The following is a 144,179-nucleotide window of genomic DNA, read 5'->3' on the forward strand; positions in this document are numbered from 1 at the left end:
GAATCACATGGAGATGTGAACCCACGGCTAGTTGTATCAATGAACCATTGAGGGTCACACAAGTACTAGATTTCTAGATCCCGTTGAGATGTAAAATAGTTCAATGTGTTGAACGGCTTATAAATGAGTTTTTAAGCGTAAGGAAAAAATTAGAAGTATGACTTCTATGAGAGAAATATAACTTTTAATTTGTGGAAGTGTTCCTAGATTAAAAGTAGGCCAAATGAATATTGTATTTGGAAATTGTGATTTTCATAAACATTATTATGGACTAAATTAAATTAATTCAAGTGTTGAATTAATTAAACACTAGTGGGCTTAGTAGAGTCCAAATAATTAAATTAGTTCAAGTGTTGAATTAACTAAATAACATTGGGCCTTGTAGAACCCAATTGGAAATAATTATTTAACTAGTGGACTTGAGTAAAATCAAGTAAAGTTTAATTGGGCTCAAATATGTTTGAGACAATTAAATTAAAGTCCATGGGCCTTATAATTGTTACAAGCCCACTCAAATTGCATGCTTGGGAGGTGAAGAGTTTGGGATTACTTTTGATTAAAAAATTGGCATGGCATGCACATGCTAGCTTTAGCTTTTCCCACAACCAAGAAAAGTCTTCCCCCTTGTCTCCCACAATAGAGTTGGCCAAAAAAAGGAAGGGGATTTCTCCTAAAAATTTTCTCTCTTTTGTTCTTCAATTGTTGGAGAAACAATTCACTTCTCAAATAAAAATCTTCTTATTTTTCTAGTGCAAAGTAAGAAGGGATCTAGCTAGCGAGTGGTGGGCTTGATTTTGAAGGAAGGACATGGAGAGCTTGTAGATTTGTCTTGCCTTTGAAGAGCTTAGTTGTTTGACAACTAAGTTGGAGCCATAATCAATCTTTCAAGATTGATAGGTATATTTTTTTAAAACACCCTATGTATGACATTTTGTGTTTTTGTATTTGCTACACCCTAGTACAAGGTGGCCGAAATTTTTCCTCTTGAAAATCAATATTTTGAACTTCCATTGCGCTTTCGGTCACCTAAAATCGATCCCTTTCAAATGGTTCAGGGATACAGCTAGCCCTGGGTTCACAACTCTTTGTGATTCAGGACATAATCCTTTATTTGGGCTTACCCTAGTTAGCCCCCCATTCTTTTCATCAACACCTTGATCAAGAATGTCAAAACTCATTTCTGATTGCACCCATCGGATCATGGTAAGAGCTTCTAGTAGCATCGCCCTATGATCCCCTAAGTATCAGTGATAGTGTCTGCAAGAACAAGTTGATTATGATTAACGTACAGTACGGTCCCTTCATCTCATATATCCCGATCGAATCTGCAACCATTAGTTCATCGAAGGTTGCATATTAATTCGATCATAATGTAATAACTATAATAATGGCATCGCGTGTACTATTGGAGAACTCCTTCTCCAACGTACATCTCGTACTCTGGCCAGAGATTTCATGCACTATTATTTCATCAGATCACATAAGATATCCATACCCGCAGGTGAGCGGTGAATCCCCGACTACAATGCAGTGGCTCCTATATGTGTCGCAACTGTACCCAACCTCGCCACCTGATGACTCTCCTGGAGCCGGTAAACGAGTCAAAGCACAGCCCTAACATATAGAGCCTCAGTGTTGTCCTGGGTTGTAAGGACTAATAGTGTACAATCATAACCACGGACTTATCCTCTCGATGAATGATAACCACTTGGAAAGTCCGAGAGAGGGTTGTTCGGTATAATCATCATATGACTACCCATCTGCATGTTTAGACATCTCTATGCCCTTACCAAGAAACGCAGTACACAACATCACAGATGCTAGTCTCGAGCTCAAGCGACCTTTATCCATGTTTTAGGCGGCTGAATCGACTAGGAATGAATTTAGATCATACAGTATTTACAAACGAGTTTCAACATCGAATTACGATTCATTTGTATTAAAGTATAATCAGGGTCTTTATCTATGTTGTTCACATGGATATACAGATAAAGAAATAACAAACCATGAAATAATGAATTATATTAAAATAAAGATTGTTAATTACAATTGAGTCAATAAAATCCCTAGCCAACAGTTGGCTTACAAGGCATCTACTCTAACAGAATGAACATCGAAACCGCGCCCGTTTTGGAGCGCACCCATGCTATTCAGAGAAAAATTCAGGTTCCAGGACCATGAATACAGCGTACCCTCGCATGCTTTGGAGCACCCCCACTCTGTGTCGTAGAAAACATGGAAAGTTCAGACTCGAGGGTTTAAAAGTCGAATCCTGTCATATTTTTTGTAGCATATTCCGAGGGAGATTAAAAAAAAAGGCAGCCATGAGAGAACATTGGGAGCGAGGAGATCCTTTGTACAAAGATGAAGGAGAAATCCGGGGACGGAGCAACATCTTCTAACTTTGTTCTTATTCTTCCTTTCTCCTAGATTCTTAGTTAATTGTTTAGATTGAAAAATATGCTTTGTTTTCATTTAATATTTGTCAATAACTATATTTTTTTCTAGATGAGCCGACGTAGTTTGATTGAAATTATGTTTTGACTTTTTTATTAATATATTTCAAATCTTCTTCGTTTATTTATATTTTCCTCGTTTTAATATTTTTCAATTTAAGTGTCATATATTGATTTATATAATAATCGTAATCTATCACTTGGAAAAGAGAATCTAAATTAAGATCATAAGAAAACATGTTGTGGGTATTTATATAGTTCGGAAGACATATAATCCGAACTGAAGATAGTGAAAAAACAATTATATTCGTCTATCGTTTGATGTTAAGTTTTTGACAGAAATATCGAAATCAATATTAAATGATAAATTCTATTTATTATTTGAAAAAAATAAAATTATCAAGTGTTCTTGACTAATAAGCGAGATAAAATTATGAATATAAACTTCAATAGGAATTTAACATAGTTGATAACAAAATGAATTCGAACATGTAGATTCTTTCTCTTATGGGATTCTCAATTTAATATTTGCATAATTTTAATTTGATTTTTTCATTAATTGATCCAAATCCATATTCGAATTTCTAGATGCTATAAATGTTATTTTAATTATAGTATTTGATATATTCTAAATAATTCATTTATTGTGAGAATAATACTTCACTCATCATATATTAAAATCTGATATTGTGTACTTGCGAGCTAAAATCACCCAATAATCCTAAAACAAAAATATTGTCGATTCAACAATGTCAAATTTTTTTGTCATTTACTATTCTGTTTTTGGTTTGGTTTTCGGATTAAATGGTTGGTTTTTTCTATTTATTTGTTTTAAAAAAAATTCTGTTTTTGGTTTGGTTTTCCAAAGAATCGAACTGACCGAAATTATTAAATTAAATACTAAAAACTAGATTTTTATGAAATATGGGCCATATATTTGGCCTTTAATAATTTATTCATATTTTATGAATTATGACTATACATTTGAGCCTTAATTTTTTTTAATATATTTAGTAATAACAAGTTAACTTATTCAATTCTCGAAATGACTTTTTTGATATTTGAACAATTGATTTTTTTTATATTTTTTTCATTTTAGATGTAAAATCATAAATATTTTAATCTAGAATTATTTCTTGTCTCTAAAAATAATATCCGCACTTGAAGAGAATCAGTTCAATTGAATCACCTTTAACCAATTTGATTCTATTGAAAGATAAACCTAATAAAATCGTATGTAACCGACAAAAAAGATCGGACTGTATTATAAAAATATCGAAACAATACGGTTCGATTTCGGACAAAATATTTTCAAAATCGAAAATCTAAAAACAGAACCGTATTAGAGCAACACTGGACCGAACCGATGCCACGTCTAGTAGTGACCATTTGCATGCATATATAATTGGAATATTTATCTAAACATGATAATTTTTGTTATTTTTAAATAAATGTTATTTTAATATTTTTTATTCAGTTTTATTCGATAACGACTATGCCTCAAGATCTACTCTTAGTTTTTTAAGCGTGAGTACATAAATTAATATCAGAAGAAATTTTTAAAAAATAAATTAGCAGAAGAAAATGTAATATTATATGAAAATATATATTTTTACTTTGTTTACATTTTGGGGGCGCAATTCTTACTTCCGATTCGTATACACCACGCGATTAGGGTTTTGTTTATGAGGTTTTCATAAATTCGTAAAGTTGCTGACCCAATTTCACATGGTCGATTTCCTTCTCCTCTAATCGTCGGCTGACCAAAATCGAAGCCCTCAATCAACTAAACTGGAAGAGACAATTGCATTCCGATCGAAAACTCGTTGCTAAGCCAACCTCTCCGATTCTCTCTGTGTGACGAAGATTTTCTCCACCGGAAGGTTTTTTCTTTTTCGAAAAATATTTGGATATGATCGATGTTAAGTAGTCATACAGGGGGAAAAGTTTACGATTTTGTTAAAAGCCGGTTGTGGTTTTGATTACAGATTAGTAAATGTAGCCTAGTTGTGGTTTTGATTACATATTCTGATATATATTATATCTCAGTTATCATCTTGTTAAATTCTTTCGACTTGGTTTATGGTATCTTGCCTGAACTTCCTTTTCGTCTTCAATTGTGTGCAGAAATGGCCAAAAAAAGCCCGACGTTCCAATTGTACAATACAATGTCAAAACAGAAGGAGGTTTTCAAGCCTAGAATTGAGGGAAAAGTTGGGATGTACGTCTGTGGTGTCACCTCTTACGATCTCAGCCATATTGGTCATGCGCGTGCTTATGTTGCGTTCGATGTACTCTACAGGTTAATTACAACTTTTTTTTATATTGTTTTTAGGCGTAAATTTAAATTTATGGGAATGTGATGTTTTTTTTTTTGTGGTGTGATGAGAGATTTCATCTATGTATTTATGCAGTTGTCCGATTTCTTGTATGACTAGATTGTTGGTGAGAATTGTAAAAATTTTTTGGATTGCTTTAACTTTACATTGGTACTTTTATACGGGTGATTGTTTTGGTTTTTGTGTTGAAGATTATAGTGGTAATTTGTTTCTGATTAACAAAAGGAAGCTTCTGAGGCAGAATGTGGTGCTACTTAATGAAAAAGATCAGTTTATCCATAACATGTAGAGTGTGAATGGTTAGATGACCAAATTGGCTTAAGATGGATATGGATTTTGGTTTCCTAAGATATACTTTCCAATAAATGCATGCGGGTCATGGTTAAAGGTGCGTTATACACTTAGAATCATGATTATTTGTTCTAATACTCCAAAATGCTACATTTGTCGTTGTTTGATATGGAAAATAGGGCTAAATGATACTTGGGAAGACAGTCCCCTGCATTGTATGGATCCATTCTTGCCTCGTATTATGTGATTTTTCTGAAAAGGATATGGGTTTTGGGAGGAGAATTTTCCACGAATGATATATTGTGTGTGAAATCTGTGTGCTAATATCATCTTGTGCCTGTTATTCCATCCTGGTAATGATTCTCGAGTGTATTCATTGAATTTTAATGCTGTAGGTATCTGAAATATTTGGGCTATGAAGTTACATATGTACGCAATTTCACCGATGTTGATGACAAGGTATGCAATTTCTCTCACTAGACATGTACATCTGTGTTGGATTCATTCATGTAACTGTTCACGTGGTAAATATTTTGCAGATTATACGTAGAGCAAATGAGGTTGGGGAGGATCCAAAGGCGTTGAGCGGTCGTTTTTGCGATGAGTTTCTTAATGACATGGCGGATCTTCATTGCCTTGTTCCCACCAATCAACCACGGGTTACTGAACATATGCAGCAAATCAAGGACATGATTGCTCAGGTTCATTGCTTACCCTTTTGTTTGTATTTAATTTTTCACAGAAGATTCAATAGCTATCATGGCCATTTTCAAATCTCAGTGTAAATATCGAGCTTTCAGCATTTCTTGAACATTCAGGCACAAGTTGGTACAAAACTGTAGTTTACTTGTATTTTTGCTTTGGTTTTACACACTCCTGTCAGTTCCCTCATTGGAATAAAAAAATTTGTTTTTCCCTCAACTTTCCCATGTCAAGAATTGTCCTCAAATTTGTTTTTTCTTTTTTTAATGTGATTCTATCATTCTATGACACATTTGTGAGAATTTTATGGTTGCCCACTTTTGTTTAATCATGGTAACGAGTACAATTGTTTTTGTGACCCTCTTGCTGTGTATAGAGATTTTTTTTTTTAATGATATCACATGCATTCCTTTACACGTGTAAATTCTGGTCTCAATTTTGCAGATTATCAGCAATGATTGTGCATATGCTGTTGATGGTGATGTTTACTTCTCTGTCGATAATTTCCCAAATTATGGTCTTCTATCCGGGCGAAAGCTAGAAGATAACAGGGCCGGGGAGCGAGTTGCTGTTGATGAGAGAAAGCGGAATCCTGCTGATTTTGCTTTATGGAAGGTGAAAACTTCTTCAGCCATTGGACTGACATAATTATCTGCCCCTTGTACTCTTGAATGAAGAAGTCCAACCTTTTTTTGGTCAGGCTGCAAAACCTGGTGAGCCATTTTGGGATAGCCCCTGGGGTCCTGGGAGACCTGGATGGCACATTGAATGCAGTGCCATGAGTGCTCAATACTTGACACACACATTTGACATTCATGGTGGTGGGATGGATTTGATCTTCCCTCATCATGAAAATGAGATTGCTCAAAGTTGTGCTGCTTCCTCAGAGAGCAAAGTCAATTATTGGGTACATAATGGTTTTGTGACAGCTAATGATGAGAAAATGTCTAAATCACTTGGAAACTTCTTCACCATTCGTGAGGTAAAAGATACTAGGAGTTTTATCTTCCATTCAATACCTTTGGATATGGACATAAGCTCACGGCTATTTTTAATTAATATATTCTTTTGTAGGTTACCAATCTATACCATCCTCTTGCACTGCGATATTTCTTGTTGGGAACTCATTATCGTTCCCCTGTTAATTATTCAATTTTTCAGATAGAAATTGCATCCGAAGCTATTTTCTATTTGTATCAGGTGAACAATTCTCTCTTCCATAGAATGTTCATTAAATTATATTTGCTCTTTGGGCAATTGAGTATTAAATGGGTGCCACAGGGCTCGCATCTGTCTTTGTGTTAGTTTTTTGTTATGGTCCATATCGCTAGATCTACGCAGCTGAAGAGCTGGTGTTATTTGGTTACTTCAGTTCTTTGAATTGTTATTTATTTGTCCTTTTGGATTTGCAGAACCAATAATTGTTTTTTAGATGATTTCTGCTCCATATTAATTCTCCGTCTGCTCGCGATGTTGTCCAACCTTCCCATGTTCTTAGTTAATGCATTTTTCTGTATGCACACCAAGTTTTATGGTTGATCTTCCCATGATTGTAAATTGATGCCGTAGCATGCAGATATCCATTGCATGCAAGATTATGTTATTGTTTCTGTTAAGTAATGGGTTTTTTTTTATCTCAACAGACTTTGCTAGACTGCGAAAATGCTTTACTATCTATGAGTGATGATACCCAAGCAGATGTTAAAACATCCCGTATTAGTGCTGCTGCCCTAGAAGGCATTAATAAGCTGCATACGGAGTTTGAGACCAAAATGTCAGATGATCTGCATACACCGACCATATTAAATTCCTCTCTTCAAGAAGCTTTGAGATACATGAATAGCTCAGTAAACATGCTCAAGGCAGGGATTTGTAATCGATAATGCACTGTATTTTGTTCATGAGTATGCCTCTATCTATATGCTTGATGTAAAAGTTCTCTTTGTTCCTTTAATATATTCCAGAAGAAGCAGTCAAAGAAACAACAATTATCAACAATGAAGTCCTTGGTCGATTTAGAGGAAAAGGTTAAAATAGTCTTGGATGTTCTTGGATTACTCTCCAATTCGAGTTACACCGAGGTGCTAACGAAATCTACTCCCCCTTACATTTTTTATATCATGACTTGCACACTCGATCACTCTTACCTTTTCATCTCACATATTGTGCACCATATATAGGTTCTGCAGCAACTCAAAGATAAAGCTTTGAAAAGGGCCTTGCTGACTGAAGAAGACGTCATGCATTCAATTGAAGAAAGGATGGTAGCCCGGGAAAACAAAGAGTTCTCGAAAAGCGATCAGATTAGACACGACTTAGCTGCCAAGGGAATTGCACTGATGGATGTAGGGAAGGAAACAGTTTGGAGGCCATGTGTTCCCATGCAACAAGATCAGTCAGATGTGTCTGCTCAATCGGAAGAGCCCATCCTCCCTGTTCGACCAACGAACCCTCATCCTGCAGAAAATGCTCATTCAGTTTCACCAGCTGAGAAGTAGCAGGAGGCGGCGTGTATTCCAACCCATTAACGATGTAAGTTACAGATCAAATCATTTATTTATAGTACCTGCAACTTTTGATTTTTTTTAAGTTCTCGAGCTGTTGCATGACCCCTTTGTGTCGGGTTTTACGCACCAATATTTTCTTGTCGAGAAGTGGTTAAAACTGCCTCTAATTTAGATGAATTTTGTGGTCAGTAGAGTGCCCAAAGCTTGTACAAGGATGCTGTTGGGAACAAATTAGTTTTATTACTACGATGATGTTATTACAAAAGTTATAATTGCCAAAAACAATTAATTTGTACTTCTACGGAGACAAATTATATATCATATTTGTATTCTTAATTAATACCAGTTACCGCAAAAAGCTCGTGGGGTGCATAAACTTTTAAATGGAAAACTTTTATTTTTATATATTTTGTCAATATTTACAATTGTAAATTTATTTAAAATTAGTACAGCTCATAAATTTTCATACTCTTAAAATCTTTTCCCATCGAATTGTAACAATTTATTCTCTTAGATAATTCCACCAACACTTGAAAATTTAATTGAAAGCTGAAGTGCTCAAGAGACGAGTCATGCATATCACGATTTTTTTTTGTTTCTCAAACTGGTGTTAGGATCGGTTGATTGGTTGAGATGTGTTTAGAAGGGGGTTGAATAAACACTCACGATTTTTTAATCTTTTCGAATAAAGTAATCATGAGTTTTAAAGCATGAAAATCCTTGTTTTAAATTGTATAAGTCATAAAAACCGAAAATAAAAGGAGGGTTTCATATTATTCATGCAAACATGATTAAACACACATAATATGGTTTGAATGTTGCAAAAAAAAAGTTCAGTAACGTGCTTTTGTGTTTAAAACGCTCGAAGTACGAATACCGAAGCGGTGGAAGTTGGTGACCAACGGAGAACGATTTCTATTTTTTTATACCCTTTTTTCTAGTCAAAACCCCTCCAAAAACCCACCTTGGATGCAAAGGAGTCGAGTGATCGTTGTTGCAAGGAAGAACGAGGAAGAAAGTCGAGACTTAGTGTGTGTTTTGGGGTGTGTGTAGTTGTTTAGGTGTGTGTGGGTTTAGGTTTAAATATATAAAAAAACAAAAAGGCTTCTTAACTTTTTAATTAATGGGCTTAATCAATAAAAGTTTTTTAATTAATAAATTTGGCCTATTAAAATTAATAAAATCATTAGGCTTAAATTAAAAAGGTTTAAAAATACATATTTCCAAAAATCCACTTATAAAATATATAAAATTCCTTGCTCCATCTAATTAATTTAAATTTGACCTTAAAAAAACAATAGTTCTTAATTAAAAAACTAGTGTTGATTAAGCCCATTAATTAAAAAGTTAAGAAGCTTTTTTGTTTTTTTATTTATTCAAACCTAAACCCACGAACACACACCCCTAAACACCTACACACAACCACCGATATTTGTCTGAAAATATTTAAATTATAAAACCAAGCTAAATTACACAATTAATCATTTTGTCACTCAAAATTTATAATTCATTCATCTGAAATCATTTAATTAAAATATTTTAGCAATTTAATAATTTTCATGCATGCGGTTTACGTGAACTTATTTTTCGACGTTACAGTTAGACAAGTCATCTGTTGCAATTTGAATCTTATTAGACAAACTAACACTCATTGCCAACGTAGCACAGACGAAGCGTAATAGTCTGATACATCATACTCTATGTGAGAAAAATGATGTTTACATGGACTAAAAGACGACTCAATGGATATCATTAATTAATGTATACAATGTGACCGTTGGAATCGAAATACTATAAATAGCTGAGAAGTTCGACTGTGAAGAAGAGAGTGAAAATCAACAGTTAGTAACGAACAACAAGGAAAATCATTATTTCTGTCATGTTGCGATTTATTTTCAAGTTCATATTCAGTTTGCAAATCGCAGTCTCAAGCTCACAACTCATTGATGTATTTGTAGCATTCAGGCTACACATTTGAGCTATTCATTTATCAAGTGATAAGTATAGAAAAACTAAGAGTCGACATTGTTTAAATCCAAAACTTAAGTGAGTTATTACATTCATTGTAATGAATCAAATTATTTTAGTGAATACCTATCCTTTGAGATATAAGGGGTGACGTAGAAGTATTTGAAGTCTCTGAACATTCAAAAAAATCCTCGTGTGTATTATTCTTGCTCATTCAGTTTTACAAGTACCTCTGTCTAAATATTCAATTCTATCCTTCAGTTTAATTCAATATATTTTAATTAATTGATCGATATAGACATACCAGATTTCAGGATCAGTTCCTCAAAGAACTGATTTATATTCGTAAAATATTTCTGAAAGATCGTTTGCTGAGCATCTTTGGGATGCTTCAAACAAAATATTCTCCAATGAGCTGCAATAGCTCGTGTTCTAAGAATATTAACACCGATTAATTAAATCGAGCTTGATTAAAAATCAAGCGGAAGAAACTCGAAGTAATCCTTCGTGAAGAAGACTGTTATATTAGAAAGCATTTTATCTTATGTAAACTGAATAACCGAAAAGGGACATATTAGTTTTTGCATTCATCAGTTCAGTTATGGTGACAACTGAACTGACGGATACTCTAACTGATCCAAACAGTATGAAAACAATAGTTAAACAGTTAAATACACAAGATATGTTTATGGATGTTCAGAGACTTCAACTGTTCCTACGTCACCCCTTCTACCGTCTCGGGTAGGATCCACTCGAAGACTTTGATTTATACAACTCTTTGTACAAACCCACTCAGCTAGGACTTACCCACTGCCTAAACTGAACTCCTAGACTAGACTGAAGGCAGCACCATCCAGTCAACACTTCTTTAATGTCTATGTTAGAAAGACTACATACAGAAGTTTAACGTCTATGTGCAAGACTGTATTTGAGTGACTGAGAGTGTTTGTGTGTGAGAACTGAACAAAGAAGTTCTCACAAACTGAGGAAAATAAGCTTCTAATCTAAGCTGATATAATTGTGAAGAGTTCTCTCTGGGCTGATTGCTCCTGAAAGCTGATGTGCAATAAGCGTGCCCTTTCTTTTTCTCTCGTATATGCTTAAAAGCTTCTTTTCGTTCACTCTTCTTCTTGTTGTTCATATTGAGTCTTCACTGTTCTTCTCTTTATATAGGCGAGAAAACTGATCGTACAGTGAGACTCATTTGTTGTATCCGTTGCATCTTGAATTCGTTTATTGGACTTTGTGTCTCGACTTTTCGACTGCCCTTCTGAAACGTTTTGTCTTTAATGCTCTGATGCAACGTCCATTATTGTCCTTTGACTAGACAATGGCTTTGTACTTTCACGTATAGCTGGATTCCACTTGAAAGAGTTTGTCTTCATCCATAACTGAAAGATTCTGACTGATGCTTCAAACTGGTCAGTTGAACTGAACTTTCAGTTGGGCTGGTAAAATCAGTTGACTCGTCAGTTGAACTGATTTCACACTTATTCAGTTGGACTGATCAGCTGAGTTTCTTCATCAGTTGAACACTCCTTCGGCTGGCCAGGCTTCTGAGGTTCTCCTGCTGAATCACCTATCAACTAGACAATCAGATGAACTGCTCAATTGACGTAATCAGTTAGACTGATTCATTTTGTGCGATCATTTGGGTCTTCAGTTTTGCGATGTAAACATCCCGTGAGTGATCCTAGATGTTGCACACTAAGATAGATTATTAGTAACAAAATTAACAAGTTTTGTTATCATCAAAATCAAGCTTGCGAACTTGAAAAGTTTCAACAATTTCTAAAAGCCAAAGTGTTTATTCAGTTATCCCCCTTCTAAACACTTTACTCATATTAATCGATCCTGACATAAGAGATTATAGATATATGTTTCTGAATCACCTATATTTTGTAACAACACAAGTTCAATTGCAATAATGTACAATCCAGTATTGCACAAAAGAACCATGCTTATTGATATAAGCAAGAAGCATCACTTCATCAGATATCATGCTATGAAGAAACATATCAAAATGAATTTTATGTCTACTGAACAACATGATGCTCACCAAATCACTACTTAAGCTTATGTTTTCATATTTTTGAAATATTTTAGGACTCACTGATTTGTCTTAATTATTTCCTAATTCATGCATAATTTTAGGGGAATTTTTTTATGTTTGCTATTTTTTTATTAAACATTGGTTGGTTGCCGCACTGATAAAACAGAAGGCCCCAATGAGATAGCTGTAAAATTCAAGGAGTTGAATTTGATGACTAAGTTCGATGGATATCAAAAAAATTTCTTATAAATGAATTTATAATATATTTCATAATTAGAAGTTGTGGAATTTAGTATGACTACTAATTTTCTGAGGAGAGTGTAACTGCCTAATTTGGTGAAGAAGTTCCAAAATAGGTAAATGCAAAATTTTGAAGTGGAAAATTGTGATAACAAGTTTTGTAATCTCGTCACATCGGCTTTGTCTGATCGTCGATTGAAAATATAATGAATACATAATTCTAAAATGTTTACTTAGTGAATATGAAAATCTACTCAAATGTTGATTAATAGATTTTATCAAGTCAAATTGCTCAAGAAATATTATATAAGATTCTATAATCAATTAATTAAATAATGATTATTTAATTATATCATGTGTTGTCAAAAGTTGAAAATACAACATAGAAGTTTTGACAATGGGAAATCACCTAGTCCTAGTTGAAGGAGGATTCTAGAATAGTTGTGAGATTACTTATATACATATGTTTCAATAGTTGATATAACTTATTAATTAAGGATGTTAATTCGGGTGAGTTGGGTGTGTTCCAGTCAGGTTGAAGCAAGGATACTACAAAAAAAATTTCAAACCGTACACGACCAGAACCTGAATCAACTCGACCAAGCCGCCAACCTGATTTGATTTTTTAACATTATTATTATTTTATTTAACAAAATAATTAAATAAATATAAAAAATCAAAACATATAAATGTATAATCATGATAAAAAAATATTTTAATTTAAACACGATAATAAATTTTATATAAATATTATATATATGTTTCATGTGTTTAAATATTTAAATTTAGTACTCCAATTTTCTAAATGATTAATCAATCCAAAATTAATAATTGTTTATAAGATTCAAATATTGCACAAATAAATATTACACCTCTAAAATTTATGACATTAATATACAATAAAAAATCTTCCAACTTAATTATTTCAAGCTCCACATTTCAATCTTTTTATATTTTTTTGCACTGGGCAAACCTCGAAACAATATATGAAATAAAAATTAAATAAAATTGGCAGCTTTTTATAAACATTGCTTTACAAATTTCAACTTACTTTTGAACATATGTATCAATAACAATATTATAATTATTAATAATCTATGAAAATATTATTTGATCTAGCATCATAATTTATGGGAAAAATTATTTTTTTGGGTCAAATTTCTGATCAATTGGGTCGATCGAAACCCAATCCGATCCGACATGTTTTTTCTGTTCAGATTTCAAGTCCAACCCGATCAGACTTGAACTCAAAAACCCCCAACCCTAACCTAAAATTTTTCGTGTTGACTCAAGTCGGGTGGACGGGTCGGGTTCGTTTTCGATACCTCTAAAATAAATCAAAACAATATAGTCTTGATTCTCGCTCTCTTCTCCCTCTTTTCATAAACCAAACATGACCAGCTCTTGCTCTTGGAGAACAACACAGGGCCAAGCTCTTCCACAAGTACCGTTGTACTTTCGTGGTTCCGCCAAATTTTGACGACCAATTTTCAACGTAAATTTTTTTTTTATAGTTTTCTAAAGCGAGTTAGAAGAGAAATCCAGTGTCTTTGATCGTGAATCTAATTCGGATAATCGAAGGAAGACGTTTGATCAAATAGATCGTTCGCAAGGATTTCCAAGAAGAAGTATATCCAATTAAAATCCGTAATAATTGTTGTCAAGCATTTCGAACACAAAGGTAAATCATCTAAACATCCTATTGTTGAGATATGAATCATACGACACCTATTAACAATTTTGATGGTTAAAACTAAAATTTTAAAACTTCTGTTGTGTCTTGGATAAATGAAACGGTACTCCAAAATGTTTTCCAAAAAAACTAAAGCTATTCTTTTACTTTATTTTGGAAAAACTGAAGCATGTTAAACCAAGTAAAATTCATAATTCAAAGTGTGAGTAAAATTTTTCGACCACTAGAGGATTGTGGTTGAGCCATTTCAAGTAAAGTGAACATGTAAAACATAGGTACAGCCACTAAAGCTAGCTTGTGCAACTTTTCATCTTGCACTAACAATTATCAAAAGAAATATGTGTATCACGCTGGATTGGTATGATTAAAGAAAAAGAAAATCTACAAAATTTATTCAATCTTTAAAATAAAGTGTGGCATTATTGACGTAAAGTAAACCTCAACAAAACGAAATGAAAATCAACTTCTTCAAGGTCCCAACGCGGAAATTTTTCCCATGAGCCATTATATAATTCACACCCCGCCATTAGAATCTATCACGTATATAATAATCCGGCTGAAAAATGAACTTATCCGGAATAAAATTACTCTTTACTTGTTTGCACGTGCTACTTCTTCTGCTTCTACTCGCCTTTCCTGTGATTGTAACCATTCCAGTGCGATGCTTGGAGAAGGAGAGATTTGCGCTACTCAAGATCAAAGAGGACCTGAAAGATAATGGCGGATCGACCTTCGAATGGGGAATCATGGAAAATAAAAAGGATTGCTGCAGATGGGATGGTGTCCAATGTGATAATAAGACTAATCATGTCGTAAGTTTGGACATATCTACCAGTTTCGTAAGTTCTAAGCTCAGCCCTTTTTTGCTGGATTTAGTAGACCTCAATTATCTTACCCTCGATGGGATTGATTTTAATGGCAGCCAAATTCTTGAATTCATGGGTTCTCTTGGTAAACTACAATATCTTAGTATACACGATTCTAATATCGGTGGTGTAATCCCGCATCATCTGGGGAATCTATCCATGTTGCGGTATCTTGATCTTAGTGGCAATTCGTTGTTAAATATTACAGACCTTGATTGGCTTTCTAGTCTGCAGTCGTTGGAATATCTTGACCTTAGCTATATCGATCTCAGTAGGGTTGCAATATGGCTCCAGGTAATTGGCAATCTTCCCAGCCTAAATCATTTAAACTTGAAGTCATGTAGCCTGTCATCCACTCATCCTGCCTCAGTTAATTTGATCAATACTTCTACTTCTCTTTCTTCCATAGATCTTTCTTCGAATTCTCTAACCACCACTTCAATATTAACCCAGTTTCTTAAAGTCAGCCGAAGCTTTACTTACATTGATTTCTCAGGTAATTATATCAAGGGAAAGATCCCGGATGCTCTAGGTAATATGACGTTGTTATCACATGTCGATCTCTCAGGTAACAGCCTTGAAGGTGGTGTTCCTACTGCTTTGTGGAATTCCACCATGGTAGAATATCTTAATCTGGGTGAAAATCTATTTTACGGCTCATTACCTAATGTGGTAAAACTTCATAATCTTGAGGTTCTACGTCTCCATAAAAATGGATTTGTTGGCAGCGTGCCTGATCTGACATGGTGTACATCTTTACAAATTGTGGATTTTCATGACAACATGTTCAATGGAACTTTGACTAAAAGCATCGGATCTCTTTCCAAGCTTGAGATTTTGGATCTTAGTTCAAACCACTTAGAAGGGATGATCAATGAAGTTCATTTTTTTAATCTTTCTCTATTGCGAAACTTAGACTTTTCTTTCAACTCAAAGTTAAGGGTAAAGATCAACTCTCACTGGAATCCTCCATTTAAACTTGAAATGATAGGTCTGGCCTATTGCAACTTGGGGCCAAAATTCCCAAGGTGGCTTCAAAAGGCTTACTCGGGGTTTGTAAGTGTTGACATTTCCAATGCCCAAATTTCTGACACCGCAACGAATATTGAATGGAATAGTTCCATTTGTTTTCAGGACTTGAACATGTCATACAACAAGATTTCTGGAATTCTTCCTAATTTTTCGTGTCCTAGTTTATCAAGCTTAGACTTGAGTTATAACGAGTTTAGTGGTTCGCTACCTCTTTTAAGTCAAGACTTGGAATTTCTGAATTTAGGAAGGAATAAATTTTCTGGGACATTGATCAATACTTGTGCTTCAAGTGGGCTGCTAATGCTTGACCTTGCGGACAACCAACTATCAGGAAACCTCCCAAATTGTTTGATGAACTGCACAAACATTGAGTTTATTAATTTGGCAAACAACTTGTTATTTGGGGAAATTCCGAAATCGCTTGGCTACTTATATCATCTTTCTTCTTTGTATCTAAGGAACAATAATGTCACGGGAAAGATTCCGACAACATTGAGAAACTGTAGTTGGCTATTTGTGTTGGATCTTGGGGAAAACAATTTCTCAGTAGTATACCACCATGGATGGGAACAAGTTTCCTATATTTGACTGTTATGAGCCTAACATCCAATGAGTTTTATGGTCGCTTGGCTACAACCTTGTGTCATTTACAAAGTCTTCAACTCTTGGACCTTTCTGTAAATAAGATCTCCGGAACAATATCAAAATACATAGGCAATTTCAGTTCCATGACTTCAAAGCCTGTACCCGACCTATCTCCCGACAATATTTCAAATAGTTTTCCCATTTTAGAGTACAAACCAGGCTTCGATGATAAATAGAAATATATGGAAAGACAAGAAGGTTGAGTATGATAAGAATCTTGGATTTCTGAAAGCCATTGATCTTTCGAGCAACAAGTTCATTGGACAAATACCTCTTGAAATTACAAGTCTTGACGGTCTTTTTGCCTTGAATATTTCAAGAAACAACCTGGTTGGATCAATTCCAGAAAACATTTTCCGATTAGAATTGCTTAACTCTCTTGATTTGTCAGAAAACAACCTTTCAGGTCACATTCCCGACAGCCTTTCGCAACTGAGTCACCTCGGAGTCCTGAACCTGTCATTCAACAACTTGTCCGGTAGAATTCCCTGGAACACTCACATGCAAACTTTCAACTCCTTTTCATACGTAGGAAATCCAGAATTGTGTGGTCCTCCCCTTTCAAAGTCTTGTTCAGAAGATCGTGAAACACGTAAGAGGTCGAACTCTACTGACGATGTCGACGCAGCGGACAATAGCGAGCTCGTAACCTCAGGGTTTTACATCAGTATGGCACTCGGGTTCATTTTTGGCTTTTGGGGAGTGCTTGGAACTTTAGTTTTGAATAAATCTTGTAGGCATATATGGTTTAAGAAGCTGATAGATGTGAATGATTGGTTTTCTATAAAGATAGCGGTGAATTGGAACCGTGCCCGAAGATGTTTTGAAACACGTATAGCTACATAAGAGTTGTATGTATTATGTCGTGTAATTTCGTTGCCACTGATAAATAATAAACATGCTTGTGATCAAAGTTTCGGTAATCGGGGGAAAATATCAGACCGGTAGAATGAGCCATGAGTTGCAAAAAAATGTAAATAATATTTTCCAGTAGATAAAATAAAATATAGTATGTTTTTCAAATTTTTTAATTATTTGTAAGATCATAGAATTTTTTAAAAAAATTCTTACGTATTATATAAAAACTTCAAGTTTAGTAGGAAAAATATAATATTTTTATATTCGTTTGTAGTTTTTTGTTTAATTTTTAAAAATCTGATTACCAACCAATTCCTAATTTTTTTTTTTAAAAAAGCATTTTACATGTTGATCGAACATCTTATAACCTGCCACATGCAAGCAGAAAAAAAAAAGGGTGAAGAGTTCATGCAATAAAGAGTTAAATTTCATATTAATTTAATTAGATTATATTGGAGGTAAAAATATAATTGCTTTAATGATTGATGTTAAGCGTTAATTACGTTTCTTCATTTTCATGATACGTAGTATTAAAATTTAATTAATCAATGATTTTAAATTTCAAGGTTGAATTAATATCATTAAGACTTATACTAATTAAAAGAGAAAATTTCATTAGTCGTGTGACTGCTTAAAGTTTTGCTTACATTCAATAACTTAAATTTTTATTTTAGTTTTTCCTTAGCTCAAAGCTGTCATGCTCCGAGCCCGGAGTAAGTCATCACTGACATTGTTTAATAATCACACAATTAAAAAAAACAAACATTCTATATAAAAATTGTAGTCGATCGGTTTATAAATCATAATCAATATGTTGTAACAACATAAAAATTTTCAGAACATAAACAAATTTGCGGAAGCGTCTTAAAACTCGAATTAAATAAAACTTGAAAAGAAATATAATTAAAATGGACTTCTTGATTTCTTTATATTACCAGCTCCAAAACTGTCTTGTTCATCTTTTTCAATTTGTTCTTCAGACTTATCTGGAGAATTAGAGTAAGAGTGAGTGATATGGTCGTCACTCAACAAGTGAGAGTCATTCGATTACATACATAACAAATACACATGATCTTCGAAAGCAACATATTTTGCATAACATAATTCATATAACACTACAACAAAAATGGCTTTTCGCAGCGCGCAAATTCTCTTTCCGCGGCGCACATTGCACGCTGCGAAGTTGAAAGTTGTTGAAAGTTCAAGATTATCCGCAGCTTACATGTGCACGCTGTTAATAATATTATCAACGGCGTGCATATGTACGCAGTTAATACAACTATCCGCAGCGTGCAATGTACGCCGTTAATATTCGAAAAAATCTAAATATTAGCGACGATTTTTGACAAAACCGTCGCTAATTGGCAATGTTTTAAAACCAAAAACATTGTCTCAAAAGTAGTGACGGTTTGCTATCTGTCGCTATATTAACGACGGTATTTAAAATTAGCGATGTAAAATTAGCGACGGTAACCCAACACCGTCGCTAAATTTCGCGACTGTATAATAACCGTCGCTAAAGTTTGCTTAAAAATAAAAAATAAAATTACTTTTATAATTTAATAAATTTTTAAAAAAAACTACAATACAAATATGATATGTTGACTGATAATCTAAACTAACACTTAAAAAATTAGCCAAAAATTGAAAAACAAATGTACCTAAATCGAAATTAAAATCGTATAAAAGAGAAAAAAATTTAAGTGTTTTGAAGTGGTGTGGAGGAAAGTGGAATGGAAAATCGGATATTTATAGATAATTTGCGACTATTAGCGACGGATTTCCATCAAACAGTTGCTAAAAACTGCGATGGTTTCAAAAACCGTCACTAACCTTAGAGACGGTATACGATAAACCGTCGTCGATTTAAACTCGAATAAGGTTTAATAAAACACCGTCGCTTTTGGCGAAGGTTTTTATTAAACCGTCGCTAATAGCCGTAAATCAGCGACGATTATATATAAACTGTCGACGGTTTAATAAAAACCTTCGCCAAAAGCGACGGTGTTTTATTAAACCTTCTTCGAGTTTAAATCGACGACGGTTTATCGTATACCGTCTCTAAGGTTAGTGACGGTTTTTGAAACCATCGCAGTTTTTAAATTAGCGACGGTTTAACCAAAATCGTCGCTAATTTAAAAATTCGCATCCATTTTCAGCTGTGTGCTTTTTATGCACACCGTGAATGTGTAGAGTATTAACAGCACACATTATTGCTCGCTGCGGATAGTATATAATATTATTTTCCGCAGCGTGCTTTTCATGCACGCCGTTAATGTATATATTTTTAACGGCGCGCATAAAAAGCACGATGCGGAAAGTATATAATATTTACAGCACACATAAATGCACGATGCGGATATTACTTTCCGCAGCGTGCTTTTAATGCACGCCGTTATTTCTGTCAAATGCAACAATATTAACAGCGCACATATTGATGCACGCCGTCAAAAGTAATATTCGCAGCGTGCTTTAATGCACGCTAGTTGATGATGTGCTGCGGAAAATCATTTTTCTTGTAGTGTAACATACATCATGAGCATATAAAAATAATCTATCGAGCAGCTAAAGCATGAGTATCAATTTACTTTCAAAAGCTTCTAAACATGCAACTTAAGCATATGAACCATGTAAACGTACAGGTGCTAAAATCATTTAAAACATTTGAACTTAGAGACTTGAGTTTTGACGATTAAGCTTTCCGGTACTGGCGGTGGTACAACTCTTTGCAGGAACATCGCTCTGATACCAATTAACACGTCCACTACTCGTATTTTTTAAATATACTAAATTTTTTTTCTAAACCATTCGGCCGAACCACATACATATATATAAAAATATTTTGCACCATTTAAAAATTAACTCATCAACTAATTATTTGAAAATTGCAAAAATACATATCAAAACATGAAAATGTAATTCGTCAACCAAACCTAAATTTAGATTTTTCAAAATAAAGCATAAACATCTTAATATCTCAAAAACTACTAAAAATCATCATAAGTCATAAAATTCTAAAGTAAACGTAAATCATAAACATAATTGCGGAAAACGAGCGACGATCCTCGGGTTGTGTGCATCTTCAGTCCAGATAGTTTAACCATCAATTCCTCCATCAAAATCATGTTCGCCTGCACCGATCACACCTAGTGAGTCTAATGACTCAGCAAACTTTAACCATAATAACAACTAGTAATATACATTCATAGGCAACTAGTGAAAATACTTTTAATAAAATAGCTTTCAGGAACATGCATAAACTTTAAACATTTATCCTTTCATAATAAACATTTCCATTCATCATATACGTATATATTTGTTGGGGATCGATATAGAGTTTAGAGGGGGGTGAATAAAGTCGTTCCTTTGACGGTCGTTTTTGCAAAGGGTGCTAGAATCCTGTTAGAGATTATAGCTAATCTTGTTCAAGTATATAACCAGCAGACCACAATGTAGTGCAGAAACGATCTGATGGTTTAAGGGTAAAAATGATAAAACAGTAGGCAGTAGACAAGGGTTGTTTATGAAAGTTCGAAGGTGAAATCTTCTACGTCTCTCCTTCTTCTGTTTCCAGAAGGTATCTGTAACGTACCGTACTTTTACTACTTCAAAATTTGCGGAAAAATTAAAAATTTTCTTAAACATAAAATTTCATACGGTTGTCACTTGTCATTTAACTTAATAATATTAAAATCAACATTCCCAACTAATATTTTCCAACAAAGTACTTATTTCAAATCATCTCACATCCAACATAAAAACATAATATTTTAAAGTTTTCATAAAACATAAACATAGTGGTCCTCGGGTTTAGCCTTCCGCTCAGTCCAAGCCTGCCCCTTGGTCGCCACCTCCTGTCTCCTCCTCAACGTACTCACCTGCATCGTTCAAGTCTAGTGAGTCTAAAGATTCAACACGTATAAACTGGGAATAACGAGTATTACATAATAAAACCACATACAACTTCAAAATATAACATATATACTTGAAACTTAAACTTTCATAATAACTTTGAACTCTCATAAACTTCTTTGAACTTGAACATACATACTTTGAAACTTGAACTTGCATAATAACTTGAACTTTCATAAACTTGAGCTTTGCATAAACTTTGAATATACATGCATACATAATATGACGTGCCATCACATAAACTTTTCTTTAAACATGCTTTCATACTTCAACATACTTAACTTCATCATTTTGCGTAGAGGATGTTTCAAAGCAAGTGACCCATAACATAATAAATGCCTGATCAGACAAACCACAGTACTGGGCTGACAGGGACATATCCACTGCCACATACATGAGATCCATGTTCATAATTTAACAGGCCAGTTGATCCACGTTCATAATTTAACGCTTCACAACCACGATCTAACCCGTTCATAATTTAACGGGCGGATTGGTCCCCATTCATAATTTAACGCTTTCCAATCTTAACTTCAAACCCGTTCATAATTTAACGGGGTGGAGAGGTCCTCGGCCACGTTCACCGACTTCCAAACCCATTCACTTTTGGTCACAAGACATTTAGCATACCTCAAAAACTTCAAATATTTTCTTTGCACGTCATACATACTTACTTTGCATTGAGGGATTCGTTGGATGTCAATCGGGTCGTTGCTGCAACATACTAATATGAATACATAAACTTAACTTGTACAACTTAAATGTAAATGTCATGCTTAATCCCAAGCTAAATAAATTGTTAGAACATTCTATAATTTCCCATGACATAACCCTGTAAAACATCATATTAAACCATGGTATAAAACCTCAAATCAAACCTTAAATAATAAAAGAATATACCTAAATTCTGAAGGTACACGGACCCCGTCCCTAGGTCCGTATCATGGTCCGTGTCCGTGCGCTTAAAAATTGTTGTGATGAAATAAGAAGGCACGGACACCGTGCCTACCTCCGTGTCCGGGTCCGTGTCCGCTCTGTTCGACGAATTATTTTATGAAAATTTTGCGACATGTCTATTCTCCCAATTAACACATAAGGCATCAAGATTCATCACTATGAGACCATTCTAGGACACCATAACAATGAACTAAACTTTTATAATCACCCTACAATTCATACGACCCAAAATATTGTCATTTATATTAAAGTTTATTTCTTACGACATCTTAATAATTCAAGCTCTTAAAGACATGAATCAAAACCTCAAAAATACTCTAAACATCATTACTAACTTTCTTATATGCAGCAACGATCACCCGTCGATCTCCAACAAAGCCTGCAACATAAAAACTTCAAGAACATATTAAAATTCATAACTTTCTTGAAACACGATTTGAGCAGTCATACTAAAAACTCCATAACTCATTCGTTTTTAATCCAAATAACTTGAATTTTATATCAAATCGAACGTATCGAAAAGATCTACGTTTTTGTAATTAAAAGTTTTCTCAAAATATGTACCGAAAAATCGCAGTTTTCGAAAGAACAGCGAAACATGAGTTTTCGGATCTAAAAATAGCAGTCATACTAAAAACACCATAACTCACTCGTTTTTAATCCAAATAACTCAAATTTTATATCAAATCGAAGGCATCAAAAAGTTCTACGATTTTCACGTTGAAAGTTTTCTCAAAATCAATACCGAAAAATCGCAGTATTTTACAGAACAGCAAAAACGTGAATTTGGTGATCCAAAATTGTTTCAAACTTGATCTAGACGTGATTGCTCAAACTTCTACGCATCACACATATAATTTTTGCATAAATAACAACACAACGCATAATATGACAAGATCGATGCATCAAGAACAGAATATACGTGCCTTTTGATATTTAAAAATACCGAAACAACGATACCGAAGCGGAGATGATACGGGAGACGATCCGGGACGAACTTAGCTCAATTTCTTCAAAGAAAACTTACTAAATATATGCTGGAAATTTTTAGAGGAGATGTGCTCGTTGAATGAAAAAAAGAAGGAAGAAAATGAAATAAATAAATTGAGAGATGACTGTTTTAAAAACACAACCTTCTCTTTAGTCAAAAAGTTTAATAGCATGTTTTGTTTTGTGTTTTGTGTTGTGTGTGTGTACGTGTATGTGTGTGTGTAAATGTGTGAGTGTGTGTGTGAGTCAAAGTGTGTGTGCTTGTGTGTTGATATATATATGTGTGTATATATATATACCTACATATATATTAACAATTGTAACATATGTATTTAATATACTAAAAACTCTATTTAAAAACATTTAACATACTAATTTAAAATAAATCTCATATTAACCCCATTATAAATTTTAAATTTAAATAAGATGCACAAATACAATCAATTAATCATTTAAATAACTAAGCTCTTAAATTACTAAAATTAATTAAATTATTTAAAATACTCCATCCTTATCTTAAATAAAATACTGCATTAAAATTTACTAAAAAAAAATCGTCCCTATCTCCTTTCCTCGATCTCGCCTCGAATAATCGCCTGAAACATAAAACTCTAGAAAATATTTTAACATACATTAAATAAACATAAATAATTAAAATAATAAATTTCATAAATTAAATATATACATGGATTTTACGTATACTATTTTGGGCTTTACAGTATCATTAAAAGACTTTGGTTTTTACAATACAACACTTGTACACACCCACTTCAGCAGGACTTATCATTTGCCTACTGAAACTCTTAGTTTCTCAACACCATAAAACAAATACAACAAAGTTCTGAAAAAGAATCTTTTCTAGTTTACAAACTTTTCTCAAATATATAGTAACGTGATTTTGATTGTAGAGAGAGTAAGAAACAGTCAGCACAATATGATCTCAAAAGATCAGATGACTTTTATGAAGCATGTGCTTCTTTTCTGTATATTGAGCTTGAAGATGATAAGTAATTCTGAGTGCTCAAAACGACGTTCGTATAATATAGAATGTGATTGTTGTTCGGTAACCTATAAACGTCGTTGATCTTGTGTATTTATAGAAGTCTTGATTCCAACGTCTATAAATAAAACGGCTTCTTTGACTTCTGATAGAATCAGCTTTATTGCCTAAAAAGGTTCCTGCAAAAAGCTTCACAACAATCAGTCTTGTTTCATACCAAAATTTGTAAAACGTATTAAATGACTTTGTTCAGCATTGATGATGCATTTAATACTCGTACTTGGTAAAGTAATGGTAACATTTAATGTATGATCGGTAGGTTCTGATTTAGTAAAAGTCAAGTTCTGCTTCTGTTCTTCTAAGCTGATAAGTACTCGAAGAGTATTGCTTTGTTAAGGCGATACAAGAACTTTTGTTTTTATACTATCTTCTCGTTTTACTAACGTGATTTACTGGTTTTGACTAACATCACCATAATTAAATTAAGTCTATCAATTTCTCCCTTTGCGGTGATGCCAAAACCTAGAAGTTAGTATGAAGAAAAACAATTATATCACAAAAAAAAAATAGCAATAATATCCAAATAATTGATAAGTAAATAATCAGTAAAGCAGAGTTCAAGAATATTAATCATAAAGATTAATCATCAGTCCCAATATCGTTGAACAGTGCATCATCATACTGAGGATCTTGACTTCTGAAAGATGATTCTGCTTGATGATGATGTCCCTCAGATCTACCTTCCTCTGTCCTTTCTTCTGTCCTACGTTCTACTGCTTCCCCCTTTTTGGCATCAATGCGAGTAAGCAATTCATCCATTCGTCCAGTAAGACGAATAATACGATCATTCATCATCTCCAAAAATGGGACTTGATTCGAAACGAGATCATTAAGGGCCTGAAGAGATTGAGATTGAGACTCAATCTTGGCATCGATGGATTCAAGTTTCAAATCAGTAGCCTCCACTTTAGTTGAAATTGAGAGAAGAGACGACTCATGAGCAGGCAAAGTTTGAATGACATCAGATTGACCAAGAACGATGTTGGCGTGACTAGACAAAACATTCTTCCTGAAAAAGGTCGGATTAAACTTCAAGCTTAGCCAACGATTCTGCCGTTTTAACGATATATTTCGTTACGCGTTCTCGGAAGAATTTGGTGGCGTCAACTTCACCAGCATGTTCAAAGAATATCTGTTTGATGATCTCTGAAAGTCTGTCAATATTTCGTTTCAGTATGTCAATCTCGAATTCAAGATTAAAGCGTTCTTCGTCTGGGGATGGACTTCTTGCGAGCATACGTTCTGAGATTTCAGCAAGATACGCAATATGAGCAATGCGAGATGGTGAATCAGTAGGAAGGACAACTAAGGCAGTAGAAGAAACAAGATCTGTTGGAGCAGTAGTAACAACAGTAGACTGTTCAGCAGAAGATCCTTCAGCAGCAGCAGAGGGTTCAGGAAGTTCTCTTGCTTCTAGTTGCTCGGCTTCCATGGCCTGCAGTTTCTCAGCGGCTGGAATTTGATTATTCAAGATAGCTACCATTTCTGCTTGATGTTCAGCAAAGAAAATCTCGAAATTTGGCAGTGATTGAGATGGTGCAGCATCTGATTCTGCTAAGTGTTGGTCTGCTGGTTGAGTTTCCAGTTGGACCATGTCATCAGCCTGAGCTGCTTCCGTTGCAGCAGAGACATTAAGAACAATAGATTGAATGACTTCATCCACTGAAGCCAATTCACGAACAGATAGAAGAGATGAAGACTGAGTAAGCTGCTTTGGAAATGCAAGAGTACTGGAAACCCTAGCTTCTTGAGGAGCTATAGTTCTTTCCTCAACTGGCTTAATCTGATAAAAATCAGGAACGAAGCCTTCATGATATTGAACAGGTTCTCCAAACGCTTGTTCGTGAGCAAGAAGATGCTCATTCATTGATCTCAGTCTCTCGATCAAAAAATGGATTACATCCTGATCCTGAGCAGCAGTGGGAATAATGGCATCAAAATTGGACTGAAGATACTTCAACACTGATTCCAGCTTCTGTCGTTTCAGCTGCTCAAGAATGAAACTTCGGCGTCTCATAGCTTCAATCATATTTTCAGTCTTGGCAAGTTCAAACACCTTCTCTTCATTCTTTACCATTTTACGAAATGCACCTGGTGTTCTGAAGAATGTGAGTGGATGGAATACTCGAACCTTATGCCAATCATCAAAGAAAGTCATTCCTTCATTGGCAGATTTCTCAATCTCCTCCAAGTGAAGATCAATACCAGTTAAAACAGATGATTTGGCACCCTGAAATTGTGATTCTTCAACGAGTTTCCCTTTGCCTTTATCTGAAGATGAGATAGGCATCACGGGTCTTAAAGCAGAATACCCTACAGTAGATTCACGAATAACAACTCCAGACGAGGGTCTGAAGGTCGGAGCAGTAGAGGTTGTGGTTGCAGAAGTGGTTGCTGGCTTAGTGACAGGGATAGATACTTGCAAAGAAGACGTGGCTTCTGGAAACAATTGTCTCAACGGGACAGTGTCTAAATCAGCAATGGTTGCTATTTTATTGATGCGAAGCACCGTGTGAGCCTTCTTCTTGCTAGGGGTGGCAGGGATATATGCTTGGGTAGGAGCAGCAGATTCCTCAAATACTGTTTTATCAGAATCGGTGGAGATAACCACTCTTTTTCTCTTGATCTTCTTCTGAGGTCCTTGAACCTCAGTCTGAGCATCTCCAATTTCCCTTTTTAGAGCAATAAATTCCGCCACAGTTGGCTTTGGCCTCAAGGCGAGCACATTATCAGCATCTTCCATTGTCACAAAAGAAGCGTCTTGTTCCGAAGTTAAAGGAAAACCAGCATCCTTAAGCATTGTGCTGATCTGCACAGCAAATCCAGAACTCTTCCTAACAACCATAACCTTCATGATTTTGAAAAGGAAACGGCTCCAGTCCACTTTGAAATTTGAAGTGATGGCTATCATTACTTGAACATTTTCCTTGGTCAATTTATCAAATGTTCCAGCTTTAACCAGAAGTGCCTTTGCGACAATATCAGGAAGCACTTGATATTCCATTTCAGAAACTTTTTGAAACAGGAGGGAGAGAGATCCTCTCCAGAAGCTGAGAAGGTGAGAAGGGCAGTAGACATCTCCTCCTAATTGATGTCAGAAAATTCAGAGATACCTGAAAACGGGAGAAAAAACGTCGATCCCAGTAGGGCAGCATCAATTGAAATAGATACATCTCCCTGGGAATAGATGATTTTCCCTTCAACAACTTTAGCTTTGGCATAAAATTCCAAGAGATCAGTCTTGTAGATAATAGCTGGTGCTCCCAGAAACCTTCTGAGACCAGATTTCTCGATGGCTTGAAACATCTTAACAAGATTATCGTCCTTGATTGTCAGGATTGATGCAAAGTTAACTTGATAGACATTGAGTGTGTAAGCTCCAGCCATTTTCTGCAAATAGAAATGAGTTCAAAGTAGATTCGATGAGAAAGATGAGTGCAAGAGAAATCAGTATTTGATAGGAAAAAGTCTTGAAACGAAAAAGTGAAATGAGATGGAAGAGGCGGTTTTAATATTCAAAATGTACAACCGTCAGTGAAACATAAGGACATGTGTCAATATGTTTACGGTTGAATTTGAAAAGATTAGCAGAGAGTGTCAGATACGCCAAAATTTAAAAAATACTAAAAATAAGCGGGTTGTCCAAGTGGTTACTAAAAATATCGGAAGAGAGTTTGTCATCTTATGATAATATCTACTGGAAGTTATGAAGTACTGAAATATTTTCAGCATCTTGATAGAAAACCAGTAGACACATTGTTTTATCGAAAAGACAAACCTTCTTCTGCTTCTGATAAAGCACGGAAAAAGAAAAGACAGAATAAAATAATATTCCCCCTCAATTAATTCAACTAATAAATGCAATTGATACGAGATCTGAGGAAAAGATAGATGACTCTTGAAATTCGTGCATGATGTGACTGGATGAATGTCTCTTTAGCTTCCCAATACTCTATATAAGTACCTGCAAACCCACAAACTATGTTATGTACACAAATAACAAAACACAAATGGATGATGCAAAAATTCTCTCGGAGTCTTCTCCAGAGTCTGATTCACCAGAGGAGTTGCAAGGACAATTTCCAGCTTCTCGTAAGATGATGTCTGAAGACATCCTTTTTCAAGATATGAACACTTGGAAGAAATTCCTTGACCTGTAATATGAACAATCAGTTAGATTGTTCCTTTTTAGAAGGACTAAACTGCGGAATCATCCCTTTTACCAACCATGACCATGCAAAGCGAGGGGATTCCAGCAGAGCTTAGTTAGGTTCCTGCTGAAGTACTCAGTACTTCTGAAGTACTTCAAACTGTTGATATCAACAAAATGTAATAGATAGGACAATGTAATGCATCTGATTTTATGAATGAAATATTCCATTTTGTCATAACTCTGTTTATCTACTGCTTTATACTTAATACAAATAAATAAAAATAAACAAAAAAAGGATGAGAAAAACTTAGTCTGAATAATTTAATGCCATCTGACTCTTTGTATTCCTCCTTCAAGTCTTGTCTATAAGTAAAGATCACTTCTGCTCGTAATGACATTTGTATTCCAATAGATTGTGAAAGTAGCACACATGTTCCTCATCCTTCATGGACGACACCTCAACGTTTGCAAGAATTAAAACGAGGTGCAGAAGACTTCATCTTTGCGGAGGTTATGTCCATTTGGACTACTGCTCATGACCTCCAATTAATCAATACCGGAGAATTTCCTGCTTCTGCAAGACAGAGGTCACTTGCAAGATGGTTCAAGAGGCTTGCTCGAGTTGATCACATATCCGAGCTGGTCAAGGATGATGTGTTGAACCACATGCTGCTGTTAAGGGTGTGGGAGTTGCTTGATCTAGTCGCCAATTCCGAAAACTTTCAGAATATTAAGAGTTATGATTTGAACAACTGGTTTATGTTGTGGCAAGATGCTGTAGAAAGTAATTTGAATCAAGTTGTAAGGCGTCGATTTTATTTTCAATAAAATATCAGTAGTTGCTCAAAATTGTCTCTTTTTCTTATAAACAAACTGATATTAGATGAATAAAAGGTAACTGATAATAATTAACAAACTGATAACAACAATCTACTCAAGTTAAATCAATTAAACCAAGAACATTTGTGAGAGCCCAGCCCAAGTGAACCCCGAAGCCCGGCCTAGTTTGATTAAGTAAATATATATTATAGTACACTCTCTCACACACACTACACCATAAACACACGTGGATCCTCATCTCTTTCCCGTAGCTTATGTTCAAATTTTCACAATTTTTGTTAGCTTTGATCAACCGCATCTCCGTCACCGGTCGCCGAAAAATTAAAGTAAATATATGGTTGGAAAGCTCTCGACTAGAGCTACATTTTGGTACCCATATTGAAGTGTTTCTCGACATTTTTTGAAAACCCGTCGCCCCTTTCTCCGCTGAATCGTCGCCGTACGTCGTCGGAGTTCGGAAATTGATTGAGGGCTTTTGTTCTTTGGGTCATAGGCTTCATTTTGATATATATATTGAGGTATATATTATGATTCCAGAAATTGTTTAAGGGTTGCTCCATTTTTGGTTAAATTTGATATCAATATTGATATTGATTATATTTTTGGATGTAGGTACAAACTTTGAGTTGATTCGAGGTATTGAACAAATTTCAGAATATTTAATAAGGAATTTTTGAATTAATGAGATGAATAAATCGAGTATCAACTAGTTTGATGCTTTGCGACGATAAAATAGAAATGATTGATTTTAGGCATTTTAGTCGAATATAGAGATTTTAGAAATTTAAAATGCCTAAATTGTTGAAATTGGATTTTTTAGTGAATTTAAATGGTTCTGGAATTTTTATATGATAATAAGACCATTTAAATTAATATTCAGGTGATTTGTCTGAGTTGGCATTTCCAGGACTTTCTTGAGGATTTAAGATATTTTGTGGTAAATTAAGTCAGTTGAGGTACGTACGAACTGTTTTCATTACGACGTGTATTATGACGTGAGATGACGTTAAGTATTTTGTAATGAGTTGTGGCGTGCCTTATGTGCTTCTGTGAATACGTGATTGCATTCATGCATTTATTTGAGTTGATACTATTAGTGCATAGCATTTCGAGCCTTGACTCCTTTGATTGCTATTGATATTGATCTATCGAGTTGTTGCGTCATCGATGGAGCGGGTGGGTAGGATTAGCACTCCTGATGACTTGCATGAGGGCTGAGCGGGTAGCTCCCGTACTCTCGATGCTACGTGCATGGATGAGTGGCGACTTGATGTTGCGTTGCTTCGTTCCTGGCACGTTTGGCCACTGTTACTGTTGTTGATGCGATTCATTTGGACTCTGTTTGGTATCCGTTATCGGTTGTTACCTTTCACGCATTGCATTACATTGCATTGCATCGCATTTTACTTGATGTTATTTCATGTCAGTTATATTTGTCGTAATATTACTGGTTCGTCGTACTGGGGCCCGACCCCTCGTTTCTTTTTATGCTGTAGTTGTTTTTGATGCCATAGCAGGTTATCAAGGAGGATTTGACGTGTCTGGTGGAGCATCAGGTAGTGGTGCCCAGTCGTCGAGTCATGGTTGAGAGTTCCCAGATATATATATAATATATTATGGAGTTATACATTTACCGGGGAGATGCCCCGTGTAGCTGTACTATTATTTTTACGATGTTTTGAATTGATAGTTGTGTGATCGAGCCTTGCGGCTCTATATGTGTTTAGTCCTGGCCAGTGCGGCTATAGGGTTGTGAATTGATGTTATGACTTTATTTCGAGTATATAAATATTGTTTGTGTTGTTTGGAAATTTTTGGGATGTCCTACTTACGGGGAGGTCATGCCGAAATTTCTATTGGCCCAAAAGGAAAATTTTTAATCGCTTTCGCTGATTACATTAATAAATCCTGGTTGTTTGATCATTAAATTTTAATCAGGAGCACGGGTCCCCACAGTTGGTATCAGAGCGTAACTGGGATATGCTCGAGTTAGAGTTTAGAGCACTTGAGTCTAGACACAAATAACATGATTGTGCATATGTTTGACTATTTTCTCTTATTTGAATTATTTGGTGTGATTTGCTTGAATTTACCTGCGTTAGAACGACTAGCTGATTAGGCATGGTATGTAGTTTAGAAATTGCCTATAACTTTCTTTTACCTGTTATCTGCCTGTGGTTGGAAGCCACGGAGGAAGCAATGAAGGACTCTGGTGAAATTATTACTTAGGATGCTTTTCGTGCTCACTTTACCCAAGAATATGCACCACCATCATATTATGCTGCTAAAGAAGAAGAGTTCAATCAGTTGGTGCAGGGAAATAAATCAGTGGTGGAATATGCTTCACAGTTTTCTGCTCTTTTGCCCTATGTTCCACATGTTGCTAGGAATGATCAGGCTAAACTATCACGTTTTCTGCACAGGTTGCAGCGGACTGTTCATACTTTGGTAATGACTGGATTGCCTAATACGTATATTCAAGCAGTGGAAAAGGCGAAGAAAATTGAAGCAAGTTTGCTCAGAGGAGACCCACAGCCAGGTCCATCATCTGTTTCTCAGGGATCTGGGAGTAGTATGTCGATGCCAGTGGATTTACCTCCATATCAGCCTGTACAGTCATACCAACAACCCAAACAGCAGAGGTACAAAGTAAAAGGAAAACAATTCAAGAAGAAGTCTCAATCCAGCTCTTCTAGTTCAGGCAGTGCACGAGGGGGAGGTTCTGTTGGGTCGTCTAGCACTGTGCATTGTGACCGATGTGGTGGTCGACATTTTAGTTCACAATGTGTAGGAGTTCATGGGACTTGTCATAATTGTGGTCAGGTTGGACATTACGCTAGGGTGTGTCCTAATGCAGGGAGACAGCAGTTCCAGCCACAGCAGTTTGGTCAAGTTCCCTGTGGACCAGTCTTTAGACCATATGCTCCTACCCAATCATTTCAGCAGTCTAGTTATCCACCTCCCACAGGTCCTATTCAGCAGCTATTTACAGGGCCACAGCAAGCCCAAGTCCATGTTTTGACTCAAGATCAGGCTCAGGATGCACCAGGAGGAGTGATTGCAGGTATTTGTTATGTTTTTGACTATCTTGCAAGCATATTGATAGACACAGGAGCATCTCATTCATTTTTATCTGCTGCATTTGTTGATGAGCATGAGATTGCTACTATTCCTTTGTTGGATACTGTGTCAGTTGCAACTTCTTCCGGTGTATATTTGATGTCCCGTGAGATAGTTTTGAACTGTGTGATTAGATTTGAGGGTAATATTATGATAACAAATCTAATCAAATTAGCCATGACTGATTTTGACTGTATTCTGGGTATGGATGTGTTGACGAATTATCGAGCCACTGTGGATTGTTTCCATGTAGTTGTCAGATTTAGACCGTATTATGGAAGCAAATGGAATTTTTATGGTTATGATTCACAGTCTCGAATTCCATTAGTATCTGCAATGGAAATGTTCAGGTTGTTGTCAATCGGCAATGAAGGATTTTTGATCTAGGCTATTGATGAAACACGGGAAGAACGACTAAAAGTTTGAGACATTCCCGTTGTCAAGGATTTTCCAGATGTATTTCCTGATGAGATTCCAGGCTTTCCGCCTCAAAGGGAAATAGATCTTAGCATTGAATTGATGTCAGGGACAAATCCTATTTCTAGAGCACCATATCGTTTAGCCCCGACAGAGTTAAAAGAACTCAAAGAACAGCTTCAGGATTTACTGGAAAAAGGCTATATCAGACCCAGTATGTCGCCTTGGGGAGCTCCAGTATTTTTTGTAAAGAAGAAAGACGGAACGATGAGAATGTGTGTCAATTATCGGCAGTTAAACCTGGCTACTGTAAAGAATAAGTATCCTCTGCCGCGTATTGACGACTTGTTTGATCAGTTGCAGGGTACTTCTGTGTATTCCAAGATTGATCTTCATTTCGGATACCATCAGCTTAGAGTCCGAGAGGAAGATGTTCCTAAGACAGCATTTCGGACACGTTATGGACACTATGAATTCCTAGTTGTGCCATTTGGTTTGACTAATGCTCCAGCGGTTTTTATGATCTAATGAATCGTGTATTCCGGGAATTCATAGATAAATTTGTTATCGTTTTCATTGATGACATCTTGATTTATTCCAAGTCAAAGAAAGAGCACAAGGAACATTTGAAATTAGTTCTCCAAACACTCAGAGAAGCGCAATTGTATGCCAAATTTTCTAAGTGTGAGTTCTGGTTGGACAGAGTTTTATTTTTAGGCCATGTTATATTTGCACAAGGAGTATCTGTTGATCCTAGTAAAGTTGAAGATGTTATTAATTGGCCTAAACCAATCAATGTGTCTGAGATTCGAAGCTTTTTGGGATTAGCTGGGTACTATAGGTGTTTCATTGAAGGATTTTCTAGAATAGCTAGGCCTATGACCCAGTTGACACAGAAAGATCGACGTTTTGTATGGACTACAGAATGTGAGTCTAGTTTTCGGACTTTGAAAGAAAAGTTGACCACATCTCCAGTGCTAGCTTTGCCTTCAGGCTCAGGTGGATTTGTTGTCTGTACAGATGCTTCTCTAAATGGACTGGGTTGTGTTTTGATGCAATATGGGCGAGTGATTGCGTATGCATCTCGTCAGTTGAAGCCACATGAGGCTCGATATCCAGTTCATGAATTGGAGTTAGCTACCATTGTATTTGCATTAAAGATATGGCGTCATTATCTCTACGGAGAACAGTTTGTGATTTATTCTGATCACAAGAGTATGAAGTATCTTTTCACACATTCGGACTTGAATATGAGACAGCGTCGATGGTTGGAATTGCTTAAGGACTTGATTGTGAGATTCAGTACCAACTAGGGCGAATGAATCAAGTTGCAGATGCTTTAAGCAGAAAGGTTCAGCCTAAAATGTTGGCATCTTTAACTATTTCAAAAGTTCATGAGCATTAGGGAACTTCAGGATGGACTTACCAATCTAGGAGCGACTACTTTATAGTTTCAGCTATCCAGGTTAAACCACATATTGTTTCTAAAATCAAAGCAGCACAGAGAACTGATCCGCATGTTCATAAATTGAAAGAATTGACTCAGACAGGTAGCACTCCTGATGACTTGCATGAGGGCTGAGCGGGTAGCTCCCGTACTCTCGATGCTACGTGCATCGATGAGTGGTGACTTGATGTTGCGTTGCTACGTTCCTGGCACGGGTGGCCAATGTTACTGTTGTTGATGCGATTCATTTGGACTCCGTTATCGGTTGTTACCTTTCACGCATTGCATTACGTTGCATTGCATCGCATTTTACTTGATGTTATTTCATGTCAGTTATATTTGTCGTAATATTACTGGTTCGTCGTACTGGGGCCCGACCCCTCGTTTCTTTTTATGCTGTGGTTGTTTTTGATGCCATAGCAGGTTATCCAGGAGGATTTGACGCGTCTGGTGGAGCATCAGGTAGTGGTGCCCAGTTGTTGAGTCATGGTTGAGAGTTCCCAGATATATATATACTATATTATGGAGTTATACATTTACCGAGAAGATGCCCCGTGTAGCTGTACTGTTATTTTTACGATGTTTTGAATTGATAGTTGTGTGATCGAGCCTTGGCGGCTCTATATGTGTTTAGTCCTGGCCAGTGCGGCTATAGGGTTGTGAATTGATGTTATGACTTTATTTCGAGTATATAAATATTGTTTGTGTTGTTTGGAAATTTTTGGGATGTCCTACTTACCGGGGAGGTCATGCCGAAATTTCTATTGGCCCAAAAGGAAAATTTTTAATCGCTTTCGCTAGTTTACATTAATAAATCCTGGTTGTTTGATCATTAAATATTAATCAGGAGCACAGGCCCCCACAACATTGCGAAAATAAGAAAACTTATTCTCAGGCAGAGGCTTTATAAAGATATCTGCTGCTTGTTGATCAGTAGAAACATATTCCAGACGAATGTCCTTCTTCTTCACATGATCTCTAATGAAATGATGTCTGATATCTATGTGCTTTGTTCTTGAATGAAGTACTGGATTTTGCGTGATTGCTATAGCACTTGTATTGTCACAGAAGATGGGTGATTCAGAAGCTTGAACTCCATAGTCTTTAAGTTGTTGTATCCACAGTATTTTAGAGCAGCAGCTTCCAGCAGCAAGGTATTCTGCTTCTGCAGTAGATGTAGCTATGGAAGTCTGCTTTTTACTAAATCAGGAGATTAGCCTATCATCAAGAAATTGACAAAAACCACTTGAGCTTTTTCTGTCTAATTTGCAACCTGCATAATCAGCATCTGAATATCCAATAATATTGAAGGATGAATCATTATGATACCATAAGCCGAATTTTGAGTGCCCTTCAAGTATTTCAGTATGCGTTTAGCAGCAATGTAATGTGATTACTTAGGGTTAGATTGAAATATTGCACAAATACAGACAGCAAACATAATATCAGGTCTACGGCAGTAAGATATAACAGTGAACCAATAAGACCACGATACTGAGTTAACTTTACTGAAATTCCATTTTCATCATTGTCAAGTTTAGTAGATGAGCTCATAGAAGTAGAAGCAGCCGAGCATGTTTCCATGCCAAACTTCTTCAGTAGTTCATTAGTATACTTAGCCTGATTTAAGAAGATTCCAGTATCAAGTTGCTTGATCTGCAGTCCTAGGAAGAATGTTAATTCTCTTATCATGCTCATTTCAAATTGTTCCTGCATTAATTTGGAGAACTTTGCACACAATTTAGGGGTTAGTTGACCCGAAGATAATGTCATCAACATAAATCTGTACAAACAGAATGTGCGTATTCTTAACTAAAGTGAACAAAGTTTTGTCTAGTGTGCCTATAGTAAAATCATGATTAACTAGAAATTGTGAGAGCGTGTCATACCAAACTCGAGGTGCCTGTTTTAAACCATATAGGGCTTTGTGTAATTTAAATACATGATTTGATAAGAAATGATCGATAAAACCTGGAAGTTGTTTAACGTAGACCACTTCTTGCAGTAGACCATTTAGGAAGGCGCTTTTCACGTCCATCTGATAAAATTATATATTTTTTAAAGCAGCAAAGGCTAAAAATATTCTGATCACTTCAAGACTTGCTACTAGTGCATAGGTTTCATCATAGTCTATTCATTTTTCTTGTCTGAAACCTTGAGCTACCAGTCTTGCTTTATTTCTGACCACAGAGCCATTCTTCATTTAGTTTGTTTCTAAATACCCACCGTGTTCCAATAACAACTTGATGAGATGGTCTAGGTACAAGAAACCAAACTTCATTTCTTTTAAATTGATTCAGCTCTTCTTGCATAGCTTCGATCCAACTGGGATCCAGAAGAGCTTCTTCAATTTTCTTTGGTTCATCTTGAGAGATAAAAGCAGCATGCATATATTCATTAATCATTTGCCTTCTGGTTCTTAATGAATCTGCTGGATTACCAATAACCAACGATGGAGGATGGAATTTTCTCCAGACAAAAGTGTTTAAACAGATTTTTTCCTGATTTGATGGATTTAAATCAGGCTCAGCTAAAGCAGCAGCAGGTTCTGGAATGTTCACTTCTGTTTCTGGTAAATCCTGTGTCTGAACAATTAGTTCTACCAGAGAATGTCTGGTTTTGGATTTTGAGCATCTTTAACACTAGGTTCTGCATCATCTTCACTTTCCAGTTCCAGATGAATCTTGTCTAACATGTTACTTAGATTTGACACGTTAGAAATTCCAGGAGCACTGCTATCTTCATCAAAGACAACATGAATAGATTCTTCAACATTAAGAGTTCTATTATTGAAAATTCTGAAAGCTTTGCTAACTGCTGAATAACCAAGGAAAAGTCCAGCATCTGATTTTGAATCAAATGCAGACAAATAATTTTTACCGTTATTGTGAACAAAACATATGCAACCAAATACATGAAAATAAGATACATTAGGCTTACTCCCTTTCCATATCTCATACGAAGTCTGATTGTGCCTTTTATTGATCATTGTTATGTTCTGTGTGTAGCATGCTGTGTTGATTGCTTCTGCCCAGAAGCGCTGAGTGATGTCTGCATCTGCTAGCATTGTTCTAGCAGCTTCTTTAAGAGTTCTGTTTCTCCTCTTAGCTACTCCATTCTGTTGAGGCGTTCTGACAGCTGAATATTCATGATGAATACCCTGTTCATCCAAGTATAACTCAAGAATCTTGTTCGTAATCTCAGTTCCCCGATCACTTCTGATTTTAATGACAGAAATAGATTTTTCATTTTGAATCCTTTTCAGAAGCTTGATCAGTAGACTACTGGTTTGATATTTTCCAGCAAGAAATATTACCCAAGTAAATCTGGAAAATTCATCAACAACAACAAGTGTATACTTCATTCTCCCTAAGCTCATGATATAGATTGGACCAAACAAGTCCATATGCAATAATTCCAAACACCTTGAAGTTGATTTACTACCTTTATTCTTCAAGCTAGATCTGACTTGCTTACAAAGTTGACATGCAGAGGAACATACATGATTCTTAACAAAATTTATATCAGGCAAACCATCAACTATGTTCTGCTTCTTGAGATTATTGATTGTCGTGAAATTCAGATGATTCAATCTCTTATGTCATAGCCAATGTTTATCACTAAGAGAGGCAACTAGACACGTAGGAACATTAATATTATCTTTATTCCATGAAATGTTGTATGTGTTGCCTTTCTCTTTTTCCAGTTAATACAGTAGACTCTTCAGCATTTTTAACTGTGCATGTGTGCTTCTGAAAAGCCACAGAATAACCATTATCACACAGTTGACTAATGCTAATCAAGTTGTAACAAAGATTTTCAACTAATAGTACATCATTGATAGTAATGTTACCATGAATAATCTTATTATTACCCACAGTTTTACCTTTTGAGTTATCCCCAAATGTTATCTTTGGTCCAGTACAACTCATTACTTCTGATAGTAGATTTTTATGTCTAGTCATGTGTCTGGAACATCCATTGTCCAGATACCATGTGGAGCTGCTGATTTTGGTTTTTCTCTCTTGTTCGTGCAAACACAAATGTTAGTATCTGGCATCCAATCTATTTGGGTCCAATCCTTATCAGTCCTTTAGGAACCCACATTTGTACAATTTTAGGTGACATTCTACTTCGGGTGTCCAAAGATGTGTGTGCAACAGAAGGTCTGCTATTTCTAACAGAATGCATCTTAGAATGTTGTTCTTCCCTTCTATTTTTGTTGTCTGGTCTGTATCTCTTCTGAACAGGTCTAGAATTATAGTACTGGTTATTTTTAACCTTCATAGAGGGTTGTCCTCCTGAGTTCAATCCTCTGCTGGATCCAGAACTCTGGTGAACTCTTCCCTTAGGTTTAACATAACTCAGACCATAATGCTTCCTTCTGTTCGTCTGATCTACAGTCATTTCAACTCAAACAGTTGGTACTTCAGGTTCATATACCACACTGAATTTGACAAACTGGATGAATTTCCCTTTGCCTTTATCCAGTTCTGGCTTAGTACTTGTTTCAGAAGTGCTTTCATTATTGCTGAATCCGAGACCACTCTTGTCATCGGATTGCTTCTGCAACTCTTGCATCTTCTCTAAAGAAACAGAAGACTTGTTCCATGCATTTACCAAAATAGATAGCTTCTGGTTTTCAGACCTCATTGTTTGGTAATCTGCATTCACTCTTTTATTCTCAGTTCTTAACTTACTCATCTCAACTTTTAAATCATTGCAGCTATTCTCTTGCAAGCAAGTGAACTTACTGACTTGATCCTTTAAGTCTTGATTTTCAATCTTAACTTCCTCGAATGATTGATAAAGTCTCGAGTACTCTTCCAGCATATCATGCAGTGCTTTAATCAAATCAGTTCAGTGTAAATTCGTCAGAGTCAAAGTCAAGTACCTCTCCAGATGTCGAGGTTGGTTCATTATCTGCCATGAGACATTTGATCTCTTCTGCATCACTTTCGCTAGAATGACTTTTTGAGTCAGAAGACTAAGAACTAGAATCCGCCCATTTAGATTTGCTTTTCTCAGCAATCATCGCTTTGCTGTCTCTTCTGAATTTCTTGTCATTCCTCTTGTATTCCTTTTTCTTCTGGTCATCCTTCTTGGGCTTTGGACAATCAGCAATAAAGTGACCGATCTTTCCACAGTTAAAACACGCCATGTCACCGGGTGGTGAATCCTTCTTGAAGTTCCAGTTAGGGCTTTGGTAAGCTCGGTGATTCTTCTTCATGAATCTTGAGAATTTCTTCACAAAAAGAGACATAGCATCATTGCTGATCTTTTCAGCAGTCTTTTCAGAAGTGCTCTCAATGATGGTAGTAGGTAATGCTTGTGTAACAAGTGCAGCAGCAGCAGCAGCAGCAGTAGTAGCAGCAAGAGCCTTGGTGGGTAGATTTGACGAGGGCTCTTCTCCGCTTCTCACTTCCAGTTCGAACTCACATGCTTTTAAGTCAGCAAACAAGTCATGTAGCTCCAACTTATTTAGATCTTTAGAGACTCTCATAGCCATTGTTTTAACAGTCTCATTCCCTGGGTAAAGCTCTCATCACTTTGAGTGATATTTCTCTGTTGTCATATTCTTTCCCAAGAGCTGCTAGTTCATTAACTAGGCTACTGAAACGTTCATCAAACCCATTCAGAGTTTCTCCAGCTTTCATTTTGAGATTCTGAAATTTCTGCATTGCTACAGACAATTTATTCTCATTCGTCTGTTCATTTCCTTCACAGATTTGGATGAGTTTTTCCCAAATATTTTTAGCAGTAAAACACATCTTGATCTTGCTGAAGGTATTTTTGTTGAGGGTTTTGTAAAGAATGTCCTTCTCATTATTATCAAGATTGGCTTTCTTTTTATCTTCGCCAGTCCATTCACTTCTGTGCTTCTCAACCATCTGGGGTGCTCCCTCAGTAACAGCAACAGCAGTGTTAGATTTTAAGATTTTCAAAGGACCATCTGTGATGACAAACCACATGTCATCGTCTTGAGCTGCAAGATGAGCTTGCATCCGGATCTTTCAGTCATCAAAGTCTTCTTTTGAGAACATTGAAATCTTGCTGAAGTGTGCCATAACTGTTGTAAATATAGAAAAAGAAAAATCTACTCTGATACCACTTGTTTGGGATCGATATAGAGCTTAGAGGGAGGGTGAATAAACTCGTTCCTTTGACCGTCGTTTTTGCAAAGGGTGCTAGAATCCTGTTAGAGATTATAGCTAATCTTGTTCAAGTATATAACCAGCAGACCACAATGTAGTGGGGAAACGATCTGATGGTTTAAGGGTAAAAATGATAAAACAGTAGGCAGTAGACAAAGGTTTTTTATGGAAGTTCGAAGATGAAATCTTCTACGTCTCTCTTTCTTCTGTTTCTAGAAGGTATCACTAAAAGACTTTGGTTTTACAGTACAACACTTGTACACACCCACTTCAGCAGGACTTATCCTTTGCCTACTGAAACTCTTAGTTTCTCAACACAATAAAACAAATACAAAAAAGTTCTGGAAAAGACTCTTTTCCAGTTTGCAAACTCTTCTTAAATATATAGTAACGTGATTATGATTGTAGAGAAAGTAAGAAACAGTCAGCACAATATGATCTCAAAAGATCAGATAACTTTTATGAAGGGTGTGTTGCTTTTTCTGTTTATTGAGCTTGAAGATGATAAGTAGTTCTGAGTGCTGAAAACGCCGTTCGTATAATATAGAATGTGATTGTTGTTCGGTAACTTATAAACGTCGTTGATCTTGTGTATTTATAGAAGTCGTGATTCCAACGTCTATAAATAAAACGGCTTCATTGACTTCTAATAGAATCAGCTTTATGGCCTAAAAAGGTTCCTGAGAAAAGCTTCACAACAATCAGTCTTGTTTCATACCAAAATTTGTAAAACGTATTAAATGACTTTGTTCAGCATTGATGATACATTTAATACTCGTACTTGATAAAGTAACGGTAACATTTAATGTGTGATCGATAGGTTCTGATTTAGTAAAATTCAAGTTCTGCTTCTGTTTTTCTAAGCTGATAAGTACTCGAAGTGTATTGCTTTGTTAAGGCGATACGAGAACTTCTTCTTTTATACTATCTTCTAGTTTTACTAACGTGATCTACTGGTTTTGACTAACATCACCACAATTAAATTAAGCCTATCAATGTTTCCCTTTTTATTGAATTCAAATCCTTAATTGTGACTTTCGTATCAAATGTAGGACGATGGATCCATGTACGTATAATCATGGTGCTGGCGGCGGGGAACATCAGCGACACTATAACCCATCAACTGAGCATTGACCTTATATATCATCATATCATCGTATTAATCACAATCAATTTACCTCCTTCAACCTTTCATTATTTTCATTACTGATAAAAATTCATGCATATATAAATCATTAATCTTTTAAACAAAGCATGCAACACGTCTTTTAGCATTAATTTTTCATCATAAAATTCTATAAACATTTAAAATAAACATTTTAATATTCATTACAGTATTCAGGGCACTGCTAGGACGTTTAATATTTTATGTGTAAAATGACCGTTTTGCCCCTGAAACCCTAACTTTCTCAATTTATCCTTGGACCTTAAAACGGCGATCCAAATCCATCCAAACTTAACATAGCACATTAAAATATGCCCATAAATATTTCTTAGACGTAATCTTAAGCTACTCGACTAATATCTCGATTCGTATTTAAAACTTAGACGTACATCCCGGTTTTAACCCGAATCAACTCAAAACCTAACAAAACTTTACCAAACTTGAACCATATATTATTAACACCTAACCACACAATATATAACCCAAATCAAGCCTACTAAACTGTTGGAACATTTCATGTTCGCAATCTTGATTTTGATGTTAACAAAACTTGTTATTGTGCTTCTAACATATTTACTCAAAAGTGAAGTTGCAAACACAAGAAGCAAGCTGAAACTGAATTCTGCACAAATTGAATTTCTGACGAGCTTCGGTGTTTTGATGATATCTCCCAGCTGGATGATTCAAATGACATTTAGCCAATTGGACTGATCAGAAAACTCAATTTGAACAAGTCGTATTTCACGTCAGTTGGGCAAAATCGGATGTTATCATGGTCTAACAGATCGCTCAATTATCGAATTGATCACACAAAAACAGAAATCAGTTGGGTTTGAGCAGCTGCGGCATTTTGGTCATATCTCTTAGCTCAGTTTTCGAAATGAAGCGATTCAGTATGCGTTGGAAAGATAAGACGATGATCTACAAATAATCTTTAGAAGTCAAAGTCTGAATCGAAGCTTAAGATGCTGATAAATGATGATGAAAATACTGGTTCTGCACAAACTGAAATCAGCTAGGCTGATTTCAGCACACCAGCTAAAACTGAACCAATTGAACCTGCTGCTGACCAACCAACTGAACTGAACCAGCTGCTGACCAGCTGAACTGAACTCAACTGAACTGAACCAGACCAGCTAAAACTGAACCGAACCAGTTGAACTGAACCAGCTAAACTGAACCGAACCAGCAGTTGACCAACTGAACTGAACTGAACTAGCTGCTGACCAGTTGAACTGAATGACCAGTTGAGTTGACCAGAGTTGACCAGTCGGGAAAATGTTCAGCAAGACGAATTTGACCGTTGCAATTCCAGAAACAGTACAGAAACTTTCCAAACGGCCATATTCTTGTGTCTAACGTATATATCATTGTTGGGGCTTATAAATACAACATCTTGAAGATCAAACAAGAGATTTTGAAGATGATTCAAAGCTTGGGCAGTTAGCATGAAAAAATCAGCTAGTTGATAGCACAAGCCCTTGTGTGAGGATCGGTTGAGATATACACTGTAAATGATAAATTACTCACACACAATCACTCACACATATACAGAGAGTTTGAGCTGAAAAGAATAGTTGAGTGAGTCTTGCACAAAGACAATAAACTTGTGTATGTAGTCTTTGCATATGATACATTAAACAATATGCTGATTGTGAGGTGCTGCCTACAATCTTGAGTGCTAGGAGTTCAGTTTAGGCAGTGGGTAAGTCCTAGCTGAATGGGTTTGTACAAAGTGTTGTATAAATCAAAGTCTTCTAGTGAATCATTCCCAAGGGGAAGAAGGGGTGACATAGGAGTGTTTAAATCTCTGAACATCCATAAACAAATTCGTGTCTATTTGTTTATTGCATTTACTTATCATTTCCATAGTTTTATAGATGCATTATTGAAGCATTTTATGTGTTCATCAAATTCAAAAATATTGTATACCAAGTGTTTGATAAAATGCTTCAACTATAATATTTTTACTCATTCAACTTGCATATATTTTAAATGCTTTACAAAATATTCAATCGGTTTCTACGAAGGATTATTTCGAGTATTTTCCGCTTGGTTTGAACACCAAACTCGATTTAATTCATCAGTGTTCAATATTTCAAGAACCGAGCTATTGTAGCTCAACGATTACCCCCCAATCGATCCCAACATAAACCACCGAACATTCCTAGAACAACTACTGAAGTTTTTTCCTATTTTTTCGAAACCTTAGCCTAACTTGCCATGCATCCCCTTCGGCACTAGCCCTCAACCAACATGACCAGCCCCTATGAGCCCTTATTAGGACCATATCGGAACCCTAGTGAACCTTCTGGACAGAGCTTAACATGCCTAGAAGCTGCAGCCCTCAAAGCCGATGGCCCCTAGCCATGCGCTTCCAAGCCTTACGTCCCAACCCCTTGCCTTCTCTCTCGTGCATCCACCCTAGGACCATCATACAGCCCCCTTATGTCTCATGTACACGCCCTAACAGCATCTAAGTGACGTGCCCTGCTAAGGAACCCTAGTCAAAACCCTAACTCCCATACAATAAATTTTTCGTTCTGCTTTTTTACCCTCTATTTCCAACCGTTATGCAGCCTTTTCTAGGCCCTTAAACCTCTGGAATTCATCAATTCTAAGAGCCCTACCATTGCAGCCCCCTTTATGCAACATAACCATAAGTTTCAATGCATAAAAATCAAAGATTTGGTATGCACAAGCCATAAAACTAAATACATGGAGGGATTCATATTTTTCATGCACACATGATTAAAAATACATAATATGATGTCAAAGATGAGTGAAGGGAAGATTAAGGCGTGCATTTTGCGTTTATTACGCACGAAAAACAACTTGTGATGCGAAGAACGTTAGCGGAGAGACGCGGGGTGAAGCCTTGCTGAATTTTCCTTCAAAAATCACGTGAGAAGCCTTGGTCCTGTGGTGTGTGATCGTGTAAGCTGATGTAGAAAGAGTTCTTGTGTTTTCTTTGGTGTGTGTGTTTGGAGTGTTTTGGGTTAGGGTTTTAGGGCTTGTTGATATATAAAATACATGATATAAGCTTAGATCCATTAATCATAATATATTAAGCCCATTAGATAATAATTAAAATATTTTATTAAGGAAAGTTTGTGAAAATATTAGCCGAGTTCTCAAAAAGTCTCTATTTTCGTCAAAATTTGATTGTCGGTTTAAAATACAACTCGGCACATCAAGACACTTCAAAATCCTCATTTTGAAATTAATGCATAAAATATACCATATATTAAATAATTAAAAATAATTATTTAATAAAAAATTTTCTTTTATGGTCACCAGCCTCCATTCCTCGATCTCGAATAATCTTTAAAAACACTGTTTTATATGTTCTAGTAGAAACTACCTTTTAAACATATAAACATGCACACCATATTTAATTCAGGCAATTAAAATCATTTAATTAGTCATTTTCTATTTTACTTAGATTTGCATGCAGTTGGATTATGTTATCGGATTTTGGACCGTACAATAAATGTAAACTAAAATTGGCATAGATTCTGGATTCATCTACTTTATATGGTTTACTGATATCGGTCCCGTAATTTTTACTCCTCTAAGGAGGCGATGCCATATAACGGCTACAATATCATAGTGTAAGGGTCATAAACTTATCATATATTGGGATTCTCACCCATATATAGTTAAATCACCGCAGTGCCAAAACATATGGTATTGCATTACAAGAAGAGGAAGAATAAATTATTGCTCGACCGAAACTTTCAAAAACGAACTCAACCAAAAACAAAATTTATAGTTTTAAAACAAGTCCACTTACCATTAGTATTGCAAGAATAAATCGAAATCACATAAGAGTCATGCAAATGGAAATTTGAAAACGAATCCACACTTTGTCTGGAACATCATGCATCTTGCAGAATCCTTTTCGACTTATTGAACCGTCGGATCGAGCTTAAACTTGCACAATACATCCAAAAGTAATCAAAAAATTTGTGAACGATGGATATCGGGTTTGGAATTCGCTTTGACTTTGTGTGTGCAGGAAAATCAAAATTCTTTTTGAGAATGGAAAGTGTTGCATGGAGAAGTTGCCAACATCAGTGAAAACAACACATTTGTGTACACATCACATTCACCTTATCATGTTTCTATTATGTTTCATTCAGTTTTTAGGCATAATTAGTTCATGCATATACATAGGATTTTAATATTTTTCCGAGAAATTATAAGTTATTTAAATAGAGTTTAGAGGGTGAAAAACATTATTTCTTAGAATCAAATATTTATTATTTCTAATAGTTAAGTGTTGTTGAGTAGGCGAGGAGTTTAAATCTGGATATTTTTTTTGGAAATAAATTTTGTTCAATTATTTCCTTAAGTGTGGAAATATTTTCCTACCCATTAGCCTTTTCACCATTGGAAACTACTGTTCAATCTGTTAGGATTTGAAGGGCTGTTTTTGATTTTGTTAACGTGGAGCAGATTGTGACTATTTCATTGTCTATTAATTCTCATTAATCCATATTTCACTCACAGAATTCTTGGAATTTTTCTCTTGAACTACATTATTTTTTGTCCGGATACTCTCTGCTAAAATTTCTTGCAAGTTGCATAAACCGTTTCTAAATTCACTAATGGCAAGACATGGTTTTTATCCTCTTGATATCCGAAGCGAGATGGTTCACAAAGAGGATGTTGCCCTTGTTGAGACAACACCAACAAAAAAGACTCCAGCTCTAGAACTAGAGATTGTTCATGTTGATGAAATCCTCGGAAAAGCAAAAGACACTCCAGACAACACGGACTATGATTTGGACAAGGAATTTAGTACAAAGTTCTATACCGAAAAGGCTCTTGCCCAATGGTCAGTATAAGCAAATCGTGAGTTTATTGAGGAGAAGAATGTGGACATTGATGCCTTTCGAAGGCACAATCTAGTGAATTTTCTCAAACTTCGAGGGGTATTTTCTACTGTGTCTACAGTGCTACCATACTGTCGAAAGCCGGTTCTTAAGTTTTATACCAATCTCTCATCTGGAGTAGGTGATGAGAGGTTCGGCAAATTTGGGAGGGTGTTTTTAAGCAACAAGTTGTACGACTTTAATCATGTAGTCATAAACTCCTACTACAGTACTCCTGGTGATGTAGATGATGGACCTCATGCAGATATTCACGAGGTCACTTCAGTGTTAACAGGAGGTTTGAACAGACAGTTTCTAAGACTCCCGGGTCTCTTTTTGAAAGCAAATCTAACATCTTTCTATTTTGTGCTTCACAAGGTTGCTATACGCAATTGAACTCCTACATCCAATTCCACTGTGGTGACAAAACCACAGACCCTTACTTTATTTTCCATTGGGACTCATACTCTCAATTTTGGCAAACTGGTTTTTAAGACCATGCCCCAATTTGCTGAAGGAGAATTCCAAGCTTCAAAACTCCCTTCCCTTCATTGATTTATGGAATTCTTGAATCTCAAGGATTTGTCAAAAACATTGATGAGCAGTCCTCAGATGTCAAAAAGCTAATAAGAATTGTCCCTGCTCTACTAATGGAAACTGGAAGATAGACCTACCTTGGTCTGCCTCCGGTGTGGTAGCTGATGTTTCCAACACGAAACAAGCTTCTCACAACACTGCATCCTCCATTGATTATGTCATGATCTCTGCAACCGCCATCCAAGCTCGGCTTGATCATGTTGTGGCCAAAATCATTCAAACTAAGATTGATCTGGTTTATTGTGAATATATTGTTGTTGATTATGGACTGATGCTGGTATTGGCTGTCCATTCTGGAAAAAAAAGGGAGAAGATCAAATTGTTAGTGCACAAACTGATGAAGCTAGACCATCAAAAATAAAATATGATAGTGCTGAAGAAGAAGAAGCTGCAGAAGCTATGGACACTGAATGTGTTTGGGCGGAGGACCACCTTGTCCAGAGATAAGTGCATTTTGGGTTTCCAGGAACAAAATGGTCATTTTGCACTCGGGGTGATTTTTTAGTCCTGGCAGTGCCCCGATCACAAATTTAACATGTTTTTAAATGTTTATGCATCATGATTATGATTTTTATGAAATTATGAAAACACGTTGCATGCTTGATTTTGAAGAAAATTTACGTATATGCATGATCTTGATAAGTGATGAAAATGATGATGTTTTTGAAAGATGGGAGTTGGTTGTGACTGACGATATATGTATATGATGATATGATTGGAGATATCGTGAGGGAAAAGGCCCCAGATGGAGCCCGTTTACCGGGAGAAGGCCCTAGAGGGAGCCCGATGATCGTATTTTCATTGACATGATATGATAGGCCAAGGCTCAGTTAATGGGTGTGAGTGTCACTGATGTCCCCGCCGCCCGATACCGTGGTTTACGTAGATGGATCCATCGAATAGAGCTGATATGATAGAGCTGATACGAAAGTCACAACCAATTAACTGAATTCAATTAAAGTAAATGTATAAGTATATGATGATACGATGAGCTGTTTTGACATGCATGCTTTTACGGTATGGTTACATTTACGCTTTTAAGTTCATGAAACATATTTTATTACAACACCTTTCAGTGTTGCCTGTTATGTATATGTATTTGCTATTAACGTTACAGGTGTGTTGAGTCTTTAGATTTACTAGGTGTAAATGATGCAGGTGAGCATTTTGATCAGGAAACTGGAGGTGATGATAACTGAACGGGCGGAGCTGGTGGCGCACGCTAACCCGAGGACCTTGTATTCTTCCAAAAGAATATGATTTTATTGGAACACGTTTAACAGTTTTTTTAAATGGTGGATGATTTTATTTTGTTGAGGGTTGATATAGGTGGATTTTACGTGTTTTTTTCATATTATGTGATAGCTCATTGTGTTACACGTATCGTTTAGATTGCATGCATTTTTGTGATATTTTGGCATATATTATGTTTTCTTGTTGCTCATGAGTCTCGTGGTGAAAATACAGGAAATTCGTGAATAAACCGAAGAAAATGGATCAATTTGCGAGAGAACTCCGCCCAGGCCAACACTTTGGTCCGCCCGGGCGCCTGCAAGGTGAAGAAATTAGAAGATTTGTGAAATTCATCCGCCCGGGCGGAAACTTATGTCCGCCCGGGCGCGCGATGGAAAAAATAATACAGGATTTGCCCAAGCCATCCACCCGGGCGGAAACTTATAACCGTCCGAGCGCAGTTGAATTTTTGGAAAAATTCTTGACCGATTTCTTTCCTTATTTCTGGATATAGAAGATATGGAAGGGGATATTGGACGATTTTGAAGGGTATTCAGACACTATTGAGCAGGCTGAAAAGGAGAAGAAGAGAGAAAAGTTTGGAGCAATTTCTTGGAGTTGAAGATTCGAAGATTTCCGGGCACCGTTCTTCGCCGATCTCGTCTCGTCTAGTATTTCTTATCCATAATTTATCGTTTAAACATTGTGTTGTTTATTTTTTACTATGAATTCGAGTAACTAATTCACAATATTTATTGAGATTTAAGGGGATCCTACCCCGAACTTTGATTTGATTAATTCAGATGTTGATATTGATTTATTCTTGATTATACTACTGTCTTTCATGACATTTATTAAAGTGTAGCTAACTTTAATAATAATCTTATATTGCGAGTGAGTTCGAGAGAATAGCTTGTGATAGGAACGAGTAGCATAGTCCGTGGATCTACAATTTACATAGACATATGAAATTGGATACGCGCCGATAGTCATAGTCCGGTAGGGCGAAATTTAGGTGATTTCATAGATCGATATGCGATTCACTCTTGATGATTCACTCTTGATAAATAATTAAGACATTTAATTACTTCACTGAGTAGAATTAGTTTTGTATAGCTCGAGAGGACGTGTTCAATTGAATAGGAAATCCTGTCGGAAGCATAGATCACTATCGCATGAATTAAGTAAATAACGAGGGGTAGGTGAACTGAGATTCCCAACAAGTTCATTTCTCATTGAAATTTAATTAATTGATTTAGATTCTATATCTCATTATTTAATTTTTGAATTTGATCTTTAAGTTTTTATTTAATTTTAGTAGTCATAAACAACCATTCAAATTTCGTTGCTAAAGATTTGATAACTGGAAATAATAATTGTAAAACACAGTCTCCAGTGGAACGATACTCGTACTCTCGTACATCATACTATTACTTGACATCGTGCAGTTGCGATTAATTTTCGAGCATACAAAACCATATTTTTAATTGAGGATTCCACGGTGCAAGTTTAGCTCGATCAAGTTTTTGACGCCGTTGCCGGGTACTGTTAATTCACAATTTTATTTTTAGTTATTTTCTTTAGCATAGTTTTATTTTTCTTGAGCTAACACTCCGTATTCTATTCCAGATATCTTTTCCAGTGCATGCCAAAGTCACTCGACGTGGAGCTTGAGCAGTTTGACCCTGAAATTGAAAGAACTTTCCGCATAAGAAGACATCAGCAGAGACTGAAGGAACTGATGGAGAGGCACGAGCACGAGCATGAGGAGAAACACCATGAAGATAGACATGTTGACATACCACGCCGCATTCCGATGCTAGAGTATGCCCAGCCTTCTTTGGATGGTGCACGCCCCAGCATTGTGAGGCCTATTGTGTGGGCAAACCCCTTCGAAATCAAGCCAGGTATAATTCAGATGATTCAAAATACAGTCCAGTTTAGAGGATCTGCAGTAGATGACCCAAAAACGCACATCGCGAATTTTCTTGAAATTTGCGTTACGTTCAAATTTAATGGAGTTTCTGATGATGCTGTTAGGTTGCGTGTATTTCCTTTCTCCTTACGTGACAAAGCTAAAGCATGATTATATTGTTTGCCTGTAGGTTCGATCACCACATGGGAGGACATGGCGAAGGCATTCTCATTAAATACTTTCATCCATCTATGACCATGAAGTTGCAGGCAGATATCACCACATTTTCTCAATTCGATCAAGAGTCTTTATATGAGGCATGGGAGCGTTTCAAAGATCTATTATGAAGATGTCCTCATCACGAACTGCCACTTGGGTTAGTCGTTTAAACCTTTTACTATGTCTTGATTACTCCTAATCGTACTATGATAGATACTGCTGCTTGTGGAAACCTCTTGAGAAAAACTGCTGAGGAAGGGTATGAGTTATTGGAGGAGATGGCTGCTACCAGCTATCATCCTCAATCTAAAAGGAACAACAAGCGGAGAAGTGCAGGAGTTCACCAGGTAACTGACCTTTCTTCTATTACTGCACAACTTGATGTCTTGAACATGAAATTAGATGGTTTGAATATGGGTGGCACGGCTATGCATCTTCAAGAGATATTCTGTGATAAGTTTGGAGGTGAACACTTTGTGAAGGACTGTCAAAATGGCAATCCCTTCTATGTGCAAGAAGAGGCACCAGTGAATAAAGTGGGAGTCCAAAATCGTCCAAGGAATGATCCGTATTCAAACACATATAATCCTGGATGGAGGCAACATCCCAACTTCTCATGAGATGGTCAAAACAGTCAGAATCGACCACAGGGAGGACAACCATATGAGAAACAACCGATGTACAGATCTGACCATCCTAGAGAAGAAAAGTCTAATTTGGAGCAGATGATGTATAAGTTCATCTCAGCCACCGAGACTAGACTCCAAAACCAAGATGCGTCGATAAAGGGACTAGAGAGTAAAATTGGACAGTTAGCTAAGATGATAGAAAGTAGAGAGCCGGGCACCTTGCCAAGTAACACAGAGACCAATCCAAAATATCAAGTGAAGGCCATCGAGTTGAAGAATGGAAAAATTTTAGAGTCTAGAGGGAAGGAAAAATGTCAAATACTGGATGAACAGACTGAAATATCCAAAGGTAAGTTTTTAACTCTACACCAGCACCCACTGCACAATCAAAGATTGTTGTACCTCCTCCTTTCCCTACAGCATTGAAAAAAGCAAAACTTGATGCGCAATTCGGTAAGTTTCTTGAGATATTTAAAAAATTGCATATCAATAATCTTTTTGCCGATGCTTTGATGCAAATGCCTAGTTATGCTAAATTTTTGAAGGAAATCTTAGCAAACAAGAGAAAATTGGAAGATCACATGACGGTAAATATAACTGAAAATTGCTCTGCCTTGGTGCAAAACAAATTTCCACCGAAACTAAAAGACCCTGGGAGTTTTTCTATTCCTTGCATGATTGGTGATGTTGTTTTTCATAAAGCTTATTATGATCTGGGTGCGAGCATTTATCTTATGCCTTTATCTTTATTCAGGAAACTCGGATTAGGAGAGCCTAAGCCAACCAGGATGTCCTTGCAACTGGCAGACAGATCTGTCAAATACCCGCGATGAGTCATAATGGATGTCCTGGTAAAGGTGGACAAGTTTAAATTTCTTGCAGACTTTTTAGTACTTGACATGGAGGAAGACATGGAGATGCCCTTGATTTTGGGGAGACCATTCCTTGCTACTGGCAAGGCCCTGATTGATGTTCAAGAAGGGAAGTTGAGATTGAGAGTGGGCGAGGAAGATATTACTTTTGACATCTTTAATGCTCTTAAGCACAAATTGCACATTGATAATTGTTTTAGAATTGATGTTGTGGATTCACTTGTGTGTAATTTTATGCAGGATGCCATGAAAGACCCATTGGAAGCCACCCCTCACAACTGAATTGAAGGAGGAGGACTTGGACGAAGAAAAGGCTGAAATAGTGGCATATTTTAATGCCCACTATCCATGGAGAAAGCCAATGAGGATGAGACTAGAACATTTAGGAGAGCGAGGAGATTTGACCCCCCCAAAGTCAAGCATCGAAGAACCACCGACACTTGAGCTCAAATCATTGCCTATGCACCTAAATTACGTATACCTAGGTGAGAATAACACTTTTCCTGTCATTATTTCTGCTACTTTGCCAGATGCTATGGAGAAAAAATTGTTGCAAGTTCTCAAAGAGCACAGAATGGCATTTGCCTGAAAGGTGGCAAACATCAAGGGAATAAGTTCATCAATCTGCATGCACAAAATCTTGATGGAAGAAAAGTATTCACCCCTCGTGCAACCTCAAAGACGACTCAATCTAAAAATGCAAGAGGTAGTGAAAGCGGAGACTATCAAGCTTTTTGATGCAGGTATTATCTATCCCATTTCAGATAGTGCATGGGTAAGTCCTGTTCAGTGTGTGCCTAAGAAATGTGGGATTACTGTGATCACTAATGAATAGAATGAACTTATTCCCACGAGGACTATTACGGGGTGGAGAGTGTGTATGGACTATAGGAAGTTGAATGATGCCACCCGTAAGGACCACTTTCCCCTTCCTTTTATTGATAAGATGTTGGAGAGACTAGCGGGGCATGAGTTTTACTGGTTTTTAGATGGGTATTTGGGGTTTAATCAAATCACTATTGCACCTGAGGACCAAGAGAAAACCACTTTCACTTGCCCTTATGGAACTTTTGCTTTCCGCCGTATGCCTTTTGGTCTTTGTAATGCCCCTGCTACATTTCAGCGCTGCATCACTGATATATTCCTCGATATGATTGAAAACTTCCTTGAAATATTTATGGATGACTTTTCTCTTTGGTGCAACGTTTGATGAGTGTTTACAGAATTGAGGTCCATGTTGATGAGATGTGAGGAGACAAATTTGGTGCTGAATTGGGAAAAGTGCCATTTTATGGTACAAGAAGGCATAGTATTGGGGCACAAGATATCATAGCATGGAATAGAGGTGGATAAGGCAAAAGTACAAGTTATCAAGAACTTACCACCTCTGACATTCATAAAGGGAGTTAGAAGTTTTCTAGGCCACAACGTTTTTTATTGGCGTTTTATTAAGGATTTTTCAAAAATTGTCAAACCTCTATCTTCTTTACTTATGAAAGATATGCCTTTTGATTTTGATTCTGACTGTCTGCAGGCATAAGAGGATTTAAAGGAGGTGACGGCTCCTGTTTTTGTGGCACCGGATTGGGACCTACCCTTCGAGGTCATGTGCGATGCCAGTGATACTGCGGTGGGGGTGTGCTTGGCCAGTGGCAAAACAAGGTATTTCATACAATTTACTACGCAAGTAAGACCCTAGATGAGGCCCAATTGAATTATGCAACAATTGTAAAGGAATTACTTGCAGTAGTATTTGCGCTTAACAAATTTCATTCATATCTTGTTTTGACCAAAGTCATTGTTTACACAGACCACTCTGCACTTAAATATTTACTTGCTAAGAGAGATGAAAAGCCACGCCTACTTCGGTGGATTTTATTGTTACAAGAATTTGATTTAGAAATAAAAGATAAGAAGGGTGTTGAGAATGTGGTAGCAGATCACTTGTCTAGATTAGAATGTATTAGTAATGACTGTGTCAATCATGCCATTAATGATTGGTTTCCTGATGAGCTGCTATTTGAGGTGAAACATTGTCCTTGGTATGCAAATTTTGCTAACTTTCTTGTCACAGGCACACCACCACCAAATACATCGTTTCACCAGCGAAAGAAATTATTCTCTGACGTCAAACATTATTTTTGGGAGGAACCATTTTTGTTTAAGATTTGTTCAAATTCCATGATAAGAAGGTGTGTTGCAGAGGAAGAGTTTGGTCAAATTCTCAACCATTGCCATGACCTTGAGGTAGATGGTCATTTTGGACCAACAAGGACGGCATCTAAGGTACTTGAATGTGGCTTTTATTGCCCAACCTTCTTTAAAGATGCTCGTTCTTATTTGCTAGCCTGTGATAAATGCCAGCGGACAGGTAACATCTCTAACCGTCATGAAATGCCATTAAATAATATCATTGATTGTGAGGTTTTTGATGTGTGTGGGATAGACTTCATTGGACCATTTCCCGGTTCGTTCACGAAAAAATATATTTTGGTTGCGATTGATTATGTGTCTAAGTGGGTAGAGGAAGAAGCATATGCCATTAATGATGCTCAAGTGGTCCTGAAATTTTTAAAGAAAAATTTTTTAACAGTTTTGGAACCCCACGTGCAATCATTAGTGATGGTGGCACCCATTTTTGCAACAAACTATTTGAAAAACTTTTGAGCAAATAAGCGGTCACACATAAGATCTCTACCCCCTATCACCCCCAGACGAGTGGTCAAGTGGAAGTGTCTAACCGAGAGATCAAGCGGATTTTGGAAAAAGTGGTAGGTTTCAGTCGAAAAGATCGGTCTGTGAGATTAGATGATGCTCTTTGGGCATATAGGACTGATTTTAAAACACCTATAGGCACTACACCATATAGGTTACTGTTTGGTAAAGCATGTCATTTACCTGTAAAGTTAGAGCATCGGGCATACTCGGCAACAAAAGCACTAACTTTACTGATGCAGGCGAACGACGTCTACTTCAATTGGATCAGTTGAAAGAATTCCGAAATCTGGCATATGATCTCGCATTATCATACAAAGAGAAGACATAGAGAGCTCATGACAGGCGAATCATCGAAAGAGAATTTAAGGAGGGCGAAAATGTCCTACTCTACAACTCCCAGTTGTGACTTGTTTCCCGGAAAATTGAAGTCACGATGGTCTGGTCAATTCGTGATTTCTAAAGTATACCCATCGGGAGCCGTAGAACTGCAAGATGGAAAGGATGGGACATTTACGGTCAATGCCCAACGACTGAAGAGCTACAAGGGTGGCTTAATTGAGCCACAACTTGGGATCACCCGGTTCCAAGACAATCCGAACTGAAACTGATCGACAGTCCAGCTCTCGACTATAAATTGAGAACTACCTCTTTTCCCTACTTCATTCGATTTTACTATTTTCTTTATTATTTATTCTACTTATTTGAAAAAAAAATTTGGGGACAGCGCACGAGGTCCGCCTGGGCGGAAACTTATGTTCGCCCGGGCGCGGCCCTTTTACAAAAAACTTAATAAAAAGCCATGAAGCATCCGCCCAGGCGCGCCCTTTTTACAAAAAAAAAAAATTAATTCAAAGCCGCAAGCCATCCGCCCGGGCGGATGCTTATATCCGCTCGGGCGGGTCGCAAATTTTTTTAAAAACTGCATACTCTTTTTCTCTTCCCCCATTCAAAACCTAGCCTCTTCCCTTCGATTTTCGTCTCTTCCTCTCTCAATTTCACCCAAGTAACTTGTTTTGTGCCGATTTCAGGTTAAATCTTGTGTCACCACCTTCACCAAGCACCAAGGCCGTAAATTTTCTGGCCACCACTACAATTTCCGGCCACCACTTTGTTTGTCTAACCACCACTGCAACTTTCCGTCCGCCACTGTGATTCTCCGACGCTTCCTCTCTCGGATTCTGGTGAGTCATTCTTCCGGCAACACACCTCCTACTCTAGGCTTCTTGTTCTTCACAAATCATCAACGATGCCGCCTAAAAAAGCTCGGATAAATCATGATGCTTCTTCGTCATCATCTCGTTATACCCAGTTGTTTGTGAATAATGCTGCTAAGGAACACTATGAACATGGAAAAATACATCGAGCTCCGATTCGAGAGCATGGTTTCCAGCTTGTGCAACACATTTTTATTATAAATCAAATTTCAATAGAGGATGGGGAAAATTTTGTACCCAACCGCTAGCCGCGGTGGCACCAGTAGTGCGAGAATTTTACGCCAATGCGGCTGAACTGGAGCGATAATAAAGCATTTGTAAGAGGGAAGCTGGTGGATTTTCGTTCGATAGAGATTAATAGGATGCTTGAGACACCAATTGTGGATGATTCGTTGTATATGGCATGGGCTGCAGACCCAGACTTAGACTTGATGATGCGCAGAATCTGCTATCCGGGGTCTCCGTAGAAGACACCTGGATCGTACACTTGTTTCGTCAAGAAATATTTGTTAGTCCCGGATACGATGTGGTATGCATTTTTGGCCACACGATTGATGCCAGTCGGGCACACTAGCGACTTACAGAGGGAGAGGGGAGTGTTGGTTTATGCACCGATAACCCATATGCCAATCAATGTGGGGAAAATTATTTATTCACATATCCAGCTGAGCATTCACAATCCGAATGTGGCATTATTCTTTCCCTATGTTATCACCGAGTTGTGTGCGGGCGCAGGGGTCGTTTCCTAGGATGATGATGAATGGTTGCCACCGACCAAGGCCCTTGATGGCGCCAGCTGGCTATAGAAGACCGCAGTCCGGCTGAAGGCTTTCCCTCAGTTTGGCCCTATTTGGGACAGCTTGACATTCGATCCACTGCCACAGCAGCCCCCACCACCGGCCCCACAACCTCGACGTCGCCTTCTTCAGGACTGGATTGACGAATTTGCGCATTTGCTGACCATCATTCACAGTGGCAGGCTGTGAGTCAGACATATCAGACCGCTATTGATGCCATGTTGCGTCTGTCCCTGAGCCACAGTGGTATTGACCCGGTCATTATGCCACAACATATGCCAGCTTTCCCACCGCTGTTTCAGTTTCACTACGCCAATGCACCAGAGGCGGAAGCTGGCGTCATTCCCCCGGAGGAGCACGAGGAGGATGATCATTGAGAGGAGAGTCACTTCTATCCCTTCTTTTATTTCTTGCATTTCGTTTCGATCATTTTATTTATTTTTGTTGCATGATTAGGTTCTATTGCATCCATTGTGTTATGCACTATTTGTCTCTTTTACTATCGTCTGTTGAATTGGGGACACTGCTCGACTTTAGTATTGGGGGGTGGATGGGTGTTGTTTTGTGTGTTTATTTTTTTTTTTTGTGCTTTGTTTGTTTTATTCGTTGGCATTTAGTTTTAGTCGTTTTGCATTGGTGTGTATGTCAACCGACAGTGTTTGAAGTAGTACTTGTTAGCCAAGGATGATTAAGAGGTGATGAGACATGCCCTGTCTGTCGTGTACTCGCATTTCTTTAGCACATACTGTGGTAAAGACATGAAGTTATATTTAAAACGTTGAATTCTCTTTGCACGAATGTTAGAACTAGAAGCATGCATAATAAGATGGTGAAAATTTAAAACTAAAGTGGGGAACAGAGAGGTTTGAAGGTGTGAATTGAGCTTGACTATATTCTCTTGAATCGAGGTATCTATCAGCAGAGTAAAGAAAAGAAGAAAAAAAAAAGAGAAAGATGGAGATGTAAGGTGTGGGGAAGCCGAATAAAGGAATGAAATCATATTCCTGACTAAAGTTGGAGATGTAAGGTGTTGGGGAGCCGAATAAAGGAATGAAATCATATTCCTGGCTAAAAATGTAAAACACATGGATTTGAATCTGAAATGAAAGTTTCTAATATAATCTTTTTATTACTGTATTCCAATTCAGTAAAAAAAAGGGTTGCAGGTGGTTACTGAGTGTAGAGGAATAGAGGAGAGTAAGATTTACACTAACAGGCTGATTTACATCTCTGACAATGGTTGAGAATGGATCTCTCTATCATATATGATGCTAGGACTAACGACACACATATACACGTTCTGGTTTTATTTGAAACAATGTCTAGACCAAGAAAAGTGCGAAGAGTTGTGCTTTTACATTGCTCAACAAGGGAATATGTTGAGGTTCGCTGAGGCTAATTGATGACTCTGAATTTTTTCGAGCTACTTTGTGTCATGTTCTGTTTTGTGATGTCACCTGTTTTGCTCGATGGCGAGCAAAAGGTTAGTATTGAAGGGTTGATATAGGTGGATTTTACGTGTTTTTTTCATATTATGTGATAGCTCATTGTGTTACATATATCGTTTAGATTGCACGCATTTTTGTGATATTTTGGCATATATTATGTTTTCTTGTTGCTCATGTGTCTCGTGGTGAAAATGTAGGAAATTCGTGAATAAATCAAAGAAAATGGATCAATTCGCAAAAGACCTCTGCCCGGTCCAACACTTTGGTCCGCCCAAGCGCCTTCAAGGTTAATAAATTAGAAGATTTGCGAAAGTCATCCGCCCGGGAAGAAACTTATGTCAGCCCGGGCGCGCCGATTGAAAAAATAATACAGGATTTGCGCAAGCAATCCGCCCGGGCGGAAACTTATATCCGCCCGGGCGTAGTTGAATTTTTGGAAAAATTCTTACCCGATTTTTTTTCTTATTTCTGGATATGGAAGGTATGGAAGGGGATATTGGACGATTTTGAAGGGTATTCAAACACTATTGAGCAGGCTAAAAAGGGGAAGAAGAGAGAAAAGCTTGGAGCAATTGCTTGGAGTTGAAGATTCGTAGATTTTCGGGCAACGTTCTTCGCAGATCTCGTCTTGTCTAGTATTTCTTATCTAGAATTTATCGTTTAAACATTGTGTTGTTTGTTTTCTACTATGAATTCGAGTAGCTAATACACAATATTTGTTGGGATTTAAGGGGATCCTACCCCGAACTTTGATTTGATTAATTCAGATGTTGATGTTGATTTATTCTTCAGTATACTACTGTCTTTCATGACAATTATTAAAGTGTAGCTAACTTTAATAATAATCTTATATTGCGAATGAGTTCGAGAGAATAACTTGTGATACGAACGAGTAGCATAGTTCGTGGATCTACAATTTACATAGACATATGAAATTGGATACGCGCCGATAGTCATAGTCCGGTAGGGCGAAAAATAGGTGATTTCATAGATCGATATGCGATTCACTCTTGATAAATAATTAAAGACATTTAATTAATTCACTGAGTAGAATTAGTTTGTCATAGCTCGAGAGGGCGTGTTCAATTGAATAGGAAATCCTGTCGAAAGCATATATCACTATCGAATGAATTAAGTAAATAATGAAGGGTAGGTGAACTGAGATTCCCAACAAATTCATTTCTCATTGAAATTTAATTAATTGATTTAGATTCTATATCTCATTATTTAATTCTTGAATTTGATCTTTGAGTTTTTATTTAATTTAGTAGTCATAAACAGCCATTCAAATTTCGTTGCTAAAGATTTGATAACTGGAAATAATAATTTTAAAATACAGTCTCCAGTGGAACGATACTCGTACTCTCGTACATCATACTATTACTTGACATCGTGCAGTTGCGATTAATTTTCGAGCATACAAAACCATATTTTTAATTGATGATTCCACAGTGCAAGTTTAGCTCGATCAAAGGTTTTACAGGTTTTTCACATGCTGGACATTTTATATTTTTAAAACAGTAATGGTTTAGGTTGGTTGCTCTTTTCATAATTTTAATTGTAGTTATTGTATTCAGCAGTGAGGATTTTACAAATGCATGTTTCGAATTTTATGGATTTATGTAGGCATGGTTTCAGCCATTGCAAAAATAATGTTCAATATAATTTTAAAACGAGTAGACGTTTTAGTTGGTATCAGAGCAAGGGTCCTTTATAGGGTTGTGCCAACGCCAGCTTCTGCAACTCAGTCTTCAAGCCTCAAGTCTGTAAGTTTAAAGGTTTTAAATGTTTTGAAAGTTTTATTATATCTCCTGCATGTTTACATGATATACATTTTATAGTGATTTACAGTACATGTTTATCTATCGTTTTGTTTTGAGATTAAATGATTTAAAAAAAATTTTATGCATGTTACGACATGAAATGAGAAATTACTTGATTTTCATGCATGCTGGCTTTGTGGTGGAGTTGAACTTAACAAGAATTCTGCTTGTGGGCATTAGGAAAGGTTGAAAATGAATTGTCCAGATTAACTTATGACCCATAAGTAGAACATCAGTACTACTAACCAAAAATGCTGGCTTTGTGGTGGAGTTGGACTTAACAAGAATTCTGCTTTTGGGCATTAGGAAATGTTGGAAATGAATTGTCTATATTATTTTTGGTCAGTAGTACTGATGTTCTACTTATGGGTCATAAGTTAATCTGGGCGATTATGAATGCTTTTGGAGCATGTAGGTTTTCTAAGAAAATGTTGATGGTTCATAGTTACTAGTTGAGTTAATTTTGAGAATTTCATGTAAGGATTAATGATTCAAAAATTACGAGGAACTTTGGAAGTATTAAAAACGTAGAATTTATTTAGAATGCATGGTCTACCTAGTTCGATTTAAGGATTGAATTGCATGAATTGAGAATTTTAAAGACCTAATTGTGATAACCAATAATTTGGGGATCCAATTGCAAAAATAAAATTCTAAGGGTCTATTTCCTAATTTGCCTAATTTTTGAGATTAAATTCTGAGTTTCAAGAAATTTAAGGTTAATGAGGCTAAGTCGAAAATTTTATTGGGAAAAAAGGCAAAATTCGAGGAGTTGTAGGGCCAAAATTGTAATCTTCGAGAACTTTAATGACCAAATTGAAAATTCATGAAATTTTTGAGGATTAAAATCGAACTTTTAAGGAACACTTGGGTAAAATCAGTAATTTTTCGAGGTTATGGGAATTGGTTTTTGGTTTAAAAAGCTTAAAATTATTGAACTTTATGTTACGAGAAACCTATAAAATGAAATTAGGAACGCCTAGAACTTATGAGTAATTGTGAAATTTTCGAAATTAAGGACAAATTGGATAATTTTTGAGGAAATTAAGAATTAATGTGCAATTTTAAGAAATTTGGGGACTAGTTTAACAATAAGAGATAATTGAATGGTTTAAATGATAGGAATTCTCGGTGATTTAGGCTTGAAGGATATTCAAAACCTTTAGACATCTGGGTTATAATGTTATAAGGAATGGTAATCAATAACATTGTAGGATGAAACAATCTTGGGCTTGAAAATTTAAGCGTTAGTGAAATATTGTTGTGGCAAATTAAGAATTTAAAGTGATGACAATTTAAGGTAAAGTGGATCGGTTAGCTAAGTTATAAGAGTAGACACTGAGTTAGCAAATTTTTGGGAACTTAAGTTTGATATGTCATAAGTTTTAGTCATGATCTTAACAGTCAGGACTATACCTTTATGGGGATTTAATTTTTCTAGAAAGCTGGATATGATCGAAGGTTAGGTTACTTGATAGACGCATGTAAGAAGTGAGTTAGATACCACATTTTGAGGAATTTTTGGAAGTCACTAAGAAACTTGTGATTTAGCTGAGATGTGTGTTGGAATTATGTTATCTAAAACTATTTGGGTTGGATAATTTTGAATTTTAAGTTTATGAGATAGGTGTTCATACTGAAATTTTGGGTTAAATAAAAACAAAAGGAAATTAGTTGTGTTCAACACAGGTTACCAATGGACGAATATTAAGATTTTTATCGAGTAAGAAATCTAAAATATTGATATGGGGATTCTAGAACCGTATGTGTTATAAGTGAAGTCGATTTATTAGAGATAGTCCATCATTAATAGGGAAGAACTTATTAAGTTTTTACGCTAGGATTAATTAAGCATCGAGGATACGTAAGAATGCGACATTTGTTTCAAGGAGGAAAGTCAAAAGGTCTTAGGCCTCAACTTTATTGTATTTGTGAAGATAATAGTTTAAGCATGTAATCGTTGCTAGAAGGGTTTTATTATTTAGGTAGAAGATCACTATAGTATATTTTGGGTTCGAAATTTAAGATTTGCAACAAGTTGATACTTGGGATGTACTTTTAAATAGTTAAGTTACGTTAGTTTGGTGCCATAAGATAAAGATTCGATTCAAGGTTCTTAGGCTAATATTATTATGGGGTTGAGATAAGGTTTTACTTTTAAGTGTATTACCGAGGACAAAAGTCGATCAGTAAATTTTGGTGCTAAGGTTTCTTAAGTTGAACTGTATAAATGCTAATGTAATAGGTCGGTGAACATTATGGGTATTGTATAAGAAAAGTAAAGTGAGATGAGTTTGAAAATCCATCTCTAGTACGAGGAATTGCGAGGAAGTCAGAAATTCGAGGACATAGGAAAAATAGAACTAAGTAACCATAAGTTGTTTTAAGTTGCGATTCGCAAACGAGGATTTCAGTAGGCAAAATAATGAGGATTGAGCAAACATAAGGACAGTTTAACACTTATTTTATCAGAGTAGCGCAGTGGAAGCGTGGATTATTGAGATACTAGAATTAAGAGTCCAAACTTTTTGTTTATCGAGGATAAGCGAATTTCGGAGACGAAATTTAATTTAAGGGGGGTAGATTGTAACGTCCCAAAAAGCTGAAGGTCCAAGTGAACCACATGCATGCAAGTTATTAAATTTCTTTGCTATTTTATTAAATTCCTTTAAAGCAATAAATGCATGGTTATTTCATTAATTTGTGTTTTAATTCATGGTCTATTTAAAGTTGCATGTATTAAGATTTTAAATTGCTTTTCGCGCTCGAACGAGGAACGAAGACCATAGATATTCAAGAAAAATAATTTTATTGAATGATTAATTTTAATTAATTAATATCACTATCCCTTCATAACACCTACGTGCGACTTTCTGGTCCCCGCACAAGACTCTGACCCCATTACCGACAGGAAACTTCAGCTTCTGATGATATGTGGAAGCTACAGCTCTAAAATCCTTTAGGGCAGGCCGTCCCAGAATTCCATTGTAAGCGGATGGGGTGTCTACCACGGAAAATGTTGTCATATTTGTTACCCGCCGAGGCTCATGTCCCAAAGATAGAGGAAGGACAATCTGACTCAAGCGGCGGGATGGCATGTCCTGCAAACCCATATAGAGGAGTAGAGATCGGCTAGAACTCAAATCCCTCCACCTTCATCTGATCCAGAGCGCTCTTGAACAAGATATTAACAGAGCTTCCATTGTCAATAAAGATTCGTGCCACATCGTAATTGGCAACGGTGGCTGTCACCACCAAGGCATCGTTATGGGGAGCCACAATGCCTCGGAGGTCTTCTGGCCCAAAACTGATGACAGGATCTTGGGTTAGGTCCGCACCCCTAGATATTTCAAAGTTTTCCAACCTGCTCCCATGTGCTTTCCGAGCTCGCCCGGAATCTCCATCAGTAGCACCCCCCGAGATCATATGAATAATTCCTCTCGTAGGGTGGTTACCCTTATCGTTTCCCTCTTCGGTTCAACGGGCACCCGAGGGACATCCTGACCTCGACCTTCCCTCCTCGGCTCTCCAACCCTCTGATTTATCCATGGAGGGCCTCGACCCCGCCTAGGAGATGGGCGAGATCTCGGCTCATTCCCGGATGATGATCCTTCTTGCCTGCCCCGCGTTGGAAACCTATCATTGCTCTCCATCCTCTGCGACTTCTCCCCCCTCTCCCCTGATTCCCTCACCTCCATCACTTTATCCCGATTCCTATTCAGAAGAACATACGATGAGAATTTCCTCTAACTCTAGTCTTGTCCTCCTCCTTTTCACCCGCACCCCTCTTCCTTCCTCCTCTCTCTGCTCCCTCAACTCCCCCCCCAGGACGATGCTCCAACCTCTTGTGCCTCTGGGTGTCCTCTAGATTCACATATTTTTCCGCCCGAGCTAACAGATCATCATAGCTCGACGGTGGTTTCTTGACCAGCGACTTGTAAAACTCTCTTCCCCTCAATCCTTGTGTGAAGTCACTTATCATGATGTCAGGGGTGGCCGCTGGGATTTTCAGCGCTGCACTGTTGAAATGCTGGACAAATTCTCGCAAAGTTTCAGCCTCTTGTTGTTTCATCACAAACAGGCTCAAATAATTTTTATGATTCCTTTTGCTGATAGCAAATCGGTGCAAGAAAGCCGTAGAAAAATCCTCGAAAGACTGTATGGAGTTGGGCTGCAGGGTATTAAACCATTGCTGGGCTGACCTCACCAACGTGCCCAGAAACACCCTGCACCTAACTCCATCCGAATACTGATGCAACAGAGCCGCATTCTCAAATTTGCCCAAATGTTCTTCGGGGTCAGTATGCCCGTCATATTCTCCCACATTTGACTGTCCAAAATTTGGAGGAAGTCCTTCTTCCAAAATGACCAGTGAAAAAGGACTTCCTCTCTTGGAGGTCGGCGCTCTGCTTCCCACCTGATGCCTCAACATCCGTATTTTCATCCACATCTCTCCCATCTCCGCATTTCCTTCGCTTGGGAGGGGCTGTGTCTCTTCAATACTGCTCTGCTGGCCCTCAACATTTTCCTTTCGCTCCTGGCGAGTGGCTTGCTCTTCAACAAACATAGATTCTTGGTTCCTCTTCATAGCCTCATCCACTGTCCGAGTGATAAATTGGCCCAACTGCTCCAGGGTCAAGTTCCCCAAATTCTCATTGGGACGGGGTTGCTCGGCCCTGGTCTCTTGACGAGGTTGCGCGGTTCTTGTCTTCTGACGGGATTGTTCCTGCCTCGCCTCAGCATGAGACTGTTCGGGTCCCATTTGAGGACGCGATGATGCTGAGTTAACTCTTTTGCTCCCTCTCCTCCCTATCATCTCTACGTCTCAACTCAATTTTCCCACAGACGGCGCCAAGTGATACTCACATGAAATTTAGTGTCAGATTCCAGCAAGTGTCACTAATCCAGACGCAGGTTTCGAAGCTATCCCGAGCCTGAAATCACGAATAAGACCGTTAGAAGGGTGCCAGGAAGGTGTCCTGGCATAGCCCCTCCGACGCTCAATTCAGAAACTGAGGATATAAGTGGAAAGCAACTGAGGGTGCTGCTGAAAATAATATAGTGAATGAATTAACTGAACACTCAAACCTGGTATTTATAGGAGAATACATGGGTCCTTGATGGGTTTGTCCTCCATTTGGGTTTGGGATGGGCTATCTATGGTGTATCACATTATATTTTCATGAGTTATAATATAAAATCGACATAATATTAGAAAAATTATTGGCATTATTTCATTATCGGTGGAATCCGATAATTTTTTTTAAAAATATGAAAATAACATAAATTCCCGTACATGGGATGGTTTTTTTGTAATTTTACAAAAATTACAGTTGCAATGAATCATCTTTGAATCCAACCATGGTATAGTCACCACAAGAAGCAATTGGTAAACATTGTGTAAAATTCAAATCTTTAGCACCCTCCCATAAGTCCACCAGCCGTGTCACCTTTAGCTTAATCGATACAATTTCTTCCTGTTAGATCTCGGTTTTTTCGTGCCCCAAACGCAGCGGAAGTTTTAAAATTTTTAGATCTTAACATTCAAGATGTTTTGGACACTCGTATGGTTTTCAAAATAAACATTCATAGGGAGTTAAACTTTTATACCTTTGGTGAAAGATTCACATGACTCCAACTATTCCAGGGTTACCAGAAATAGTTCTTGATGAATTCCCTACGAACTTTCTTCAAATCTCTTTTCTTTAATCCTCCTATCAAGTCCACGACTTGATCGTTTGTTCCTCTTCCAAATTGCACTGGAATATTTGAAAGAAGTTTTGCGTAGAGATTAATTAAAACGAGAGGCGGCTCAAAAATCCTTGAATTTAATCAAGGTTATGGCTGAAATTTTGGAGAAGGGAAGGGGAGGAATTTTCGAAAAACAAGTTCTCTTGGAGGCTAGGGTTTTTCAAAAATTGTGAATGAATTCTATTTAACCCTAAGCCTAATACACATATATATAAGCTTAGGGCTCATTAATTAAATTAAATACTTAATGGGCTTAATCAATTAATTATCCTAGTCCAACTAGTTTAATTAATTAATTAATCTTTTAAAGTCCAATTAAGAACCTTAATAATATGTATGTTGGTCTTGTACTCCTACAAGCTCATTATACATATACCCATTACATTTAATTTAAATCTCTTATAAATTTCACATTTGAATTTAATATTTAACTTATAAATTCAACTACTTGAATTTATCACCTCAAAAATTTAATATTTAATAAACTCAACTTTTGAATTTAATAAATTATTTACTCAAATTTTATAAATTCAACTCCTTGAATTCATTCTCTCCAAATTTCATAAACTCAACTTCTTGAATTTACTATCTCATAAATTCAACTTCTTGAATTTATTTTCTCAAAATTTAATTATCATAAATTCAACCCCTTGAATTTGCTATATCATAATATAAATTCAACTACTTAAATTTATTCTCTCAACGGGAACAAATGATCCAGTGATTGTATGACCATCAATGGTTCAGGGATGCAGCTAGTCGTGGGTTCACAACTCCTTGTGATTCAGGACATAATCCTTTATTCGGACTTACCCTAATTTGCCTCATTCTATGTATCAACAATTGATTATGAGAATGTCAGAAATCATATTTCTGATTAGACCCATCGAATCATGGTAAGAGCGTCTAGTAGCATCGCCCCATTATTCCCTAGGTATCACTGATAGTGCCTACAAGAAGCATTCAATTATGATTAACGTACAGTACGGTCCCTTCATCTCATATATCCCGATCGAATCTGCAATCATTGGTTCATCGAGGGTTGCATAATAATTCGATAACTATGTGACACATATAAATAGTGGCATCGCATGTGCTATTGAAGAACTCATTCTCCAACGTACGTCTCATACTCTGGCCAGAGATTCCATACATTATTATTTAATCAGATCACATAGGATATCCACACCCGTAGGTGAGCAGTGAATTCTCGACTACAATGCACTTGCTCCTATATGTGTCGCAACTGTACCCAATCTCGCCACCTGATGACTCTCCTGGAGTCGGTAAATGAGTCAAAGCACAGCTCTAGCATATAGAGCCTCAGTGTTGTCCCGGGTCGTAAGGACTAATGGTGTACAATCATAACCACGGACTTATCCTCTCGATGAATGATAACCACTTGGAAAGTCCGAGGGAGGGTTGTTGGGTATAATCATCATATGAATACCCATCTGCATGTTTGGACATCTCTATGCTCTTACCAAGAAATGTGGTACACGACATCACAGATGCTAGTCTCGAGCTCAAACGACCTTTATCCATGTTTTAGGCAGCTGAATCGACTAGGAACGAATTTAGATTATACAGTGTTTACAGATGAGTTTCAAAATCGAATTACGATTCATTTGTATTAAAGTATAATCAAGTACTTTATCTATGCTGATTGCATGGGTATACAGATAAAGTAAAACAAGACCATAAAAAGTCAAATTATATTAAAATAAATATTGTTTTATTACACTTGAGTCAATAAATTCCCTAGCCAATCATTGACTTGCAGGGCATCTACTCTAACACTTCCACCACAATCTTCAAGTGTTGGATAATGATTTTGCTCCTCTTACGTTTTTCTCCACTACTTTCCACAAAAAAATGCTTTGACATGTAGGATTCAATAACATCTTCTGCTTTGTACGCCGCATCTCTGATTTTTCTTTCCAAACACCACGCAACACGGCTTCTTTTCCTCCAAGAACGGGCAAGAAAATCGTGGAAGCAAGCCATGCTTTCAAGGAGAGATTCAATCTGCTAGTTTATCTGTCTCCCACATGAATTTATAGCACACAAGTAAATTATTAACTAATAATTAGGATTCCTTGAAAATATCGGACGTTTTGGTTGGATAGTCATGTGTTTCTTTGTACGGATTGTCAAGTCTCGAGCCGGGGCCAATGGGTCATATAGCAACTAATTCGTATTCGTCGATCGCTTTATGAAAATGATTAACTCAAGTTATTATAGAAGTCCACGTTAGTTCATTATAAACTCATTTTAAATTTTTAATTTTTATCATCTGGGACAAAAGGTGTCATACGGATATACTAAATTTGGGAACTCAAACTCCTGTTACTTCGAAGCATGCAAACAGAGATATGGTATTATCTTTGTGCATTGTTAAGCTTGAATCTTTTGGGTCTAAATCATTTATATATCATCCTTGTGTACACCCAAATATTGGAACATTGGTTGGTTTTTTGCAAATAGAATCTTGTCAAAGAAAACGGTTTTCTTGCAACTAAATTATTTGATTGTTATAATTCATTTGCAACTCCGTGTTGCTAATTCCAAAAACCCTGTGGATCTGAGCGTGATCACGTTCGCTCCGTCGAATAATACTGTTCGTCGGGTGGCTTTCGGAGAGACTAGCAGTGCTGAAGAACATGAAGATTTCGATGAAAGGAGTGGCAAATATCAGCATGTGTTTCATGATACGCGGCAGTTGGCTGCTGAGTTCAACGTGGCTGATTATTTTCCATGGTTTGCTTGGCTAAACAAGTTCAATGGAGTAGACAGGAGATTGAAAAAAATATGGAGGAAGTTGACATCTTTTTGAGCAAAAAAATGGAAGAACATAGAGACCCGAAGAGGGCTAAACAAAATCACGAAGACATCGCTTCGAGTTCAAGAGGAAATGGAGAAAGAATTTACTCTAACATATGTAAATTTGAAGGGTCTTCTCTTGGTATGTGTACTATATATATGACACCCAATCGACCCAATATTTGCTTTATTTTCCCTGTTTACATTCATAATCGGATCTCAACTTTTATCTGTCATGCTGTGTCTAACAATGGATTTTTATCGGTGCAATCACTTTTATAGAAGATTATATTCTATATCACAATTTAATTAAAAATATATATAAAAATATAATATTTAGCTCACGTCAAGGATTCCTCATGATAACAATCAACTTACATGTTTTTTTTAAACCAACTTACGTGTTTTTTGAAATGCATTAAGGTCATAAATTCGTATTATATAATTTATTAATTTTAAATAGTAAAAATTATGCTATTAATTATAGGTTACTTACAGGGAAGATGAAATTTCAAAATATAAACAGTAGTTATTATAAAAGGATAAAAAAGAATAAATATTATATAAATATATATATTTTTAAAAAAATCTAACTACTAGATACTTATAAAATCTTGAAATCTCATTCTTTAAATAACCTTTTTAGATAAAATATTAAAGTATATATTAACTTTTTATTACCCAGAGTTCAACAAGCACCAGTGGTCTAGTGGTAGAATAGTACCCTGCCACGGTACAGACCCGGGTTCGATTCCCGGCTGGTGCAAAACTAGCTTGCGATGATGATAGCGCTGCGCCAATTGCTGATGGATGGGTCCGTCGCAACGTCTGATCACAGATGAAATCTGGCGCTGCTGAGCACCCTTTTTTTTTCTTTTTCTGTGTTATTTATAATTACAATTAGGGTGATTTTGCTTTAAATCTCCAAAAACAAACTTAATTTTGCATTTAATTTTTGTCAGAAAAAATATGTGTTTGCACTGTCTTTATCTACAAAAAAATGTTTTTGCACTCCTTATATCCAATATTTTAGTAGCAAATATTTTAGATCTAATACAAAAGATAAAGTTTTCAGTATAAAATTAGAACAACTTTATTAATATCAATATTTGTTACATATGTTTGAGTACTCAAAGTCATATATTGGTATCAAATCTATAACAGATGATACTCAAATATCATATATACGACCACATTTTCAATATTTTATACGAAATTTCATCCGAAAATAAAAATATGCCATTAATATTAATACTTGTTATATATATTCGGGTAATTGAAAATCATATATTAATATCATATCTAAAACATCTGGTACTCAAATATCATATATTAGTATCATATTTTTAATGTTTTGTATTAATTTAATCCAAGAAAAAACACGTTAGTCCGGGGAGTGTATAAATATATTTTTGTAGATCAGGGAGTGCAATAACATGATTTTTCTCACATAGCCTGACTTAAAATTGGATGTGAGATTTAAAATAAATTTACTCTATAAAGAATTTGGTATTTATGGGTTTTAAAATATTTTAAATGTTATTTTGGTACTTTGGATGGGGTGAGAGAACTAAAACTGAAAAACATGACGATAGGGAGCTAAAACAACATTTTTCTACCAAGGGACTGCTTTTTAATTGAAAAATGAGTATTGGTAAATTCTTTGGAAATTGTCGTTAATTAATTAAGAGTCATAACCAAGGTGTTGGATGTGTGTTATGATATTTTAATGTGTTGGTTGTAATTTGTTGATATCATTTTAAGTGGGCCTAATTTATGATATGTTCCGATCACATGAGACGTATCCATATGTGCCACGAAAATTAAAATATAATATTATAATTTGTGGGAGCTTATGTAATTTAGTTGCATTTGTCTCTTTATATTTACCGAGGATTGGAGTTAGATCTGTGTTTGGAACACATGGATTAAGTAACTTTCGATAATCGGTTATTTTTTTAAGTATTATTTATGATAAATGCGATATATAATAAATAAGAATTATGGGTGTTACTATAAAGATATCGGAGCTCAATACACCAGCTCATTCAAGATACCATATTAGGGAAAAGATCAGTGTCTCAAAGTAAAATAATCGGATTCTAATATTATGAATTTTGAAGTAAAATGAAAGGTTGAGAATTTTTGACTAATTTTAGATAATTATTTGTTTAGAATTATCATTTGCGATGTTTAAAACTAAAAATATTGATTTTGGGGATTTTAGTTTGAAAGCCGCAACTTTGAAATATTTAAAAGCCTATTTTGCAAATTTTGGAATTTATGGATTAATAGTTGATTTATCGAAAAATAAAATTATTCAAATTATAAAGTTGAATAAATTTAGGAAATAAATAATAATTTGAAGAAAATAAATTATTTGCCATAGGTTTGGAGAACCAGAAAGCATCTAGAGTTTAATATATTTGAAACGTCTCTCGCTCTTACTTTAATTATATATATATATATATATATATATATATATATATATTTCAAATAACATTTAGCAACATGTGTTATAATTACTTGGGACATTTCCATGACTTCCGAACTTCCTTGGACGTAAAATGACCATTTTTTACTGAAACTCTAACATCCTTTATAACTTTTTCCTACATTATCTGCCCGAGCCTATCTCGAATCATCATGAGACCATGCACTCTCAGATTTAACTCGGTTTTCACCATCAGCATCAACAATTCTAGGTGGTGACCAACCATATAGAACTCGTTGCCAAGCTCTTTCCTCGATGGATTTTATGTACATCCTCATTTTGACTTTCCAAAATGCATAATTCGATCCATCCAAGGTTGGTGGTCTAAAGACAGCACTTGAGTCCAATACGTCCATTGAGCTATTGTTATATTTCCTGTAAAAACAACAAAAACCAGAATCAATCACTTAGTATATCAAGTGTCGGCTCTGATACCAATTGAAAGGCCGTTGTTGATCATAGACGGAAAAAAATAAATTATGATGTGTGTATCAGAAGTTGGTGTTGTTCTCGGATGTTGTCAACATCAGCACACAACATGCAGCGGAAATTAATTATTAACACACAAGTATAACTTTAATAAATATATACCTGATTTAAATTATGCACAAGTACGAATACTTGTGCAATGGCTAATGGCAAAAATTCACTAGTAAAATATCTAAATTATTTCCACAAAAACAATACTAGTGATATTAACAAAAGTAAATTCCTTGACACTCCAAAAAATTAAAATACATCAAAAACTCCAACCAAATACTAGATGCATAAAACAAAAATGTATTGCTTAAAAACTAAACGAAACTACTCTTCAACCATCACTTCACGCAATGTTGTTCTTCGAGTATCGTCAACAACAATCAGCAACATGGTAAGTATGTGAATCAATCACACAAACTCTTCACACGAAAATTTTCAACTCTGAACTCTAAGTATGTTTAAAAAAACTTCAGTAGCTGCGCAAAGTGATCAACTGATCATGCGAAAAACTTCAGAGCAAATATATGTTGAACGGATCAGCAACGCAACAAAGTGATCACCCGATCACACAAAAGCTTCTCATCAAAATAGGTTCGGCTCTCGTATTTTTTTTCTATGCAAGAACTCCTCTGCCGACCATGCAAAAAAGAGCCACACGCGGCTGTAAGGCTCTACATATTTATATTCATTGCTTGACCTAAAGATAATTTCATAATGAGTCCTAGAACATATTGGAACAAGTTTTAAACAAGGATAAAATATCTTAAAAATAAAAAACATATTAAAAACAAATTATCTAATATCTAGATATAAATCAAGCAAGATCTTAAAATCTAGAAATAAATCAAGTAAGATCTTATAATCTACAAAGACAAAATCTTAAATTGATATTATCAATTTAGCAAAAAATAATAGAGGAATAAAATATTTCTTTCAGTCTCCTCATTTTTGTCTTTCTGGACAAAACATCCAAAAATGATAATCTTGGTCATTTCGACATTCTGTTAAGCTCTCCCTGCATTAGAGTGTATCTCCCACTGAGTTAAATTTCATCTCTCCCTGAATTAAATATATTAGAGCATTGGTGTTGTTGACAGTTGTCAACACCATCATTAGAACACTTGAAAACATAAGAAGACATACGAAGGAAAACATACTAATAGAAGTATTTACGACTATTAATAAATAAAAACGATTAAAAAGAAAAATAATATCTTACTCTAGTTTTAATTTTTAAATGATTGTTTCTACGTTCATTTCATATTTTTTGTATCAATTTAAATTTTTGGTTCAAGCGTACGTACTAGTAATCTATAATTTATTCTTCTCGGTGGTCCTTATTTCTTCATTAAAAAACAACCCAACCCATAAACCACGGATATACTTTTACATAAAAATTATGTATTATAAATATATTTAAAATCAAATAGTTCAATCCGGTTTGAATATTTTCGTGAAAAACAACTCAAATTACACCATGATCACTCTTAATCAGACATATACGAGTAAGTCTTATAGGACCCGACCTATTATCGTACACTACCAGTTAGGCTCTCCCGATGATATACTATATTTTTTTAATAATAAATTTTAATTTTTAAATTTTCTCATGAGTCATACTGACTGCTACCTGTTCATCGTCAAAATTGTAATGGATAAATTTCAATTAAAATTATGTGAAATATACTTGTGTACCAGTCCTCGATCTAGTTCCAACCATGGTTGTTTTCTGTTCTAATCATTAGTCAAAAATAGAATAGAAAATGTTTCTCGAAAATTATTTTTTAAGTTTCCATTTTACAACATAAAATAAAAATTGAAACCAAGGATTTTTGTTATCAGTTCTAATTGTAGCTGAATAAGAAATCGAAACCATCACTGTTACCATAGATTAGTTGAGAAATGTATATGGTTAAAACAACTTGAATTTGAACATGTGGTTTCATTGTGCCAACTCAATCATCTGAGTCAACAAATAAGTGAGTGACTTGGCAAAGATAATTACTTCAGAGCTGAGGGATCGAGATGGAATCGGTGAAGGAAGATTTCTGTTGGAACAGTTAGGATAACTGAAAAAGGAGTTATGCCCATGCTATATAGAAGCAAGGAGTCTTGATTGAATCATCGGTTTTTGTGAAAAAGAAGAGATCCATTCGGTCATCTCTGATGAGAAAGCAAAGATCAGAAGAGAGTTCAATACATGTGTTCTGATCGAAGGAGAGTGCATGTTTGTGAGTGAATTCTGTATAATTTTTTGTTGGTTTTCTTTGTAATTCAAAACTCAGTTTGTTGATCAAATAAAGATGAGCTCCTCCCGTGGATGTAGGTCGATTGATGACCGAACCACGTAAATTGTGTCTCGAGTTAATTTCTTTATTTTGCTTATCGTGCGTTGAGTGCTTGGATTGATTGTCTCATAATTCTTGAAAGTGTGATCTGTTACACGTGATTACAAGAGATTCTGTAAGCTTGGTTACATTACAAGTGGTATCAGAGCCAGGTTCAAAGCTGTACAAGTCAAAGCGATGGGTACAAAGATTGAGGTGGAACGTTTTGACGGGAAGGGAGATTTTGGTTTATGGCGAAGGAGAATGTACGCCATTCTTGTTCAACAGAAAGTTGCGAAAGCCCTACTGGGTGAAAAGGATCTCCCTGATACTCTTGACCGTGAGAAGAAAGATGAAATTCTTGAATTGACGTTCAGCACCCTCACTCTGAATCTAGACGATAAAGTTCTTCGGGAAGTATCCTCCGAAAAAACAGCTGCTGGGATATGGAACAAGTTAGAATCTCTGTATATGAAAAAATCCAATCAAGATAGAATCTATCTGAAAGGTAAGCTATTTGGGTTCAAGATGATAGAGACGAAATCTATATGTGAAAATCTTGATGAGTTCAACAAGCTCATTTTAGATTTACAAAACATTGGTACCGACGTAGAAGATGAAGATAAGGCCATTATCATTCTTAATGCCCTTCCAAAATCCTACTCAGTATTCTCTGATACAATGAAGTATGCCAGGGAGTCCCTGTCATTCGAAGATATTCAAAAGGCCTTAAAGGCAAAAGAATCTCAAACACACAATGAAAAGGAGTATAAAGATGTTGGAGATGGATTGTACTCTCGCAGCAGAACTGAAAAGAAGGAATTTCGATCAAAACACCGAAGTAGATCGAGATCCAAGACAAAACAATTCAAGTGTTTCCTCTGTCATAAACCTGGTCATATCAGAATAAATTGTCCAGAACTTAAAAGAAATGGTGAGAAACAACGTGATCAAGGTGAGGCAGAGGCAACACTTGAAGGATATGAAAGTGGGGATGTTCTGTGCACATCAGACCTGAGAAAGGAAAACTGTTGGATACTAGACAGTGGATGCTCTTTTCATATGAGTCCTAACAAGGACTGGTTTGAGTCTCTTAATGAGTTCAATGGGGGACAAGTCATTCTTGGTAACAATAAAACTTGTAGAGTGAGTGGCATTGGGAACATCAGATTAAGACTGAGAGATGGTACTGAGAAAATTCTGGAAGAAGTACGTTATGTGCCAGAGCTTAAAAGGAATCTCATTTCTCTTGGCACTCTTGATAAACAAGGATATACATTCAAAGCTGCTCAGGGAATATTAAGTGTCTCCAGAGGGTCTCTAATTCACATGAAAGGAACTCAGCAAAATGGCTTATACATTCTAGATGGAAGTACCATTGTTGGATCTTCTGCTACAATAGAAAAGGACCAAGATAATACAATGCTATGGCACTTAAGGCTTGGGCATGTCAGTGAGAAAGGCTTAATTAAATTACATAAGCAAGGACTGATAAGAAATAAACAGCTTACTCCATTAGCATTTTGTGAAGACTGTGTAAAGGAAAATCTACCAGAGTAAAGTTTACTAAAGGATTACATATGTCAACTGCTCCCTTGCAATATGTTCACTCTGATCTTTGGGGATCCTTCACGTGTTGCTTCAAATGGTGGGGCCAGATATTTTCTATCTATAATTGATGATTTCTCCCGTAGGGTATGGGTTTACACCTTAAAGAATAAGAGTGAAGCAATAGATAAGTTCAAAACTTGGTTGACTCTCACTGAAAATCAGTCTGGACAGAGACTTAAGAAGCTTAGGACAGACAATGGGCTGGAGTTTTGCTCAAAAGAGTTCGTTGAATTCTGCAGGGAAAAGGGTATCTCAAGGCACCTAACAATCCCTGGCACACCACAGCAAAATGGCACTGCAGAAAGAATGAATAGAACACTCCTTGAAAGAGTGAGATGTATCATGTCCTACTCTGGGATGCCCAAGTCTTTCTGGGCTGAGGCAGTAGGTACTGCATGCTACCTAGTTAATAGAAGTCCATCAATACCATTGGGTTTTAAAACTCCCATGGAATTGTGGACAGGGTCACCTCCTAATCTAGATGAACTAAAGGTGTTTGGATGTGCTGCCTATGCACATATAAAGCAAGAAAAACTAGATTCAAGAGCCATCAAGTGTGTGTTCCTAGGCTACCCAGAAGGAGTAAAAGGCTATAGGTTGTGGTGTATAGAACCTGGAACCCAAAAGCTGCTTCTTAGCAGGGATGTGACCTTTAAAGAGGATATGTATCCTTTTAAAGATAAACCACTAAACATATCAACTCCAGAAATCAGTACCAGTAGCAATGATACATCAGTCAAGGTGGAGCTTCCTAACCTTTTAAAGGAAGAGGATGAAATCATTCCAGATTCCACAGAAAGTACTACATTGAAAAACACAGACCTGGAAGATTATCAATTAGCAAGAGACAGGGAACGAAGGACCATTAAACCACCTCAGAAATATGGTCATGCAGACTTAGTCTCTTATGCTTTTTCTGTTGCCTCTCAAGTGAATGAAGATGAGCCTCAAAATGTGGAAGAAGCAATGAGCTCAAAAGAGAGGCACTCATGGTACACTGCAATGAAAGATGAAGTTGATTCTCTAATAAGAAACAAGACCTGGGATCTGGTCCCTAAGCCACAAGGACAGAGAGTTGTTGGCTCTAAGTGGATCTTTAAGAAAAAGAAGGGTATACCTGGTGTTGAGAAGCCTGGATACAAGGCTAGGCTAGTAGCAAAAGGATACTCTCAAATCGAAGGGATAGACTACCAAGAAATATTTTCTCCTGTTGTCAAACACAGGTCTATAAGGGTAGTACTTGCCATGGTAGCCACTGAGGATCTTGAGCTGGAACAGATGGATGTTAAAACGGCTTTCCTGCATGGAAACCTTGAAGAACTGATCTACATGGAGCAACCACAAAAGTTTGAGTACAAGTCAACAACACCATACGTATGTCTTCTACGGAAATCCATTTATGATCTCAAGCAAGCCCCTAGGCAATGGTACAAGAAATTTGATGAGTTCATGTTGAATCACAACTTTGCAAGGAATAAGCATGATTGGTGCGTTTACCACAAGACACTTCAATGTGGGAGACAAATGCATCTTTTACTGTATGTTGATGACATGTTAATTGCATGTCATGACCTTACTGAAATACAGAAGCTGAAACATGAACTAAATGAACAATTTGAAATGAAAGACTTAGGGGCTGCCCAAAGGATACTAGGAATGGAGATACTTAGAAACAGAACAAAGAGAGTTCTATGGCTTACTCAAACTGAATATCTGAGAAAAGTGCTTCAAAGGTTTGAGATGAGTGACTGTAAAGCAGCGCAAGGACCAATTGCAAATCACTTCAAGTTGTCAATAAACCAGTCACCAAAATCTGAACAGGACAAAGCCAATATGCAGAAGATTCCATATGCAAGTGCTGTGGGATGTTTAATGTATGCAATGGTCTGCACCAGGCCAGACCTTGCTTATGCAATTAGCTTAGCAAGTAGGTTTATGGCTAACCCAGGGAAAGAGCATTGGCAGGCAATTAAATGGATTCTCAGATATCTTAAAGGAACTCTTGAGCTTGGATTGATGTTCAGACACACCAGTGAGGTTCTGGACATTGCAACTGGCTATGTTGACTCCGACTTTGCTGGAAGTTTAGACACAAGAAGATCCTTAACAGGATACATCTTCTTGGTATATGGGACAGCAGTAAGTTGGAAAGCTATGCTACAACATGTGGTAGCCCTATCAACAACGAAGCTGAATACATGGCTGTTACAGAAGCTGTAAAAGAAGCCCTATGGATGAAAGGATTCCTGGAAGACTTCGGATATGTTCAAAAGACAATAAGTGTTCACTGTGATAGCCAAAGTGCAGTACATTTATCCAAGCATCAAGTCTTCCATGAAAGGTCGAAACACATAGATGTACGTTTGCATTTTGTAAGGGATGTGATTGAAACAGGCTCTGTTTCAATAAGGAAGATCAGTACAAAAGATAACCCTGCAGATATGTGTACAAAGGTTATTCCAAACTCAAAGTTTCAGCACTGTTTGAATTTGATAAATGTTTCCAGCAAGGAAAAGACGTAGAAGTAGGGAACATGGAGGAGCTAATCAGTTTAAGTTGGTTGATTGTCAAGGTGGAGAATTGTGGTTTCATTGTGCCAACTCAACCATCTGAGTCAACAAATGAGTGAGTGACTTGGCAAAGATAATTACTTCAGAGCTGAGGGATCGAGATGGAATCGGTGAAGGAAGATTTCTGTTGGAACACTTAGGATAACTGAAAAAGGAGTTATGCTCATACTATATAGAAGCAAGGAGTCTTGATTGAATCATCGGTTTTTGTGAAAAATAAGAGATCCATTCGGTCATCTCTAATGAGAAAGCAAAGATCAGAAGAGAGTTCAGTACATGTGTTCTGATCGAAGGAGAGTGAATGTTTGTGAGTGAATTATGTATGATTGTTTGTTGGTTTTCTTTGTAATTCAAAACTCAGTTTGTTGATCAAATAAAGATGAGCTCCTCCCGTGGATGTAGGTCGATTGATGACCGAACCACGTAAATTGTGTCTCGAGTTAATTTCTTTATTTTGCTTATCGTGCGTTGAGTGCTTGGATTGATTGTCTCATAATTCTTGAAGTGTGATCTGTTACACGTGATTACAAGAGATTCTGTAAGCTTGGTTACATTACAGAACCCTAATTTTTTCCCAATAAAAATTAAATATTCATCGTCAAAATTTCAAGAAAAACGTCGTTTTTTTCAATCATATGCGACATGTCAATTGAATTTTACTTTTAATATATGTTTCCCCATGACTAAAATCATAATCAGAGAGTATTGACTCAAATTGGTTGACAATGGATGTCATAGTGAATGAGTGAGGCTATGCTACACATAGAATCTTCCTAGTGTGCAGCAGAGTCCATGACTTGTCGGGTCATTGATCCAAGGAGTGTTGTACTTCATTAGGTGTATTATACTGAGTATAACATAATCTCTCTCATAGTGAATATACATATGATGATACTGAGTATAGTTTTCTAGTTGTCCCAAAATTAATGCTAGTTATCAACGACTAGATAAATTGATAATAATTTCGTTATTTCCGTTCTCATTATGACATGTACAAGGTCGAGATAAAGTTGATAAATTTTATTTTATGATGATATCAATATTGATAATTTCATCTTAGATTCTTGCAGTTGTGAGATAATGTTGAAATATGAATTTTTTTATTTCATTCAATAACTTTGTATTTAAAAAAGCATAATAAAATTATACATAATTACACATTATTAAATTTTAAAGCTTATACATAATTTAAAAATATATACATAATTAAAAAATTAAAAATACACATGATTAAAAATTGCATAAAATTAAAGAACTGGACAAATTGCATTATTCAATTTATATGTAAACTCCAAATATGTTTGATCAAATTATTTGGAAGCATATGTTGTAATTCCCGATTCCGAATGTTGACACGTCGTTCTAGAAAGGTGTTCTACTCTACAGTGGGATTTGTTGAAGGGAAGACATTTGAGGCGCATATTAACTAGTAGAATTTTTTGTTTTTACTTCGCCACTGGTTACTTCGACGATTATTAATGATGAAGTAGTGTATATCGATCAACTTCGGTGATAACATCGGCGAAGTAAAACATTATTTTTTACTTCAAAATTTAAAAAACACGGGCTTCACTTCTAATTTTTTGTAACATTTTACTTCGATAGAGTAGTTTTGATGAAGTAAAAAATTAAAAAAAATTAAAATTTATATTTAGTGAAGTAAAAAAATAATCATACTTGACTTTTAATTTCTTTTAATTAGTTTGTAAAAGATGAACCTATAATTAACATTTAATCTCTCAAGATTTTTAAATTGTAGCGCCTATATACACACAATACACACACATACACCCCAAACCCCAAACCAGTCGCCCCTTCTCCCTTTCTCTTCAAGTCGCGTCGCCGCCTGCATAGAGCTCTGTTTTGGCTTTGACTCCTCCGAAATTGACCAGCGCTTCTCCGATACAATTCCCGCTTACGGCCTCTACTACGCCATCAACAAGAATTGCAATATAACTGTTGCGAAGCAGCAAAAGCTGGCCGAGTCGCCCCCGATGTCTCCGATGAGCATCTCGATCAACGATATGATGTCTTCCATGCGCCAGCTGTAGTTGAGAAAAGTGAAGTCCATGCCTCATTCATGGATGGGTGGAAATTCTTCTCCGAGGACGCACTTGACACGATCCGAGAACTTCAGCCTCCCAATGACTCCAACCTGGATCTTGACCCGAACTGAGATTAGCTATTTTGACGCATGGGAGGAGGCAGTTTCGGTGATGCAGAGGGTCGAATATGTTAGGGATTTGAGGGCCAAGATGTTCGAGAAACTATGCAAGGAGAATCTCCTGGATCTAAATCCGAATCCGGATGTTGGGTGGGTGACGAATCTAGTCGAATAGGTTTGATTCGAATATTGCTGGATAAGGGATCGCCATTTTGGAATCCACCTCTGTAAGTACGAAAATGTCGTAATTATTGTATCAGTAAATATTTGATTTAAACATGGTTAGAATATGGATGGTGATGGTGGGTTTGAAGATCATAGACTATTAAGTTTTTGGGCCCTAGTAAATCGAAGAAGATAACAAATCTGCTCACATTTTCCCTCGGTCGATGAACTTGTGTGGGATCTTGTTCTGTACGGATACATGTCATGATGAAATGAATTCATTCAAAATTGCACGAATAATTTTGGACGGTGAAAAACATATCAATTTTAATCAAGGTTACAAACAATTATATCGCTGTGCTGAGAGTTGAACTTGTATTGTTTGTGGATTTGTTAGAAATTCATCTTGCAGCATTCAATTTTTTCAGTGCAAATTGTGATGAAATGTGGCTATATCATATATGGGTAGACTGAGTCTCGTAATGGGGTAACAAGAAAAGAGAGTAGAAAAATTTGTTGTTGATTCTATGAGGTTTGAATGATTTTTGCTTGTAGAACATAAATACGTTGTAATATATTAGTACATATCTAATATCGGGGACGTGTTTCCAATTAACAGTTGTATATTATACATATCACTTATCAGACCTATCTGAGAGTTGAGATGGAGTTCTTCTGTTTTAGTTCATGTTTGTGGACTGTAAATTTGTTCTACCGAATACTTGCCACCAGTCTAGTATCAGATCAACTTGTTTGTTATTGTTATCTTTTAAGTGGAGAATTCATGACCCCTTTTACACCGAGCATTTGTGTGCAGCTAAGAAATTGGTATTCGATTGGTACATATAATTTTCTTTCGTTTTTGTCAGTTAACAAGTGCTAGTAGCAGTTGTGGGGATGAATTTAAGTTCATCCACAAGAATAACTGGATGAAAGATATTTATGAAACAAATTTCATATTTTTTTTAGTGTATACAGCATATACATGTTTTAAATATGTTTTAATTTCATAATTAATGTCCAATGTGATTTTCGTAAACTTTTCATGTCTCGATAATCTTTGATTTCCGCTTTATAGAAAAGAACAAAAAGAACAACTAATATACCTAGTTGTTAACTGGATTTTTTCATATTAAGTGCAAGAAAGACATGAATGATCTTGTTCTATCAGTAGTTCCCAAATTCACCAAACTCCAGGTTCTAATCCTTGGGCAAGATTCGCCTCAACTACTAGATGATGCTGTTGAAACAATCGCACGATATTTTAGTGACCTGCAAGAGTTGGATCTCAGTAAAAGCTTTAGACTAACAGATAGATCGTTGTATGCCTTGGCTCATGGTTGCCCAAATCTTTTAAAGCTGAACTAAGTGGTTGTTCGGCCTTTAGTGATTCTTTTGTGGGATATTTATCCGGGTTTTGCTGGAAGTTAAAATCTTTGAATCTTTGTGGATGTGTGAAGGCAGCATCTGATAGGGCTTTGAAGGTATAATATATTTAGAATTTTGTACCCACTCATCTTATGATGTTGAATTTGGCTCTGAATTCTGTGTGTCTATTTTGTGCAGGCGATTGGATCCAACAGTAATAATTTGCAATAATTGACTCTTGGATGGTGTGATCGTGTTTGTGATGAAGGGGTAAAGAGTTTAGCACGTGGTTGCCCTGGCCTCAGAGCTCTTGACTTGTGTGGATGTGTTCTAATAACAGGTACACTCTTCTTATTCGTTCTTTAGGTTATTGTTATGTTAATAACTCGAGCACAATTAGTTAAAAGTTAAGTAGATTTTTGCCAATTTATGGTGCAGCTTAAACTTAGCTGATGATACTAGTTTGAAGTATGAAAATAACTTCATTGGTTTTTGTTTACACAAGACAAACCTACCGAGGATGAGTAGATATAGTCGTCATCTTAAACAAAAAAACTTCAGATTTAATGAGTAATCATTTTGAGAATACCAATTTTGCTTAGGCATCACAAGGAATGAAATTGAATCATTATCGTAATTTGGATATTGCTAGCTCAAGTAATTTAGGCCTACTCCAATCTCTGCTAGAAGTTAAAAATGAATCATTTTGATATTGAAGTTGACCCAAACTAAAGATCAAAATTGAGTTTGTTAATTTGGTGCAAGCATGATTATCTCGATAAATTTTTTCTGGAAGTTAATTTCGAGTTTCACCCCGACGACTTGATCTGCATATAATCTAGTTTTACCCCAAAATGTAACAAGTATCCCCCCTCAGTCACTCAATTGAATTCTTGAGTCCTTTACACAATTCTTTATTATATGCTCTGGTTTATTATGAAGATAAAATGTTGTCATTGGGATATGTGCACATGAAATTTATATAATTATTAATTCTGGAATTTCTGCTATTAGAATTAATGGTTGGGATAATTTGTTTCCGTTGGGATATATTTGCATATGGTAATATGCATTTTATGATAATTGATATGTTGTTTTGCTCTTTATTTTTAAGTACGGAATCTCCTAAAAATTAAGCTGAAATATATCCTGAAAATTGCTCCGAATAATGCATTCTCATTTGTGGATATATATTGTCATTTATTTTGGATGAATGATCTTATTAATCTAATGCATCTTTTATTTTTTACATTTCAGTTTGCAGGATCAATCAAGACCCATTATTACAATCAATCTCAATACGATGAAGTCAGAAGTGAATGAAGCGAATTCGTCTACTCTTGTGTAGGTGCTTAAATGGATCATATGTGTCATTGTGCATTTTAAGATATATTTTTGAATGTACATTTTTCGTTTTGTGGATATATTTGTAGATATATTTTTGGATATACACTTTTGGTTTTGTGTATATACTTGTGGATATACACTTTTGCAATAAAATATGATTATTTACTTTAACACTAAACTAAATGATGAAGTAATAAAATACAAAATAGTTCATCATATTAAAATTGTGTCGAAGTTAAAGAAAGAATGTACTTCACCACTACTCAATAATTGTGAAGTCGTTTTTTATTAATTACTTCACTATAATAAAAAAATGAAGTCTTTTAAATCGATTACATCGTCAATAAATTTAAATTGTGAAGTAACAAAATATTTACTTCGTCAATCAATGTAAACTATGAAGTTATAAATAAGCTATTACTTCTGCACTTTACGAAATAGATGAAGTAAAAGACGTTGTTTTACTTCGGCAGCGGTTTAATTATGGATCGGTTTTCCCTCATTGAACCGGCAAAGACTTCGCTAATTTCTTGGATACGACTTCAGTTATAATGCGAAGTAAAATGGTACCATATTACTTCACGTGCGTCTACTTCGGCAGCTATCTACCTATGACTTCATTGAATATGCGAAGTAAATCGGAATATATTCTCTTTCGTCCTCTACAATCATGTCATAGAGAATAATACATGTTTCGTTACTTAATATAAATCAATTGGATCACACATGTGAGATGGACCTCTCACTATATGTCAGTGTGCTTGGAGTACACCAAATATTCGCTCGATATATTTTCTTATCCACTCTTGATATCGGGCAAACTGCAAAGTTGGATGTTTTTAAAAGAGGGCTTCAGAGATGGTTTTCACAAAGGTAACTCAATATGGACATACAACATCGACAAGATAGTACCTCATGTTTCACTTGTACTATATTGGTGAGGCTTCACTCTTGGCAAGGTTTAAGAACAAATTGGACATCTATAGCATGTTGATGTCGCTGTTGAATCATGATACACCGAAATATGCATGCCACATTCATAAACTCTTCGATGCAACTTCTTGTAATATGATTGAAGTTTTTGTGTGTGTCAACTTTGATATTGTTTTGCCCAAGTTGTCGAACAATTTTTCCATGCTCAGTGCATATAATCGATGCTTCCAAGAATATTAGGAAATCCCAATTCGAGTGTTAGCAGTTAGCCGAGCACCGTTCCCAAGTGTTGGTTGCCTCAAATACTACTTATAAAATATATCATACACCCCCTGGAAAATATTTTCAAATATTCCAGCACCATCGATTTAGCTATCCTCAAGTATTCGACAACAACATCATATCAAATAGTCAAACTGTAGCCGAAAACTTTGAAGTGACGACAACCTGAGCTAACTGCTTGCATCCCACTGTTGGACAAACTAAGACATGTTGGTTTGTAAATCTTCCATGATTATCAAAAAACAAAAACAAAAATCCTCATTCGGAATAGCCTTCAAAAATATTTTTCGTTGTAGACGGGCTATCGGCGAAATAATTTTTATATAATCTCTCAAGTCTCATCAACACGTTCTTGATTTTTTCTTTCCATTTGTAGCCACATACGCAACTTGACTTCCCCAGTTGAAGCACAACGGTCGCACACTCCATGTATGCATGGGTTAGTGATAGTCTTTTTCTGAGGAGGAATCCATCGTGCACGGGATCGAAGATGAAATTTTCATCGTCCGATGATGAAGAGCTGACCATGAGAAATATTGAAGAATGTTAATTGAGTTATATTGGATAATGTGTACGAAAAATATTGAGGATTTTGTGTGAGAAATTGTGTGAAAGAAATTGGAGATCTTGTTTCAAATTAAGAGATGCTGGGATTTATTTATAGCAAAGGGTTGCATTTTGTAAAATATAGCCATTAGAATTTTTTATTATTTTTTATATTATTCTGAATTATCATTAATTTTTTCGATTTTTTTACATATTTTCTATTTTTTATTTAATTTTTTTAAAAAATTTATTAAAAATTATCAAAAAGGCAAAAAATGGCGTCCAGATTTTAAAAGAAAATGGATGGGAACTTTATCGCACGGAGGGTCTCTACACGGGGACTCACCCGTTTTATCACACGCAAAAAAATCGACATGTGATATACTCGACCATTGGAGGCAAAAGATTATAGCGGGCGACAAAGCACTCGCTTAGTCGCATGGATTCAATGCTCGTTGTAGGTGAGTAGCTCTCTTGTGAGACGGTCTCACGAATCTTTATCTGTGATACGGGTCAACTCTACCAATATTCACAATAAAAAATAATACTCTTAGCATAAAAAGTAATATTTTTTCATGGATGACCCAAATAAAATATATGTCTCACAAAATACGACTTGTGAGACCGTTGTTGGATCCCGATTTTCTCATGTCCAAACGCAGCGGAAGTTTAAAAAAAATTATTTTATTTTGACAATCAAAATATATTTTTATTTGAGCACTCGTATGGTTTTATTATTAAGCATTCATAGGATGTTGTAATTATATCTTTAGTGAATTAAATCACTTGACTCCAACTAATCTGGTATAGGCGGATATAGCTCTTGATGAATTCCTATCCACCCTTGATGAATCCCTACGAACGATCTTCAAAACTCCTTCCTTCAATCTTCAAATTAGGTCCACGACTAGAAGATTTATTCCTCCTCTAAATTGCACTAGAAATTTAGAAAATGTTTTTCGTTGGGGATCAAAGTTTGAGAGACGGCTCAAACTCCTTTCAAAAGAGAGGGCCGAAATTTTGAGAGAGGAAAGAGAGGAATTTTTGAAAAACACAAGAGAGCGGAGGCTAGAGTTTTTTCAAAAATTGTGAATGAATTGTGTTTAACCTTAAGCCTAATACACATATATAAGCTTAGGGCCCATTAATAAATTAAATACTTAATGGGCTTAATCAATTAATTATACTAATCCAACTAGTTTAATTAATTAATTAATCTTTTAAAATCCAATTAAGAACATTAATAATATGTATGTTAGTCTTGTGCTCATACAAGCCCATTATACATATATCAATTACATTTTATTTAAATCCCTTATAAATTCAACATTTGAATTTAATATTTAAATTATAATTCAACTCCTTGAATTTATCACCTCCAAAATTTAATATTTAACAAACTCAACTTTTGAGTTTAATAAATTAAATCCAAAAATTTTATAAATTCAACTCCTTTAATTTATTCTCTCCAAATTTTATAAATTCAATTCTTGAATTTACTATCTCATAAATTCAACTCCTTGAATTTATTTTCTCAAAATTTAATTATCATAAATTCAACTCCTTGAATTTACTATATCATAATATAAATTCAACTCCTTGAATTTATTCTGTCAACGGGAACAAACGATCCAGTGCTTGTGTGACCCTCAATAGTTCAGGGATACAGCTAGCCGTGAGTTCACAACTCCTTGTGATTCAGGACATAATCCTTTATTCGAGCTTATCCTTATTTGCCTCATTCTATGTATCAACGATTGATCATAAGAATGTCAGAAATCATATTTCTGATTAAACTCATCGAACCATGGTAAGAGCGTCTAGTAGCATCGCCCCATAATTTCCTAGGTATCACTGATAGTGCCTGCAAGAACCAGTCGATTATGATTAGCGTACAGTACGATCTCTTCATCTCATATATCCCGATTGAATCTGCAACCATTGGTTCATCGAGGGTTGCATAATAATTCGACAACTATGTGATGAATATAAATAGTGGCATCGCATGTACCATTTGAGAATTCCTTCTCCAATGTACATCTCATACTCTGGCCAGAGATTCACGCACTATTATTTCATCAGATCACATAGGATATCCACACCCGTAGGTATACATGTCAAAACGGGCTGACGGGACGGGCCAGCCCGCCACCCGCCGCAACCCACCATTAGGCGGGGCGGGGCGGGCCAGCCCACCATTTTGGCGGGCCTCTAAATGGCCAACCCAGCCCAACCCACCTTGGGCCGCGGGTTAGGCGGGCCAACCCGCTTATTATTTTTTAAAAAAAAATACTAAACAATATTAAAATAAACATAGAAGAAAAATATATTTCAGTCAAGTAGTTTCATAAAAAACTTAAAAACATTGAAATAAGACATTGAAAGCATACAACAATCAACATAATCCATAAAAAAATAAAATGCTTATTCTAATTCACACAAGATTTCATCGTACACATATACTAAAAATTAACTCATGTAATATCACCAACCGTAAATACAATGAAACCTTTAAATGTGAATTCCAAATCTTTTTTAGTATACACTTTCTCCAGTTTCTTAAGGGTTTGTCATCACAAGAAAACAAAAATTAACGATTTTAAAGGTTTGTCCGCACAAGGCTAGCTCTTACCATCCATATTTTCTTAAAAAGTGAGAAACATTGGAAGATAACACAAAGTCGAGAAAACAGACGGTTGTAAATTTCAGAAAATATTATGTGTTCAACAATACACATAATTACTTTATTTACTATATTATTTCGATAATTCTGGATTAATTCGAGTTAAACATTAAAAAAAGGGAGGAGACTGGAGAGTATAACATCTTCAAAAAAAAAATAGATGCATAGAGATTTTACCAGATTGATTGAAGTTAGGCACTTGAGAAAAAATAAGGAAGAGATAGGAATTTTTATATAAAACTTAAAAATATAAAATTCGACCCTAATTTGTTTTTTGGCGGGGCGGGCCGGCCCGACGGGCCTGACCCAATTTGACAAGCCCACCCGTAGGTGAGCGGTGAATCCCCGACTACAATGCACTGGCTCCTATATGTGTCGCAACTATACCCAACCTCGCCACCTGATGACTCTCCTGGAGCCGATAAACGAGTCAAAGCACAGCCCTAGCATATAGAGCCTCAGTATTGTCCCGGGTCGTAAGGACTAATGGTGTACAATCATAACCACGGACTTATCAACTCGATGAATGATAACCACTTGAAAAGTGCGAGGGAGGGTTGTTCGGTATAATCATCATATGACTATCCATCTGCATGTTTGGACATCTCTATGTCACACAAGTTTTTGCAATTGTTACAAACCCATATGAGACTATTTTTTTCCCCTTTTTCTCTCTTATCACAAGATGTGCCATTAAAATTATAGAACTTCCGAGTTTTGATTTTTTTTTCTTTTTTTTTTTTTGCCAAAACATGAATTGGTCATTAATAATTAATGGAAATAGCACCTAAAATCTATTGGTCTGATTGTCTGCAAAATAGGTATTTGTCTAAATATGATTAAGGGTCAAAATTGAGCATGATATTAAGAAAAGCTTATGACTCAAATTAGAGCTCCACTTTGATTCGAAAATCGAATAATTAAACTATTTATTTTGGATCTCTTTGAAATTTTACTCGAATTTAAGTTCGGCTTATTCAAACATGTTTTTGAATTATTCTAACTGTTACTTGAAATAAAAGACTTGAAAAACTCGAGATACTTTTATTTCATTTATAAGTGTATTATATAAATAAAATATTAAATTTTTTGTGTGGCTTGTATATTGTTAAAAAATAATTATTTTGGCTTGAATTAGCATCAAAATAAGTTCGAACATATTTGAGTCTAGATCGAATTCGATAATTTTATGTATGAATCAAATTGCTGTCTTGAAAAAATCGCAAACGGGCTCAATTTAATTGCACCACTAAATATGTAATTACATTTTCTCATCACCTATTATTTGAAAACAAAATCATTTAGTCCATATTGTTTGGGATTAAAACCGTTTTAGTTCATCTTCCATACGTTTTTCAATGATATATTAACACTAGAGGTGTAAATGAACTAAATCGAGCTGAATAAGATGAAAAATTGAAAGTTCAAATTCAGTTCGAATTAGTCTATTCTAGTTTGAGCTCGATTCAAAGTTCGAAAATAAAATTTTGGCTCGAAATAAGTTCAAATTAAAGCTCGAGTTTGAGTTGTTTCGAAATATTCGAACATGTTCGCGAACTATTTAAAAAATTACTTGAAATAAGTACTCGAAAAGGCTAGAAATTTATTTATTTAATATGTAAATATATTATATTGATAAAATATTAAGGCTCGCGAACTATCGAATAAAATAGTACTGGCTCGAGTTCAGTTTGAAATCGAATTAACATGCTCGAGTTCAGCTTGAATTTTATAAGGTCGAATACAAATCAAATATTTTTTGAACCGATTTGAAAAGCTTGTGAACCGAATCGGTTGGTCTACACTCATTCACACTTCCAAACAAATATGTCTAACATTTATAAGTTGGATTTTTTTGGCACATCACAAACAAGAATGATATCTCAAGATAGAACCGAAAACTCTCATATCATATATAATATAGAGTAAGTCTCTTGTGCGACGGTTTCATGTATATATATCTATAAGACCGGTCGACCTGATTCATTTATGCAATTAAAAGTAATACAAGTAACATAAAAAATAAGTAGTGGGTTAAGTTGAAGATCTGTGTTACAAAATTGATTCGTGATACGTTCTAATAAGAGTTTTTATAATACACTAAATAGAAGTTAAATGTCGAATATAATTTCTTTTTATAAAATTGAACATTGATTTCATATGTACACATATATATAATTTATATATTTGCGTAGAACAATGGTTTATGCTCATCTCGTGACATTAATATAGTCCCCTCTCCTATTTTGTAACACACACATGTTATATTCTACGGAATTAATATTGTAAGAGATGTTACACTACATATTTTACTAATTGTGCTTTCATTATTATCTTTTACGAAATCTACAAGTTATAAAAATACCCCTTAATGATTTATCTAATTTATTCAAATACTAATAGTATATAACATAAATAGATAATTAAAATAAATTACTAAATTAAATCAATAAAACTATACTAATTAAGGGTGGACAACGGTCGGTTTGATCCAGTTTTACTCTACAACAGTTTGATTTTTCAGTTTTCGGTTTTGAACATATCTAGTCCAAAACCAAACCATTTTAGTACGGTTCGGTTTGATTTTTTTATAATACGGTTCGGTTTATATGGTCGGTTATATACGGTTAGCTAAAATTTGTTAAGAAATAAAATTATACGTCATTTTATGCCTTTAAAATCTAAATCACAGAGTTTGTCAAACATTTAATTTGTGGGAAAGAAGAGAAAACGATCGGATTGAAAATTGAGGGCTAATGATACCAAGTTCCAAAATTCTAATAGGTCCATTATACATAAAAAGTCTTATAGTTAACAATATTATGGTCAATTATGGATAAAACCCTATTCTTAACAATTATATGGTTGGTTCGGTTATTCGGTTGGGGATTAAAATCGAAAACCGAATTGAAAAACCGATTTAAGATATTAATCAAGTATCTATAACAAAATTAAATTTTGCAATATTAATATAAAACTAATTTTAATGTTTTACTTTAAAAAAATATTTAATCTTATAACTTTTTGCTGAAACTAGTTTTAAATTTAATTACATAATATAATTTTTATTTGGATTACAAACTAAAAAATTCATATATTATCGAAACCAGTGATATTAAAAATAAAGATAAGGAATGTTCAAAATAAATAAAAAATAAAAATAAAGAGAACTAAAAATTAAAAATAATTTGTTTTGCAAATAAGTCAAATAATGTTAATTACAAAAGCCACATTACATGAAAATTTTGAAGATTATATTTTTTTAAATACTATAGGCAACAAGTAGTTTTATTTTTTTTCATGATTTTCTTTTTATTTTTTGTTTTTTCATTGAGTGAGTCTAAAATTTTGTTAAAAATAAATATAATTGAGAAATTATATGGAAGATTTGAGATATCATTACCATTTTAAGATTAATAAAGGAATACCTAAGGGTGTTTTTGGTGTTAAAAATATTGAAAGTAAAAGTGGAGTGTAATTAATAAAACATGGAGAGCAATATCCCTCCCTATATTAAATTAAAATAAATTTTTAAACCATTTAATTTTATTATCACTACCCTATATTAAAATACAATAAATTTTTAAGCCATTTAATTCTAAATATAAACAAACTCTTTTGTCTTCATCTACTTGTATAGTAGAAATTTGTCCTCAATCAAAGGGAATTTGAGCAAATAATATATAATATAAAAGTTAAAGTAGACCAAAAAGAAGTATTCACATTTCAAAAGAACAGAAAGTCTTTATAGGGAAAAAAAAAGAGAATAAAAAAAGAATAAAAAATCATGCATATGTCAAATTATTTCATTTAATGATTAACAATAATTAAATGAAAAGAAAAAAAAGAGAATAAAGGAAAAATGGACAAGCCCATAAAAGAAAGGTGTGTGCCTTGTTCTTTTGTCGCCTGCATCTAGGTTTGTTGATTGATTTAGGATGGAACCCAACGATTTCAAAATTAGCATACGTGACCCAAATATATTAATATATTTAGCCGCTTAAAATTATAAATTAAAACATATTTGAGTAGGTCTCTTGTGAGACGGTTTCGTGAATCTTTATATGTGAGACAGGTGAACTCTACTGATATTCACAATAAAAAATAATACTCTTAGCATAAAAAGTAATATTTTTTCATGGATGACCTAAATAAGAGATTCGTCTCATAAAATACGACTCATGAGACCGTCTCACACAAGTTTTTGCAAACATATTTTGGGCGACTATTTTATTATTTTTTAGTATAAAATAATATATTTTAAAAGATTATAAAAATATTTTTTTACTTTTTTCTGTTCAACATATTGATATCCAAATAAAGAAAAAAAAATATAGAAAAAACATCATTTTAGTTGATCTACTTTGATATTTGGTATAGCAAGTCCTCAAAGTATAATATTAATACAATAATTTTTAAAATTTTAATTATTTTTGACTAAATGTTGATACGACGTCAAATATTGATAATGTTGTTATGTTATGGTAACACTCCAATAAAAAAATATAACTAAAAGAAAAACGAACTCATTCCACCAAGATTAAATTCTGATAACTTAACGACCAAAAGCCAAAATATGCCTATATTTTCAAGTTTTTCTTCATCGCTAAACACAATCATGCATTTATGCATATTATGGCTTATTAACTAGCAAAATTAAAACGTAAGGAAACTAAATTTTTGTTCTTTTCTTTGTGTTTTCATTTTTTTCATGTCATTGATCAGTTCATAATTCTCTGACTTACAACTTTCTTTCAATTTTAATTTTTCATAAAATACTGAACTGATATCGTGCACGACAATCATATCTATCACCACATAAGCCATTTTATGGTGAAAAATTGTTAGTTGTTTCACATCGATTGGATAAAATACTTGAGATTTTTATATATGAACTTGGACAATCCTCCCTATTTGAGCTAATTTTTGGGGTTGAGTTAGGTCTAAGTCTCAATCTTAACATGGTATCAGAGCTCAGGTTTCACCGTTATGTGTTGAACTGCCCATATTTGGGTCACCCGTTCTGTCCATAATGAGTTATTTGTAAATTTCACGCTCCAAATGTTCATTCTTAAGCATGAGGGGTGTGTTAGTTGTTCCACTTCGGTTGGATAAATACCTGAGAATTATATATACGGACTTGGACAATCCTCCTCCCTTGAGCTAACTTTTAGGGTTGAGTTAAGTTCAAATCTCAATCTTAACAAAAATCATAACTTTTCGATATTACGTCATACCTCCAACTAAAACAGAGCCTAAGATCATAAATTATCCGATATCATAACTAAAAAAAAAAAACAAGGAATTTTTTTTAAAAAAATTCCTTGAAGAGTTTTAAATTTTGTGCGTCCCCTTGAATGAAGTGAAGTTACATAAATAGCTTCACTTGTTTTTGACAAGCTACGCCTGGTAAATTGTTTACTCTGTCTTAGAAAAAACAAATAAATCAAATCGGACACGAAGGCCTACCCTTTAACTAGTTGATTTTAATCTCGTGAACCGAAATTAAATCAAATTTATTATATATGCTGCCTAAACACTCAATGATTCTCGTGACATTTGGTATTTTATTATCATATAATAAGATAAATTAAAGTGAACCATCGTACGAAATTAACATCATTTCCAAATTAGGATCCCTTGGAAATAATATTATCGAGTAGCAATCCATATATACTTTTTTCAATTAAATTAATTTCATATTAATATGTTGTCAAGGTGTTTCATTCAAACAAATATTTTTCTAGAGTTTTTCAATATTAATCATGCTTTAAAATTAAAATAATATATCTTATTTTTTTATAAAGGAAAAAACATAGGTAAGCAGGGAAAAGTTTTTTTGTTATTTTGAAATTTTTGAAAAGCGTGTGTATGAGATATTTTAGTCATAGATTTGTTACAGATTTAATAAAATGATTTTTTTTTTAAAAAAAATTATTAAATAAAAGGAGTATATTTGCCTGTTTACTCGAAATAACCAAAATAGTCGTCCTAAAAATACTATATTTAACGCTCGATGACATGACTATATAAGAAAAAATTGTTCATTAAAAAATTATATATTTAATAATATAATAAGATACGTAAAATTAAAAATATTGATTTAATAATAGTAGAAGTATCAAGAAATATAATTAAATGCGTCAGACAGTTTCGAGTTGGTAAAGTAGACGAGCGTTTAATAAATAATAATGAGTTCGATTGTCCTACCAATATTTCTTGGATGAGTTTGTCACACAAGATTTGTTCAACTTTACTTAATTGACATAGTTTGCAAGATATTTCGTTAATTCAACGGTCTATCCAATGCCTACGTTATATAATGAAAACATGTTTTCATGTCATAAATAAATAAATAAATATATATATATATATATTTATATATAAAATTAATTAACCGTAAACATCAACTGTACAAAAATGATAAAAACAAAAATTTGAAAATCATTTTTTCTTCTTTCTTGATTTTTTACTGCTAAACAAGGAAGCAATTCCAAACAAGTTAACAGTACCTTTTGCAATATATGCTGTTGGAATGTTCAAAACTGGAGCAACTCGAATCCCATTGCTGTTGCACGATCTGCTGCCACTCTTCTTCAATATTGCAGGCCTTTTTGATGAACTTGGAGAATAGTAAAACATCGAATTCGAACACGTATTCGATGATTCTTTCGACGAATTCTGCTTATGAATCTGTTTCCGAACAGAACCCGTCGAGTTGCTCCGTGTAAAAAACTCCAGAGATCGGAGAAATCCTCTCGTGCCGCTTCCGCCCGTGTCGCTGTTCAAGCTGGCGCTTCTTCTGAACTGCCAAAACGGTTTTGACGTCGTCGTCGCTGCTGTTGCTACTGATGATATTTTATATTCTTCTTCATCTGCATCGAAACCGGTGGATAGGAACTCAATCAGCCTCTTCTTCTTCGTGTTTTCGGCCACATTTTCGACGATTTTCGGTGATTTCGGGGTGGATTTTGCCTCAGATTGGAGGGTTTGATCCATTTTCTTGATCTGAACAGGCAAGATTTTGCCATTTGCGAAGAGTTCATCGGCGGAGGAGATTTGATGCGGAAAATGCGGAGCTATACAGAAATCAAAATCGATGGTCGGATTCAGAATCAGTGGATTTGTTTGAACATTTACAGGGATTAAATCCGATTCTTTGAGATCCAGAGAGAATGAGATTCTTGGACTTATCACAGGGCTTGAGATTTCTGAGTATACATCAATGGCCATATTTTGTGGTTAAATATTTGGTGTTTCAAGAAATGGGAAGAAGTTTATAGACATGGGAAAATTTAAGGAACCAAATCAAGATTATCTTGTTTTATACACTTTTTAGATTTTGGTAGGCAAAAAGAGCAATTGTGAAGACAAGGTGTAGATTGGGAGCATGGGATTCCAAGGGACAATTACTTTTTTTTTAGCTTTATTATTTGGGTCATGTATTTTTTGGGTTTAAAACCCTTTTGATTTGTCTTACATTTCAACATTTGTTTTTTTTCCCCCTTAACTTTTAATGATAATGATGACAATATATGTAAAATTTATAAATCAAAAGAATTATTTAGCATAAATTAAACAACCATTTTGGTACATTACAAATAAAATAAAACAAACAGATTTGATCCCAAAATAATAAGAGTATGTCTCTTGTGAGACGGTCTCACGAATCTTTATATGTGAGACGAGTCAATCCAATCGATATTCACAATAAAAAGTAATACACTTAGCATAAAAAATAATATTTTTTTATGGATGATCCAAATAATAAACATGTCTCACAAAACACGACCCGTAAGATCATCTCACACAAGTTTTTGTCAAATAATGTACACAACAAAAAAAACTCTAGAGTAAATTTTGTGAGAAGTTTCACAAAATCTTGTGAGACCGTTTCACAAGTAAATTTTGTCAGAAGTTTATCCAACCCGTCACTCATTTGTGATTCAATGACATAAACATCTCTCCATAGCTCAGATGATAGCGAGAAAACTCCCGACCCCCATATAATAATAAAAATTTATAACTATCCCGCCTTTGAATTTAAGTCTACGTACAAAATGATGCTATTTTTATTTTCAAATTTAAAAAAAAAATTACAACAACTTCTATCATTGATAAAACTCAACATTTAAGCCATTTTACACTACAATAGTATGGAATGTATTTATTGGTATCTACCAAGAGAGAGTCATTACAATCATGTCTTTCATTTTGTGATACGTCCCTTCGAGAATATCACAATTTTTCTTTTTTTTTCCTTTCCCGAAATTATTTAGAAATTGTTATTTAATAAAGAGTAGGTCTATTGTGATAGAGTCACACAAATTTTTATCTATGAGACAAGCGAACTCTACCCATATTCACAATAAAAAGTAATATTTTTTCATGAATGACCCAAATAAGAGATCCGTCTCACAAAATACGACATGCGAGACCATTTCATATAAGTTTTTTATTTTAATAAATAGTTATGTGCCTAATACGGCAAATACCTGTCTGTTGAAAACAAAAAGGTGAGAAATCGAGACATGTTCCCGCTTGTCATGTATTGTTCTAGTCTACATTGATTTATTAATTTTCGAAGGTATTAAAATATTATTTTCACTTTCACTTTTTTAAATATATACATTTTTCAAATATAAAACAATTACAAAGTGTTATGGAGCCTCACAATTTATTTTAGTCAATTATTCCTATTTTTATTTAAAATTCTTGTACCTAATTTTAAGCATGAATATTCTATTTATATGGAAAATATAATATAAAGAAATTATTGCCAAAAAACTCTTGGTACAGTGTTCAAAAAATAAACAAATAAATAATAGAATATAAAAAATATTTCTTCAGATATTGATAAAAAAAAGAAGATAAAATAAAAAAATATTATTATTGAAAAATAAACTTATAAAAAGTTACCAAACATATCTCTAAGATGGAAATTAATATTTTTTTTAAATGAGTTTTGAATGAAATTCCAAATATAGTCGGAGTCAAATTAAAAACATACTGGACTTGAAAGATTAACCTTTTATTTTAATTGTTTTCTTGTTGGGGAACATGCATTACAGATTTAAGTGATATATTTAAAATCCAAACGCTCAAATTCATTAATTAATCCAAAAAAATGTATTTTTTTTAAAAAATAATTCAGTGGTAATGGAACCACTTAACTCATTTGGTATTTTTTTTTAAAAAAAATTTACGTTTATTTTCTAATCCTTTTTCACATCTATTTTAACCTAATTTTTATGTCAACGCAGTGCATTTTAAATTCTCAGTTCCTAAAGTACTTTGAAATTCATTTTGCTGGATTCAATGATGATCAAATTCAGAGACTCGTTCGTCGACACAACGCCTGATTTTGGAAAAAGATTTTCTTGCAGATTTTAGAAGAGATGAAAATGAGTTGGATTTAGAATTTATTGGTGTCATTCATTAAAAAGAAAAAATATTTTTTTATCCCCGGACTTATTCAATTTGACTTTTGGTCTCTTAAGTTTCAAAGTTTGGTTTTTGTAAAAATAACTTTTAATTTTTGAATATTTTTGTCTAATTGCTGATGTGCATATAAAAATGTTGACGTGAGACTAAAAAAATACTGACATTGAATCGAAAAGAAAATGTGCAAAAGCAGTTAGCAGTGCTATTTGCTCTATTTTGATTTACTCTGCTGGAAAGTCCAACAATTTATATGGATTACCTTAACGATTACATTACAATAATAGCGACTGTAATAAAATATCATTTTACTGGATGTCCGTTCTATTATACATACTATTACTTTCTAATTAATTTATGATAAGTATTTAGCATAGCCCCTTTTTTTTCTGGAGATTAAGATTTAATCTCTCCTTTTTAAACAAAGAAAAGTTAATTTAGGGAAAACGATAAATTTTTTTATCCAATAAATCGTTCAAATTTGAGTTTTGTTATATTAAATTTTCAAAGTTTGGTTTTTGGTACACTAACTTTTGTTTTTTGCTATTTTGGTCTAACTTCTGATATGTCATTCGATAGTCAGCGATGTCTGATGTCAGCTCACAATTTCTGGTGTCACAAAATATTTTCAATACGACTTCACCACTCCTCCAATAAAATAGGACTGAAAACAAAACAAAAAAATCAAAGTTAGTGCACGAAAACCAAACTATGAAAACTTAATGAACCGAAATCTAAACTAGGAAAAGTTAATTGACCAAAAAGGTTAATTTTACTAGTGTTGAGAAACAAGAAAAAATAATAATAAAGGCCACTAAATCAAGCACCGAAAGGCTAGTGAAATATGGAACTTTAAATATAGAATTCTTATTCTTTCAGAATTGAAGAGCATACAAGTCATATGTGTGAAACCGTGAATGGAGGGGTTTAAGGTTGAAGCTCAATAATATGCTATTCAGCGGCAGCGGCCGGGGAATCTGGTTGGTCCATTTGCCTATGTCATAATAATTAAAAGAAAAGACTAGGCAGGTAATGACATTGGATGCCCTAATATTCCTCTCTAGCAAACCCTATCATTATCTAGAGACTAAAAAACACTACAATTTTCCCATTTATCATTGTCTTATTTATGCTCGTGGGAATATGGGTGCATGAGTTAACATATTTTGAAAACCTTGTATTGAGGTTGATACAAAAATAAACATAAAACACACAACAACCTTGCATTGAGTAAGAATCAATATGTAAGTGGTCACGGTATTATGTTAACCGATATAACAGCATGAAAGAAAATTGCAATTTTAGTCATCAGTATCACCAAATTTTACTTTTAGTAATCTATATTTATATTTTTGCAATTTTGATCGTTTTTCCGATGTGACGTTGACACATCGTCAGTCTAGTGTAACGGTACTTCATCGTGCCTAATGATGTCTATATAACACATGGTCATGAAACACAAATCACAAGACTCGAACATGTAACCTAATAATAATTAGTTTGTGGTCGACTATCGCGAAAAATGCGGAGTGTGCATGGACACAATCAAAAGGGAGGAGATGAAATGCACTACACATAGAGTGTTGCCTTTTTTGTTGTTGTTGTTGTTGCAGTATGTCCAATAAAAAAACAAAATGATGGAGCCTAACTCAATTAGTGTTGTAGAGTACTTGAAATCAGTTCTTGTTATGCAAAGACTTGTAACCTTTTCTTCACTTTCTTGTCTGGTAAAAGAAGTGCACATGGATAAATGGTGGTGAAACCACTTCAAGAATGTATATATGTTACTCAAAAGAGAGATCGAAAAGGACATTTGTGATTGACAAAAATATATAAATTATAGTATAGATCATTGAGAGATATATAAATTATAGTATATATATATATATATATATATATATATTAATTGTCAAGAATTTTTTACGTGATAGAATTTAATTAACTAATATATCATATCATGGTTATTAATGGAAGATGACCAAGAGTAAAATTGTAGTGATTCTTGCTGGGTTTTTTTTAAATAAAATAAAATAAAAAATTATACCGAAGGAGCCCCTTAAAACCCACTAGCTTAATATACAATTACTGTTATACGGTATACGTATCGTACCGTATATGCGGATTTCAGGAAGAAATTAATTCCAAAATTATTTATAAGTTAGTCAGTTTTAGTTATTTAATAGTTCATAGTTTCATTTTTGAAAAAGGCCCATATTTCGTATTCGCATTTTTACGGAATTATCAAAATTTTTTTTTCTAAATAAATAACTCTCCTCCTTCATAAAAATAAATCTATAAATAGATTTAACTTTAAAATAACAACGGAAGTAAATATTGTGTTTCAAAACAACAACTTAAAAATAATCCAACATATTAAAATCTGAATTTGAACATAATAAGGTGAATAAACTGAAACATGAGGTCCTCGGGTTCCTACTACTGCTGACCCAAGCTAGCTCACTGGTCTCCGCCCTCAGTCTCGGCCTCATCAGTACCTACAACAATCAAGTCTAGTGAGTCTAAAGACTCAACATGCATATATCGTGAATAGCAAGTAAGTATATCATAAAATCGCATGCAACGTAAAAATATCGTATCGTAAGGCGTAAGGTGAAAATCGTGTCATGAGTAAGTATAAATACGTGCATGTCTGAAAATTGTATGTAAAAGCTTGTCTCGGTAGAGCCCTGTCATAACATTTCATATTTTAAAATTTTCTGGTAGAGATAATGTTTCAACGCAAGTGACCCATATCATAACATGAACGTCTGATCAGACTAAACCACAGTATATTGGGCGGTAGAGATCACCACAGTCCTTGGAATGGATATCCGTACTCATACATAACCGTAAACCGGTCGTAAGTCATCGGGTGGAGAGATTCCATAAGCGTGAGGTGGCCACAAGACATATCGCATATATCTCAAAATAAACATTTTATATTTTATGCACGTAATATAATTATAACCCTGTTTTTACCGGATGAGTTGGATCGTCCCCAGGCTTGCTGCGACCTAATCCTAATAAGAGACACATGCAAATAATCTCAACTTGACAAAACTTCATATCCGAACCAAAAACGAGACAAACGAGACCAACAACCTAGTTTCCAACCATGGTTTCGTACCAACCCGAACCAACATTGAACCATCGTTTAGCCATAATTAAAAATACACCTAACATAATGAAAGAATATCCATAAGAACTATAATACACGAAAAATAGTGAATGGAGGCCAAAATCATGAAACACTCTTTCGAGAGTCACTTTCGTAAATTCTCGTACGACCTCTAGACTCAACCAAATCACGAATTGCCAAAAACATGACTTTCATAACTCATTGGGGTTCTGTGCAATTCAAGGCCATAGGCTAAAAGCCAGCCACGAACTCAAACGAGACCTCTGAACCGAAACAATTCTGCTGTCCAAGTGCAGTGGCAGCAGCTGCGCATGTGGTATTTAATTTATGAAACAAATGGCCATTGGGCTTGAACCACCGATCAGAGTCTCTTACCAACACCCTAAGGCGTGGCCTGAACCATGGCTAAGGTCACTAGGCCAAGCACAATCCAAGCAAACACCTATGACAACCCAAAGCTTCAACCGAGAGCACCGAATTCTGCGTAGTGTAGTGTGTTGAATTGTTGTGCTGTCTTGTATCGTTCTAGTGGCCATATGATCGACCACGGCTCGATCTATACATGATGAGGTATTGTGTGAATCATGGCTAAGGGATAAAGGCCAAACACAATCCACCCAAGCACTCCAAAACCGAAACTCACTCACACAAGCCCGAAGCGAAGAAAACCGAGGGGCACTTGTATTGTTGTTTTAAAATTTTGATGGATCCATGAACCAAGTCTTGAAAGAGTGTCTTGGTCACGTCCTAGACATACTAAGGGAGGGTTCTAACCATGGCTACAGTCCTTAGAACAGCCATGGTCCGAACACTCACCTTAGACAACCAACTACAAAAATCGTGGCTCAAAACTGCGACTAATGAAATGTTTTACTGTCATGTAATTAACTTGAGTGTATGGACTTAAACCAATGAACCATCAACACTCTAACACACTCTAGATCATGCCTAGATGCAGCCTTGAGTGCCTGGAACCGAAGCAACATCCTGAAATCACAAGAACACACCACCCATGAGTTTAAAAGCAAACGGCCGAGGAGGGGCCTGCACCGACTTTCGCAAGTTGCTGTCAAATTGTGTTATGTTCCTTGAATCATGAACATATAAGGGTTTAAAAATATCTATAGGACTTGATTGAAGAGTAAATAAACGATGAATACATGCCTGGAAATCTATTGAAGAAGAAAACAAACAATACGACTTACACGGCACGACGGAGTCGGAGTTGTATTTTTTTCTTTCATATTTTCCTGCTACTATCTCCGATTTTTTGCTGCTGTTTTCACTGATATTTTTGAAGGTAAGGGTGGAGGAAATGCTAGGTAATGAAGGTGAAGGTTACAAGGGTGGATAAGTGAGTCATGCAAGGCATTTAGATGGGAGTTACAAGTGAGGAGTTTGAACGGCAATTCCATTGTTTCTATTCTTGTTGCTCGAGAGATGTGGAATTGATATGATAGATTAGTGGGTTGAGGGAAATTAGTTGAATAATGATGCTTGAATTACCACTAATTGGTGAGTTAAAGGTGAGGGAAATTATTACACCATGAAGGCCATTGAGGGGTGACTTGAATGGAGAGTTGCCAAACATATTTGAATTGATTTATGGGTTGACCGAATTTGATAAAAATGTTGCATGGTATAATATTGATTAGATCTTGTATTTTTAATTCTTAAGGTTTTAAACACCCATTGTATATTTTAGTGAATTAACAAATTAAATTAGGATAAAAAATCTTGCATGTCATGGCTTGGTCTTAAAATTAATTATTAAAATGTTAGATTTTAATTTCTTGAATATATTAGGCCTAGATTAATTTATCTCAATTGGTTACACATTTTAATTTAAGCTTTAATTAAATATTGGACATAAAAGAACTTATTTAATAACTTAAATCCAATTAATTTAAATAAATCTTAAAAACATTCTTTATCATTAAAATAAATTATTCCTCGGCTTAAATTAAATTTATGAGTATTTTCTTATTATTAATCTTATATCAATTCTCCAAACTCCAGTCCGACCTCACATATTTATCCGAAAAGATAAAACTAAACCTCTGCGATTAAAATAAATAATCATGACTTAACAAATTTTAAAATGAATTAAACACTTCATATATATATATATATATAAAATATTTTTTTATTTAAATAATAGCAATTATGCATGGCTTATACAAAATCTGATTTTTCGGGTTCTACAACTCTCTCCCCCTTAAAAGAAATTTCGTCCTCGAAATTAAAACTTACCGAATAACTCGGGGTATCGACTCTTTAATTCTGGCTCAGACTCCCACGTAGCTTCTTCCTCCGAATGATTAAGCCATTGGACCTTCACTAGCTTCACTAGTTTGTTCCGAAGCTTTTTCTCCTGTCTGTCTAAGATTTGCACTGGTCTTTCTTCTCAAGACAGGTTCGTAGTGAGCTGCAACGGTTCAAAGTTCAAGACAGGTTCGTAGTGAGCTGCAACGGTTCAAAGTTCAAGACATGCGAAGGATTCGCCATATATTTCCTCAACATAGAGACGTGAAACACGTTGTGTACTCCGACAAGATTCGGCGGAAGAACAACACGATAAGCTAACGTCCCAACCTTGTCGAGGATCTCAAATGGTCCGATGAATCTCGGACTGAGCTTTCCTTTCTTCCCGAATCGCATGACACCTTTTATAGGTGCTATCTTCACGAAAACATGGTCTCTAACGGCAAACTCTAGATCTCTCTTCCTCTGATTCGCATAACTCTTATGTCGACTCTGAGCAGTCCTCATTCTATCACGGATCTTGACTACTAGGTCGGTAGTCTGCTGAATAATCTCTGGAGCCAATTCTGATATCTCCCCTACTTCATCCCAATGAATAGACGATCTACACTTACGACCGTACGGTGCTTCATATGGAGCCATACCTATAGACGACTGAAAACTGTTGTTATAGGTGAACTCCACCAATGGTAACTTCGACTCCCAACTCCCTGAGAAATCGATGACACGTGTACGGAGAAGATCCTTCAAAATCTGGATAACTATCTCTGACTGACTGATAAGTGCAAGATTTGCACTTAAGTTACATTTAAATCCATTTTGAATTATGCTTGTTTCGAACAGAATTACGCGTTTTTGGTTTGTTTTTGTTGTCATTTTAGGAATGGAGAAAATAGTGGACACGAAACCAAGTGGACCAAGAAAACAGAACCGAGCCGCGAGTATAAATATTGCCAAGACCAGAAGGGCGCGCGCGGTCGCGCCACTTCACACGCAGCCACGCGAGCACAGATAATGCACAAGGGCAGAAGCTTGCGCGTGGTCGCGCGACATCTTGCGCACCAGCGCGCGCACAGAAGCAGAAGATGACCCGAGAGGTGCGCGCGACCGCGCCACTTCACGCGCAGGCGCGCGTGCACCTATACAAGCGAGTGACCAGACGCTTGCGCGCGGCCGCGCGCTGACCATCTGTTTGAGGGTGGAAAGCTGTACTAAACAACAACTTCGTACCCATAGCTGAATGCAGACTCTTCCAAAATGAGGAAGTGAATCTAGGATCTCGGTCAGACACTATAGAAACGGGAATACCATGAAGTCTGACTATCTCCCGGATGTACAACTCTGCATACTAAATCGTGGTGAAAGTCGTCTTAATAGGCAAGAAGTGCGCTGATTTCGTAAGACGATCAACAATCACCCAGATAGCATTTGACTCTTTGAGTGACTTCGGAAAACCGACCACGAAGTCCATGGTAACATTCTCCCACTTCCATTCGGGAATAGGAAGAGGCTGAGCATACCTGCTGGTCTCTGATGTTCCGCTTTCACTAGCTGACACGTTAGACACTCGGATACAAAACGTCTGATATCCTTCTTCATTCCAGGCCACCAATACAATAACTGTAGATCTTTGTACATCTTAGTACTCACAGGGTGAATAGAGTACGGTGACATATGGGCCTCAGATAAAATATCCGCTCGAATAGAATCGCTGCTAGGAACCCACATTCTGTCTCGATATCTCACAATACCGTCGCTAACTATATACAAGATACTGCGCTTGGCCTCATTTCTCTGTCTCCACTTCACCAACTGCTCATCTGCTGACTGTCCACTGCGAATACGATCTAGAAGAGAAGACTGAATCGTCAAAATAGATAAACGGGGAACTCTACCTCGAGGATATGTCTCTAGATCAAATCTCTCATCTCAAACTGAAGGGGTCTTGGAATCACCAAATGAGCCATCGCTGCGACTTTCCTGCTCAACGCATCCGCGACTACATTAGCTTTTCCAGGGTGGTAGTTAATGTCACAGTCATAGTTCTTCACTAGTTCCAACCAACGCCTCTGACGCATATTCAATTTTTTCTGCGAATAGAAGTACTTGAGGCTATTATGGTCGGTAAAGATCTGGCACTTCTCTCCATACAAATAATGCCTCCAAATCTTCAAGGCAAAAACTACGGCTGCCAACTCTAGAACGTGGGTAGGGTAATTCTTCTCATGGATCTTCAACTGACGAGAAGCATATGCTATCACCTTCCCATGCTGCATCAACACTGCGCCTAAACCGAGCCTCGAAGCATCGGTATAAAAAATAAAATCTCCGGGCCCTGACGGCATGGACAATATTGGCGCTGAAATAAGAGCTTATTTCAAAGAATCGAAGCTCTTCTGACACTCATCACTCCACACGTACTTAGCATTCTTCTTTGTCAACGACGTGAGTGGGACCGCGATAGAGGAGAATCCCTGAATAAATTTCCGGTAGTATCCTGCTAGCCCAAGGAAACTACGGATCTCTGATGCATTTTGCGGCACAACCCAATCTCTGACTGCTGCAACTTTCGCCAGGTCTACCTCAATAACGCTGCTAGAAATGACGTGGCCTAAGAAAGCCACCTTCTTTAACCAGAACTCGCACTTACTGAACTTCGGGAATAGCTTGTGCCTTTGCAAGGTCTGTAATACTGCGGTCAGATGTCTGCTGTGATCCTCTTGATTCTTTGAGTAGACGAGAATGTCGTCTAGTGAATACTATCACGAACTGATCAAGATACGGCTGAAATACGCGATTCATGAGGTCCATGAAGATCGCTGGCGCATTCGTCAAACCGAATGGCATCACAAGGAATTCGAAGTGTCCATAACGAGTCCTAAAAGCAGTCTTGAGAACATCGGCGTCTTTCACCCTCAACTGGTGATAGCCAGAACGCAGATCAATCTTTGAGAATACTGAAGCTCCCTGCAACTGATCAAATAAATCTTCAATCCTCGGAAATGGGTATTTGTTCCTCACTGTAACTCGGTTCAATTCCCGGTAATCAATGCAGAGCCTCATCGAACCTGTCCTTCTTCTTCACAAATAAGACTGGCGCGCCCCATGGCGAAAAAATCGGACGAATGAATTCCTTGTCAAGAAGTTCCTGAATTTGCTTCTTGATTTCTACCATCTCTGTCGGTGCTAATCGGTACGGTGCTTTTGAGATCGGTGCGGTACCTGGCATAAGCTCAATAGAAAACTCCACCTCCCGCACAGGTGGCATACCAGAGACGTCATCAGGAAAAACGTCTAGAAAGTCCCTGACAATTGGGACATCGGAGGCTGACTGACTGGGTGTTTCAGGAACATATACAAAATCGCTAAAAACGCTCGACACCCTCTATGTATGAGCTTCCTAGCCTGGACACAAGATATTATACGTGGTAAATGAAAGTACCTGTCTGGTTCGAATAAGAACTGCTCTCTCCCAAGCGGTCGGACTAGAACAGATCTCCGCTGGAAGTCAATCAAAACTCTGTTCCTTAATAGCCAGTCCATACCCAAAATGATATCAAATTCTGGCATTGGCAATACGACGAGATCCGCATAAACAAGATTACCATGAAGCTCGAGGTCTATGTCTCGGACCACATTAGTAGCTGTCAGTTCCTCTCCAGAAGGCAGTACTACCGATTACGCTATATCTAGCCCAATGGTCTTGACCTTGAGGAAATTTACAAAGGTCTCCGAAATGAACGAATGAGTAGCCCCTGAATCTATCAAGGCATTTGTAGCTGAACCAGCTATAAAAATTCTCCCTGAAAGGTTGAGACATCAAGCTGAACCCAATAGTTACAAGAACTAAACTTATAGACATGCGAAGGTCAAAGTTCTTCTAACCTAAATTCCAGAAAATAACCCTGATTAGAACATGCAATCCTATCACAAATTCTAAGTTCAAAATTATTAACTCAAATTCTCAAGACATTAAATTTCAAAAACAAACTTAAAGCTTTAAGATACCTGTCAAGAGCATCGTCTCCGGGTTTGTCTTCGCTGCATGGAGAGAAAAAACTCTGCCTTGGGTAGGCAGACTCCCCTGAGGGCAATTCTTCAGTAAATGGTCAGGACTACCACACTTGTAGCATTTCCCCGAACCATACATACAAGCTCCAGTATGGCGGCGTGTGCACTTAGCACAGACTGGATACTCCGAGGACCTCGGGACTACACGTCCTTCCTGTTACTGTCCTCTACTCTTGGATGGCCCATGGAAAGGCTTCTTACTTTGATGTTGCTGCTAAGGAGGGCGGTGCAGCGCCTGAAATGGTCGCTACCATGGCGATCGCTCTCAATATCATTCTGATCCTGCTCTGCAGCTAGAGCTCTGGAGACAGCGACATCATAGGTAGTAGGGCCAGCCACCCTAACATCACGGCACAAGATCGGCCGTAGACCATCCATAAAATGCCTCAACTTGGCACCAGCATCATTTGCAATCAGGGGCACAAAATGGCAACCCCTCTCAAACTTACGGATAAACTCCTTAACAGTCATGTCTCCCTGCCTCATGGTCATGAACTCCCTGATCAACATGGAACGCACATCGTCAGTAAAATATTTAGAGTAGAATACCTCTATAAAGTGCGTCCAACTCAGAGTAGCCAAATCCAAGGCTACGGATGCTCCTTCCCACCACAGGCGAGCGTCTCCTCCAAACAGATAGGTCGCACAACGAACCCTATCTCAATCTCCAAGCCCCATGAATTCGAAGATAACCTCAAGGGATTTAATCCAGCCCTAGGCAATCATAGGATCTGTCGTCCCTGAGAACTACTTCGGCCTCATCTTCATGAACCGCTCACAGATAGCCTCAGGCCTCGTCTGCCTGGCTACCACAGCATTGTTCCCCGCAAACTGTGCGAAGAACTGAGTCATCTCAGCTAACATCTGGGCGTTCATGTCCGGCGGAGGGGGTGGCGGTAAATCTCTCTCCTGCCTATGATCCTCACCGTCATCATGACGATGCTCATCATCTCTCGTACGATCATGAATGCGTCTAGAAGGCATACTGGTTCCATATATATAACCCATACGTAATCAACATGCACAATTCTATTATTTCCTTTAAATTTAAATAAATATTGCATAATCATAATTTTGACATAAAATATTTCATGAAAACATGCTGTTAAAATATTTCATGCTTTGAACGAAATGCGTAAACGAAAAACTTACAGACCAAAGACGTGACTTCATGAGCTTCTCGAGATCAGTAGTAGTACAATCCTTTACAAGAACATAGGCTCTGATATCAACTGAAAATGCCCTTATTTCGTATTCGCATTTTTACGGAATTATCAATTTTTTTTTTCTAAATAAATAACTTGCATCCTTTATAAAAATAAATCTATAAATATATTTAACTTTAAAATAACAGCGGGAGTAAATATTGTGTTTCAAAACAACAACTTTAAAAATAATCCAACATATTAAAATCTGAATTTGAACATAATAAGGTGAATAAACTGAAACATGAGGTCCTCGGGTTCCTACTACTGCTGACCCAAGCTAGCTCACTGGTCTCCACACTCAGTCTCGGCCTCATCAGTACCTACAACAATCAAGTCTAGTGAGTCTAAAGACTCAACATGCATATATCGTGAATAGCAAGTAAGTATATCATAAAATCGCATGCGACGTAAAAATATCGTATCGTAAGGCGTAAGGTGAAAATCGTGTCATGAGTAAGTATAAATACGTGCATTTCTGAAAATTGTATGTAAAATCTTGGCTCGGTAGAGCCCTGTCATAACATTTCATATCTTAAAATTTTCTGGTAGAGATAATGTTTCAACGCAAGTGACCCATATCATAACATGAACGTCTGATCATACTAAACCACAAGTATAATTGGGCGGTAGATATCACCACAGTCCTTGGACTGGATATCCGTGAAAGAGGATCAATTAAGGTGCCCGAAAGCGCAACGGAAGTTTCAAAAATTGTCTTTCAACAAGAAAACTAAGCACCCTAATTCTATAATGTGTAGCAAATACGAAAAACACGAAATATGTCATACATAGGGTGTTTAGAAGTTTTTACCTATCAATCACAAAGATTGATGTTATGGGTCCAACTAAGGTGTAAACACCTTAGCTCTTGAATGGCAAGACCCTCTGCAAGCTCTCCTAGCTCTTGGACTTCTTTCTTCAAAATTAGGTCCACTACTAACAAAGTAGAACCACCCTAATTTCGCACTAGAAAAATTAGGGCATTTTTCATTGAGAAGTGTAGGATTTCCTCAACCAAAAATTGAAGAAAAATGGTAGAGAATAAGCTAGAAATTTCGGTCATCACCATTGCAAGGAGAGAAGGGAGAGTTTTTCTTGGTTTTTGAAAAAGTGATGTGTTGTCCCAAAAGCTTGCCATGCCTTGGACATGGAAAAAGTTGTCCCGAAACTCTTCACCTCCCCATGCACATTCTATTTGGGCTTGCAACAATTACAAGACCCATGGACTTTTATATAAATGTTTCAAACACATTTGAGATCATTTAACATTTACTTGATTTTACTCAAGCCCACTAGTTGAATAATTATTTCTAATTGGGCTCTACAAGGCCCAATGTTATTTAATTAATTCAACACTTGAATTAATTTAATTATTTAGACTCTCCTAGGCCCACTAGTGTTTAATTAATTCAACACTTGAATTAATTTAATTTAGTCCATAATAATGTTTATGAAAATCACAATTTTCAAATACATTATTTGTTTGGCCAACTTTTAATTTAGGAACATTTCCTCAAATTAAAAGTTACATTCTCTTTTTAGAAGTCATACTTCTATTTTATTTACGCTTATAAACTCCTTTATAAGCCGTTCAACACATTGAACTATTTTACTTCTCAACGGGATCTAAAAAGTTAGCACTTGTGTGACCCTCAATGATTCATTGATACAACTAGTCGTGGGTTCACATCTCCATGTGATTCGGACTAAACATGTCCTTATATGAGCATACCCCAATTGCTCCATTCTTAATTATCAACTCCTTGATAATAAGAACGGCAGAACTCAAGTCTGATAGTACCCAACCAATCATGTTAAACGCCTAGCAGCATCACTTACATGATTCCCTAGGTATCAAATGATAGTGCCTGCAAGAACCATTCAATTATGGTTAGGGTACAGTACGGTCCCTTCAACTCATATATCCCGACCGATTCGACAACCATTGGTATATCGAGAGTTGTCAATGAATCGATACTATGAGTCATGTCGTAGTTGCATCGATGGTGTAATCTATGAAACCCCTTTCATAATTACCACCATACTCTGATCAGAGATTTCAACCTACATACACATGAGAACACATAAGATATCCATACTCAAAGGTAAGCGGTGAATCCCCGAGTACAATGCATCGACTCCTATATGTTTCGACAGAACACCCAACCTTGCCACCTGATGACCCCATGAGAGTCGGTAAACAAGTCAAAGTGTAATTCTAGCACATAGAGTCTCAATGTTGTCCCAGATCATAAGGACTAATGGTGTACAACCATAAACTAGTACTTTTCCATTCGATAAGTTAGAACCACTTGGAAAGTCCTTTATGGAGGGTTGTTCAGTGCATTCTACCAGGAGCACCTATCTGCATGCTCGGACATCACAATGTCCCCTACCAATGAAACATGGTACTCACATCGCAGATGCTAGTCTCGAACTCTAGCGGCCTATATCCTTCTTAGCGGCGGCTGAATCGACTAGGAACTGTTTAGAATATACAGTATTCCAAATATGAGTTTCATGATACTCATCATATGAGCATCTCATATCTTTCTACTATTTGTATATTCAAGGACTTTATCTATGCAACTAGCATGTGTATACAGATAAAGAAAGTGCCAAGACAATAAATTCAAATATTATTAACATAAAGATTGTTTATATATAGAGTTTCATTGTGAACACTCGGCCAACACTTGGCTCGACGGGCACCTACTCTAACAATCTTCCACTTGCACTAGAGCCAACTACCCATATGCTTCAAACCCATCGATTCGTGATGCTTCTCGAACAATGGTCCAGGTAAAGGCTTAGTTAGCGGATCAGCAACATTATCTACGGAGCCGACTTTGTCAATCGAGACATCTCCTCTTTCCACAATCTCTCGGAGGATGTGGTACTTTCTCAATACGTGTTTGGACATCTGATGAGACCTTGGCTCCTTTGCTTGAGCAATGGCTCCCGTGTTGTCACAAAACACCGGGACAGAAGCAACTCCATTAGGAATGACGCCCAACTCTCGGATGAAATTCCTTATCCAAACAGCCTCCTTTGCTGCAGCTAATGCAGCAATGTATTCTGCCTCAGTGGTGGAATCCGCTATACTGTCTTGCTTGGAACTCTTCCAAGAGACAGCAACACCATTGAGCATGAATATAAACCCAGAGGTTGACTTAGAGTCATCGATATCGCTTTGGAAGCTAGAGTCGCTATAGCCTTCCGATTTCAGTTCTCCACCCCCATAGACCAAGAACAATTTATTGGTCTTTCTCAAATACTTGGGGATGTCTTTCACAGCTTTCCAATGTGGAAGACCAGGGTTCGATTGATATCTACTCATTACACTTAATGCGAAAGCCACGTCAGGACGTGTAGATATCATCCCATACATGATGCTACCAATTGCAGATGCATACGGAATACGTGTCATCGCCTCTATCTCTGTATCAGTCTTGGGAGACATAGACTTGGATAGGGACACGCCATGACACGTTGGTAGATGTCCTCTCTTGGACTCATCCATCGAGAACCTCTTCACGATGGTATCAATGTATGTGGACTGGGTGAGACCAAGCAATCTTCTTGATCTATCTCTATAGATCTGTATTCCTAATACAAAAGATGCTTCACCCAAGTCCTGCATCGAGAACTTACTCGCTAACCATATCTTAGTTGATTGCAACATTCCTACATCATTCCCAATGAGTAGAATGTCATCAACAAAAGCACCAAGAATGTCACAGCACTCCCACTGACCTTCTTATACACACAGGGTTCCTCAGGATTCTTAGTAAAACCAAACTCTTTGATTGTACTATCGAATCTAAGGTTCCAACTCCTAGATGCCTCCTTTAGACCATAAATAGATATTTGAAGTTTACATACCATATGCTCACTTCCGACAGATGTAAACCCTTCAGGTTGAGACATATAAATCTCTTCATTAATATCCCCATTAAGAAAGGCTGTCTTGACATCCATCTGCCATATCTCATAGTCATACCATGCAGCTATGGCTAGTAATATCCTTATGGACTTGAACATTGCAACTGGAGAAAAGGTTTCCTCAAAGTCAACTCCTTGTCTTTGAGTATATCCTTTTGCCACCAATCGCGCCTTGAAGGTCAATACCTTCCCATCCGCCCCAAGTTTCCTCTTGTAAATCCATTTACACCCTATGGGAACAATTCCCTCAGGTGGATCCACGAGATTCCATACTTGGTTCGAAAGCATGGAATTCATCTCAGATTCCATTGCTTCAAGCCACTTGGATGAATCGGCATCAGATAACGCTTCCTTGAAGGTCCTTGGATCACATCCATGGTTAGGCTCATCATGGCCTCTTCAAGAAGCAGACCATACCTCATAGGTGGTCTCGAGACTCTCTCGGATCTTCTAGGAGCTTGTATTTCCTCTCTTGGCTCTTCGGGTGTGGGTTCTATAATTGTGGGTGTCTCTCGAACCTCTTCGAGTTCTATCATCTCCCCTTTTCCATCCAATAGAAATTCTTTTTCCAAAAAGGTCGCATTCCTAGAAACAAACACCTTTGTTTCTTGGGGATGATAGAAATAGTATGAAACAGAATTCTTTGGATATCCCACAAAATAACATAAAATGGATCGACTATCCAATTTATCTCCCACTACCTGCTTCACATAAGCAGGGCACCCCCATATTCTAAGATTAGAATACTTGGGAGGCTTACCCATCCATATCTCATATGGTGTCTTATCAACTGCCTTTGAATGGACATTGTTCAACAACAGTGCCGTTGTCTCAAGCGCATATCCCCAAAAGGATGGCGGTAACTCCGTGAACCCCATCATAGACCGAACCATGTCCATCAAAGTCCGGTTACGATGCTCCGAAACACCATTCAACTGTGGTGCAGCGGGCGGAGTCCACTGCGAGAGAATCCCATTCTCCCTAAGATACTCTTGGAACTCGCCCACTCAAGTACTCACCACCTCGATCCGATCGAAGTGTCTTGATGCTTCGTCCCAACTGTTTCTCTACTTCACTTCTGAATTCTTTGAACCTTTCAAAGGCTTCAGACTTGTATTTCATCAAATACACATACCCATACCTTGAAAAGTCATTGGTAAGGTAATGAAGTAGGCATGTCCATGCTTAGTGGTGATGCTAAGCGGACCGCACACATCGGTATGGATCAAATCTAATAACCCTTTGGCTCGCTCTACATGGCCCTTAAAGGGAATTTTGGTCATCTTTCCTTTTAGACAGGATTCACAAGTCGTGAGAGCATTAATATCAGACATATAAAACATGCCCACTCCCACTAACTTGTTCATCCTTCTTAGGGAAATATGTCCTAATCGAGCATGCCACAATTGTGCCGAATTTAGAGTATCTTGTTTTCGCTTGTTTGTTGTTGTTATTGCTTGGACATTGTTTAGTGGAATATCTTTCAATTTTAAGGTGTAGAGATCGTTTTCAAATTCTCCAGTACCAATTAAACATTAATTCTTGTAAATGTTGCAAACACCTTTGCTAAACAAACAAGAAAATCCATCTTTATCAAGCATAGAAATGGAAATAATATTTTTCACCAATTTAGGTACAAACAAAACATCTCTTAACATTAACTTAAAATCATTGTTCAAATGCAAGCAAACATCTCCTACGGCCTTGGTAGCAATTCTTGCTCCATTGCCCATCCTCAAGAAGGTCTCACCTTCCCTAAGTCTCCTACTTCTTCCCATCATCTGTAAATCATTACAGAGATGTGAGCCACAGCCGGTATCCAATACCCAAGAAGTAGAGTTAATTGAAATGTTTACTTCATTGTAGAACATACCGCTTCCAGAACTCTTCTGGGCAAGATATTCTCTGCAGTTACGCCTCCAATATCCAGGCTTTTAGCAGTGATAACAAATATCAGCAGTCTTGTCAGCCTTTACTGGTGTGGCTGCCACAACGGGATTCGGAGCTTGCCTCTTCAAGGGCACGTTCTTCTTGGGACGTTGGAAAGAAAGCTTCTTTCCCTTCCCAGGTGGACAAGTCTTCGTACCAGATGAAGAGCCCACATAAAGAACCGACTTCTCATCTTTCATAGAAGCCTGCATATAACACTTGGCTTTCAAGTCATGGTCACACCATTCCTTGTAAGTCTGCAATTCTTCAGGAGTGCAGTCAGTCAGAGCCTCAACAGGGGACGACTTAGTAAGTGTATACGCTATCCTTTCCGAATTCAAGACGATTTTCAGATTTCTTAGCCAATTGAGATAATTAGGTCCGGTTAATACTTGTTTGTCGAGTATTACAGATAGTAGATTGCGAATCGAAGACATTGTCAAAAAGTATTGAAAGTAAAACAGATAAATGTTAATGACTATTTTAAAATATTTAGTAAGATATGAAGTATGGACTTTTACTTCATAAATTTTTACTCCCATTGTTTTGACATCTTTCACTACCCTCTAGTGAAAACGTGAAACTCATTTCCTCAGTAGGTACGCAAGGTCCAATTAGCGAATTATGATCCCGAATAATATCAGCCAATCACAATTCCTAAAAGGTAGTTTCCAATTGCATCTCCATGCAACCCTCTATGTAAACTTTTGTCTTACGTTTGATTAGGACCCAATAATATGACGTCATTCATCTTTACGTGTCAAGCCTTACCCATCGATGTTGAACCTTAATGGACGGTCGCCATGAGTTTCCTCAATAATATGAGCCGAAATCATGGGAGTTCCATGTAGTTCACATCACCATGTCAATGGATGTCACAGCTTTCCGGCACCCAGGGCCCCCCAATAATATGAGCCGAGCCCCGAGCACAGGGTAGCGTTTATCATGTACCCATTGTCGATGGAAGACATGGAAATTATAAACAACTTTATAATTCCCCTTTTTCGGGCTTGATATTAATTTTGAATCTTATTCAAAATGAGGGTTTTTAATTTTGAAAGGTCTCATCATTAATTTTATTTAAAATCTCGCCATGTTTGATCGTATGTTTGCCGGATTCATGCAACTTTGTTATTATCATAATAATAACGCACATACTCATTATTTATAACATATCATGCATATATTATAAACAGTAAACAAAACAAGGATGATCAATCGCCCCAAAACTAATGGCCCGTGTGAGCTAAGCGCGTGCCTAGGTCCAATCCTAGGGAAATGCATGGGATGCAAATGCAACTATTACATAAGCTTCCAATATTTACATGTCTTCGATCTTCATAATCATCAAGGCCACCATCTTCCAATCTTGATCTTCCACTATTCTAATATTTACAAATAAATATCCATGGCAAATAGGAATACATCTCATGGGGTGGGAACGGGCCATAAATCAAGCCAACTTTAAATTTGATAATTATTACAATCATTCAACACAAAATATCCTAGCATACACATAGCAAATTGGGCTTGGACTTTTGATCATCCTTCATGCATAATATCACATATCATACACCATCAATTAATTATCACAATAATTAATTGATCCAATATTATATATCTTGATCCAATCACTAACCGCCACGATTATAAACTAAATTAACAAAGTATACAAACACCTTTGTCTACTTTCTAATTAATTTATTTATAACCGAATTTCTTGTAAATCACCATTTACTATAAATAATTAAAGTTCAACTTCAATTATTTATTTCATGAGATAATATGTACAACTTTTTGTGGATTTAAACTTAAGGGCCCAAAAAATCATTTTTCACCAAAAACATTTTGGCCTATTTAAATTTCACAAATATGTTTGCCATCTCATGGCCCAACAACTTCAAGGCCAATGACACTTTGATATTCCGAAACACTTTTGAAAACCCTAGTCGTCATCGCCGTCGCCGGAGCTCCGTCGCCGAATTCGGCCAACAAAATTTTTTTTATTTAAAAAACATAGGGCGTTCGGGCAGCCCCTCGGGCTGGGGCTGCCCTTGCTGCCCGAAAGTCCCATTTTATTGGCCTTGATTTTGTTGCAAAAATTCATCTCATGCCCTTAGAAATCGACCTCAATATAATATTATGTATATGCTACACAAAATAGTATCCTTACCTAATGATACCACTTGAAAGAGGATCGATTAAGGTGCCCGAAAGCGCAACGGAAGTTTCAAAAATTGTTTTTCAACAAGAAAACCGAGCACCCTAATTCTATAATGTGTAGCAAATACGAAAAACACGAAATATGTCATACATAGGGTGTTTAGAAGTTTTTACCTATCAATCACAAGGATTGATGTTATGGCTCCAACTAAGGTGTAAACACCTTAGCTCTTGAATGGCAAGACCCTCTACAAGCACTCCTAGCTCTTGTACTCCTTTCTTCAAAATTAGGTCCACCACTAACAAAGTAGAACCACCCTAATTTTGCACTAGAAAAATTAGGGCATTTTTCATTGAGAAGTGTAGGATTTCCTCAACCAAAAATTGAAGAAAAATGGTAGAGAATAAGCTAGAAATTTCGGCCATCACCATTGCAAAGAGAGAAGGGAGGGTTTTTCTTGGTTTTTGAAAAAGTGATGTGTTGTCCCAAAAGCTTGCCATGCCTTGGACATGAAAAAAGTTGTCCCCAAACTCTTCACCTCCCCATGCACATTCTATTTGGACTTGTAACAATTACAAGACCCATGGACTTTTATTTAAATGTTTCAAACACATTTGAGATCATTTAACATTTACTTGATTTTACTCAAACCCACTAGTTGAATAATTATTTCTGAATTGGGCTCTACAAGGCCCAATGTTATTTAATTAATTCAACACTTGAATTAATTTAATTATTTGGACTCTCCTAGGCCCACTAGTGTTTAATTAATTCAACACTTGAATTAATTTAATTTAGTCCATAATAATGTTTATAAAAATCACAATTTTCAAATACATTATTTGTTTGGCCAACTTTTAATTACTTTTAATTTAGGAATACTTCCTCAAATTAAAAGTTACATTCTCCTTTTAGAAGTCATACTTCTATTTTATTTACGTTTATAAACTCCTTTATAAGCCGTTCAACACATTGAACTATTTTACATCACAACGGGATCTAAAAAGTTAGCACTTGTGTGACCCTCAATGGTTCATTGATACAACTAGCCGTGGGTTCACATCTCCATGTGATTCGGACTAAACATGTCCTTATATGAGCATACCCCAATTGCTCCATTCTTAATTATCAACTCCTTGATAATAAGAACGTCAGAACTCAAGTCTGATAGTACCCAACCAATCATGTTAAACGCCTAGCAGCATCGCTTACATGATTCCCTAGGTATCAAATGATAGTGCCTGCAAGAACCATTCAATTATGGTTAGCGTACAGTACGGTCCCTTCAATTCATATATCTCGACCGATTCGACAACCATTGGTATATCGAGAGTTGTCAATGAATCGATACTATGTGTCATGTCGTAGTTGCATCGATGGTGTAATCTATGAAACCCCTTTTATAATTACCACCATACTCTGATCGGAGATTTCATACTACATACACATGATTTCACATAGGATATCCATAGCCGAAGGTAAGCGGTGAATCCCCGACTACAATGCATCGACTCCTATATGTTTCGACAAAACACCCAACCTTGCCATCTAATGACCCCATGAGAGTCGGTAAACAAGTCAAAGTGTAATGCTAGCACATTGAGTCTCAATGTTGTCCCGGGTCATAAGGACTAATGGTGTACAACCATAAACTATGACGTTTCCACTCGATAAGTGAGAACCACTTGGAAAGTCCTTTATGGAGGGTTGTTCAGTGCACTCTACCAGGAGCACCTATCTGCATGCTCGGGCATCACAATGTCCCCTACCAATGAAACATGGTACTCACATCGCAGATGCTAGTCTCGAACTCTAGCGGCCTATATCCTTCTTAGCGGCAGCTGAATCGACTAGGAACTGTTTAGAATATACAGTATTCCAAATATGAGTTTAATGATACTCATCATATGAGCATCTCATATTCTTTCTACTATTTGTATATTCAAGGACTTTATCTATGCAACTAGCATGGGTATACAGATAATGATGTGCCAAAGCAATAATTTCAAATATTATTAAAATAAAGATTGTTTATATATAGAGTTTCATTGTGAACACTCGACCAACACTTGGCTCGACGAGCACCTACTCTAACAATCCGTACCCATACATAATCGTAAACTGGTCGTAATTCACCGGGTGGAGAGATCCCATAAGCGTGAGGTGGCCACAAGACATATCGCATATATCTCAAAATAAACATTTATATTTTATGCACGTAATATAATTATAACCCTGTTTTTACCGGATGAGTTGGATCGTCCCCAGGCTTGCTGCGACCTAATCCTAATAAGAGACACATGCAAATAATCTCAACTTGACAAAACATTCATATCCGATCAAAAAACGAGACAAACGAGACCAACAACCTAGTTTCCAACCATGGCTTCGTACCTACCCGAACCAACATTGAACCATCGTTTGGCCATAATTAAAAATACACCTAACATAATGAAAGAATATCCATAAGAACTGTAATACACGAAAAATAGTGAATGGAGGCCAAAATCATGAAACACTCTTTCGAGAGTCACTTTCGTAAATTCTCGTACGACCTCTAGACTCAACCAAATCACGAACGGCCAAAAACATGACTTTCATAACTCATTGGGGTTCTGTCCAGTCCAAGGCCATAGGCTAAAAGCCAGCTAAGGAACTCAAACGAGACCTCTGAACCAAAACAGTTCTGCTGTCCAAGTGCAGTGGCAGCAGCTGTGCATGTGGTATTTAATTTATAAACAAATGGCCATTGGGCTTGAACCACCGACCAGAGTCTCTTACCAACACCCTAAGGCGTGGCCTGAACCATGGCTAAGGTCACTAGGCCAAGTACAATCCAAGCAAACACCTATGACAACCCAAAGCTTCAACCGAGAGCACCGAATTCTGCGTAGTGTAGTGTGTTGAATTGTTGTGTTATCTTGTATCGTTCCAGTGGCCATATGATCGACCAAAGCTCGATCTAAACATGATGAGGTATTGTGTGAATCATGATAAGGGCTAAAGGCCAACCACAATGAAAGGGATCGATTTTAGGTGACCGAAAGCGCAACGGAAGCAACAAAAATTCGGAAATCATATTTTCTAGCATGAAATTTTCGGCCACCTTGTGTACTAGGGTGTAGCATATACAAAAACACAAACTATGATATACATAGGGTGTTTTAAAGATTTACCTATCAATCTTAAAAGATTGATGATGGCTCCAACTAAGGTGTAAACACCTTAGCTCTTGAATGGCAAGACAATCTTCAAGCTTCCCTTTGAGCCCACCTTGCTCAAATATTAAGCCCACCACCAACAAGCTAGACCACTCTAATTTTGCACTAAAAAAATTAGAGCATTTTTCTTTTGTGAAGTGTATTGTTTCCTCTACCAAAATGAAGAGAAAAATTGGAGAGAGTTGTCATGGAAGATTTCGGCCATATGCATGGAGAAAAGGGGAGAGGTTTCTTGGTAGTGCAAAAAGGTTGTGGGAAAAGGTGTTGTGTATTCCAAAGGCATGCCATGCATTGGATGTTGCAAAAGTTGTCTCCCAACTTTTCACCTCCCATGCATGCAAATCTATTTGGGCTTGTAACAATTACAAGGCCCATGGACTTTAATTTAATTGTCTCAAACATATTTGAGTCCAATTAAACATTACTTGATTTTACTCAAGCTCACTAGTTTAATAATTATTTCTAATTGGGCTCTACTAGACCCAATGTAGTTTAATTAATCCAACACTTGAATTAAATTAATTATTTGGACTCTACTAGGTCCACTTAGTGTTTAATTAATTCAACACTTGAATTAATTTAATTTTAGTCCATAATAATATTTATGAAAATCACAATTTTCAAATACATTACCTGTTTGGCCAACTTTTAATTTAGGAACACTTCCTCAAATTAAAAGTTATATTCTCTCATAGTAGTCATACTTCTATTTTTCCTTACGCTTATAAACTCATTTATAAGCCGTTCAACACTTTGAACTATTTTAACTTCTCAACGGGATCTAGAAAGCTAGGACTTGTGTGGCCCTTAATGGTTCTTTGATACAACTAGCCGTGAGTTCACATCTCCATGTGATTCGGACTAAACATGTCCTTATATGAGCATACTCCAATTGCTCCATTCTTAATTATCAACTCCTTGATAATAAGAACGTCAGAACTCAAGTCTGATAGTACCCAACCAATCATGTTAAACGCCTAGCAGCATCGCTTACATGATTCCCTAGGTATCAAATGATAGTACCTGCAAGAACCATTCAATTATGGTTAGCGTACAGTACGGTCCCTTCAACTCATATATCCCCACTGATTCGACAATCATTGGTTTATCGAGAGTTGTCAATGAATCGATACTATGTGTCATGTTGTAGTTGCATCGATGGTGTAATCTATGAAACCCATTTCATAATTACCACCATACTCTGATCAGAGATTTCAACCTACATACACATGAGAACACATAAGATATCCATACTCGAAGGTAAGCGGTGAATCCCCGATTACAATGCATCGACTCCTATATGTTTCGACAGAACACCCAACCTTGCCACCTGATGACCCCATGAGAGTCGGTAAACAAGTCAAAGTGTAATTCTAGTACATAGAGTCTCAATGTTGTCCAGGGTCATAAGGACTAATGGTGTACAACCATAAACTAGGACGATCGGCATATATCTTTTTAGCGGCGGCTGAATCGACTAGGAACTGTTTAGAATATACAGTATTCCAAATATGAGTTTCATGATACTCATCATATGAGCATCTCATATTCTTTCTATTATTTGTATATTCAAAGAATTTATCTATGCAACTAGCATGGGTATACAGATAATGATGTGCCAAAACAATAATTTCAAATATTATTAAAATAAAGATTGTTTATATATAGAGTTTCATTGTGAACACTCGACCTAACACTTGGCTCGACGAGCACCTACTCTAACAATCCGTACCCATACATAATCGTAAACTGGTCGTAATTCACCGGGTGGAGAGATCCCATAAGCGTGAGGTGGCCACAAGACATATTGCATATATCTCAAAATAAACATTTTATATTTTATGCACGTAATATAATTATAACCCTGTTTTTACCGGATGAGTTGGATCGTCCCTAGGCTTGCTGCGACCTAATCCTAATAAGAGACACATGCAAATAATCTCAACTTGACTAAACTTCATATCCGAACAAAAAACGAGACAAACGAGACCTAACAACCTAGTTTCCAACCATGGCTTCGTACCAACCCGAACCAAAATTGAACCATCGTTTGGCCATAATTAAAAATACACCTAACATAATGAAAGAATATCCATAAGAACTGTAATACACGAAAAATAGTGAATGGAGGCCAAAATCATGAAACACTCTTTCGAGGTCACTTTTGTAAATTCTCGTACGACCTCTAGACTCAACCAAATCACGAATGGCCAAAAACATGACTTTCATAACTCATTGGGGTTCTGTCCGGTCCAAGGCCATAGGATAAAAGCCAGCCAAGAACTCAAACAAGACCTCTGAACCAAAACAGTTCTGCTGTCCAAGTGCAGTGGCAGCAGCTGTGCATGTGGTATTTAATTTATGAAACAAATGGCCATTGGGCTTGAACCACCGACCATAGTCTCTTACCAACACCCTAAGGCGTGGCCTGAACCATGGCTAAGGTCACTAGGCCAAATACAATCCAAGCAAACACCTATGACAACCCAAAGCTTCAACCGAGAGCACCGAATTCTGCGTAGTGTAGTGTGTTGAATTGTTGTGCTATCTTGTATCGTTCCAGTGGCCATATGATCGACCACGGCTCGATCTAAACATGATGAGGTATTGTGTGAATCATGGATAAGGGCTAAAGGCCAACCACAATGAAAGTGATCGATTTTAGGTGACCGAAAGCGCAACGGAAGCAACAAAAATTCGGAAATCATATTTTCTAGCATGAAATTTTCGGCCACCTTGTGTACTAGGGTGTAGCATATACAAAAACACAAACTATGACATACATAGGGTGTTTTAAAGATTTACCTATCAATCTTAAAAGATTGATGATGGCTCCAACTAAGGTGTAAACACCTTAGCTCTTGAATGGCAAAACAATCTTCAAGCTTCCCTTTGAGCCCACCTTGCTCAAATATTAAGCCCACCACCAACAAGCTAGAATCACTCTAATTTTGCACTAGAAAAATTAGAGCATTTTTCTTTTGAGAAGTGTATTGTTTCCTCTACCAAAATGAAGAAAAAAATTGGAGAGAGTTGTCATGGAAGATTTCGGCCATATGCATGGAGAAAAGGGGAGAGGTTTCTTGGTTGTGCAAAAAGGTTGTGGGAAAAGGTGTTGTGTATTCCAAAGGCATGCCATGCCTTGGATGTTGCAAAAGTTGTCTCCCAACTTTTCACCTCCCATGCATGCAAATTTATTTGGGCTTGTAACAATTACAAGTCCCATGGACTTTAATTTAATTGTCTCAAACATATTTGAGTCCAATTAAACATTACTTGATTTTATTCAAGCCCACTAGTTTAATAATTATTTCTAATTGGGCTCTACTAGACCCAATGTAGTTTAATTAATCCAACACTTGAATTAAATTAATTATTTGGACTCTATTAGGTCCACTAGTATTTAATTAATTCAACACTTGAATTAATTTAATTTTAGTCCATAATAATGTTTATGAAAATCACAATTTTCAAATACATTACTTGTTTGGCCAACTTTTAATTTAGGAAAACTTCTTCAAATTAAAAGTTATATTCTCTCATAGTAGTCATACTTCTATTTTTCCTTACGCTTATAAACTCATTTATAAGCCGTTCAACACTTTGAACTATTTTAACTTCTCAACGGGATCTAGAAAGCTAGTACTTGTGTGGCCCTCAATGGTTCGTTGATACAACTAGCCGTGGTTTCACATCTCCATGTGATTCGGACTAAACATGTCCTTATATGAGCATACCCCAATTGCTCAATTCTTAATTATCAACTCCTTGATAATAAGAACGGCAGAACTCAAGTCTGATAGTACCCAACCAATCATGTTAAACGCCTAGCAGCATCACTTACATGATTCCCTAGGTATCAAATGATAGTGCTTGCAAGAACCATTCAATTATGGTTAGGGTACAGTACGGTCCCTTCAACTCATATATCCCGACCGATTCGACAACCATTGGTATATCGAGAGTTGTCAATGAATCGATACTATGTGTCATGTCGTAGTTGCATCGATGGTGTAATCTATGAAACCCCTTTCATAATTACCACCATACTCTGATCAGAGATTTCAACCTACATACACATGAGAACACATAAGATATCCATACTCAAAGGTAAGCGGTGAATCCCCGATTACAATGCATCGACTCCTATATGTTTCGACAGAACACCCAACCTTGCCACCTGATGACCCCATGAGAGTCGGTAAACAAGTCAAAGTGTAATTCTAGCACATAGAGTCTCAATGTTGTCCCAGATCATAAGGACTAATGGTGTACAACCATAAACTAGTACTTTTCCATTCGATAAGTTAGAACCACTTGGAAAGTCCTTTATGGAGGGTTGTTCAGTGCATTCTACCAGGAGCACCTATCTGCATGCTCGGACATCACAATGTCCCCTACCAATGAAACATGGTACTCACATCGCAGATACTAGTCTCTAACTCGAGCGGACTATATCTTTCTTAGCGGCGGCTGAATCGACTAGGAACTGTTTAGAATATACAGTATTCCAAATATGAGTTTCATGATACTCATCATATGAGCATCTCATATCTTTCTACTATTTGTATATTCAAGGACTTTATCTATGCAACTAGCATGTGTATACAGATAAAGAAGTGCCAAGACAATAAATTCAAATATTATTAACATAAAGACTGTTTTTACATAGAGTTTAAACATAAACCCTCGGCCAACACTTGGCTCGACGGGCACCTACTCTAACACACAATCCACCCAAACACTCCAAAACCAAAACTCACTCACACAAGCCCGAAGCGAAGAAAACCGAGGGGCACTTGTATTGTTGTTTTAAAATTTTGATGGATCCGTGAACCAAATCTTGAAAGACTGTCTTGGTCACGTCCTAGACATACTAAGGGAGGTTTCTAACCACGGCTATAGTCCTTAGAACAGCCATGGTCCGAACACTCACCTTAGACAACCAACTACAAAAATCGTGGCTCAAAACTGCAACTAATGAAATGTTTTGCTGTCATGTCATTAACTTGAGTGTATGGACTTAAACCAATGAACCATCAACACTCTAACACACTCTAGATCATGCCTAGATGCAGCCTTGAGTGCCTGGAACCGAAGCAACATCCTGAAATCACAAGAACACACCACCCGGGAGTTTAGAAGTAAACAGCCGAGGAGGGGCCTGCACCAACTTTCGCAAGTTGCTGTCAAATTGTGTTATGTTCCTTGAATCATGAACATATAAGGGTTTAAAAATATCTATAGGACTTGATTGAAGAGGAAATAAACGATGAATACATGCCTTGAAATCTGTTGAAGAAGAAAACCAAAAATACGACTAACATGGTGCGGCGGAGTCGGAGTTGTATTTTTTTCTTTCTTATTTTTCTGCTGCTATCTCCCGATTTTTTGCTGCTGTTTTCACTGATATTTTGAAGGTAAGGGTGGAGGAAATGCTAGGTAATGAAGGTGAAGCTTACAAGGGTTGATAAGTGAGTCATGCAAGGCATTTAGATGGGAGTTACAAGTGAGGAGTTTGAATGGCAATTCCATTGTTTCTATTCTTGTTTCTCGAGAGAAGTGGAATTGATATGCTAGATTAGTGGGTTGAGGGAAATTAGGTGAATAATGGAGCTTGAATTACCACTAATTGGTGAGTTAAAGGTGAGGGAAATTATTACACCATGAAGGCCATTGAGGGGTGACTTGAATGGAGAGTTGTCAAACATATTTGAATTGATTTATGGGTTGACCGAATTTGCTAAAAATGTTGCATGGTTTAATATTGATTAGATCTTGTATTTTTAATTCTTAAGGTTTTAAACACCCATTGTATATTTTAGTGAATTAACAAATTTAATTAGGATAAAAAAACCTTGCATGGCATGGCTTGATCTTAAAATTAATTATTAAAATGTTAGGTTTTAATTTTTGAATATATTAGGCCTAGATTAATTTATCTCAATTGGTTACACATTTTAATTTAAGCTTTAATTAAATATTGGACATAAAATAACTTATTTAATAACTTAAATCCAATTAATTTAAATAAATCTTAAAAGCATTCTTTATCATTAACATAATTTATTCCTTAGCTTAAATTAAATTTATGAGTATTTTCTTATTATTAATCTTATCTCAATTCTTCAAACTCCAGTCCGACCTCGCGTATTTATCCGAAAAAATAAAACTAAACCTCTGCGATTAAAATAAATAATCATGACTTAACAAATTTTAAAATGAATTAAACACTTCATATATATATATAAAATTATTTTTTATTTAAATAATAGCAATTATGCATGGCTTATACGAAATCTGATTTTTCGGGTTCTACATTTTAGTATTATAAACTAATCTTTTAATCAAAACATAGACATCAGTGATTTTATATAAATTGTTTATCTTTACGAAATTCTCAAGTCAAATAAAAAGAGATATTACCAACGAACCAATGCGTGAAGCTCTACTTGTCATGAAGCACAAACTCACGTATATATCATATGTTTACATTGTTGGAGTATCATTAATTCACTACAAAAAATTTTACATTTAGAGACGCTGGCCAATATAGCAAAATATAAGCAAAGCACACAACCGAATATGTGGCGACGAACTCGTCGCTGAGTTGCGTTGCAAAATCAATCGGCCCTTTGGCGACGCAAAAAGTAAAATGTCACTAACAGTGTACGCATTTCACGACGCTGCACGCACACGTCGCCAAAAGGTATTATCATGTGGTGACGACTTCCTTACGTCACGAAATGTGTTTTTCGATTCGATTTTTCTATATTATTTTAATTATTTCGTGACGCAAAAACCCCATCACCAAAGATATTAGACATTTCGCGACGCCCTTAGTGTTACCAATTTTTCTATTTTTATTCATCCTCATTTGCCGACACCATAAAAGCATTGCCAAAATGTGTCATTAATATTATTTTTATCTATTAAATATTTAATCAAATAATAATTATATATAACAAAATTTAAAAGATGTGAAATTTACTATTTAATAATCAAATATTTTTCAAAAAGATAAAGCAAACTAATTAAATAATGTCTAGAAACAAAATTACTCAAACACTAATTAGATAGTGTTGCAAAATAAAAAAACTACATAGTCGTTGCCAGAGGCTAGGGAAGTGATGGAGGAGATCAAGTCGAAGAGCCTCTCAGTGGAGGCTTGAAAGAGAAACCAGGAATGAACTTTTGCAAGTATTGCAATAATGCATCAAAATTTTTTTATTCACCTATAGTCTTTTGCTGCTCACTTATAGTCTCTGTTTTTGCTCATCGATCATTTGTTGCATAGCCATAATTTTTTCAACATCATCGTTATGCTTTGAGCTAATGTTCGTAGGCCTAGGACCACCCGCTACAGATAGTTTAGATAATGGACTTAAACCCTTGACGTAGCGAGATCATGAGCCTAAGACTTGAGTCATAATATCAACATCTTTGGGCTGATGCACATTATCGATAGTAGAGACAGACAATTCACCATGTAGTTGAGTAGATCGAACTTCCACCATTTCAACTTTAAAAGAAATTAAATTATTAGTATTTAAAAAATCAATCTTTTTTATAAATTTTTATATGTTCATTAATATATGTCCACCTTATTTCTTAATCTTGGCAACATAAATATTACATAAACTCTTCTGTTATTGTAGTATGTATATGCTAATTACTTTATGCATCGGTCTATACTAAAATTCTATAAAATAACAAACGAAGAACAATTATAATCATAAACAATAATTATAATCATCACCATTGTTACTAAAAATATAATGGAAGAAAAAGAAAATATGCTCTAAAATTAAACATAAAGTATTTTGACGTCCAAGATCTAATATTCGCCAAAATCAGGAATTATTTGCAACCAGTTTCAATCTATTATTCTCTTTGATCCAAGCAAAGAGGCTTGACCATGCTAAAAAAACCAAAATAATAAAATAAACAAACTATTCGAAGGAATGACATCAAAAACACCAATAAAAAATCCATAAAATATATACACAAATGAACATAAAAAAAAAACCAAGACACATATACATCGAGAGGGAAAAATTTGTATGTCATAAACAAAAAAATTATTATTGATGGCTCCCCTAAAAAAATAGTAAAAGATACTTATATATTTTTGTGATGCCGAATCATTCTTCCATTTTCCTCATTTATAAAGCAATTGCTCAAAGGTGTCGATCATTCTCGGAAGCTTTCCCGTCACAGGATCGGCCTTAAAAAATAAAAGAGTTATTATCATATAAAATGTAAAAATAAACATTATTTTATAATAAAACTTACAGCAGTGTGATAATGTTGAACCAAAGTCTTCGACCCATGAGCTCCTTCAAGTGGTCTACAAAACCAATTATTTGTATTCTTCTCGGCTTTTTCCTATAAAATAAAGAATAATATTAGTGAAAGTAATAATAAAATATTTATCAACTAATCTAATTATAACTTACTATTTGTTTCTTCTTTCCAAAATAATCAGAATGAAAATCTCAATAATCTTGGTTTACTCATTTATATGGCTTTCACTTTGGTGCATATTTATTTTGCAACCCATCGAGTTGCTTCCACGGCCTCCTCATTTTACATCTTCGTTCTCGAATTGCTCTCATGGCGAGACGCTCTACCTCCGCCTTCACCACACTCGTATTTAGATATGTAATTTGTTCTTCCAAAAAAAAAAAAACCAAACTCATTAATACATATATTCTTATTATTATATCATTAAAATAACATAATGTAAATTTTCAAAATTACATCAAGACGATCAAAGATGAATTGTTTTTCAACTAAAGTAACATCCTCCCAAGTTGTAATACGAGCAGATATTGTGTCTCAGACTACTTGAGTTATCAAGTTATTAAATCATTTTCCAGTTTCTCCAACACTACTCCTTGTATTCTCTTCAAACTGAACCGCCAATTTATAATGTTTCCGCTTTCTCAATGCTCGTCGAGAACATTACTACAAAATTGTTGTCTCCATGTTTTCTGTCTGCCTCCTCCATCCCATCCTAATCCACCTTCTCCAGTATCAGAACCACTAGCATTCAAACTAGACATTCTGTAAAAAAATGTATATAAAAAATTTAATAATATGAATAAATTAATGACATCAGAAATCATTGAATAAATGGACAATAACATAGAGAATAGATAAACTACATTGAATAAATAAGATATCAAAGCTCGCGATATGATGTATATAAAAAATTAATAATACAAATAAATTAATGACATCAGAAATCATTGAATAAATGGACAATAACATAGAGGATAGATAAACGACATTGAATAAGTAAGATATCTGATGGATCGGTTCTAACACTTGCGAGGGTTCTTCAAAACAATATTCTCAATGAGCTGCAATAGCTCGTCTTCTAAGAATCTAAATACCGATGAATTAGATCGGGTTGAAAAATACTTGAAATAATCATTCTTTAAGAAAGTTGATTAATTTGAAGCTTTTTAACTTGTGTGAACTGAATAACTGAAATGAGGAGAATCAGTTCTTATTTGTATCAGTTCGGTTATGGTGAGAACTGAACTAATATCAGCTCGAACTGATTAAATCAATTTGAAAACAATAGTTAAATAGTTAAGTACACAAGATATGTTTTTGGATGTTCGAAGACTTCAACTGCTCTTACATCACCCCTTCTACCACCTCGGGTAGGATCCACTAGAAGACTTTGATTTATATAACACCTTGGACAAACTCACTCAGTTTAGGACTTACAGCACTGCCTAACTGAATTCTTAGCCTAGACTGAAGGCAGCACCTTCAGCCAACACTTGTTTAACTTCTATATGTTAAAGACAACATACACAAGTTTAACGTCTTTGTGCAAGACTTACTGTTGGAACATTTAATGTTCTCAATCTTGATTTTGACGTTAACAAAACTTGTTATGTTGTTTCTAATGAATTTATCTAAGTGCGCAGAAAGCTACAGAGCCTAAACTAAAGCTATCGAGACGCAAACTTTCACGTCCCGAGATCGGGGTTAGTCGACACCGACGTTATTCAACAATCACATAATTGCTAAACAACAAGCCTCATAGTACATTATAAACCAAAATCAGTTTATATCATAAATACCATAAAAATGGAATCATTTTTACAATAGTAACTCTGAAAACGATAAAAATTTGCAGAAGCGCTTTGAATTAAAACTCACAAGAACATATTTTAATTAAATTTCTTCGTGGGTCCACTATCAGCCCCAAAACTGGTGTCTGATTGTTCTTTCTCTATTTCTTCTTCTGATCTATCTTGGGAGGGTAGAGTAAGGGGTGAGTGATATGGTTGTCACTCAGCAAGTGAGGGACGTTTAAGCACGACATAACAAAAAATTCATAAAAATTTGAAACACATACCATGCATAACATGGCTCATACCATATGCATGCCATTGACCAGGCACTGAGATTCCTCTATTTTCTATGCTTTACTGATATCAATCTCTAATTTTTACTCCTCTAAGGGGGCGAGGTCATATAACGTTTACATCCCCACCGCATAAGGGTCATATCATATTTGGAATTCCCTCTAATATCAAGTTGAATCCTCACAGTGCCAACATATACATCATGCGACAGTCGTAACCAGAAGGGGGTAGAAGAATCATTTGCACTCGACCAAATTTTCAAAAAATAAAATGCATATAACTGAAATTAAATCTTTAAAAGAAGTCCACTTACCTTAGACCTGGAATAAAATATGAAGAATTCGAAAACCATAGAAAAATCGTGCAACTGATACTTCGAAAATGCAGCAGCACCATCGTCCGAAAAATCAGCCATCTTGAAAATTTTTTTGCGACTTATTGAACCGTTGGATCGGGCTTAAAATTTCACAGTATGTTTAAACAAACGTCAAAAAAATTATGAACGGTGGAGATTCGGTTTGAAAATTCGTTTTAACCTGCTTATGGAATGAAAAATCGTAGGTATGCTGTTCTCGCCTAGAATCTGATCAAGTTTATTGTGAAGGCTATAAACGAGAAACTAACGTTGGATTGGCTGAAATTTGGATATGTTATTCGAAATATATGGAAGCATATTTTGAATGGTGAAGATTGGATTCCGCCTACCCGAGCAAGATAAAAGAATTTATGAACTTGGACAGAATTTTGATGATTCGTGCACAATTTTTGGGAGGAAATTTGAAAATTGGAGAGGAAACTCAAAAATTTCGGTGTAAATTCTAAATTAGAGCTTCACCTATTTATAGAGGGGTGGTTGCTAACCTGATCGTATATTATCCTCACGTTTCAACTTTTGAATCAAACTTTAAATCTAGGATAATTATCATTCTTTATCTATGATACTGGATAATTTCGAAATATAAATATACATCCCTTGGATATTTCGAAAATTATACATTAAATACATCCTTAAATTCGAAATCTAGGTATTATATTATTCTTTGCTTGATCTTTATCTATGTATCTTAATATCATCTCAAATCTGAGATCTTTATATGGTAAAAATCTTTCCAACTTTGAATTTATATATCAAACTTTACCTGCTCATATACAAATATTCCTTATTTAATTCCTTAGATCGTGGTTTATTTATTATCCCAAGTTCAAAATATATGCATAAAATTATCTTAAATCTTGAGATCAAAAATATTGTACACGATATAATTATCTACACAACTTTAGATAATCTTGCAAATCTTACATTTTAAATAATTAGATAGATACCCGAAGATTGCACAATCCTAGCACCCTTAAATTAAAAAAATAGTATCATGATTACAAAATCTTGGGTTTTACATCCCTCCCTTCTTACTAGAAGTTTTGTCCTTGAAACTTGGGTTGGCTTGGTCTAAGAAGAGGTACGGGTATTGCTCACTCATTTTCTAGTCTAGTTCCCAACTGACTTCTCTTTCAGTATGATTAGAAAATCATCTAAAATCTTAAATCATATGTTAGAACATTTCATGTTCGCAATCTTAATTTTTGATGTTAAAAAAACTTTTTATTGTGATTCTAACATATTTACTCAAATGTGAAATTATTAACACAAGAAGCAAACTGAAACTGAATTCTGCACAAACTAAATTTGTGGCAAGCTTCGGTATTTTGATGACATCTCTCAACTAGATAATTCAAATGACAATCCGCCAACTTGAGTAATAGAAACTCAATTTGGAATAAGTCGTATTTCACGTCGATTGGGAAAATTCGGATGTTATCAAGGTTTAACTGATCGCTGAATTACCGAACTGATTGCACGAAAACAACAATAAGTTGGGTATGAGTAGTTGCAGTATTTTGGTCATATCTCTCAGCTCGATTATTGGAATGAAGCGATTCAGTATGTGTTGGAAAGATAAGACAATGATCTACAATTTTCTTCAGAAGTCAAAGTCTGAATCGAAGCTTAAGATGCTGATAAATGATGATGAAGCTACTGGTTTTGTACAAACTGAAATCAACTAGGCTGATTTCAGCACACCAGACCAACTGAACTGAACCAGCTGCTGCTGACCAACTGAACTGAACCAACTGGTGACCAACTGAAAATGAACCAGATCAGCTGAAACTGATGTATATATCATTGTTGGAGCCTATAAATACAACATATTGAAGATCAAACAATAGCTTTTGAAGAGGATTCAAAGCATGGGCAGTTATCATGAAGAAATCAGCTAGTTGAGAGCACAAGCCCTTGTGTGAGGATACATTTGAGATGTACACTGTAAATGATAAATTCCTCACACACAATCACTCGGACATATAAAAGAGAGTTGAACTTCAAATATTAGTTGAGTGAGTCTTCACACAAAGACGTAAAACAATGTGTTTGTAGTCTTTACATATGAGAAATTAAACAATATGCCGATTGTGAGGTGCTGTCTGTAATCTTGAGTGCCAGGAGTTCTAGTTGGGTGCTGCCCTTCCGGAGTGGGTTTGTACAAAGAGTCGTATAAATCAAAGTCTTCAAGTGATTCCTTCCCAAGGTGGAACAAGGGGTGACGTAGGAGCATTTGAAGTCTCCGAACATCCATAAACAAATTCATTTCTACTTCTTTATTGTATTTACTTATCATTTTCATAGTTTTAAAGATGCATTATTGAAGCATTTTACGTGTTCTTCAAATATAAAAATATTTCATACCAAGTGTTTGATAAAATGCTTCAATCACAATATTTTTTTACTCATTCAATTTGCATATATTTTAAATACTTTACAAAATATTTAATCGGTTTCTACAAAGGATTATTTTGAGTGTCTTCTGCTTGGTTTGAAAACCAAACTAGATTTAATTCATCGGTGTTCAATATTTCAAGAACCGAGCTATTGTAGCTCAACGATTTACCCCTTAACCGATCCTAACATCATATCCTAGTGATTCTTGTCAAACATCTTAATAACTAAAGTGTTGAATTACTCATACTTTGAATTATACTTATACCACCAAATTTTCTTACTATTACTTCTATTACTGCATCCAATGATAACACTCTTATTGAACTAAAATTATTAAAATAGTTGAATCTACAACAACTTAAACCTTTCTTTGGTGCATCTTTGTAATTGAAAAAAAAAGTCATTGCCTTCATCAGGTAGCACTACCACCATTGTGGTTAAAAGTTTCTTCTTTAAGGTTCAAAAATTTTCTCACACTCTTTGCTCCAATTGAATTTAGAGCTCTTTTGTGAGTTTTGTAAACTATATTGCTGTTGAGGGAAGATCTTGGACAAAGTCCTGATAATAACTCGTCAATCCTAAGAAACTTTGAATTTATGTGGGGACCCGGACGCTAATTAATTCCTTAATCGTATTTAGGAATAATTCAAACAATTATAATAAACAGGGTCTAAATTTTTGTTTTAAAATACAAAGCGGAAACGTAATGTAATTCAATTCAAATTACATATTAAACATAATTATACAAATCTTGTATTATCTACAAGAATTCAACCAGGTTCAACTATATATCAGTGCTGAATCCTAAGTTGTTTCGAAGCCCGGATCTCCACGCTATCTAGTCCAACCTCGTTCTCTTCTTGACCCTGATCCTATCCCACCTGTTGTCATGCACACATACAAACAAGACAACAGCCGGATAACTCCGGTGAGAATTACATTCTCAGTATAAATCATGTATACATGCAATCATAAAAACAATATAAAAGCATATAACAGATATGTCTAACATGTATTCAAATCAGAATATAAATCCATATCAAGAATAAATCCTATTCTAAACATGTACCATCATCAGGAACATAACTCATCATGTACCATATTCAGGGACATAATCAACATAACTCAATATGACTGTCAATTAGACTCATGACTTCACATTTAAGACTAGACTCAATCCTAGTCTAGGGATCCCGGTTTCCAGAAGTTAACATTCCCATATCGACCAACAGTAATAGAAAAGACTCCAGTTCTATCCACGTCGATAGGGTATCGATCACCAGTAATAGAAGAAACTCTGATTCTATCCACATCGATATAGTATCGATCACCAGTAATAGAAGAAACTCCAATTCTATCCACATCGATATAATATCGATCATCAGTAATAGAAGAGTTACATTCTATCCACATCGATACAGTACCGATCACCAGTAATAGAAGAAGCCACATTTCTATCCACATCGATAGCCAATCATCCGGTGACAGACTTTGGCACTATCGCCAATACACTATCTTGTGACATCGTGCAATGTGCCCGTGGCGATCCCACTACTATCAAGCACTTCTGTCCCAAGATATTCGTCTAATACCTGCTATCTATCAATCAAGAGAACAAGTATATCAATCAAATCAATACAATAAGATAAAGTATGTGATTTAGGGAAACTCGAGTCAAACCTCACTCGAGTTGTGCAATCCCAACTCAACATTAATTTATACATTTGTCTTCTCGGTCCGACGAAGACGAAGTATTGAAGTCAACTCTGTCCATACCCAAATCTGATAATGACAATCGAATAGATACAATATCAGTATATAACTCAGTTCAAAACCTGTTCTGATTAATACTCAAATCAAAACATAATCTGATAAATGCCCATCGACATATGATATCACAATACCATCTCAATCAATACCGAATCTGATCAATATCAATCAACTGATGTTTCGACGGCATAACAATACAGTCTCGATAATCCCGTCAATTCCAACACCACAGATATAATACCAGAACTCATAATCAATATCGGTGCAATTCATAATTTCAATAACAACACCAATCTGATATCGAATCTTAGTTAATCAATTCCAAAAATCATTTCCATAATCAGTCTGTTTCTTAATCTGACTTCGATTCTACGATGTCTAACATGTCAAGAACATCATATATGACGTGTATTCAATTCCAACAACATCATAATTTCAGAACATGTCAAAACGTAACAAAACTTACGTTCGGTTGTAGCCTGCGTTGATAGGAACTTAATACTGAAGTCGGATTCAAAATCAGACGGGCGGATCTCGTAAAAAATCGAAATTCTACGATTTGGAACCCTTTTTCCCTTTCCTCGAGCTTCTCCCTCGATTCCTTCTGAAATTAACGTTTGTATGTATATATATATATATATATATATATACACGTCGCTCATACAAACCAAGTGGCAATCTTACGTTTTGCATGCCACGCGCATATGCGCGCCTAAAATTCGCGCATATGCGCCGGAAGCACTGTCCGGCTCCTGGACTACTCGCGCATATGCGCGCACTGACATCGCGCATATGCGCGAGACCTACTGTCTCCGCATATATCCTGCACATCGCCTCGCGCATATGCGCGACTCATCTCCGCGCATATGCGCGAGTCTCTCTGGAGTTACTCGCACAGGCTTCGCAACTACTGGCGCATATGCACGCCTCAATCCGACGCATATGCGCCAAAGCCTCTGTTCCAAAACGTTGGCTTCTGGACTGCTCGCGCATATGCGCGCACCCAAGTCGCGCATATGCGCGAGACCTTCTGGTCACGCACCCCTCTTTCCGCATAACTCGCGCATATGCGCACCTCCATCCGGCGCATATGCGCCCACTGCTCTGCCATGCTCGCGCATGTACGCGCATTCCAGCCGTGCATGTGCGCGAGTACACACCTTTGCACATATATTCACGTCTTTTCTCGTCTTTTCCGGTCCACTCCGTTCCGTCTATAATTACTTCAATTAATGAAGAAATCATCCCAGAATAATCTCAGATTACGGTAAATATACCCCAAATCATTTCCGATTACGGTAATCAAATTCTCGGGCCTTACATTTCTCCCCGTCTAAGATATGATTTCGCCTCGAAATCACAGGCAATCAAATCAGAAAAAGAAGAAATGTATACTAGAGGTTACTTCAGAAAATTCATTCTATCAAACCATTCTGATAAAATTACTATCAAACCATTCTGATAAAATTACTTGCAAATACTGGCTATACAACACTCGTATATACCAATCAACAGCTCATACCAAATCAATATCATCAGCTGTTATCAAATGCAATATCAGATATCACCTTAATATCATTCCCATTCAGAAAAAATCCGCAGTACTCACTGTACAATACCTCGACTAGAGCTATCTCGATACTCATCTAATAGCTATTATTGTACAATAATTCATAAAGTGACAAGATCTCAGGTCACTAGTGCTAAAATCCAGCACTACAGTTCCTGGATATCCTCCAGTATCTAGATAGTTCACTTCAACTATCCATCAATCTATAATCCATAGATAAAACATCATGCTATACATTCTGCCAAATTTTTAAAATCAACCAAAAATCACGGTATAATATAATTAACTCTGGCATTCAATACCATCTGACCCCTTTTCTGACTTACCTCTCAGTCGTCTTGTCATATCTGTACATCATCCTGTACAATATAACATCCGCAGATTTGAACAATCGTTCAATAGTAATCACATCATATCACCGTCATAGCAAGATTTTCGATAGTTTCATCACGAAATTCATAGAAATGTACCCCCATTTCTATTCAAGAATCGATAATCTATATAACCAATTTCCTGGTTTCTATCTTCCTGTCTTCATCTGTCAGCGATTTAGACATTTCAATACAACTCTGACATAACTGATTTCGTTTATTTACATGTCTGTTCGTATTATCACACATTTCTTGTTGCTAGAATAATACGGAATCTACTACCGTGTGCCTCTGACAATACCTGTCATTTCAAATTCGAAATATCTAGCACAAACAATTCAGCTAATTATATAAAATAAAGCATTACCTACCTGGTATTTTGATTGACACATTGTTCTGACTATCGAAATCAAGTTCTGAACAATATGATTAAAATTCGGAACTGCTGTAATTTTCAACATCAGCTCTGAGCCGGCTTAACTATATATAATCTCAATGGTTTATATAATCAATCATTATACTATCTTCAGATATCACAGACTCTGAATGTAATCTGTTACAATCTGGATTCCTAGCCGAACAATTCTGTATACAACAATCTCAGTTCCCAGAATATTCAATACAAATTTCAACTGTCCGATTCAATCAATCATACGCTGCGAATATATCAAAATATCATAGATAAAACGAGCATAAGGTCATCAGAACACTTCGGAACACTGGATTTATCAACCCATATACAGAACTGAAGTATTTCTCAGAGAAACACATAATCAGATGTAACTCTAACTCTCAGGCAGTAAATCTTCTAACTGACATTTCAGTTCTTTCAATTCAATCAATATCATTCTGTACAGATGTCTAAAATGAAATCCATACCTGATATCAAATCAAGGCTGAAGTCACTCTCCCTGATATAAGACAAATCCGGAATTTCATATGGAACGACTATAGCAACTCTCCTGCTACTAACAAATCATTCCCAGACAGGCTCAACTTCGGTAATCAACTAAATACATAAAGAATTACTCCATTCTTTTCGATAATCATCGAATCATACATAATACGGATATCAAGGAATTCAAAATCGAGAATCCTTACCGTATATCATTCATTCATCGACCATTTCAGGTCCGAATCTTACCATCTCCTGGCAAGAATCTATAATAGTTCTGTACTTGTTAGCATATCAATATCAATAATGTAATCAAAATAAGATAACACAAGTACAATACAATCTAATTCAATCTCATTCTCTTTTTACTGCAGTACCCAATATATCACAGAATTCACTGATATCAATTCCTTTCCCCAAAAGGTACAAGGATCAATACTACAGTAATACAGACCCAGCAGGTACAACATATATCAATACAACTCAGTCAAAGATAATCGTAGGGAATGCATTAGTATATATCAATACATATGCAATATAATCATAACAGATTATTACCTGCCACTATATCATCATATGTGTCATGGGTCTGTTCCTCGATCACTACAACCAGATGATTCTGCTCCCTGAAATCTTCGGGAACCTTTCTGTGGACAGACTCTAGCAAAGTGTCCTTGCTGTTTACAGATATTGCACCGACCAGTCACTCCCTGGCACTGCTCCATGGGATGTCTCCCTCCGCAAGTCCTGCAATAAACTCCAGTATAACTCGGGCTAGAACCACTGGAGCTAGATGAACCACTCGGTCCGCTTCCTAACTTCTTAAACTATTTCTTTCGAGCTTTCAATTGTTCTTGCTTTCCACCACTGCTGCTGCCAATCTCGAGTCTGGACGGCAGTAGTTGTGGTATCGATGTGGGAAGAACATATGAAACTTCTTTTTGTCTTATCAGAACGGTTTCTGCTCTTCTGGCTCGATTCAGAGTATCAGTAAAATTACTCGGTGGTTTCACATTCACCAATGTGCGTATCTCCGGATTCAATCCCTGCATAAACTGATTAGATACAGCTGTATCATTTCTAGCCACTTGAGGAGCAAAATTTAGTAAGGTGAAAAACTGGGCCAAATACTCATCGACATTCAACTGACCCTGTCTTAAATTTGTAAACTCTGCACCTTTATCCTCTCTATATGATAGAGGTACAAATCTTTGATAAAATTCGACTTTGAAAATTTTCCACGTAATCATGGAACCACGCTGTGCTATGGCTTCCCTAGTTACCAGCCACCAACTCCTAGCGGCTTCCCGTAGTTGATTCCCAACCAGTTTAACTCTACAATCATCTGTGAACCCTAGAAATTCAAATAACATTTCTATATCCTCCAGCCAATTCTCACAATCGCCTGGCGCCTCAATACCCCTCAGAATCGGCGGTTGAAATGACTGAAATCTCATCAACTGTGTTTCCATCAGAGTTTCTGATACATCCATCAGATCAGTCGAAGTACTACCTCGTTCTCGCACTCTTCTAGGAGGAATATCTGATAATCACAGATGTTAGTGGTAACAGGAGACAAGTCCGTCTCAATCCCAATCCTGATCAGATTACCTCTGATCAAGAATTGGTTCTGATCCAGTTTCAACTATTACATATTACCAAATCAACTCAGATATTCAGGTAACATGTAGCTTAATAGCCAGTAAAAACATACTGAAATCTTAAAATATACAATGTAATTTCAACATTATATTCAATCATATGCTATATAAATCCAGGCAGTAAAACATAATATCATGCTAGCATACACAAAGTAAATCAACATTATAAGTAAATCACATGCTAGCAATCACATGCAGGAAAGATAACTCAATCTACCCCGCTCACTCTCTTCTATCTTAATTTCAAGAACTACAGTTCTAGAACCTACTGTTCTGGAACCTAATGCTCTGATACCACCTGTTGTGGGGACTTTAGGAATAATTCAAACAATTATAATAAACAGGGTCTAAATTTTTTTTTTAAATACAAAGCGGAAACGTAATGTAATTCAATTCAAATTACATATTAAACATAATTATACAAATCTTGTATTATCTACAAGAATTTAACTAGGTTCAACTATATATCAGTGCTGAATCCTAAGTTGCTTCGAAGCCCGGATCTCCACGCTATCTAGTCCAGCCTCGTTCTCTTCTTGACCCTGATCCTATCCCACCTGTTGTCATGCACACATACAAACAAGACAACAGCCGGATAACTCCGGTGAGAATTACATTCTCAGTATAAATCATGTATACATGCAATCATAAAAACAATATAAAAGCATATAACAGATGAAACGTCTGCTGTTCGTTTTCTTAAAAAGTACTAGAATTTTTTTTTAAACACTCAATTTTCGGCCATGTACCTTTCTCACATGAAAATATTTTTATAAAATATTTTACCCTTTAAAATTAAACATTAACCAACTAGCATTTTAAAAACCAAGTGCAATAGTGATAAAATGAAATCGTCGCATATTTTACCAAACCTAAAAAACAATAATTTGAAAAGTATAGCCCATACTATAACCTCTCAAAAATCTCTCATAACATAAATAAAAGTCATAAAAATATCTTTAATATAACTTAAAATCATAAATCATAACTAGTGTGGAAAACTAGCGTCGGTCCTCGGGTTATGTGCACCTCCAGTCCAGTCAAATCAACCATCAAGAACTCCACTAACATATTACATTAATCACCTGCATCATACACACCTAGTGAGTCTAAAGACTCAACACGTCATATTCTTGATAACGAGTAATACGTAATACAGTTAACATATAACGGTGAAAAATATTTGTACTTAAAATATCGTTTTCATGAAGATGCATAAACATAAACATTTTCGTAAACATTTTCATGATGCATATAACTTTAAACATAAATATTTTCATAAAATACTTTTTCATGACATGCAATCATAAACCTTAACTTTTTCCTTTTTCCTCAACATGACATGACATAAAACCTTTAACATGATCATGCATATTTTCCTTTTCTTTTTCTCTTTTCTTTTGTTTAATTCAGATCGTTAATTGTGACTTTCCTAATCATGCTCATGAGGGTCGATGGATCCATCTACATAAAACCATAGTACTGGGCGGCGGGGGACACCAGCAACACTCTCACCGGTCAACTGGGCCCTGGCCTATCATGATTCGAATAGAAATACGATCGTCGGGGCTCCCTCTGGGGCCTTTTCCCATAAATGGGCTCCCTCTGGGGCCTTTTTCCCTCACGATATTCCCATTCTTCCGTTACCACATATCCGTTACCACATATTCGCAATGATGGAAACACGATCGTCGGACTCCCACTGGGACCATATCCCTCACGACGTCGCCAACATTAACGAATTAGTCACAATTATTTCACATCCTTCAACATTTTTCATTCACATCACTTTAGAAAAATCATGAATATCATTACGTTTTTCATTTTTGAAACCAAGCATGCAACATGTATTTTAAATGTCTTCTTAAATCATAAAAATCATTTAGACATTCAAAAATTATATTTTAATCATGAACAATTCATAAACATTTAAAAATAAGCGTAATTTCATAAAAACAGCATTTAGGGTACTGCCATGACCTTTACTAATTTTTAGGTGTAAAAAGATCGTTTTACCCTTGGACGTATAATTTCCCGTTTTTGACTTTTTCTTAACTTCTTTGACTCTAACATGTCCCAAATAATTATTTAAGCCTGCATGAAATTTTCCATATTTTTATTTAGCTTAAATCGAGGATTTTTAATTTAATATTTAAATAAGACGTATTAACACGTTTTAATCCCGAATTAAACCAAACCTTAATATAAAATTCCCAAATTAAAAACTTAGACTTCTAATAATTATTCAAGCTTAAACCTAATTTTTCATAATTTTATAAAGCATAAAACGAGGAGTTTCAATTAATTCGTTAATTAACGTTTCGTGCGGCGATTAAATCCCGATTAAATCCAAAACTCGTTATTTTGATCCCAAATTTTTAACATAGCCTTTTTATTATTTATTCTACCCTTCCATGTTATGAGGCACCCCCGTGGACCCATGAAATCAATTTTGGCTTAATTAATCTCGTTTTTGACCCTTCGACGAACACACCGAGCCATCTCCTAATTTACCCAAGCCACGCCCGAGCCACCTTGAGCCAAAACCTAGCCAACCCATCTAGGGACCCTACTGTGCAAGCCCAGCCCAAAAACATGACCCTAACCCGCTCAAAAAGCCTGCTGAACTACAGACCAGAATGCATGTGTGCGTGAGTTAGTACCCTTGTGTATTAGGCTCCCTTGTCAACTAGGACACCTCCAGGCCCTAACCCCTCGACCCCTCAAGACCCTAACCTTCCCTAGACCACGCCTAGACCTAGCTCGGACCAACCAAAGCCCTGGATCCACCTGCAGCGAGCCACTGAACAAGACAGCAGCTGCGCACAATTTGCTGCCATTGCACCTTCCTCACGTTTTCTGATACTAGGCCTCTACCCATCGAGCCACCCCTTGAACCAGCCCTTCAAGCACCCTCCTAGGACCCTAAGTACCTAACCTAGCCCAGCCCAAAGCCCCCAGGCCGAGCCCCTTCTTCCCTAACCCAGCTGTCAACCTGCGCTACTTCCCTGCATCGCCCGGGTTGGAGTCCTAGCTTGCTTCCCAACCTCTTGTCTCGAGTCCTAGCGTGGCTAGGACTCTTCCCTTGACCCATAACAGACCCTAGCCATGCCCTGGTCCAAGTCCCGTGATCCCATGCATTGAAACCAAACTCTTTGAATTTAGAACAAACGCACATGTCCCACGGCTTACCCTTGTCCCCCTCGGTTGTTCCAGCTTTAATTCTATCATGTTGTGCAGTTTGTGGGTTGTGTTTCTAGGACTCTAACTCATGTAAAAACACGCTTGTTCAATCCCTAACTCATGGCAGTCCCTTTTCAAACATACAAACATTATTTTGAAACAATACCCAAGCTTTAAAAATCCATGTTCTTGTAAACCGAAAATAAATAAGAAATCACTTGTTTTTCATGCAAAATTCAATTAAATAAAATACTATGGTGTGAATGATGAGTTAAAGGAGAATATGGTGTGCCTTTGCGTATTTAACGCACGAATATCCGTTGGCGAAGCGAAGAACGGCGACAAGAAACCTAGGCTGAATCCTCCTTGAACTTTCGAACTTTTCTCTTCAAAATATTCTATGTGTGTATCGTGTATTATGATTGGGGAGAATTGGTGTGCTGAATTATGAAAGTGGCGTGTGACAATGAGGATGGGGAAGGGTTTTGTACTTTAAATACTCTTAATTAATCACTAATAAGGCTTAGGCCCATTAAATAGGTAATTAGGCCCATTAGTGCTTAATTAAGGTTTTAAAATAATTTTGTTTAGGAAAGTTTGTGAATTTATTAGCCGGGTTCCTAATATGTTCATATTTTTGTTGAAAATCCAACACCGATAAAATTTACATCCCGGCGTATAAAATCACCTCAAAACCCCCTTATTTTCAAAATTAAGAAAAAACATCACCCATATTTTAAATAATTAAAAACAATTATTTAATAAAAACATTTTCTATTTTTCAGCCCTCGGTCTCCGTTCCTCGATCGCAACTCGAATAACCTTTAAAAATATATTTTAAACATGCAAATATGAGCAACATAATTAATTCATGCAATTAAAATATTTAATTAAAATACAGGAGAATTTAATAATTCAAATGCATGTGGTTCGCATGGGCCTTTAAATTTTCGGGGCGTTACAATCTCCCCCCTTAAATTGAATTTCGTCCTCGAAATTCGCTTATCCTTGATAACCCAAAGTTTATATTCGGTTCTAGTATCCCAAAAATATACGCTTCCGCTACGCTACTCAAATAAAACGTAAATTCTAGAAAGTCCTTACGTCTCCTTGATCCCAATTGTTTTTACCTTCTAAATCCTTATTTTCAAATCGCAACTTAAAAAGACCCAAATACTTAGTGCTATTATTATTATAACCTTGAATTTCAATTTTTCTTACAATTCTCAATATTAAAAGACGGATGACCATCCTTAAAGTATATTATTTTCCTTATTTTATACCCAAAATATTCATCAACTTAACAAATTTCAATCTTAAATTCTCAAACGCATCCGCTAACGCTTAGATTTTTTTAAGCCTAATATTGATTCATCCTTAAAACCCTTGATTAAAATTTCTTATAATACTAAACCCAAGATATCCTAAGGTCTCAAATATTCTTAAAAGTCTAAATCCTCAAAATTCCTATCAATTAAACCATCAAATTATCTCTTATTGCTAAATTAGTCCCCAAATTCCTTAATATTCGCAAGATAAATTCTTAATTTCCTCAAAAATCATCCTAATTGCTCCTTAATTTCAAAAATTCCTACTATTAACCCATAAGTTCTTGACATTCTTAATTTCCTTTTACTGGTTTCCCATAACATAATTTCGATAATTTAAACTTATTTACCCAAAAATCGATTCCTATAACCAATCTTACCTTTCATCAAAACTTAAAATCCCAATTTATACATTTTCTTACTCCCAAAGTCGTTGCAAATCTTTGAATCATTATTTCTTACGTCTAATTCCCAAAAATTAAGTCGACTAGTAACCATGAATCATAAATATTTTCTTAGAGAATCTACGTGTCCCAAAGCATTCATAATATTCTCGATTAACTTATAGCCCAAAAAGTAGAACGTCAATTCTAAAACCCAAAAATCAACATCGTCCAATTCCACCACGAAGCCAACATGCGTTAAAATAAAATAATTTTTTCATTTCATATCGTATCACGTATAAAAATTCTAAAGCATGTAAGTCATACATTATCATGAAGCTATTAAACATGTGACGTGAACATATAATTCATGTACTTATGCAGCTAACATCATAAAATCATATAAAGCATGTAAACTTACAAGTTTGAGGCTTGACGACTGATCTTCCCGGCGCTGATGGTGGCACAACCTTTTACAGGACCTTTGCTCTGATACCAACTGAAACGTCTGCTGTTCGTTTTCTTAAAAAGTACTAGAAATTTTTTTTTTTAAACAATCAATTTTCGGCCATGTACCTTTCTCACATGAAAATATTTTTATAAAATATTTTACCCTTTAAAATTAAACATTAACCAACTAGCATTTTAAAAACCAAGTGCAATAGTGATAAAATGAAATCGTCGCATATTTTACCAAACCTAAAAAGCAA

General features: G+C 36.0%; 3 protein-coding genes, 1 long non-coding RNA gene, 2 other non-coding genes and 1 pseudogene across 7 annotated transcripts; 5 read left to right on the forward strand and 2 right to left on the reverse strand.

Moving 5' to 3' along the window:
• Positions 1-4,090: 4,090 nt before the first annotated feature.
• LOC142522556 (cysteine--tRNA ligase CPS1, chloroplastic/mitochondrial) lies at positions 4,091-8,596 on the forward strand. 2 transcript variants are annotated; one of them, XM_075626005.1, is made up of 10 exons: positions 4,091-4,339; positions 4,584-4,758; positions 5,482-5,545; positions 5,626-5,787; positions 6,233-6,403; positions 6,489-6,770; positions 6,863-6,988; positions 7,432-7,650; positions 7,753-7,869; positions 7,969-8,596. In XM_075626005.1, the coding sequence occupies exons 2-10, from the start codon at positions 4,586-4,588 to the stop codon at positions 8,284-8,286; spliced, it is 1,632 nt and encodes a 543-aa protein (XP_075482120.1). In that variant the 5' UTR covers positions 4,091-4,339; positions 4,584-4,585; the 3' UTR covers positions 8,287-8,596. The 2 variants fall into 2 exon arrangements, with proteins under 2 accessions (XP_075482120.1, XP_075482122.1); XM_075626007.1 differs by having other exon boundaries at positions 4,091-4,311.
• A 6,063-nt stretch (positions 8,597-14,659) lies between these two features.
• LOC142521959 (receptor-like protein EIX2) lies at positions 14,660-17,733 on the forward strand. The gene is made up of 2 exons (XM_075625132.1): positions 14,660-16,729; positions 16,940-17,733. Exons 1-2 carry the CDS (start codon positions 14,813-14,815, stop codon positions 17,636-17,638), a joined length of 2,616 nt encoding a protein of 871 aa, XP_075481247.1. The 5' UTR covers positions 14,660-14,812; the 3' UTR covers positions 17,639-17,733.
• A 12,092-nt stretch (positions 17,734-29,825) lies between these two features.
• LOC142522732 (uncharacterized) lies at positions 29,826-31,515 on the forward strand. Its single transcript, XR_012814517.1, has 3 exons — positions 29,826-30,080; positions 30,175-30,198; positions 30,443-31,515. It is a non-coding gene; the product is annotated as an uncharacterized LOC142522732 (long non-coding RNA).
• Positions 31,516-50,752: 19,237 nt separating this feature from the next.
• Positions 50,753-50,858, reverse strand: LOC142523495 (small nucleolar RNA R71). Its single transcript, XR_012814686.1, has one exon. It is a non-coding gene; the product is annotated as a small nucleolar RNA R71 (small nucleolar RNA).
• An 18,622-nt stretch (positions 50,859-69,480) lies between these two features.
• Positions 69,481-69,551, forward strand: TRNAG-GCC (transfer RNA glycine (anticodon GCC)). The gene has a single exon. It is a non-coding gene; the product is annotated as a tRNA-Gly (tRNA).
• A 10,800-nt stretch (positions 69,552-80,351) lies between these two features.
• Positions 80,352-82,771, forward strand: LOC142521961 (F-box protein SKP2A-like; annotated as a pseudogene).
• An 11,428-nt stretch (positions 82,772-94,199) lies between these two features.
• Positions 94,200-94,988, reverse strand: LOC142521962 (uncharacterized). The gene has a single exon (XM_075625134.1). The coding sequence runs from the start codon at positions 94,986-94,988 to the stop codon at positions 94,200-94,202; it is 789 nt and encodes a 262-aa protein (XP_075481249.1).
• Between the last annotated feature and the right edge of the window lie 49,191 nt (positions 94,989-144,179).

The sequence above is a fragment of the Primulina tabacum genome, chromosome 13 (genome assembly GCF_025594145.1).
Source record: "Primulina tabacum isolate GXHZ01 chromosome 13, ASM2559414v2, whole genome shotgun sequence".
Lineage (NCBI taxonomy): Eukaryota > Viridiplantae > Streptophyta > Magnoliopsida > Lamiales > Gesneriaceae > Primulina > Primulina tabacum.

Bases quoted from the DNA above. Each gene is read 5' to 3' on its own strand.
- LOC142522556 (XM_075626005.1), top strand. From the start codon at position 4,586: ATGGCCAAAAAAAGCCCGACGTTCCAATTGTACAATACAATGTCAAAA. The intron at 6,989-7,431 runs GTGAACAATTCT...TTATCTCAACAG, and splicing joins CTATTTTCTATTTGTATCAG to ACTTTGCTAGACTGCGAAAA. The intron at 7,870-7,968 runs GTGCTAACGAAA...CACCATATATAG, and splicing joins CCAATTCGAGTTACACCGAG to GTTCTGCAGCAACTCAAAGA.
- LOC142521959 (XM_075625132.1), top strand. From the start codon at position 14,813: ATGAACTTATCCGGAATAAAATTACTCTTTACTTGTTTGCACGTGCTA. The intron at 16,730-16,939 runs ATTTGACTGTTA...TTCCCATTTTAG, and splicing joins GATGGGAACAAGTTTCCTAT to AGTACAAACCAGGCTTCGAT.
- LOC142521962 (XM_075625134.1), bottom strand. From the start codon at position 94,988: ATGGCCATTGATGTATACTCAGAAATCTCAAGCCCTGTGATAAGTCCA.